Below are 144,179 nucleotides of genomic sequence, written 5' to 3' on the forward strand. Positions count from 1 at the left end.
GAGTATCCCTTACGCAGCCTGGTGCCAGCTGGCGGTGGCGCGCTGCGCCCAGAGTTTGGGCCACCCGGCGGGCGAGGCGGCGGCCCTGGCCGAAGCGGCGCAGCTCTGGCTGCGGCACGAGCGGGAGCTCCGACTGCGCTTCCTGCGCAAGCCCAATGGGTGGCCCAAGCTCTTGGCGCAGCGCGCCACCGCCAGCTGGCACCAGGCTGCGTAAGGGAGACTCTCCCTCGCTTTTAGTACCGTGTTTCCCCGAAAGTACGACATATGTCTTACTTTCGGGGTACGGCTAATATTAGCCGACCCCCCTGAAACCCCCGATACGTCTTACAATCGGGGGTGTCTTACTATCGGGGAAACACGGTACCTACCTACCTACCATCTATTATCTATCTATTCTTTCTCTCTTTCTCTGTCTCTCCCCACATCTATCTATCTATCTATCTATCTATCTATCTATCTACCTACCTACCTACCTACCTACCTACCTACCTACCTACCTACCTACCTACCTACCAACCATCTATTATCTATCTATTCTTTCTCTCTTTCTCTGTCTCTCCCCATATCTATCTATCTATCTATCTATCTATCTATCTATCTATCTATCTATCTATCTATCTATCTATCTATCTATCTATCTATCTATCTATCTATCATCTCTATCTCTATCTCTATAATCTCTGTCTCTCCTTATGTTTCTCTTCCTCTCTCAATTATCTGTCATCACTATCATCATGATCATGATCATCATCAAACCCCCCTTTTAGATCAGCTGTTAATACATTTTTCCCTTTGCACCCAGGATTCTTCCTTCTAAAGCAGCTGATTCACCAAAATAAAATAATTTGGGGGGGGAATTGTACTACAATTGGAACTTTACAAATGTTTAAAAAAGGAGAGTGCAAGTCTACATTGAACCTGGATTACACCTGTCAAAGAAAACATTGTTGGTGATGGATAGGCCATTTTGAAACCTCTGTCCCTCCATTCCCCCCTTTCATTCTGAAGGAATTTATATTATCCAGTGAACAATTCAGTGGTTATTATTATGATATTTCTGATTAGCATGTCTAGCCCTGCAAAATAGGATGCACTTCAGGGCCACTGGTTTTAATTGCCGCTTGATGATAGAAATCCATAAACGACAAACCACCAGCCAATTCTCCCTCTTGGATCCTCAGTCGCATATTTGGGAGCGATTGTTCTTGGAGGGCCATGAAAAATAGAGTTCATTTTCATTTGCCTTTTGGTTTGTTTCTGAATTTAAGAGGAAATAAATGTGGGCAAGCAGGTATAATTAGAAAATCATTCTGGAGAGGAAATATGTAATCAATGCTTTCCGAAAATGCCATTTTGTGATGCCGATCAAGGAGAGTATTGATAGCTCAGGGTCGAAAGAGCCTCTGATCCATTTATTTATTTCATTTATTTATTTATTTTGTCCAATACACAATGAGGGTTTTAGTGGGTATATATATATATGGTTTGATGGCTCAGCAATTGCCTGCTGTGTAGAAACTTCCTGGTGAATCAGTGGGGTAACATCTGGGGTCGTTGATGTAGCTGAAGTATGCTGATTAGTTAATGGTTGTTGATTAGGCGTGATATCCTGAGTAGTTGGAGCTTGCAGGCTATTTGATTGATTTGAGATATATATATATATATATAATTTTTTTATTTTTTTTGTTTATGTCGGATTACCCTGGTATATTGAAGGAACGTCACAGCTCCTTTTTGCCTCTAGGCCCAACCCAGGACCATTTCAAGGCAGTTAATTTTATTTATAGCCGATTATATTCTGTATGTAGATTTTCACGGGTACAGGTATGACGGTCTTGGTATATTCGGGTTTCTTCCCGTGTAGGATTTGGAAATTTCTGGCGACGTTTCGACGTTTCACAACTCAGGATATCACACCTAATCTACAACCATTAACTAATCAGCATACCTCAGCTACATCAACGACCCCAATTGTTACCCCACTGACTCACCAGGAAGTTTCTACACAGCAGGCAATTGCTGAGCCATCAAACCACACCCAGCCACCAGTATTTATAGAAGGAATGCAGCTCAGGTCTCGCAGTGTTCGCCTGAGAAGAAGGACAGAAACACCAGCCTGAAGATGACGAGTGAGACCTCGTCAAAACGTCGCCAGAAATTTCCAAATCCTACACGGGAAGAAACCCAAATATACCAAGACCGTCATATATAATTTTCAAATTCAGCTTAAACATGTGACATATATATATATATATATATATATATATATATATATATATATATATATGTGTGTGTGTGTGTGTGTGTGTGTGTGTGTGTGTGTGTGTGTGTGTGTGTTTTCGTAGATTTTCATGGGTACAGGTATGACGGTGTTGGTATATTTGGGTTTCTTCCCGTGTAGGATTTTGAAATTTCTGGCGACGTTTCGACGAGGTCTCACTCGTCATCTTCAGGCTGGTGTTTCTGTCCTTGTTCTAAGGCGAACACTACTCATGATATCACGGCTAATCAACAACCATTAACTAATCAGCATACTTCAGCTACATCAACGACCCCAGATGTTACCCCACTGACTCACCAGGAAGTTTCTACACAGCAGGCAATTGCTGAGCCATCAAACCACACCCAGCCACCAGTATTTATAGAAGGAAGGCAGCTTAGGTCTCGCAGTGTTCGTAAAATACATGATGAAGGTTATAGAGGAGATACTCATAGCAAAATCTATCTAAGAAAGAATAGAAAAGAAGATATAGTAATAGAACATATCAATGAAAAAATAGAAGAAGGGATATAGTGTTTTTGCGATGGTGCATTTTTGCTGAGGCTGCCCTTGCTGGGAAACCCCACCTCCAGACTTCTGTTGCCAGGGGAGCGCCCATTTTTGCGATTCCCCTCCTGGGATTCCCCTCCTGGGATTTCCCTACAGCATTGCAAAAACGCGGAAGTCAGGAGGTGGGATTTCCCATGGAGGGGAGTCTCAGGGGAATCCCAGGATCGCATAAACAGGTGCTTTGCTTGCAACGGAAGCCCGGAGGCGGGGCATTCCAGCGGCGGCGGCGGGTTCATAAGGCAAAAAAAAGTTCATAAGAAGAGGCAAAAAAAATCCGAACCCTGGGTTCCTATCTCAAAAAGTTCGTATGACGAGGGGTTCGTATGACAAGGTACCACTGTATATATATTAATTACCAAACCAGAATATATATATATATATATATGATTTGACACAAAAATATGTAACCCTTCCCTGGTGCAGAGCTGAAGGGATTGGATACTGTAGCCTAGAGGTTAATTCTCTGCCTTACAAGGCAAAGGCTGCAGGTTCAAGTCCCAATGAGGGTATGGCTAGCTGATGAGGCCAAAATAAGGCCAAAATAGATCTATCCTAGTCTCCCTTAATTTTCAAATTCAGCAAAAAAAACATGTGATATACAGTACAGTGATCCCCCGATCATTGCGAGGGTTCTGTTCCAGGACCCCTCACAATGATCGGTTTTGTGCGAAGTAGCGCTGCGGAAGTAAAAACACCATCTGCTGCACTTCCGCAGCGCTAGCGAGGAGCCGAAGATTGGGGTTCCTGGGAAGGGGACTCAGCTGGGAAGCGGCGCTGGGGTTTCAGGCGGCGGACAGGCAGGCAGACAGGCAGGCGGCGGACAAGCCGTTCGCTCGGGCCGCTTCCCAGCTGAGTACTCATCTGGGAAGCGGCCCGAGCGAACGGCGTGGACGGGCGAAGGGCGGGCGAGCTGCGACCTAGGGAAGCCGCCCAGCAGCTGACCTGCCCGGCGCCATCTACGCATGCGTGGCCATAAAAAAAAGGGCACGCATGCGCAGATGGTGTTTTGACTTCCGGGTTGAAAAATCGCGATTTAGCCCGTTCGCAATGATCGGGAGCGCGATACCCGGGGGATCACTGTATATATATATATACTTATAATATTACTTTCTAATAGTTATCTGTTGTATCCTGAAATGGCTACCTTGTAACTCTGTAAATAGTTTGTTCCTCTTTCCAGCGCTGTCTGAGCCCAAGCAGGAAGTCGCTCCTGATTGGCTCAGACGCGGCCGGCTCTAGCTTTGGCGGGAACCGCAAATGTATAAAAGGAGCGGTTTCTCCAGGCAGAGTCAGTCGGTACTCGCTGAATTGTCACTTTGCTTTGCTGAGCTGTCACTTGTCCTCTGAGCTGAATAAAAGTACCGATTGCTCAAAACCCTGCCTCTGGGTCTACTTCACTGGCGACGAACGGACGGAAGAATCGCGTGCAAAAATGAACAAAGTCCAGATCGGCCAGGCTCCGGAACTCTTCAATCCCGAGAAAACGACCTGGGACGAATACATGACCACCTTCGAGATCTTCCTCGAGGCGGCGGGAATACAGGACGCCGAAGCCGATCGCAGACGGGCTATTTTCCTTAACTACTGCGGCGCAGAAATCCGTGGACTGGCCCAAACGCTCACCGAACCGTAGCAAGCAAGAACCGTAGCGTGGGACGTCCTACAGGAAAAGCTAGCGAGCCACTTCAAGCCGACAAAACCGGCCATGGTTTTTCGGCATCAATTTTCCATGATGGCTCAGAAGGAAACCGAGTCGATCAACCAATTTACAACGCGGCTTCGAACGGTACTTGCCCAATGCAAGTTTAAAGACCCGGAAGCTCGCCTAACCGACGCCTTGGTTTTCGGCATGAAAAACAGCACAGTGAGGAATAAACTCCTCACCGAAGAAGAGCCGACTCTACAAACCGTGATTAAACTGGCGCAAACCGCAGAAGCAGCCGACGCAGCGGCTAGAGAATTAAAAGAGCACGGAAGGCGAGAACTCATTGCCAAAATTGACTCCGCGTCTTCCAGCGCCGTGGAATCAGACGACCTCAACCAACCAACTCACAGCGGTGACAACTGCCTCCTGGTACAAGACCAGCCGAGACACCTGAGAGCTACTCACCCAGCCCCCTGCGCGGGCTGCCGGGGAAATCACCAGCGCCATCGATGCCCTTTCCGAGACGCTACATGCCGCCGCTGCAACCGGAGAGGCCACATCGCCATCGCTTGCAGAGCGACAACACCGGAAGACACTTTCGCCACGCCACAATACCAGCGACCACAAAACCAGACCCCCCAATCGCGAGAAAGGAGACCGTTCCGCAACTCGGGTCAACGGAACTACCCAAACACTAACCGCGACTACTATAGAGGTAACTCTCAATTTTCCGTGAATAACACGGCAACTAAAAAGGGGGCTAAAATTGTTATCTCATTGTTACTAAATAACCAGCCTTGCTCAATGGAGCTGGATACGGGCTCGAGATATACCATCATGCCCTGGGAAAAATTTAAACTGTATATGCCTAATGTGTCTAAGACTGACCTAAATCAAACCTCTTTGGTAATCAGAGACTTCCAAGGGGGGGTAATCTCGGTCCTGGGAACAGCTAATGTACCTATCACATTCAAGAATGTTAAATGTACCCTTCCAATGCTTATTGTAATGGGGGCCAAGCACTCTCTTCTGGGTTTAGCGTGGATGGAACCGTTGGGAATCGAGATTTCGGGTGTGTATAATGTTAACTGTGATAATATGCCTAACTTTGTTAAAGAATTCCCTGAAGTGTTCAGCCCCACCTTGGGATTGTACAAGGGGCCCCCTATATCATTCTCTATTGACCCCAAGGTCCCACCGATCAGACTAAAACCTCGCAGGGTCCCCCTTCCGCTTCTCCCCAAACTAGACATACAGCTGGATAAACTCATTAGCCAAGGTATCTTGGTCCCTGTGGAACAGGGGCCATGGGAAACTCCAATAGTTACACCTCTGAAACCAGATGGTTCTTTAAGAGTTTGCGCTGATTACAAATCAACCCTGAATAAGGCACTCCAACACCACCCCTACCCCATCCCAGTTGTGCAGCAACTTCTACACTCCCTGGGGGAGGGGAAAAGGTTCGCAAAGATCGACCTGGCGCAAGCTTACCAGCAACTTCCGGTCGATGAACAAACAGCAAACGCTCAGACAATTGTAACGCACAGGGGGGCTTTCAAATGCACGAGGTTACAGTTTGGGGTAAGCATAGCCCCAGGAATATTCCAGAGCATTATGGAACGCCTATTGTCAGGGGTAAATGGGGCCATTCCATACTTTGATGACATCTTAATTGCAGGGGAAAACCAGGAACAAGTAAACAAAAGAATAAGGGAAGTACTTAAGAGGTTGCAGGACAAAGGTTTAAGGATCAAGCCTGATAAATGTGTCTGGGGAACCAACAGTATAGAATTCCTAGGATATAAAATAGATAAGGAAGGCATCCACCCCACAACAGAGAAGCTGAGAGCAATTAGAGAAGCCCCAGAGCCACGAGATAAGAATGAGTTGCAGGCATTTTTAGGCCTCCTTAATTTTTATTCCGTTTTTTTAAAGCAGAAGGCAACAGTAGCAGAGCCTCTCCATCGTTTACTCCAGAAGGAAGCCCGCTGGACATGGGGGAAAACTGAACGTGAAGCTTTTTCTCAAATAAAGAATTTATTAACTTCTAAAAGCGTAGTAGTCCAATATAGTGCTTCGCTACCCATTAGACTCACGTGCGACGCTTCGCCGTACGGCATAGGAGGAGTCCTAGCTCACGTTCTACCTAATAAGACAGAGGCCCCGATAGCATTTTTTTCAAGAACCATGACCAGCACAGAGAGGAATTATAGCCAGTTAGACAAGGAGGCTCTAGCATTAGTGGCAGGGGTAAAGAAGTTTCACAATTATATTTTTGGAAGAAGTTTTGAACTAGTCACTGACCACAAGCCCCTACTAGGTCTGCTAGCCCCCAACAAGCCCACTCCACCTTTTATGTCTTCAAGACTAATCAGATGGGCTCTTTTCCTCTCAGGGTATCAGTATGAGCTCACCCACAAGGGGGGAAAGGAAATCAATCACGCAGACGGCCTCAGCAGGTGCCCCATAACAGACTTAGTGGAAGACCCTGTTCCTTCCACAGATGTGTTAATGATAGATCTCGAGGAAAACCCACTAACCACAGCAAAAGAGGTAGCTGCACACACGCAGCAAGATCAAATCCTTAAACAAGTGGTGAACTGTGTTCTTAAGGGATGGCAAAATGATGTTGTGAAACCTGAATTGTGTGATTTTAAAAACAAAAGACTTGAGTTATCGTATGTAAAGGGTTGTCTGTTGTGGGGAGATAGAGTGATCATCCCAAAAAATCTAAGGGAAAAGGTACTCAAAATGTTACATGTGGGTCATCCTGGGATTGTCAGGATGAAGAGCTTGGCAAGGGGGCATTTATGGTGGCCAGGGCTGGATGCTGATATTGAAAATTGGGTTTCAAAGTGTGACCCGTGCCAAGAGTCACGGCCTAGTCCCCCCAAAACAACTCCAGCTGAGTGGGAACAGCCTGCTGGTCCTTGGTCTAGAATCCACATTGATTTTGCTGGCCCGGTGGGGTCCCAGTATTTTTTAATAGCGGTTGATGCCTTCTCCAAATGGGTGGAAATAATAGCAATGAACAATATAACCACAAGTGCCACCATCAAGGTATTGAGTAGACTGTTTGCATCCCATGGTTGCCCAGATATCTTAGTGTCTGACAATGGGCCTCAGCTAACAGCCAGGCAATTCGAATTGTTCTTAGATGGCCTAGGGGTCAGGCATGCCCTCATCTCACCTTATTCGCCCTGGGCTAACGGATTGGCAGAACGTTACGTTCGGGTGGCAAAGGAGGCATTGCGCAGGTCAGGCCCTGGGGATGTGCAACAAAACGTGGACCAATTCTTACTAACCCAGCACATTACCCCTAACTCACACACACATGTAAGCCCTGCAGAGTTATTGATGGGAAGAAAGTTGAGGTCACCACTAGACAGGTTAAACCCAAGGTTCTGTATTAATAATAACCAAATGTGTGTAAAACCTGAAAGAGAAATGTATTTGGGACAAAATGTATATGTAAAAAGCTTTGATGGAAATGTAAACTGGATGAAAGGAATTGTTGTTAAGCAAAATGCACCCAAGACTTATATTGTAAAACTGGAGGATGGTCGTTTGTGGAAACGACACATAGACCACATTCGAAAGCGAGCAGAAAATCAATTGCCACAAACCGCTGACATGGACTCTCCCCCTTCAACAGACTTTTGTACATTGCCCGAGCTAAGAAACACGCAAAGAGACTTATCGGGCCAGGGGGAACCATCCAGCGACGCCGAGCCATCCTCGTCCTCCGAAGCCTTCGTTGGGCCCGCCAGGCCAAGTCCGCCGCGCCGGGAGAACAGCGGCGAGCCATCCTCCACAGTCGATGGCGAAGGAGAAATTGAACTGCGCAGGTCAGCGCGAGCTCCTCGGAGGCCCCACCGATTGGACGACTTTGTCACATGGCTTTCGTGATGGATGTGTCCAACTATGAGGGGAGGGGTGTTGTATCCTGAAATGGCTACCTTGTAACTCTGTAAATAGTTTGTTCCTCTTTCCAGCGCTGTCTGAGCCCAAGCAGGAAGTCGCTCCTGATTGGCTCAGACGCGGCCGGCTCTAGCTTTGGCGGGAACCGCAAATGTATAAAAGGAGCGGTTTCTCCAGGCAGAGTCAGTCGGTACTCGCTGAATTGTCACTTTGCTTTGCTGAGCTGTCACTTGTCCTCTGAGCTGAATAAAAGTACCGATTGCTCAAAACCCTGCCTCTGGGTCTACTTCATTATCGATCAGGTTCTTGATTGAAAATTTGCTTTCAAAGGAGAAGGCAATGTCAGTGTGTACTTGATTCACTACTTTAGATAAAATGTGTGAAGGTGATTGTGTGGAGGCTTTTTTCCTTTCACACTTTTAGTAAGTTTCAAGGGAAAAAGACATCAGGTAGAGACAGTATCTCCCATGTTTTAATTTTTCAGAGTGGGAGGTGTGGTAGATGCAGTGATGGGGGAAAAACATGTCCTGGAAAGCAACAAACTCCCACCACCTTTAAGCAAAAAAAAAGAAAAGAAAAGTCTGCATAAAAATACAACAAAGAGAAATTAGGAAGACATCCTCAAACGCCCTGATGACAAAAGTAGAAAAATAGGAGCTTTGAAGAAGAAACTTCGCATAAATGATGCAGCAGATGTCTTGGCAGCATGATGTTAAATTAATTTGAAGAACTACTCAAGGTCTTCACAGCCATGAAAAATCTATAGAAGGTCGGGGGAGAGTTAAGAAATGTAACCTTATTTCATTTTAGGGAAAAAAACATACATTCCTTTTGTATCCAGCTTTGGAGGGAGGAGGAGGAGGAGGAGGAGGAAGAAGAAGAAGAAGAAGAAGGAGAAGGAGAAGAAGAACAAGAAGAACAAGAACAAGAACAAGAAGAACAGCAAGAAGAAGAACAAGAACAACAAGAACAACAAGAAGAAAGAAGATGGAGGTAGAGGAGGAGGAGAAGGCAGCAGCAGCAGCAGCAGCAGAAGAAGAAGAAGAAGAAGAAGAAGAAGAAGAAGAAGAAGAAGGAAGATGGAGGTAGAGGAGGAGGAGAAGAAGAGGAGGAGATGGTGGAGGAGGAGGAGAAGGAAGAAGAAGAAGAAGAAGAAGAAGAAGAACAACAACAACAAGAACAACAAGAACAACAACAAGAAGAAGAACAAGAACAAGAAGAACAAGAACAAGAAGAAGAGGAAAGAAGATGGAGGTGGAGGAGGAGGAGGTGGTGGTGGAGGAGGAGAAGGCAGAAGAAGAAGAAGAAGAAGAAGAAGAAGAAGAAGAAGAAGAGGAAGAGGAAGAGGAAGAGGAAGAAGAAGAAGAAGAAGAAGAAGAAGAAGAAGAACAAGAAGAACAAGAAGAACAAGAACAAGAAGAAAGAAGATGGAGGTAGAGGAGGAGAAGGAGAAAAAGAGGAGGACGTCGACTACCACCAAAATAATTTGGCAGAAGGTTCTAATTAAATCCACCTGTGTCATTTTGTTTCATGATTTTAAGAGGAAGACTATCGTGAAGGGGAGAAGAAAGTCTCACGGTTGGTTATCAAAGGACGGCATTTCAGAAGGCAGCCTCCCTTGTCTTCATTTATCGGAACCTGCAAAACTATGCCCCGTTCTTTCGCCATCTGTTTACATTTGCAGCTACCTCTACTCCGAATTGTGCCAAGATCCTTCAAGCTTTCAATAAAGCAGCTTGCTTCGTTACAGAAACCAGACCGCATGTATTTGTATACACGTTGCTTCTCTACCAGGTTTTTCTTTTCCATGTACGCATGTAGATTGCTGGAGTCTTCTGCCCTTGTTAGCCGTACGCTTGAAGGTTGGCAAGTGACCACGGAAGGTGGCACGATTAGGAAAGGCCTGCTGTTGATGATAGGAGAGCGACAGAAACATGTCATCTGCGATAAGGTGTCTGTGGATTCCTACCTGCAGGTCATAAATCAAAAGATGGAGAGATAGATGTGTAAATTTGCTCCATTTACGAGACTGCCTCCTCCATTATTATTATTATTATTATTATTATTATTATTATTATTATTATTATTATTATTATCATTATTATCATTATTACTATTACTATTACTATTACCATTACCATTACCATTATTATTATTATTATTATTATTACGATTACTATTACCATTATTATTATTATTATTACAATTACCATTATTATTATTATTATTATTACTACGATTACCATTATTATTATTATTATTATTATTATTATTATTATTATTATTATTATTATTAATTAGCTGCCCTCTATATAGACTCAGGGCGGTTAACAGCAATAATAAAAACAATGTAAGACAAATCCAATAATTAAAAGTCACTAAAAAGCCCCTTATTTAAAAAGCAAAAACTTACACACAACCATACCATGCATAAATTGTATAGGCCCGGGGGAGATGTCTCAGTTCCCCCATGCCTGGCGGCAGAGGTGGGTTTTAAGAAGTTTACAAAAGACAAGGCAGATGGGGGCAATTCTAATCTCCGGGGGGGAGTTGGTTCCAGAGGGTCGGGGCCGCCACAGAGAAGGCTCTTCCCCTGGGACCCACCAAACGACATTGTTTAGTCGACGGGACCCGGAGAAGGCCCACTCTGTGGGACCTAACCAGTCTCTGGGATTCATGTGGCAGAAGGCGGTCTCGGAGATATTCTGGTCCGATGCCATGAAGGGCTTTATAGGTTGTAACCAACACTTTGAATTGTGACCGGAAACTGATCGGCAACCAATGCAGACTGTGGAGGACTCCCTTCCTCTTTCTTCCTCCCTCTCTCCCATTCTCTCCCCCCTCCCTTTCTCCTTTTTCCTCTTTCTCCCTCTCTCTCCCTCCTTCTTTCTTTCCCCTTCTCTCTCTTTCCCTTTCTTTTCCCCTCTCCCTCCCCCTCTCTCCCTCTTTATCCCTCCCTTTTTCCCTCCCTTTCTCTCCTCCTCCCTCTTTCACTCCCTCTCCCCCTACCTTTTTCTCTCCTCCTCTCTCCCTCTTTCTTCCTAAGAACATAAGGAGAGCCATGCTGAATCAGGCCAAAGCCCATCAAGTCCAGCATTCTGTGTCACACATTGGCCCACCAATTGTCCATGCGGATCATGAGCAGAAAGAGAAGGCAAGACCCCCCTTTCCCCTGACCCCCAACAAATGGTACTCAAGGGAATCCTGCCTGCCTCAACCAACATAGAGGCGGCACATGGACATCCGTTTCAATAACCACTGATACACTTGGCATCCATCTGTCTAATCCTGCCTTGAAGCTATCAAGGTTGACAGCTGTCACGACCTCTTCTGGAAAGGAATTCCATAAACCAAGGACCCGCTGGGTGAAGAAATATTTCCCTTTTTTTGTCCTCGCTTTCTTACCTGTGAGCTTTAGGGAGGGTCCCCTTATCCTAGTATTGTGTGATAGACAAAAGATTTTTTCTCTATCCACCTTTTCTATCCTGTTCTGCAGGCGTGTCTCAACCGCCTGTAATTACAGGGTAATTAGTCCAGGAAGACACATACCACACGATAAAAGGAAAACCCAAAAGTTTTTATAAACAGGAAAACAGAAACATTTCCCTTTTTAAATGTCAAAGGGATTTTCTGGTATACACAAGGCAAAGGATAAATGCAATCCAATTGCTCACCCAATAACTGGGAAATTGAGTCCAATTCTAAAGTCCAGAGAGTCCACAGACACAATCCTGAACAGCAAAAACCACAATCTTGACGAAACAATGAATCAGATAAACTGCCATGAAGCTAAAACAACAGTCTGCTCTTTTATCTGTAGCACTAATTACAGCAGCCCCACCCAACCACAGGTGGCCTCATTTTCTCTTGTAATAATCCTTCAGTTGTTGTCTCCTATGCATCACTCTACACATGCGTGGATGTGTCATTAATTCTTGTTCAGAATCCAGGGATGATACAGATGATTGATCTCCTCCTGCGCTGTCTGCTATACTCCCCTCTTCCCTGTCACTCACGCTTCCTTGGTCAGAGGAGACTTCGTCGGCAGATTCCATTGGGAGCAAAACAGGCCTGCGGCATGTGGATGTTTCCCCCACATCCACCTCCACATTCCTTGGGGCAGGAGCTGGGCCAGAGCTAACCACAACACCATCCCATGCATGATTTTATACACTTCGATCAAGTCAACCCTTCAACGCCATCGTTCAAGGCTGAAGAGACCAAGGCGTTGCAGCCTGGTTTCATAAGGGAGATGCTCCATTCCCTTAATCATTCTTGTTGCTCTTTTTTTGCACCTTTTCCAGTTCCATTATATCCTTCTTGAGATGCGGTGACCAGAACTGTTCCTCTCTTCCTCCCTCCCCTCTCTCTCACTCACTTTCTCTCCTCCCCCCCTCTCTGAAGTAGGTAATAAAAAGTCACTTCTGAACCACTGCCAACAACTCAGGAGCACGTCTATGAAGTCACCAGGCAGGGAGCTCGACTCCAATACATTAAAGTCCCGTCTAATGGGGGCATGTGGCGCTGTTATTGCTTCGCAGGGCGGTGAAGACTTTGATTGGGTCTCACGGTGGTTTTACAGGCTTCCTCATTTTTTATTTATTTTATTCATTTGTCCAATACATAAATACATAGGAAGAAAAATAGACATGTGATAATATAAAAGAGGGTGAAAGTGAACTCAGAGGAGAGGAATATATGAAAGGAAGAGAATATATAAGATAGGTGAAAGAAAGGAAAGACAATTGGACAGGGGACGAAAGGCACACCAGTGCACTTATGTACGCCCCTTATTGGCCTCTTAGGAACCTGGAGAGGTCAATTGTGGAGAGTCTAAGGGAGAAATGTTGGGGGTTAGGGGTTGACACAATTGAGTCCGGTAATGAGTTCCATGCTTCGATAACTCGATTGTTGAAATCATATTTTTTACAGTCAAGTTTGGCGCGGTTCGTATTAAGTTTGAATCTGTTGGGTGCTCTGAGTATTGCATTGGCAGTGCTGTGTTAGCAAAAACTTCAGAAGAGAAGGATTTAGGGGTAGTGATTTCTGACAGTCTCAAAATGGGTGAGCAGTGTGGTCGGGCGGTAGGAAAAGCAATTAGGATGCTTGGCTGCATAGCTAGAGGTATAGCAAGCAGGAAGAGGGAGATTGTGATCCCCTTATATAGAGCGCTGGTGAGACCACATTTGCAGTACTGTGTTCAGTTCTGGAGACCTCACCTACAAAAAGATATTGACAAAATTGAACGGGTCCAAAGACGGGCTACAAGAATAGTGGAAGGTCTTAAGAATAAAACGTATCAGGAAAGACTTAATGAACTCAATCTGTATAGTCTGGAGGACAGAAGGAAAAGGGGGGACATGATCGAAACATTTAAATATGTCAAAGGGTTAAATAGGCTTCAGGAGGGAAGTGTTTTTAATAGGAAAGTGAACACAAGAACAAGGGGACACAGTCTGAAGTTAGTTGGGGGAAAGATCAAAGGCAACACGAGAAAATATTATTTTACTGAAAGAGTAACAGATGCTTGGAACAAACTTCCAGCAGACGTGGTTGGTAAATCCACAGTAACCGAATTTAAACATGCCTGGGATAAACATATATCCATCCTAAGATAAAATACAGAAAATAGTATAAGGGCAGACTAGATGGACCATGAGGTCTTTTTCTGCCGTCAGTCTTCTATGTTTCTATGTTTCTATGTTTGTTGCGGTTGAAGCTGAAGTAGTCATTGACTGGTAAGACATTGCAGCATATGATCTTGTTGTTCTTTTATTTTTCCCCACCCTGTTTGCAAAACTCATCGGGAAGCGGCGTTGCTAGTGTCAAAGTCACCCAGATGATGCAGGAGATAAAGTTCACCTCCGCTGGTTAACCTAAGGCACTCCCCACTTTAGCACCCAGAAATGGAAGCTTCTTGTCGCAGCTTGGCACTTAGGAGAAGCTTTCTTGGTTGAAGGTTGGCCGTCGCCCGCTCTGGATAACAGATGCAAAACGATATATTTGTGTTCTTCCAGAAGGTTGCCTGCAGTTAGTAGCCAGAAAGAAACAGATGGCAATGAAGAGTTGTGGCAAAAAACCCACCCCAAAATAGGAAAATAAGGAGTCACAGAGATGATATTTCTCTGCTATTATTGAAGGAAGGACTCTATCCAGAGGTGGGTTTCTACTGGTTCCAACCGTTTAGTAACTTGGCGGCCTGGATTGCTGGAACTGGCAGGGATTTAAGCCTGCCATGGCTTCAAGCCTAAGGGGACCAGATGCTGCGCTTTTGGTGGGACAGTCCCGATTTTTAATAATTTGTCCCGTGGGGTTTTTAAAAAGTCCTGACTCCTCCTCCCAGTGTCCAGAGAAAGGAAACACTTTATTCGCTCTGGGCAGTCTAGAGCATGCCCAACAATGAGAGAGAGAGAGAGAGAGGGACAGAGACAGAGAGAGAGACAGAGAAGGAGAGAGTCAGAGAGAGAGACAGAGAGAGACAGAGACAGAGAGACAGAGAGACAGAGAGAGAGACAGAGATAGACAGAGACACAGAGAGAGAGACACAGAGAGACAGAGAGAGAGAGACAAAGAGAGTCAGAGAGAGAGAGACAGAGACAGAGAGACAGAGACAGAGACAGAGAGACAGAGAGACAGAGAGAGACAGAGAGAGACAGAGAGAGACAGAGACACAGAGAAGGCTCTTCCCCTGGGTCCCTCCAAACGACATTGTTTAGTCGACGGGACCTGGAGAAGGCCAACTCTGTGGGACTTAACCAGTCGCTGGGATTCGTGCGACACCTTTTATCACACCTGATAAAAACTTGTGTCTTCCTGATCTTTCAGCTCCAATGTCAATTTATCCGCTTCTGCGCAATGTAACATTTTAAAAATCAGATTTCTATCGTTTGGCAGTGCTTCATTTTTCCAAAACTGTGCTATAGATATTCTTGTTGCAGTTATCAAATGTTGAATTAAATAGTATTGTTCTTTTTTCATGGCTTACCGATACTCTGGTGTGTCCATTGATAATTTCCCTTCCCGATTATTCTTGGCGATGAATGGATCTCATTACAATAATCACTTCTTTATTCTTCGAGGCTCGCTTGGCATGACAGGGGCTCTCCTTCAAAGCTGACTTTTAGAATCAAACATTTACAAAAGGGAAAAGAATTCTTCGGCGCATCAAGGCCAGGAATCAGACGGTTCAAATCATAATTAGCATCAACCACCACAGAACTGTTTCAATTCAGTCCTTTTCTCCTTGAAATCTTCTAATTTCGGGATGGAGAGTGGGATTCCGATGTCCTTGCCCAGTCCACATGGCCAATTACAGTGATACCTTGTCTTACAAACTTAATTGGTTCCGGGACTAGGTTCTTAAGGTGAAAAGTTTGTAAGACGAAACAATGTTTCCCATAGGAATCAATGGAAAAGCGATTAATGTGTGCAAGCCCAAAACTCACCCCTTTTGCCAACCGAAGCACCCGTTTTTGTGCTGCTGGGATTCCCCTGAGGCTCCCCTCCATGGGAAACCCCACCTCCAGACTTCTGTGTTTTTGCGATGCTGCAGGGGAATCCCAGCAGGGAAATCCCAGCAGGGAAATCCCAGCATCGCAAAAATGAGTGCTTCACTAGCAATGGAAGTTCGGAGGTGGGGTTTCCCAGCGAAGGGATCATCAGTGAAATCGCAGCATCGCAAAAACACCGAAGTCCTCAAAACTCCCCTCGCTGGGAAACCCCACCTCCAAACGTCCGTTGCCAGCGAAGCGCCCATTTTTGCGCTCCTGGGATTCCCCTGCTGGGATTCCCCTGCAGCATCACAAAAACATGGAAGTCTAGATGTGGGGTTTCCCATGGAGGGGAGCCTCAGAGGAATCCCAGCAGCGCAAAAATGGGTGCTTCACTGGTAATGGAAGTCTGGAGGCGGGGCATCCCAGCGGTGGCGGTGGGTTTGTAAAGTGAAAGTAGTTTGTAAGAAGAGGCAAAAAAATCTTAAGCCTCAGGTTTGTATCTCAAAAAGTTTGTATGACGAGGCGTTTGTAAGACGAGGTATCACTGTATTCCAAAAGCCGTCGCTATCTTCCCCTTTCTAACAATCACCACTTTGCCTCATTTCCATCCTAGCGCTAGGAAAACAACGTGCATCGGGTTTACAACGCAGTGAAATAATAAGGACTTGTTGTGGCAGCTCACAACTTTTAGGGGTCGTGATTTCTGACCGTCTCAAAATGGGTAAACAGTGCGGTCAGGCGGTAGCAAAAGCAAGTAGAATGCTTGGCTGCATAGCTAGAGGTATCACAAGCAGGAAGAGGGAGATTGTAATCCTGCTGTATAGAGCGCTGGTGAGACCCCATTTGGAATACTGTGTCCAGTTCTGGAGACCTCACCTACAAAAAGATATTGACAAAATTGAACGGGTCCAAAGACGGGCTACAAGAATGGTGGAAGGTCTTAAGCATAAAACGTATCAGGAAAGACTTCATGAACTCAATCTATACAGTCTGGAGGACAGAAGGAAAAGGGGGGACATGATCGAAACATTTAAATATGTTGAAGGGTTAAATAAGGTTCAGGAGGGAAGTGTTTTTAATAGGAAAGTGATCACAAGAACAAGGAGGCACAATCTGAGGTTAGTTGGGGGAAAGATCAAAAGCAACATGAGAAAATATTATTTTACTGAAAGAGTCGTAGATCCTTGGAACAAACTTCCAGCAGACGTGGTTGGTAAATCCACAGTAACTGAATTTAAACCTGCCTGGGATAAACATAGATCCATCCTAAGATAAAATACAGGAAATAGTATAAGGGCAGACTAGATGGACCATGAGGTCTTTTTCTGCCGTCAATCTTCTATGTTTCTATGTTTCTATATGTCATGGGTGGGCGGGAGGTCTCAGGATTCTAGAGATGCTTAGGTGGGGCATGGCCAAAAAAAGGTTGGGAACCATTGATTGATTGATTGATTGATTGAGGAGAAGAAGCTAGAGAAATATGAAGATCTAAAAATCAATCTGCAATGACTGTGGCATAAGCCAGTGAAAGTGGTCCCAGTGGTACTTGGGCAGACTAGATGGACCAGGAGGTCTTTTTCTGCCGTCAATCTTCTATGTTTCTATATTGACCTTGTTCTACTGCCCCATTTTCTTTGTGGTTTTTTTCCCCTAAGAACAACTCCATTCTCGACTTACAGCAATTGGTTGCAGTGATCATTCGAAGTGACGATGGCACCAAACTAAAGTGACTTAGGATTGTGTCTTCATAGTTCGGCATCCCCTTGGTCAGGCAATCAAAATTCAGACACACATGGCAACTGACTCATATATATGACGGTCTCAGTGTCATATAATCACCTTTTGGGACCTGACGAGCAAAGTTTGTTTGTTTGCTTGTTTGTTCATTTATTTATTAGATTTATTAGCCACCCAAATACTTCCTCCTCTCCAAAGGGAGAGAATAAAGGGGGGGGGGAGGGAAGGAAGGATGGGGAGAGAGGGAGAGGGGAAGGGAAGGAAGGAAGAAAGGAGGGGGAAGAATGGAGGGAGAGAGGAAGGGAAGGAAGGAATGGAGGAGGGGGAGGGAGGTAAGGAAAGGAGGAAGGAGGGGGAGCGAGGGAGAGAGGAAGAAAAGAAGGGAGGAGTGAGGGGAGGGGAGGAAGAGAGGAAGGGAAGGAAGGAATGGAGGAGGGGGAGGGAGGGAGAGAGGAAGGGAAGGAAGGAAGGAGGGGGAACAAGGAAGAAAAGGAGGAGGGAGGGGAGGAAGAGAGGAAGGGAAGGAAGGAAAGAAGGAAGGAAAGAAGGAAGGAAGGGGCAGCGAGGGAGAGAGGAAGGGGAAGGAATGGAGGAGGGGAAGGGAGGAAGGGAAGGAAAGAAGGAAGGAGGGGGAGCGAGGGAGAGAGGAAGAAAAGAAGAGAGGGGAGGAAGAGAGGAAGGGAAGGAAGGAATGGAGGAGGGGGAGGGAGAGAGGAAGGGAAGGAAGGAAGGAAGAAGGGGGAAATGAGGGAGAAAGGAAGGGAAAGGAGGAAGGAAAGAAGGAGGGGGAGAGAGGGAGGGAAGGAAGGAAGGAAGGAAGGGAGGAGGGAGTTTAGGGAGAGAGGAAGGAAAGGAAGGAAAGAGGGGAAGCGAGGGAGAGAGGAAGAAAAGAAGGGAAGAGGGATGGGAGGGAGAGAGGAAGGGAAGGAAGGAAGGAAAGAAGGAGGGAGAAAGGGAGGGGGAAAGGGTAGTAAAGGAGGGAGTGAGAAGGGAAGGAAGGAGGAAGTGAAGGACAGGGGGAGGGAGGGAGTGGAGGGAAAGAAAAAAGATGGCAGAGAAGAAGATACTTATTGATAAATAAGTGAGTGTGGGCAAGACAAATAGAAGGCAACCATCGTGCAGCCATGCAACTAAATCCAGGCTATTCCCTCCAGTGTGATGGGTGTGTAAGCATGATCGACTCCCCCTCTTCTCCCCCCTTTCTCCCCCCCTCGCAAGCTGCAGGGCCAGAAGGTGGGGTGGTGCCTTGGATAATGACAGCAGAAGGCAAAGACAGCTGGCAAAACTGTCCCTCTCTGCTACCCAGAAAGCAGCAAGGAACATCCAGAAGCTGCGACGGCTGAATGGCTCCCTTTGCAGGGAAAGGACAGGCAAAATAGCATCTAGTCAAAAAGGCTCCCCTCAAACCGCTGGTTCAAGGCCCCTGGCCGGGTGGAAGGACGCCAATTCTGATACAGGAATCTCTTACAAGGTTTCCCCAAGCTTTCTCAGAATTAAATGTGGGAAGTTCTGTTCTGTTCTGTTCCGTTCTGTTCCATTCCATGCATATCCAATTTCACATATTTTGTTCTGTTATGTTTTGTTCCATTCTGTTCCATTCCATGCATATCCCATTCCACATATTCTGTTCTGTGCTGTTCCGTTCTGTTCCATTCCATGCATATCCCATTGCATATATTCTGTTCTGTGCTGTTCTGTTCCATTGTGTTCTATTCCATGCATATCCGATTTCATATACATTATTTTGTTCTGTTCTGTTCTGTTCTGTTCCGTTCCATTCCATTCCTATCCCATTCCATATATTCTGTTCTGTGCTGTTCTGTTCCGTTGTGTTCCATTCCATTCCTATCCCATTCCATATATTCTGTTCTGTTCTGTTCCATTCATTTCCCATTCCATATGTTCTGTTCTGTTCTGTTCCATTCTATTCCGTTCCGTTCCATTTATTTCCCATTCCATATATTTTGTTCTGTTCCGTTCTGTTCCATGCATATCCAATTTCATATATTCTGTTCTATTCTTGCTCGGGCGCTGTCACACAACTCTGGAGACACCGAGCTGTGTGTAATTAGCCCTACTGGTAGGAACCCACTACTGGTTCCTTGGTGGCACAGTGGGCAGAGTGCAGTACTGCAATCTACTTCTGCTGACTGCTAGCCGCAGTTCAGCAGTTCAAACCAAGACTTACAAAGAGAGACTGCGGGAACTGGGCATGGATAGCCTAGAGAAAAGGAGGGCCAGAACGGACATGATAGTAGTCTACAAGTATACGAGGGGATGCCACAGAGAGGAGGGGATCACTTTACTCTCCAGGGCACCAGAGGGCCGGACGAGGAACAACGGCTGGAAGCTGACCAAGGAGAGATTCAACCTGGAAATAAGGAAGAACTTCCTGACGGTCAGAACGATCAACCAGTGGAACAACCTACCAGCGGACGTTGTGAACTCCAACACTCTGGACATTTTTAAGAGGAAATTGGACTGCCATTTGGCTGGGATGCTATAGGGTTCCTGCTTAGGCAGGGGGTTGGACTTGATGACCTGCATGGTCCCTTCCAACTCTAACAATGAATGAATGAATGAATGAATGAATGAATGAATGAATCAATCAATCAATCAATCAATCAATCAATCAATCAATCAATCAATCAATCAACAAACAAACCAATCAATCAATCAATCTCTACCAGGCTCAAGGTTGACTCAGCCTTCTATCCTTCCAAGGTGGGTAAAATGAGGACTCAGATTGTTGGGGACAATATGTTGTCTTTGTAAACTGCTTAGAGAGGATTGTAAAGCACTGTGAAGCGATATATAAGTCTAAGTGCTATTGCTACTAATTTAATTGCAGTCATTCACTTAACAACTGTGGCAAGAAAGGTCATACAACATTCACTTACCAGCTGTTTCCCTTAGCAACTGAAATTTTGAGCTCAAAATTGATTTAAAATTTTGTGATTCCAAGTCCAGGGCTTACGACTCTATTCTCTCGTTTATCCAACCAACCTTGCAGAAAAGAAGACCTTGCAAACTTCTTAGGTTAATGAAATGCAGCATTAAATTGATCTTGCTATTAAGGTGTGATCAAACATTTAAGAGGAAGTTACTTTCCTACAATTTAAACCCATTATTTTGTGTCGAGCCCTGGAATGATGGAGAATAGAGCTGGGTGACAAACTTTCATACACGTGAAGACTGCTAACACAACCACTCCCAATCTCTTCTGAGGGCTAAGTGTTCCAAATCTTTCTTTCTTTCTTTCTTTCTTTCTTTCTTTCTTTCTTTCTTTCTTTCTTTCTTTCTTTCTTTCTTTCTCTTTCTTTCTTTTTCTTTCTTTCCTTTCTTTCTTTCTTCCTTCCTTCTTTCTTTATTCATTCATTCATTCATCCATTCATTCAAGGAAAAAGAGGGTAGTGAAAATTTACATCCTGGACATAAACTGTTTCAACTCCTACTATCAAAACGTCGGTACAGAGCACTGCACACCAAGACAACTAGACACAAGAACAGCTTTTTCCTGAACACCATCACTCTGCTAAACAAATAATTCCCTCAACCCTGTCAAACTATTTACTAAGTCTGCACTACTATTGCTACTAGTTTTTCTCATGTTGGGGGTTAGGGGATGATACTACGGAGTCCGGTAATGAGTTCCACGCTTCTACAACCTGATTACTAAAGTTGTATTTTTCACAGTCAAGTTTGGAGCAGTTGATATTAAGCTTGAATCTGTTCTGTGTCTCTTGTGTTGTTGTGGTTGAAGCTGAAGTAGTCTTTGATAGGCAGGACATTGCAGCATATGATCTTGTGGGCAATACTTAGATCATGTTTAAGGCGTCGTAGTTCTAAGCTTTCTAGGCCCAGGATTGAAAGTCTAGTCTCATAGGGTATTCTATTTCGAGTGGAGGAGTGAAGGGCTCTTCTGGTGAAGTATCTTTGGACATTTTCAAGGGTGTTGATGTCTGAGATGCGATATGGGTTCCAAACAGATGAGCTGTATTCTAGGATGGGTCTGGCAAAAGTTTTGTAAGCTCTGGTAAGTAGTGTGAGATTTCCAGAGCAGAAGCTACGTAGGATTAGATTAATTCATGCTGCTGACTCAGAGTCACCTTGACTTCAGAAACTGGGAATTTCTATGCGATTCCTGATTTTGGTTTCTCAAAGCAAGAATGTGGCATTCTTTCATTCTGACAGCTTCTCCAACCTCACAAGGTCGTTCCAACTTGGATTTCTGCCTCCAAGAGAATTAGAGATCTCGCCAATTTTGTGTCGTCTGCAAATCTGCAAAAATCTGCAAAAATCTACAAAACGCACTGTGCTCCACCGTTGTCAAGACTGAATCTTGTGGCATTGGCTTCATGGATAAAGTGACCAGATTTTAAGATTGGGAAAGAGGGACACCATTGAGTGGGGCGGGAGGGGGGGTGGGCTAAAAATGTTTAGCCAAAAAAAATTAGCAAAAAAAATTCTCTCTCTCTTCCTCCCTCTTCCTTTCTCTCTCCCTCCTTCCCTCTCTCTTTCTCTCCCTTTCTTTCTTTCTTTCTTTCTTTCTGTTTCTCTCTTCCCTCCACTTTTCTCTCTTTCTCTCTCTCTTTCTTTCTCTCTCTCTTTCTTTCTTTCTTTTCTCTTTCTCCCTCCCTCCCACCCTCTCTCTCTCTCCCTTCTTTCTTTCTTTCTTTCTTTCTTTCTTTCTTTCTTTCTGTATCTCTTTTCCTTCCTCTTCTCTCTCTTTCTCTCTTTCTCTCTTTCCTCTCTCTCCCTCCTCCCCGGACAGACAGACAGACAGACAGACAGATAGATAGATAGATAGTGGTTGTGGTCCGAGATCTGAGAGAGATGGGCTTTACTGAACACACTCAAAACTGTAGAAATGGTGATAGACTTTACGAGAAACCCTTCCATCCTTCCACCTCACACAACACTAGAGAACACAGTATCAACAGAAGAGCCCTTCAAATTTCTAGGTTCTATCAGGTTTCAAGACCTAAAATGGTCACCTAGCATCAACAACATCATCAAAAAAGCACAACAAAGAATGTTCTTTCTGCGCCAACTCAGGAAGCTCAAACTCCCCAAGGAGCTGCTGATCCAGTTCTACAGAGGAATCATTGAGTCTGTCATCTGCACCTTTATAACAGTCTGGTTTGGTTCTGCAACCCAACAAGACCGACAGAACTGCATAAAAAACAATTGCTGCCACCCTGCCTTCCATTGAGGACCTATATACAGTGATCCCTCGGTTAGCGCGGGGGTTACGTTCCAAGACCTCCCGCGCTAACCGATTTCCGCGTTATACTGGATGCGGAAGTAAAAACACCATCTGCGCATGTGCGCCCTTTGTTCCATGGCCGCACATGCGCAGAAGGTGGAGCGACGCAAGTTCGGAGGCTGGCAATGCAATGGTGATTTTTCCGGGCTCCTCGCCGCTACCCACAGGGCAGCGCTGGCAGCAATGGCAATGGCAACCCTCCCTCCTTCCCTCCTTCCCTTCTCTCCCTCCCTCCTTCCCTCCTTCCTTCCTCTCACCGGCTTTCTTGGGGCAGCGCTGGCGGCAATGGCAATGGCAACCCTCCCTCCTTCCCTTCTCTCCCTCCCTCCCTCCTTCCCTCCTTCCTTCCTCTCACCGGCTTTCTTGGGGCAGCGCTGGCGGCAATGGCAATGGCAACCCTCCCTCCTTCCCTTCTCTTTTGGCCAATCAGCAATCAGTATGACGTCATCGGGCAGGAAAAACCGTGGTGTAGGAAAAAAAACGCGGACTTATTTTTTAATTAATATTTTTTGAAAAACCGCGTTGCAGCGTTTCGCGCTAATCGAGAACGCGCAAATCGAGGGATCACTGTACTGCACAAGTCAAAAAATGGGCCGTGAAAATATTTACTGACCCCTCGCATCCTGGACATAAACTGTTTCAACCCCTACCCTCAAAACGTCGCTACAGAGCACTGCACACCAAGACAACTGGACACAAGGACAATTTTTTCCCGAACACTATCGCTCTGCTAAATAAATAATTCCCTCAACACCGTCAAACTATTTACTAAGTCTGCACTTCTATTTCTACTAGTTTTTCTCATCATTCCTATTTCCTCCCACTTATGACTGTAACTTGTTGCTTGTATCCTTAAGATTTTTATTAATATTGATTGTTTTTTAAGTATTGTATCACATGATTCTTGAAAAATGTATCTTTCTTTTTTATGTACACTGAGAGCACCTGCACCAAAGACAAAATCCTTGTGTATCCAATCACACTTGGCCCATAAAATAATTCTATTCTATTCTTTAGTTTATATAAATGGACAAATAAATAAATAAACCAGCAGTGAGTGAAACAGAAACAGATCCTGAAAAGACATCACCCTGGGTACTCCATTTGTGAACATAATAGGGCGTTGGTAGCGGTGAGGATCAGCTTTAATGATGGAAAGTTATTTAGTGCAGCATGGAGTTAATTGCTTCTAATCACTGCTTACATCCATCTGGTTTTATGGTAGACAACAAACCTCTTCATCGGATTTGCTCATTAGGCATATTGTAAATCACAAAAATATCCTGGCATTTCACATATTGTGATCCTATTAGCCAGGCTGTATTTCTTGCCTAGCCTAGGAAACAAAGCATCATGGCACTGTCGCTATTAAGATGCGGTCAGATCTGAGTCACCAATTTAATTATTTATTTCAATGTTTTTCAACCTGGGCCCCTTTAAAATGTGAGGACTTCAACTCCCAGAATTCCCCAGCCAGCTATGAAGTCCTCTTTATGAGGCAGGGACTTCAACTCCCAGAATTCCCCAGCCAGCTATGAAGTCCTCTTTAAGAGGTAGGGACTTCAACTCAGAGAATTTCCCAGCCACTCATGAAGTCCACTTTATAAGTTGGCCGACTTTAACTCCTAGAATTCCCCAGCTATCTACGAAGTCCTCTTTATGAGGCAGGGACTTCAACTCCCAGAATTCCCTAGCCAGCTATGAAGTCCGTTTTATGAGGTGGGGACTTCAACTCCCAGAATTCCCTAACCACCCATGAAGTCCACTTTATGAGGTGGGGGATTTCAACTCCCAGATTTCCCCAGCTATCCACGAAGTCCTCTTTACGGGGCAGGGACTTCTACTCCCAGAATTCACCAGCCAGCCATGAAGTCCACTTTATGAGGCAGGAACTTCAACTCCCATAATTTCCAAGCCAGCAACGAAGTCCTCTTTATGAGGCAGGGACTTCAACTCCCAGAATTCCTCAGCCAGCTATGAAGTCCTCTTTAAGAGGTAGGGACTTCAACTCAGAGAATTTCCCAGCCACTCATGAAGTCCACTTTATAAGTTGGCCGACTTTAACTCCTAGAATTCCCCAGCTATCTACGAAGTCCTCTTTATGAGGCAGGGACTTCAACTCCCAGAATTCCCTAGCCAGCTATGAAGTCCGTTTTATGAGGTGGGGACTTCAACTCCCAGAATTCCCTAACCACCCATGAAGTCCACTTTATGAGGTGGGGGATTTCAACTCCCAGATTTCCCCAGCTATCCACGAAGTCCTCTTTACGGGGCAGGGACTTCTACTCCCAGAATTCACCAGCCAGCCATGAAGTCCACTTTATGAGGCAGGAACTTCAACTCCCAGAATTTCCAAGCCAGCAACGAAGTCCTCTTTATGAGGCAGGGACTTCAACTCCCAGAATTCCTCAGCCACCTATGAAGTCCATTTTAACAGGTAGGGACTTCAACTCCCAGAATTCCCCAGCCACCCATGAAATCCAATTTAAGATGTGGGGACTTCTGGGGATTGAAGTCCATAGGCACAGTTCCCTCTAAGCTGAGCAGTGAGCAATCGCTCACTTAAAAATCATCATCAACTCAGAGTTTTTCAAACCTGCCCAGAAGCCGAGAGGGAAAGAGTGAGAGGGAAGGAGAGAGAGAGGAAGAGAGGAAGAGAGAGAAACAGATAGAAAAAAGAGAGGAAGGAAAAGAGAAAGAAAAAGAATGGGAGTAAGGGAAGAGAGAAAAAAAAATCAAAATCTAGTTTGAAACTAGCTCAACTATTTCAGTGGCATTTTGATATTGATAGAGTTGCCCTATTATGAGCTCACTGTTATAGACACACAGTACAGTATTTTATTTTGAAATTCTCTGAGGCAAAACAGGATGGGTTTTTTATTTGTTTGTTTGTTTGTTTGTTTGTTTGTTTCTTTATTAATTTATCAATTTATCAATTTATCAATTTATCAATTTATCAATTTATCAATTTATCAATTTATCAATTTATCAATTTATCAATTTATCAATTTATCAATTTATCAATTTATCAATTTATCAATTTATCAATTTATTAATTTATTAATTTATTAATTTATTAATTTATTTATTTATTTATTTATTAATTTATTTATTTATTTATTTATTCATTTATTCATTCATTCATTCATTCATTCATTCATTCATTCATTCATTCATTTATTTATTTATTTATTTATTTATTTATTTATTTATTTATTTATTTATTTATTTATTTATTTAATATTTCTGTGCCGCCCAGTCCCAAAGGGACTGCCGCTCAGACACTATACTTTTCCGCCCACCCACCCCCAAAAATTAGAGGGAACACTGTCCATAGGTCTTTAAATAGTCAAGGTTGAAAAACACTGATTTATTTATATACTATGTGTAGCTGCCTATATCACAAAAATGACACTGGGAGCCACACAATTGTGTGTTGTTGTTTTTAAAAATTATATTGTAGGTTATGGAATACTGTCTTTGATTGAAGTTTCCACTGAAGTTCAAGCCGGCCGATTGCCATTTGGGGTTTAAGGCATTATGGAAAAATAGACACAAAGCAGAGGTGGGTTCCATGCAGTATTGGGTTCCTACCGGGGCAGAAACCTTTGTACATGCGCAGAGCACTTTTTGCTAGCCACTTTCCAGAAGCGGTGAGTGGAGGACTGTTTTGGGGGTGTGGACAACTGCCCCTCACTACCAGTTCCACAAGTGGGTGAACCGATAGCAAGGCCCTTTTTAAAATTGGGAAGGACCTTTTTAAAATTCCAGAGGGGTTGGATGTATTATATTTAAAGATTTAAAGGGGGGGGGAGTTTGCAAAAATTTCACAATGTACCTTGAAGAGTGAGCACCCAAATTGCTTTTTCCAGCAATTAATCCTAAATTAAGCCCATTATTCTCATCAGTACCCGCCATGTTAGAGATGGGATTTCTTTTCCGAACATGGAACTTCAGAGTGTGGTATAGCACAAGCCACAAAGTGCCCACAATTTATTTATTTATTTATTTACTTACTTACTTACTTACTTACTTACTTACTTACTTACTTACTTACTTATTTATTGGATTTGTATGCCGCCCCTCTCCGTAGACACGGGGCGGCTAACAACAGTAATAAAAAACATCATGTAAATCCAATACTAAAAACAACTAAAAAACCCTTATTATAAAACTAAACATCCATACAAACAAACATACCATGCATGAATTGTAAAGGCCTAGGGGGAAAGAATATCTCAGTTCCCCCATGCCTGAAGTCAAAGGTGAGTTTTAAGGAGCTTACGAAAGGCAAGGAGGGTGGGGGCAATTCTAATCTCTGGGGGGAGTTGATTCCAGAGGGCCGGGGCCACCACAGAGAAGGCTTTTCCCCTGGGCCCTGCCAAGCGACATTGTTTTGTTGATAGGACCCGGAGAAGGCCCACTCTGTGGGACCTAACCAGTCGCTGGGATTCGTGCGGCAGAAGGCAGTCTCATAGATACCCTGGTCCGGTGCCATGAAGGACTTTATAGGTGATGACTAACACTTTGAATGGTGACCGGAAACTGATCGGCAACCAATGCAGACTGCGGAGTGTTGGTGTTACATGGGCAGTTTTGGGAAAGCCCATGATAGCTCTCTCAGCTGCATTCTGCACGATCTGAAGTTTCCGAACACTTTTCAAAGGTAGCCCCATGTAGAGAGCATTACAGTAGTTGAGCCTCGAGGTGATGAGGGCATGAGTGACTGTGAGCAGTGACTCCCGGTTCAAATAGGGCCGCAACTGGTGCACCTGGGCAAACGCCCCCCTCGCCACAGCTGAAAGATGTAACTTTCGAGCAGGAGACCCTATACTATTTCAGATAAATGGTTGTTCAGTCTCTGGTGGACAGCTCAATGAAGATGTCAACCCAGTGCCAAGTAAAAAAAAAAAAAGCAAACTCCATGCTTGGCATGATTAGGAACGGAATCGAAAATAGGTCGGCAAGTTGTTGTTGTTGTTGTTGTTGTTATTATTATTATTATTATTATTATTATTATTAATTAGATTTTTATGCCACCTCTCTCCGAAGACTCGGGGCGGCTCACAATATGGCACCGTATAAAAGCAAACGCTTTTCGGTGGTTTGCTGATTTGCACAGATCTTCTAAAATTATACACAATTTAACCTCCTTTACTGCAATAGGAAAAACATACCCAGAGCCCAGGAGGGAAAAAAATAAAAATAAAAAATCAATTTTTTTTCCTACTGGTTCTGCGTACGTAACCAAAATTTTTCTATCGCTTCTGCGTACCTGACCATACCGGAAGGAGCCCATCACTGCTTTATATATCGTAAATGTTTATTGATGGAGTGGTTTCACATCGGGTGAATAACTTATAGATCATCTATTCCAGGGCTGCAAAATATCGTGTGAGAAAAATGCTCCGAAACGTTTTAATCTTCACCCTGTTTTTCACCTGACTTGTCAACATCAATTGAAGGCGATGGGATTTTGGGTGGCCCGGGCTCCTGATTTGTGGTGTACTTAAGATATTCCCTTAGCCGTTCAGATAAGCGTGCCTGCGTTGTACATCATCTTGTTCTTTAAAGAGTGAGTTGTCAAGTTACACGACCGAGGACTCTTCCCTCCTTATTTATCAAAACAGACAAGCTTTGCCTCAGACGTGAAAGCTGTCTTGACTTGCAGATGTCTTCGGGAGTAGTCAGTCACACTGGCCGAGGGACCCAACCCTCTTTTCTCTCTTAAGGCAAACACAAACAATTACCTCGATAGATAGATACCTTATGCAGATTATGGGCCTTGTCATTCATTCGCCAGGGCCAAACCCATTGGCTTGATCCGGCATGATGGATGGACGGGGTGGGTAATGAATGTTCAGGCTAAAATCCCTGCCATTAGAACAGGTTCCCATCAAGAAGACGGATGGCTTTGGAGCTGGATGTTTAAATTTATCTCTGGATTAAAGGCAGCAAACAGAGCCCTGAATTTGCCAGTCTAGAATAGAATAGAATAGAATTTTTATTGGCCAAATGTGATTGGACACACAAGGAATTTGTCTTGGTGCATATGCTCTCAGCGTACATAAAATAAAATATATAATAGCGCTTGCCAGGAAAACAACAATAACTACCAATACGTTGTTGCAATTTATTGATTTTTTTTTTAAAAAAAACCCTGTTGTGGTTAGCTCTGGCCCAGCTCCTGCCCCAAGGACTGTGGATGTGGGGGAGACATCCACATGCCACAGGCCTGTTTTGCCCCCGGTGGAATCTGCTGATGAAGGCTCCTCTAACCAAGAAGACATGAGTGACAGGGAGGAGGAGAGTGTGGCAGACAGCTCAGAAGGAGATCAATTATCTAGCTCCTCCTTGGATTCAGAACAAGAGTTAATGATACAGCCACGCATGCGGAGAGCGATGCATAGGCAGCAACAACTGAGAGATTATTATCAAAGAAAATGAGTATGGGTCATTGGCTGAGCAAGGGGCTGGACTAGAAGACCTCCAAAGTCCCTTCCAACTCTCTTATTCTATTATGGAGATTTTATTCATTCATTCATTCATTCATTCATTCATTCATTCATTCATTCATTCATTTATTTATTTATTTATTTATTTATTTATTTATTATTCTGTCCAATACACAATGAGGGTTTTAGTGGGTATATATCAATATACACATGGTAAAATACATGATGAAGGTTATAGAGGAGATACTCATAGTAAAATATATCTAAGAAAGAATAGAAAAGAAGGTATAGTAATAGAACATATCAATGAAAGAATAGAAGAAGAGATATAGGAATAGAAGAAAGGTATAGGAGATATAGGAGAGCAATAGGACAGGGGTCGGAAGGCACTCTAAGGCACTTGTACTTGCACTTGCACTTGTGCCGCACGAATCCCAGCGACCGATTAGGTCCCACAGAGTGGGCCTTCTCCGGGTCCCGTCAACTAAACAATGTCGGTTGGCGGGCCCCAGGGGAAGAGCCTTCTCTGTGGCGGCCCCCGACCCTCTGGAACCAACTCCCCCCAGATATTAGAACTGCCCCTACTCTCCCTGCCTTCCGTAAACTCCTTAAAACCCACCTTTGTCGTCAGGCATGGGGGAACTGAAACACCTCCCCCGGGCATGTACAATTTATGTATGGTATGTTTGAGTTTGTGTTTGTTAGCAAAATGGGGTTCTTTTAAATATTTTAAATTATATTTAGATTTGTTATAAATTGTTGTGTTGTGCTTTGAGCCGCCCCGAGTCTGCGGAGAGGGGCGGCATACAAATCTAAATAATAAATAAATAAATAAATAAATAAATAAAATAAAATAAATACTCGCCCCTTACTGACCTCTTAGGAATCTGTATAGGTCAACCGTGGATAATCTAAGGGTAAAGTGTTGGGGGTTTGGGGATGACACTACGGAGTCCGGTAATGAGTTCCGCGCTTCGGCAACTCGGTTACTGAAGTCATATTTTTTACAGTCAAGTTTGGAGCGGTTCATATTAAGTTTAAATCTGTTGTGTGCTCTTGTGTTGTTGTGGTTGAAGCTGAAGTAGTCGCCGACAGGCAGGACGTTGCAGCATATGATCTTGTGGGCAATACTTAGATCTTGTTTAAGGCGTCTTAGTTCTAAACTTTCTAGGCCCAGGATTGAAAGTCTAGTCTCATAGGGTCTTCTGTTTCGAGTGGAGGAGTGAAGGGCTCTTCTGGTGAAGTATGAATGGTGAGATGAATGTGTTTTGCGTGGCTCAAGATGATTATGGAACAAGCAATGTTGAAACATCTCGGGCACTTATTGGATGAGGAATCCTACTTCGCTCTTTATTCTTGCTCCTCGTGGCCAACGTGCTCGGCTGCCAAGCGAGCAATATCCAGGCCTGCTCATTTCCCCCAACAGTCTGTCCAGCCGCCTGGACAACTGGAACAAATCTGCCCCCGTTCTGCATGTAGGGACTTTATGAAAAATTGCCGCCTGCTCCAGCGCGATGTTTCGCTCCCCTCCCCAAACACACGCACACACATTCTTCCCCAATTCGATTACACGGATACTCGGTTTAATAATCATTGCCACGCCAGGCCTCCAGGACCGCTTGCCAAAACCTGGGTCATCCAAAGTCATTTGGTGAAGGAGTCCATGATGATCAATGCTTGCAGTGATAAATTCCTGGTGATCGCGGCAGCCCGCAGCAGCCTTCTTCCATAATGACATTCTGCTCTTGTTGGCAAGCGGCCTTTTTGCCGCGGCCTCCCGCCTTCCCCCATCACAAGTCACGGAAAGCAGTGATAACATCAGCAGCCCCAGCAGAACGTAGAGAGGCTTTTGGGAAACAGAAGGTGTCATAGAAACATAGAAACATAGAAGTCTGACGGCAGAAAAAGACCTCATGGTCCATCTAGTCTGCCCTTATACTATTTTCTGTATTTTATCTTAGGATGGATATATGTTTATCCCAGGCATGTTTAAATTCAGTTACTGTGGATTTATCTACCACGTCTGCTGGAAGTTTGTTCCAAAGATCTACTACTCTTTCAGTAAAATAATATTTTCTCATGTTGCTTTTGATCTTTCCCCCAACTAACTTCAGATTGTGTCCCCTTGTTCTTGTGTTCACTTTCCTATTAAAAACACTTCCCTCCTGGACCTTATTTAACCCTTTAATATATTTAAATGTTTCGATCATGTCCCCCCTTTTCCTTCTGTCCTCCAGACTATGCAGATTGAGTTCATTAAGTCTTTCCTGATACGTTTTATGCTTAAGACCTTCCACCATTCTTGTAGCCCGTCTTTTGTCAATATCTTTTTGTAGGTGAGGTCTCCAGAACTGAACACAGTATTCCAAATGTGGTCTCACCAGCATTCTATATAGCGGGATCATAATCTCCCTCTTCCTGCTTGTTATACCTCTAGCTATGCAGCCAAGCATCCTACTTGCTTTCCCTACCGCCTGACTGCACTGTTCACCCATTTTGAGACTGTTAGAAATCACTACCCCTAAATCCTTTTCTTCTGAAGTTTTTGCTAACACAAACATTAAACTGCAGTTTCCATTGCTTTGACCATTTATCTAGTAAAGCTAAATCATTTACCATATTACAGACGCCTCCAGGAATATCAACCCTATTGCACACTTTAGAGTCATCGGCAAATAGGCAAACCTTCCCTACCAAACCTTCCCCTATGTTACTCACAAACATATTAAAAAGAATAGGACCCTGGAATATTTCTCCCTGTGGGCTTCAGCCCCCAGGCTTGGCTGCCCAGAAGTATCCAAAATTCCCCTGCTGTAGTGTAGTGTTTTTGTGGCCCCTTTTGATTGGAACAGAATCAGGTGCCTTCAGAAAAAAGATGGTACGTTGCGAAGCAAAATACAGAAGGTGGACAAAAAAATGGAAATGCCTTGAAAATCCAGATTTGGAATTATTATTATTATTATTTATTAGATTTGTATGCCGCCCCTCTCCGCAGACTCGGGGTGGCTCACAACAATATATAATGACAAATCTAATAATTAGAATCTAAAATAACAATTGTACATTTAAAAATCTAAAAGCAAGGAACCCCAATATAAAAACATACATACAGTCATATCATGCATAAAAACTACATAGGCAGGGGGAGATGTCTCAGTTCCCCCACACTTGACGACAGAGGTGGGCTTTAAGGAGTTTACGAAAGGCAAGGAGGGTGGGGGCAGTCCTAATCTCTGGGGGGAGTTGATTCCAGAGGGTCGGAGCCGCCACAGAGAATGCTCTTCGCCTGGGGCCCGCCAGACGACATTGTTTAGTCGACGGGACCTGGAGAAGGCCAACTTGTGGGACCTAAACGGTTGCTGGGATTCGTGCAGCAGAAGGCAGTCTTGCAGATATCCTGGTCCGGTGCCATGAAGGGAATGCAGATTTGTGAAGCTCCCTTCGAACACTTTTTGTGGAAACTGGGTTCTGTACATGTCTATTGAGCTCTGCAGTGATTTTAGGAGCTGCTGTCTTGCGATCCGCTCTAACAATTCGCTTTAGTGTCCGACGGTCTCTCTCAGACAACTTCGACTTTCGACCAGACCTGTGCTTGGCTGAGGATGTTTTCCCTTCTCTTTCAAAAGCAGTCATGACTTTTGAGACATTACCTCTTGAAATGCCAAACATTCGGGCACTTTCTGTTACACTAGCGCCTGCCGTTCGAGCATCAACAATTTGGCCTCGTTGAAAGTCTGAGAGGTCTGCCATTTCTAGAAGGTTATAACCAATTTCCTTAAATTTCTGTTAAAAAAAGTAGTTTAAAAAACATATCAAATAACAGCATAAATAAAACATTAAAATACGTCAAGTTTTGATGGATTTGAACATGTTCAAACATTATGATGCCAAAAAGTCAAGTGTTTCCATTTCTTTGTCCACCCCCTGGACTTCTTCAGATTATTTAAAGAAATCCTCTTGAAAATGTGTTGGGCCCAAAAATTGCCAAGTCAAAGGCAGCTGTAGAATAAAATGGATTTCCCTCCCCCTAAAAAAGAATCTGGATTTCCAGATGGCTTTCATATTTTTATTATTGAGCTAATATAAGACGTTAAACCCTCAGTTCGAATAACAATCATCAATGCAGACAAGTTAGGATAGAGTGATCAAAATCTAAGCAAAAATAGAAACTTAAAAGTTGTAGTTATAGAAACACTTTCTCGCAGCAGCAAAAGGAAATGTAAAAAATGGCACCAGAGTATCCTCTTGGCAAGGACCTCCAAATATGGCAGAAAAGGAATTGAAAAATTTTGTTCAACAGAAATCTAGAATATTAAGATACGTCAAAGTCAGACATGGAGAGGGTGTGGCCATAATTCATGGATAGCTCTAAGCAAGACTGGCACCAAATATGATCTGGCACCAAACTATTTGTAATTGGACTTCAATGAATGAAAAGAGGAACTGAACAATAAAGGAATACCAAGCAGCTGAAAGCATAGGAGGGCCTCCCGTCCCCTGTCCTAATGTTTCTCTCTTACTAATATCATGTATATAAATACAGTGATACCTCGTCTTACGAACTTACTTGGTTCCGGAACGAGGTTTTTAAGGTGAAAAGTTTGTAAGATGAAACAATGTTTCCCATAGGAATCAATGGAAAAGCGATTAATGTGTGCAAGCCCCAAACTCACTCCTTTTGCCAGCCAAAGCGCCCATTTTTGCGCTGCTGGGATTCCCCTGAGGATCCCCTCCATGGGAAACCCCACCTCTGGACTTCCGTGTTTTTGTGATGCTGCAGGGGAATCCCAGCAGTGCAAAAACAGGAGCTTCGCTGGCAACGGAAGTCCGGAGGTGGGGTTTCCCACCGAGGGGAGCCTCAGCGAAATTGCAGCATCGCAAAAACACAGAAGTCCTCGAAACCCCACCTCCGGACCTCTGTGTTTTTGCGATGCTGCGATTTCGCTGAGGCTCCCTTCGCTGGGAAACTTCACCTCCGGACTTCCATTGCAGCATCACAAAAACATGGAAGTCCTTGAAACCCCACCTCTGGACTTCCGTTGCCAGCGAAGCGCCCATTTTTGCGCGGCTGGGATTCTCCTGCTGGGATTCCCCTGCAGCATCGCAAAAACACGGAAGTCCGGAGGTGGTCTTTCCCATGGAGGGGAGCCTCAGGGGAATCCCAGCAACGCAAAAGTGGGCACTTCGCTGGCAGCAGAAGTCCGGAGGCCGGGCATCCCAGTGGCGGCGGCTTGGGTTTGTAAGGTGAAAATAGTTTGGAAAAAGAGGCAAAAAAATCTTAAACCCCGGGTTTGTATCTTGAAAAGTTTGTATGACGAGGGATTTGTAAGACGAGGTGTCACTGTATTTTTATATATTTGTGTACCATAAATACGTACTTGACAAAACAATAAAATGAATGAAATAAAATAAATAATTCTCAAATTTACTCCAAAGGTCATATATAAGTAAATGTACGAAGCAGGTGACCACGATGAAAGGAAGTTCCTACAAGCAAAGACCATCAACCTGCGTGGAATCTGTTGTTATTATTGTCAGAAATGTTTTGCTCCCTCGCCTGTCTCCATGAAATATGCTATGTGTGCTCAACCCAATGCTAATAAACAGGTGTTCCCATCTCAAGAACCGAACAATTGGCACTCGGGCAGCGGTGCGAATGCCAAGGCAGCAGCCAAGCTGAGGATTAAATGGCGATGGAAGCAACAGCTCCCGGGAGAGAGACACACTGCCAACGTGGTCGGCCTTTCTCTCCTGCTTCTCCTACCCCACAGAACCACAAACATCCTTACTATCAGGAGTTGCAGAATGCAAAAAAACAACAACCCCAACCCTTCTCGTGACTTAATCTGCCTCTTTATTTATCCACGGTGTTCCTATTTTGGTTATCTGAACCGTTTCACAGCCAAAAAAACAACTTGCAGATTGTCAGTCGCTCATACATCATGTCACAGCCATAGGTAGGAGGAAGGAGGGGCTTTTAACAGATGCTGGAGCAATTCAAATGTTGGTTTCTGAACAGTTTGACAAGCAGCTGGCACAGCAGAGACGTGGAAGCTCAAAGATACAGAGCGGGAACCTTGTCGTATTTGAATATGTTTGAATAATATGGTGATTGGCAGAAAAATAACACACTGAAATATTGAATAATTAAATAAGGGAAGATGATTATGGTACTCTCCAGAAGAAAAATTAACTTGCATCCTTCTGTTTTTAACCATCCTCTGAGAAGCATTTAGAATCAATGCAGTAGAGGATCTTTGAAGAGGTAAATAACTAGCGAAGGGCCGCAAAATCTTTTACTACCACAATGTGGGTGTGGCTTATTTTGTGGGTGTGGCTTGCTGGCCATGTGACCAGGTGGAAGTGGCTTGACGTTCATGTGATCGGGAGGTGACTTAAAGGTCATGTGATTGGCTTAAAGCTGGCCAACTTGACATCATTCACGTCAAGGGTTTGGGTTAGGGTGCTGTTGTTCCATTATTATGTCAATACAACACAGCAAATGAGATCGCTATGCTGGGTTTCGTATTTCATCACCAGTCGGGCGCTTCCCAAGCACCTAGGACTATGTGATTATTATTATTATTATTATTATTATTATTATTATTATTGTGTCAATACAACACAGCAAATGAGATCACTATGCTGGGTTTTGTATTTCATCACCAGTCGGGCGCTTCCCAAGCACCTAGGACTATGTGATTATTATTATTATTATTATTATTATTATTATTATTATTATTATTATTATTATTATTATTAAGGGACTTGTACAAATTACCAGTTTGTTTGGAGACGAGTGCTCTTTGCTATACAAAAAAGTGCTTAGTTTATTTGAATTTTCGGTATAAAGAACATGGTTTTGAATTTTCAAACGTGTGTGTGTGTCTGAAATTTGTATCTGTGAATTTTCGGGAGGCTCCTACCAGAGAGCTCAACAGAACAGATGAGAAGTAAAACGTCTTCAAAGAAAAACCACCAAGTCCCATTGCCTCTCGAAAAAAGCACCTTTGGAACGTAACATTTTGGAAGTTCCTATTTTTTGCTCTTCTAGCTGTCTTTGCCTTCTGCTCTTCACCTTTCGTTCTTCACAGCCCGCCACTAATCGTTGGTCCAGAATGCAGGTTATGTCTGCCAGCCCCATCCTGATGATGTAGTTATTATTTCCAATTGGCACTTGGGAGCCATGAGAGGAGTGTGCATCACTCATAGCCAAGAGTACAGATGTTTCTAATTGCTTTCCATTACCAAGAATAACAGCTGTTTACATCTATCAGCAAATAATTCACAAGAGCTCCAGACTATTAAGATAACACACCCCACCTGGTCACCATCACAAGTTATCAAGGCCAAGGCTTCGGCTGCCAGAGTGCCTCCCACCCCTCCATTTCGGTTGATTGAAGGACCACGAGCGTCACCTTCAAATACCCTCATGCTACTCGGCTCAAAAAGGCATAGGGATCGTTCAGAGCTTTGCGGTAAAATGTTTATGATCTTGGTCAGGGCTGGCAAATGTGATTTCATTGAAGGCCACGTCAGGGTTATATTCAACCTTGGGGCCAGTGAAGGGCTGCAAAATATTTTACTACCACGGTGTGGGCGTGGCTTATTTTGTAGGTGTGGCTTGCTGGCTGTGTGACCAGGTGGGAGTGGCTTTATGATCATGTGATCAGGGGGATGGCTTAAAGGTCATGTGACTGGCTTAAACTTGTTGTCACTCACGTCAAGGGTTAGGGTTAGGGTGCCTGGCCTCTCCTCATCTCAAAGAGATACGATTTCCCTAGATTATGATTATGATTATGATTTATGATTTATGATTTATGATTTATGATTTATGATTTATGATTTATGATTTATGATTTATGATTTATGATTTATGATTTATGATTTATGATTTATGATTTATGATTTATGATTTATGATTTATGATTTATGATTTATGATTTATGATTTATGATTTATGATTATTTATTTATTTATTTATTTATTCATTCATTCATTCATTCATTCATTCATTCATTCATTCATTCATTCATTCATTCATTTATTTATTCATTATTTGGATTTGTATGCCGCCCCTCTCCGAAGACTCGGGGCGGCTCACAACAAGTGAAAAAACAATCCAATACATAATCCAATTAATTAAAATATTAAAAGTTTTTTTAAAAAAAACCCTATACTAACATACACACACACAAGCATACCATGTATAAATTCAGCGGGCCCAGGGGGAGATGTTTAGTTTCCCCATGCCTGACGGCAAAGGTGGGTTTTGAGAAGTTTACGGAAGGCAGGAAGAGTAGGGGCAGTTCTGATCTCCGGGGGGAGTTGGTTCCAGAGAGTCGGTGCCGCCACAGAGAAGGCTCTCCCCCTGGGGCCCGCCAACTGACATTGTTTAGTTGACGGGACCCGGAGGAGGCCCACTCTGTGGGACCTAATCGGTCGCTGCGATTCGTGCGGCAGAAGGCGGTCTCGGAGATATTCTGGTCCGATGCCATGAAGGGCTTTAAAGGTCATAACCAACATTTTGAATTGTGACCGGAAACTGATCGGCAGCCAATGCAGACTGCGGAGTGATGGTGAAACATGGGCATACCTAGGGAAGCCCATGACTGCTCTCGCAGCTGCATTCTGCACGACTATGATTATGATTATGATTATGTCAGTAAAACACAGCAAATGAGATCACTATGCTGGATTTTGTATTTCATCACCAGTCGGGCGCTTCCCAAGCACCTAGGACTGCGTGATGTAGTGGCGAATTATGTTTGCCGATCCCAGTAAAGTGGCCTTTTGTAATTGACAGATGGAGATTTTGTCATTTCCGATGGCTTTCAAATGTCCACTGAGATCTTTTGGCACTGTGCCCAGCGTGCCAAGTACCACTGGGACCACGTTCACGGGCTTATGCCAGAGTCGTTGCAGCTCGACTTTTAGATCTTCGTATTTCACTAATTTCTCTTGCTGCTTCTCCTCAATTCTGCTGTCTCCTGCGATTGCGATGTCGATGATCCATACTTTCTTTTTCTCCACAATCAATTTTTATTATTATTGTTATTGTTCTTCTTGTTGCTGTTGTTGTTATTATTGTTGTTGTTGTTGTTGTTGTTATTATTATTATTATTATTATTATTATTATTATTATTATTATTAAGGACTACTGCACTTGAGCCTTAAATAACAGGTGTGTATTATTAATTCCGGTTTTAGGGAATATGAAGATAACATATGTCATGATTAGAGAAATTCTTGACTATAATTCTGTTACAGCAGATTCACACATTCATTAGTGCTGAGTTCCGTTATATGATAATAATAATTTTTCCAATTGACACTACAATGCTTGGAAATTCAGTGTCAGACCTACAAAAGTTAAAGCCGTTAAGATTTCATTTTGAGCTGAAATATACTTTAAAACACAGACACACACCCTTAAATACTGTTTTATCATAATGAGGTAATTTTTAAACACACCAAAATAGCATTGATAACTGTCACATCAATTTCTCTTTCCTTAAAAGAAGAAATTTAACTCTAAATTATGAAATGATCAAGTTTATGAGGTCCATGTTAAAGTTTTTTTAAAATATATGAGCATAAATCATACGGCATGATCCCTGTCAGGTGAAGGCTGCAAATTAGGAACTACGGTAAATTTTATTAGACGTTAATAAACATAAACATATCTCTGGTTGAACCAGTTGGCAATGTTTAATTTCTGAACCGATATTCATCTACAACTTTTGAAAAAAATAATAATTTTGCATTTAACAACTAGAGGATAGGCTGGGATTTTAAAAAATAAGAAATGTCAATTGTTTCAAAGGTGAGCCTCAGCAAATGATCTTATTAGAAGACGACAAAGGGAATATGATTTGATTTCCAGTATAATCAGTAATGTTTCTGATGACAGATGTAGAACCCACTATTTCTTCTTCTTCTTCTTCTTCTTCTTCTTCTTCTTCTTCTTCTTCTTCTTCTTCTTCTTCTTCTTCTTCTTCTTCTTCTCTTCCTCCTCCTCCTCCTCCTCCTCATTCTCCTCCTTTTTCTCCTTCTTCTTCTCACCATCACCATCACCATTACCAACACTATTATTATTATTAAGTCAATACAACACAGCAAACGAGATCACTATGCTGCATTTCGTATTTCATCACCAGTAAGGTGCTTCCCAAGCACCTAGGACTGTGTGATGTAGCGGCAAATTATATTTGCAGATCCCAGTAAAGCAATTTTGCAATTGAAAGTTGGAGATTTTGTCAATTCTGATGATTTTCAAATGTCCGCTGAGATCCTTTGGCACTGTGCCCAGCGTGCCAAGTACCACTGGGACCACTTTCACTGGCTTATGCCAGAGTCGTTGCAGTTCGATTTTTAGATCTTCATATTTCACTAATTTCTCTAGCTGCTTCTCCTCAATTCTGCTGTCTCCTGGGATTGCGATGTCGACGATCCATACTTTCTTTTTCTCCACGATCACAATGTCTGGTGTGTTATGCTTCAGAATTCGGTCAGTCTGAAGTCGGAAGTCCCACAGTAGTTTTGCTTGCTCATTTTCGACCACTTTTTCGGGCTGATGATCCCACCAGTTCTTTGTCACTGGTAAATGGTAGTTCCGGCACAAGTTCCAGTGGATCATCTGTGCCACAGCATCATGTCTATGCTTGTAGTCAGTCTGTGCGATCTTTTTGCAGCAGCTGAGTATGTGATCAATTGTTTCATCTGTTTCTTTATTATTATTATTATTATTATTATTATTATTATTATTATTATTATTATTTCAACTTCTATGCCACCCAATCCCGAAGGACTCAGGGCAGCTTACAACAGTATAAATTACAAAACAATAAAAAGAAGTCAAATCTAAATCTAAACTGTAAAACATTAATTGAAAGCCCTAATAATTTCCTTCCTTCCTTCCTTCCTTCCTTCCTTCCTTCCTTCCTTCCTTCCTTCCTTCCTTCCTTCCTTAATTCCTTCCTTCCTTAATTCCTTCCTTCCTTCCTTCCTTAATTCCTTCCTTCATTCCTTCCTTAATTCCTTCCTTCATTCCTTCCTTAATTCCTTCCTTCCTTCCTTCCTTCCTACCTACCTACCTACCTACTTACTTACTTACTTACAATTATAGGTTGCTCTTCTCCAGTGGACTCAGTAGACCTAGTGGAATTTATTTTCTGACCAATTCAATTCTGGGTGTTATTTGAATACGTAGCCATTGATTTGGGTTCCAGGGTGCTCAAAGCATGCGGCATGGCTTTTAAAGTGTTACCCTGATCAATCGAAAACAGGTTGAATCTTCTTTTCATCAGCACAATCACAAATGCCCACAAAGCACTTTTGCTGAATGACAGATTAAGCCTGTTCCAGTTGTAGATTTTCAACTTTGCAGCTGTCATTAAAAAAAAAAAGAAAAATTCTGCACAGACCTGTTTCATTCCCAGAATAATGTCTTTCCAGATGGGAATTAGAGAGCATGTTTGAGTAAAATCTGCTTCTGTCTCTCTAATAAAAAAAGAAAGAAAGAACGTTACAGCAATCTTCCTGTTTTAATCCATTCATTTCAGGTTGGATTTACCTGCTCAACTTTGATCAGAAATTTCTGTCATTTTTACAAGGTATTTATTTATTTATTATTTATTTATTGATTTATTTATTGATTGATTGTTAGAGTTGAAAGGGACCATGAAGGCCATCGAGTTCAACCCCCTGCCCAAGCAGGAACCCTATAGTAGAGTCAAGTGGCAGTTCAATCTTCTCTTTAAAATGTCCAGAGTGTTGGAGTTCACAACGTCCGCTGGTAGGTTGTTCCATTGGTTGATCGCTCTGACCATCAGGAAGTTCCTCCTTATCTCCATGTTGAATCTCCCCTTAGAAACATAGAAACATAGAAGTTTGCCCTTATACTATTTTCTGTATTTTATCTTAGGATGTTTATCCCAGGCATGTTTAAATTCAGTTACTGTGGATTTATCTACCATGTCTGCTGGAAGTTTGTTCCAAGGATCTACTACTCTTTCAGTAAAATAATATTTTCTCATGTTGCTTTTGATCTTTCCCCCAACTAACTTCAGATTGTGTCCCCTTGTTCTTGTGTTCACTTTCCAATTAAAAACACTTCCCTCCTGGACCTTATTTAACCCTTTAACATATTTAAATGTTTCGATCATGTCCCCCCTTTTCTTTCTGTCCTCCAGACTATACAGATTGAGTTAATTATGTCTTTCCTGATATGCTTTATGCTTAAGACCTTCCACCATTCTTGTAGCCCGTCTTTGGACCCGTTCAATTTTGTCAATATCTTTTTGTAGGTGAGGTCTCCAGAACTCCTTGGTCAGCTTCCAGCTTTTGTTCCTCGTCCGGCCCTCTGGTGCCCTGAAGAATAAAGTGATCCCCTCCTCTCTGTGACATCCCCTCGTATGCTTGTAGACTGCTATCATGTCCGCTCTGGCCCTCCTTTTCTCTAAGCTATCCATGCCCAGTTCCCTCAGTCTCTCTTCGTAAGTCTTGGTTTCCAGTCCCTTAATCATCTTGGTTGCTCTTTTTTGCACCTTCTCCAGAGTTTCAATGTCTCTTTTGAAGTGTGGTGACCAGAACTGAATACAGTACTCCAGGTGTGGTTATATGTGTCTTGTTTTGATTCTGTCCCCTGGCAGGTGTGGAAAGTTTGGCAAGATTCTATGCTGCTTATATATTTTAAAAGCCACGATTAACCTGTGTTTTGTCATTTAAAAACAACAACAATAACAACAACAACTATTGTTTGGGGTAAAGGGAGGAAATAATTTTATCTGTATTTGTTGGAAGCGAGGCTTACTAGGAATTCTAGAGTCTTCATGACTTTGAACATCAAAGGAAGAGAATAATAATAATAAAAAAAAAAGAAATCCACCTAGCTTTTGACAGGCCAGCATAAATAGATGGAAGATTAATTTAGTAGGAACCAGTAATGGGTTTAACAATGCTGGTCTATGAAGGTAAAGACTGTATCTTTAAGAACCTTCACTGGTTGGCCATTAGAGGGCGCCAGCACCGTTCCCTGTGGGGGAAGTTACTTTGAGATATCTTTGGCTTGTGAGCTGTATTATTCTTTGCTGTGTGGGGTTTGTAATCAATTGTTAATATCGTTGTATATTTGTAAATAATAATATTGTTAATACTAAGTCAGAGTCATTAACTGGCTAGCCCACATTATCTACACCACTGCAACAACTCTGCTGATTGTATGTCGGAGGTTTCATACAGAGACATAACAACAAGGTTGCAGCCGGTGTTGTGCCCTTAGCAACAGCTGGGGTTTCTCCTGATTGGACAGTTCTGGAAGCGGGAGTTTCTCAAGCCAGGATTGGCTGCTGAGCCTGACAGCTTCTATAAAAAGAGCTGTCAGGCGTGGCTGAGGCCTTCTTCAGCTTGTTTGTTTGTTTGTTTGTTTGTTTGTTTATTTATTTATTTGTTTGTTTGTTTGTTTGTTTGTTTGTTTGTTTGTTTGTTTGTTTGTTTGTTTGTTTGTTTGTTTGTTTGTTTGTTTGTTTGTTTGTTTGTTTATTTATTTATTTATTTATTTATTTATTTATTTATTTATTTATTTATTTATTTATTTATTTATTTATTTATTTATTTATTTATTTATTTATTTATTTATTTATTTATTTATTTATTTATTTATTTATTTATTGGAGACTCGGGGCAGCTAACAACAATGGTAAAACAACATGTAACAATCCAATTTAATAAAACAACTTAAAACCCTTATTATAAAAAACCAAACATACACACAAACCTACCATGCATAAGTTGTAATGGCCTAGGGGAAGGAATATATTAACTCCCCCATGCCTGACGACAAAGGTGGGTCTTGAGTAATTTGCGAAAGACAAGGAGGGTGTGGGCCATTCTAATCTCTGGGGGGAGTTGATTCCAGAGGGCCAGGGCCGCCACTGAGAAGGCTCTTCCCCTGGGGCCCGCCAAATGACATTGTTTGGTCGACGGGACCTGGAGAAGGCCAACTCTGTGGGACCTTATCGGCCGCTGGGATTCGTGCGGTAGAAGGCAGTTCCGGATGTACAGTGGAACCCCGACATAAGAGCTGCTCTACTTAAGAGCAACTCGAGATAAGAGCTGGGAGGGGAGAGATATTTTTGTTCTACTTACAAGCCCAAATTCGAGATACAAGCGCCAAGGAGCTGTCTCCTGAAGCCAAACGCTAACTTCCGCGTTCGGCTTCAGGAGACAGCTGCGAAGCGGCGCGCGTGTTTTAAAAGGTTGCAGCCGGCCTGGGGGGCTCGGGGGGGTGCTTGCAGCTTTCTTTCTTGCTCTTTTTCTTTCTCTCTTTTACCTTCCCTTCCTCTATTTGTTCTTTTCTTTCTCCTTCCCACCTTCTTCCCTCCCTCCCTCCTTTCACTCATTCCTCTCTTACTCTCCCCTTTCATAAGTTTCCTTGCTTCCTTCCTCTGTTCCTGTCCCTTCCCCCTTTCTTTCTTTCTTTCTTTCTTTCTTGCTTTCTTTCTTGCTCTTTTTCTTTCTCTCTTTTACCTTCCCTTCCTCTATTTCTTCTTTTCTTTCTCCTTCCCACCTTCTTCCCTCCCTCCCTTCACTCATTCCTCTCTTACTCTCCCCTTTCATAAGTTTCCTTGCTTCCTTCCTCTGTTCCTGTCCCTTCCCCCTTTCCTTCCTTCCTTCCTTCCCACCCTCCGTCCATTCATTCACCCATTCCTCTCTTGATCGCTTAAAGCCGGTCCCTGGTGCAAAAAGGGTTGGGGACCTCTGTCCTACAGGATTGGGTGGCAGAGAAGTTGAACATATGTAAATTTAAAAGTTTAAGAAAGTTTACAAGTTAAGTGAAAGAAACTTAATTATTCATTTATATGTACATGTACATTTCTTCATTAAAAACATGTCTTTCTGCATAATTTAGACTAACTTTGTGAGTTTTTTGAGGGCTGGAACCAATTAAAATTATTTACATTAATTCCTATGGGGAAAAGTCGTTCGAGATAAGAGCTGCTCGACTTAAGAGCCCAGGTCCGGAACGAATTAAACTCGTATCTCGAGGTACCACTGTATTCTCGCCCAATGCCATGTAGGGCTTTAAAGGTCATGACCAACACTTTGAATTGTGACTGGAAACCGATAGGCAGTTTTCATCTTGCTGTTCAGTTCTAGTTCATGCTTGTATTGTTTTCGTTTAAGTGAATAAAACATTGTTTCAGAGTTCTGGCTTTAATATTTCTACAGCCGCTATGGCAGGGATTGGGGCTCTGATAGCAGATATGGAGATACGCACATATATCCACACCCCTGACGTATACACATGTGCAACCGCGTAAGATTTGGCTTCTGCGCATGTGCAACAAGCAAACTCTTGCGCAAGGCTGCTCTTGTGTTGAGATTTCACTGGTTTTTGGCTTTTTTTTGCTTCTGCGCATGCACAGAAGTGAAGAAATTTCCCCAAAATAGGCAAAATCTCACGTGCGAGACTATCCTCGCGCAAATTTTTGCCTGCTGTGCATGATCCCAGAGAGTTTACCGGTAGCAGCCGGTAAGTGCAACGTCTGCCTGGTAAGAATCAATATACAGTGTTCCCTCGATTTTCGTGGGTTCGAACTTCACGAAATGGCTATACCACGGTTTTTCAAAAATATTAATGAAAAAATACTTTGCGGCTCCCCCCCCTATACCACGGTTTTTCCTGCCCGATGACGTCATATGTCATCGCCAAACTTTCATCCGCCTTTAATAAATATTTTTTTAAATAAACTTTAATAAATAAGCCTGATGAGTAATAATCAAAATGGTTGCTAAGGGAATGGGAAATTGTAATTTAAAGTGTTAAGGTTCATTGCCAAAAATAGTGTATTTACTTCCGCATCTCTACTTCGCGGAAATTTGATTTTCGCGGGCGGTCTCGGAACGCATCCCCCATGAAAATCGAGGGAACACTGTATAGGACAGTGATAGTGGATGTGTGGTGAGGTCTCCATAACTGAACACAGTCTTCCAAATGTGGTCTCACCAGCGCTCTATACAGCAGGATCACAATCTTCCTCTTCCTGCTTGTTATACCTCTAGCTATGCAGCCAAGCCTTCTACTTGCTTTCCTTACTGCCTGACCGCAGGGGATATTCTGATATTCTTCTTCTGACTTGGTTTCCCCACCCCCCAAAAATAACAAACTGCCTTTAATTGATTTGAATTCCTTCCTTCCTTCTTCTCAAAGATATGAGATTTTGGGGTTCAGCACATCCACAGAGGTAAAAAATAAATCTTCTTGGCATTTTAATTTTCTCCTTGAAAATGTTGTTTTGCCAGGTATGGGAGAAATTCAGGAAAGTACCTATTATGCTTGCTGTGCCACCAACGATTTAAAATGATATTCTGGTGTAGTAGTGAGGATTGTTGAAGAAGATCTTCTCATTTGTCGAGTCTCACCGATTGATTTAATATGTCAACCCTGGAGCACTTTGTCATCTCTGATCGTTGTTTGACTCTGTGTTATTTATACAAATGATGCTTTAGTCCCTTGTTTTGTACCCATAAATCCAGTTGGATGTATGATAAGAGGCCTCTCCTTGAGGAATGATCGTAGTAGCAGCGGTCTCTTTCAATCTTCATAATCATGAGAGAGAAAAGACAGCGAGAAAGGTTGTGCATTTTATTTTCCAATCTGGGGATTTACGACAAAACACATACAGTCTGACATGGGCAAAACAACAACCACTACTACCACCACCACAATAAAACCCCAGAGCTCTTATCTTTGTGAGAGAAGTGGAAATGGGAATTCCAGAACTATCGTAACATTGACCTTGACCACGTAGCAGAATGGTCTAAAACCTGGCAACTTCAAATCTCTACCACTAAATGCTCTGTCTTACATATTGGTAAAAAGAATCAGAATATTAAATATAAACTTGAAGGAATTGAACTTATTGATAACTCTCAATCTGTCAAAGACCTTGGAGTACTCATATCCAATGACCTAAGTCCTAGAGCCCACTGCAACAACATTGCCAAAAAGGCTTGAAGAGTTGTTAACCTAATCCTTCGCAGCTTCTTCTCTGGTAATTTTGAACTGCTAACAAGAGCTTACAAAACATTTGTCAGACCAATCCTAGAATACAGCTCGCCTGTATGGAACCCACATTGCATATCTGACATCAACACAATTGAGAGAGTCCAGAAATATTTCACAAGAAGAGTCCTTCATTCCTCTTCTCACAACAAAATACTTTACTTGAAATTCTTGGTTTAGACAACTTACAACTCCGTCGTCTCCGTTCCGACTTAATTACAAACTTTTTGCCTCTTCTCAGGAACCATTTTCCATTTACAAACCTGAGCCTCCGAAACTGTAACCGGAAAAGGCAGGGAGAAGCCTCTGTGGGGCCTCTCTAGGAATCGAGTCTTCGGAGAGGGGCGGCATACAAATCCAAATAATAAAAAAATAAAATAAAATAAAATCTCCTGGGAGGAAACAGGGCCTCCACCCTCCCTGTGGTTTCCCAATTGCACGGTTTATTTGCTTTTACATTGATTCCTATGGGGAAAATTGCTTCTTCTTGCAAACTTTTCTACTTAAGAACCCGGTCAGGGAATGAATTAAGTCCCTAAGTAGAGGTACCACTGTACTATATACAAGTCTAGAGGCCTCCTTCTCCCTAACCATAGAACCAGCCCTGCAATGTCTCAAGAAAAGGTCTGAGATTTATGTTAGGTTTCCCTCTAAGGAGATGGAGACACAAAAAAATGTGCTAATATTATCTCTTCCAGCTCTTGTAGGGCTGTTAAATATATATTTCGAACGAGGGGGCTAATGATAGATCGATGTAAGGCAGAAGGCAGATGGATCAGAAGGAGAGGCTGGCTGGGAAGGCTATTATGTGCTCCGAATGACAATGTTCGGTCCTTTCTCGCTTCTCATTGTTTCCATGTTGCTAGGGGAGGAGATTTCCCCCTCCCTTGCTTCTTATTCCTCCCCCTCCCCACATTTCATCCTCTCCCCTGTGCCAATTGATATGAAAATTAAGATTACAAATTAAATCCAGTCTATCCTGGAGGTTTCCAGTTCATCAGCCATCCCCCCCTTCGAAATAATGATAATAATAACGATGCCGAGTTGGATGAATAATTCCCGGGAGAGATTACTTCATTCTGATAGCTTAGCCGTGTCCCTGATATAAAAAGGTCTCTATCTACTTTTATTGAAATCAACAAGTAACATTGTAATCCCAATATTGAGGTATAATCTTCATTATCTCCAGATCTGTGTAATGACGTGCCCCCTCCCCTCGCTCCCCTGCCCTATTCTCTTGTCTCGATGGCTTTAGATTTATTTTCTTCGCAATTGTCTGGCGCTTAGGACGGGGTGGGTGAAACTTGATATTAACTTTTGACAGGCCTTGGGGGTCTTAGCAACTTCATGAGGAAAAATAGGTGTAAAAATGACACAGGGGGAAAAAAATGTTAAATCCTTTCCTGGTCTAAATTTCCAGCTCTGTGGCTTTTTTTATTCCAAAGAATGAAATAATAGAGGAATGAATGTTACATTTTGTAATGTACAGTGTTCCCTCGATTTTCGCGGGTTCGAACTTCGCGAAAAGTCTATACCACGGTTTTTCAAAAATATTAATTAAAAAATACTTTGTGGTTTCCCCCTCCCTATACCACGGTTTTTCCCACCCGATGACGTCATATGTCATCGCCAAACTTTCATCCACCTTTAATAAATATTTTTTAAAGTAAACTTTAATAAATAAACATGGTGAGTAAATGGTTGCTAAGGGAATGGGAAATGGCAATTTAGGGGTTTAAAGTGTTAAGGGAAGGCTTATGATACTGTTCATAGCCAGAAATAGTGTATTTACTTCCGCATCTCTACTTCGCGGAAATTCAACTTTCGCGGGCGGTCTTGGAACGCATCCCCCGCGGAAATTGAGGGAACGCTGTATTCTCTTAGTTGTTTGTGTATGATTGTGTATGAGCATTCATTTTTTCATTTCAATTATCATTTCATTGTGTTCAGAAATGTTCAAATTAGTATACTAGCAAAAAAAGGATTCAAAAAAACCATTCCAGTAGCTAGGACCAACCTTTTTTACTCAGGGTCACATGTTCTGCCGGGCTCTCTGATAGGAGCCTCCCAAAAATTCAAGGGTACAAATTTCAGACACACACACGTTTGAAAATTCAAAACAATGTTCTTTATCACAAAAGTCAAAATAAATTAAGCACTCTTTTTGTATTGCAAAGAGCACTCTTCCCAAAACAACCAAGTAGTCTGTACAATTACCCTTAAGCAGTCATTAAGTACTTAGCTAGCAGATAGTTGTTATTCAGGCGGGGGCAGCGGTGGGCTACGAGCCGGTGGACTAGAGGCAAAAAGGAGCTGTGACGTTCCTTCAAATATACCAGGGTGATCCGACATAAAAAAACATATAGCCCCTCCCTGGTACAGAGCTGGAAGGGATCTGATCTGATAGCTCAACTGCTAATTCTCTGCCTTACAAGGCAGAGTCCACCGGATCAAATCCCAGTAAGGAAGGGTGTGGCTAACTGATGAGGCCAGAACAAGGCCGAAATGGGACCATCCTAGTCTCCCTTAATTTTAAAATTCCAGCTAAAAAAACATTTGACACATACAAAATATAGTTGTCGGCTATAAATAAAAACTAACTGCCTTGAAATGGTCCTGGGTTGGGCCTAGAGGCAAAAAGGAGCTGTGACGTTTTTCGCGGGGGATGCGTTCCGAGACTGCCCGCGAAAGTCGAATTTCTGCGAAGTAGAGATGCGGAAGTAAATACACTATTTTTGGCTATGAACAGTATCACAAGCCTTCCCTTAACACTTTAAACCCCTAAAGTGCAATTTCCCATTCCCTTAGCAACCATTTAGATCATTACTCATCATGTTTATTTATTAAAGTTTATTAAAAAATATTTATTAAAGTCGGATGAAAATTTGGCGATGACATATGACGTCATCGGGTGGGAAAAACCATGGTATAGGGGAAAAACCCGCAAAGTATTTTTTAATTAATATTTTTGAAAAACCGTGGTATAGACTTTTGCCGAAGTTTGAACCCGCAAAATTCGAGGGAACACTGTATACACATAGTAAAATACATGATGAAGGTTATAGAGGAGATACTCATAGTAAAATATATCTATGAAAGAATAGAAAAGAAGATATAGCAAATAGAACATATCAATGAAACAACAGAAGAAGAGATATAGGAATAGAAGAAAGGTATAGGAGATATAGGAGAGCAATAGGACAGGGGACGGAAGGCACTCTAGTGCACTTGTACTCGCCCCTTACTGACCTCTTAGGAATCTGGATAGGTCAACCATAGATAATCTAAGGGTAAAGTGTTGGGGGTTTGGGGATGACACTATGGAGTCCGGTAATGAGTTCCATGCTTCGACAACTCGGTTACTGAAGTCATATTTTTTACAGTCAAATTTGGAGCGGTTAATATTAAGTTTAAATCTGTTGTGTGCTCTTGTGTTGTGGTTGAAGCTGAAGTAGTCGCCGACAGGCAGGACGTTGCAGCATATGATCTTGTGGGCAATACTTAGATCTTGTTTAAGGTGTCTTAGTTCTAAGCTTTCTAGACCCAGGATTGAAAGTCTAGTCTCGTAGGGTGTTCTATTTCGAATGGAGGAGTGAAGGGCTCTTCTGGTGAAGTATCTTTGGACATTTTCAAGGGTGTTGATGTCTGAGATGCGATATGGGTTCCAAATGGATGAGGTGTATTTGAGGATGGGTCTGGCAAAAGTTTTGTAAGCTCTGGTAAGAAGTGTGAGATTGCCAGAGCAGAAGCTATGTAGGATTAGGTTTACAACTCTTGAAGCCTTCTTGGCTATGTTGTTACAGTGGGCTTTGGCACTTAAATCTTTTGTTGTTAGTATACCAAAGTGGGGATTATCTGTGATAATTTGATTATTCAGTTCGTATTTGGAGTTCAGATTCTTCTTCCCAATGTGTAGGACGGAGCATTTGCTAGTTGAGATTTGGAGACCACTCAGAAACAGCGTCAAGGTCTTTTTGGAGAGTAGTTGCGTTATCGGTGGTGTTGAAGAGTTTTACATCGTCGGTGAAGAGGATATTATCCATTCAAGGTCTGAATTAACCATCAGTTTAAAAAAACAAAAAAACACAAACGAAGCCAAGAGTTTGATAATTCAAAACATTTGATTACCGGAAGAAACCAGTGTGCAGATGGACATACTTCAGCTCTGGAAATCTTCCTGTGAGGAACTAAGCAGATCAATTTATTTTCAAAAGCACCAGAGCAGAAGTTGGCTTGTGTTGGTCAGTTGGCAAACCCCTAGGGGACATTTTTTTCTTTTATAAGCCAGGCTTAGCCTAAGATCTATTGTGGATTGAAAAACCTACAAAGCAATGGTGTCCTTTGATACTGGGTTTTTTTGCTAGCTCCTCAAAAACTAGGCCTCAGCTGAATCCAGTTAATTATGGCCTCTTCCCTTCAGAGCTTTAATAGCTTCAGGCTCTGCCTCAGGTTGTTAACTACCAGACTAGTCATTAAATGCTGGTCAAGATGATTTCTTCAAGATTACAGTCTCATTTTTATGATTAAAGCATCGCATCCCTGCTGCAAAAAAAAGGGGGAGAAGAAAATATAAAATGGGGAGCGACACTTCCTTCAAATGTTCCTCAGAGAAGCTTTCTTTGTGGCGTAACAAATAGAAGAATTTTGCACTTAAATTTGAATGTGAATCCTTCCAGACTTTACTTTAAAGGTTTGTCACTTTCCACCTGTACTATGTACATACTATGTGATCGAACTCATTCGAGACAATGATGAATCCGCATACAGACGGGAAGTTGAACAACTATCCTTGTGGTGTGACCAGAACAATCTAGAACTGAACACTGTAGAAATGGTGGTAGACTTTAGGAGAAACCCTTCCACCTCTCATAATACAAAGAATAAATAAATAAATAAATAAATAAATACTAGACAACACAGTATCAACAGTAGAGACCTTCAAATTTCTAGGTTCTATCATATCTCAAGACCTAAAATGGTCACCTAACATCAAAAACATCATCAAAAAAGCACAACAAAGAATGTTCTTTCTGCGCCAGCTCAGGAAGCTCAAACTGCCCAAGGAGCTGCTGATACAGTTCTACAGAGGAATCATTGAGCCTGTCATCTGCACCTCTATAACTGTCTGATTTGGTGCTGCAACCCAACAGGACCGACACAGACTTCAGAGGACAATCAGAACTGCAGAAAAAGCAATTGCTGTCAACCTGCCTTCCATTGAGGACCTATATACTGCACGAGTCAAAAAGAGGGCAGGGAAAATATTTACTGACCCCTCACATCCTGGACACAAACTGTTTCAACTCCTACCCTCAAAACGTCGCTACAGAGCACTGCACACCAAGACAACTAGACCTGGTTTTTTTCCGAACTCCATCACTCTACTAAACAAATAATTCCCTCAACACTGTCAGACTTTCTACTAAATCTGCACTTCTATTCTACTAGTTTTTCTCATCATTCCTATCACCCATTTCCTCCCATGTTGACTGCATGACTGTAACTTGTTGCTTATATCCTAAGATTTTTATTAATATTGCTTCTTCATTGCTTATTTGACCCCTGTGACAATCATTAAGTGTCGTACCACATGATTCTTGACAAATGTATATTTTATTTTATGTACGCTGAGAGCATATGCACCAAGACAAATTCCTTGTGTGTCCAATCATACTTGGCCAATAAAAATTCTATTCTATTCTATGTACGTACTATGGAGAGGAAGCTGCTCTTTCTGACTCAGAATTGATACAGATAAGCCCTTCACTTACAATCAAAATGGAGCCCAAAATTTCCGTTGCTAAGCAAGATAGTTGTTATTCACGTGGGGGCAGCGGTGGGCTACGAGCCGGAATGCTAAATTGCGTTCACCACTGCGGATCATAGTAATAATAATAATAATTTATTAGATTTGTATGCCGCCCCTCTCCAAAGACTCGGGGCGGCTCACAACAATAATAATAACAGTATACAATATAACAAATCTTATATTAAAAATGATCTAAAACCCATCATTTAAAAATCATAGAACATGAGCATACCATACATAAACCATATAAGCCCGGGAGAGATATCTCATTTCCCCCATGTTCTTGCAGGACCAATGTGATTTTGCTGCTGCACCTGTGGAGGTAGAGGTAGCAAAATTGCACCTGTGTTTCGGCAAGGTTTTACCTGCGGTTCCATGCGCGATTCTGCTACTTCCACAGTTCACTTGAACAATGATGATTGTTTAAGCCACTCCCAACTGATCACATGGCCAGCAAGCCACTCCTACCCAGTCACATGACCATATTCTTTTTAAAGTCAATAAATATTTTTTTTTAAAAAAAGTGTTATTGTAAGCCACCCTGAGTCTAAGGAGAAGGGTGGCATAAAAAAATCAAATGAATGAATGATTGAATGAATGAATGAATGAATGAATGAATGATTGAATGAATGAATGAATGAATGAATGAATGAATGAGTGCAAACTTGGAAAAAACCAAAATATTCCATCAGAACGCCAAATCATCGAAAAATATATAGATGCGCAGAGATGGATGAGATGATGAGGAACATCAAGGGAACACAAGACAACGAAACCCAATAAATTATGGGGAAAATGGTACAAAATAGCAATAAGATAGAATGACATCAAATATCAGATTACAGAAGAATTAGAATATATGACAAAAAGAAATGCAAATAGAAACGTTCAAAACAACTGATATTTACGCTTACACATAACTTTTTCTTAATTAGTTGACTATAAATATATGTATACATTTATAAACTTATCTACTTTTCTGTTGTCTCTATCTCTCTTAGATTGAAACTATTATATCTTATATCTTATAGTGAAGTAAAGATAATTAACAAAAAACATTTAAAAGGGAAATGACCTGTAAAATACGCCCATGTCACACCAACACTCCGCAATCTGCATTGGTTGCTGATCAGTTTCCGGTCACAATTCAAAGTGTTGGTTATGACCTATAAAGCCCTTCATGGCACCGGACCAGAATATCTCCGGGACCGCCTTCTGCCGCACGAATCCCAGCGACCAGTTAGGTCCCACAGAGTTGGCCTTCTCCAGTTCCCGTCAACTAAACAATGTCATTTGGCGGGACCCAGGGGAAGAGCCTTCTCTGTGGCGGCCCCAGCCCTTTGGAACCAACTCCCCCCAGATATCAGAGTTGCCCCCACCCTCCTTGCCTTTCGTAAGCTCCTTAAAACCCACCTCTGTCATCAGGCATGGGGAAATTGAGACTTTCCCTTCCCCCTAGGCTTATAAAATTTATGCATGGTATGTTAGTATGTATGATTGGTTTTTAAATTGGGGTTTTAAATTAACTTAAACTTAAATATTGGATTTGTTTACATTGTATTATTATTGCTGTGAGCCGCCCCGAGTCTGCGGAGAGGGGCGGCATACAAATCTGATAAATAAATAAATAAATAAATAAATAAATAAATAAATAAATAAATAAATAAACAAACAAACAAACAAACAAACAAACAAATAAATAAATAAAAAAAGATTATTGAGTTGTTGTTTTTTTCTTTTTAATGTAATTGAAAATCATAAATATATTTTTTTAAAAGAATGAGTGAATGAATGAATGAATAAATAAATAAGGCTCTGTGTGCCACTTGTGGTTCCCGTGCCGTAGGTTCGCCATCAATGCCATATGGGAAGGCTACAATTGGTGATTGCATCTGTCGTAAGTACATGCCAGTTGCCAAGCATCCAAATTTTGAACAAATTTTTAATCCGAATTTTTGAATAAATCTTGTTATTCTGTATTCCGATCGTGTCCTCCCGAGACCATCATTTTTGTTTCTCAATGGCTGAACGATCGGTTTGGGCTCAGAGCTACTGTTGCTGTCACATATCCTTGAGGAGGCCATCATCTTATTAGTATTCATAATTGAGAAAAAAAAGTAGAGGTGTTTATTTCCTTTATTAACATTTTCTTTTACGGTGAGCTCATTTTGAGAACCCATCAAAAAACAGATTTTATTGCCTCAATAGTTGTCCTTGCTCAAAACTGGAACCTCACCCCGAGAATGAATTTTCATTGCCTAATATTTATTCCATTTGTTTTAATTGCCTGGTTTATAGTCTGGTTTTAATTTATTTAGTTTTTTTGTCTCTGTTTTTACAAAGATCCCCGAGGTAGCTAATAAGAAAATAAAGTCTATCAAAGCACATGGAAAGCCACACCATAAAACTAGTGATATGCATAGTTTTGTTTTAAAATAAAAACTGCCATAAAAACAATAGAAGGCCTTACAAACCGTGCAGCAAAACCACATTTATCTGTGCTTAAGTGGAGGATGAGTACCAATAAAATATAATAAGGTGCTAGAAAATCACATCTAAAGGGTTTGATTATGTTATCCATGAGAAGAAATGGAAGAATAAAGATTTGGAAGATTTGGAGCTGATATCTGAAGAAAGAAGTTTGGAACAGTGAGAAGGGCAGAGATGTCCAAACTTGGTAACTTTTAAGAGTTGTAGATTTCAACTCCCAGAATTCCCCAGACAGCCTGGGTGCCTGGGGAATTCTGGGAGTTGAAGTCCACAAGTCTTGGAGTTGCCAAGTTTGAAGACCCCCTGGCCCAAAGCAGTTTTCTCTCAACCTTAGCAATTTTAAGATATGTGGACTTAAACTCTCAGAATTCCCCAACCATACTTTAGATCAGAGATGTCAAACTCAAAACCTACCATACATCCAGTGGTAGCCCACCATTCTCTGGCGGGCCCGGGACAGGGGTTTATCCTCTGTCCTGGTGTTCCTTGACCTCTCAGCGGCTTTCGATACCATCGACCATGGTATCCTTCTGCACCGGCTGGAGGGGTTGGGGGTGGGAGGCACTGTACTCCAGTGGTTCTGCTCCTACCTCTCCGGTCGGTCGCAGTCGGTGTTAGTGGGGGGTCAGAGGTTGACTCCGAGGTCTCTCCCTTGTGGGGTGCCTCAGGGGTCGGTCCTCTCCCCCCTGCTATTTAATATCTACATGAAACCGCTGGGTGAGATCATCCAAGGGCATGGGGTGAGGTATCATCAGTACGCTGATGATACCCAGCTTTACATCTCCACCCCATGTCCAGTCAATGAAGCAGTGGAAGTGATGTGCCGGTGTCTGGAGGCTGTTGGGGCCTGGATGGGTGTCAACAGACTCAAACTCAACCCGGATAAGACGGAGTGGCTGTGGGTTCTGCCTCCCAAGAACAATTCCATCTGTCCGTCCATTACCCTGGGGGGGGGGGGGGAATTATTGACCCCCTCAGAGAGGGTCCGCAACTTGGGCGTCCTCCTCGATCCACAGCTCACATTAGAGAACCATCTTTCGGCTGTGGCGAGGGGGACGTTTGCCCAGATTCACCTGGTGCACCAGTTGCGGCCCTATCTGGACCGGGACTCATTGCTCACAGAGCCTTCTCTGTGGCTGCCCCGACTCTCTGGAACCAACTCTCCCCAGGGATTAGAACTGCCCCTACTCTCCCTGCCTTCCGTAAACTCCTTAAAACCCACCTTTGCCGTCAGGCATGGGGGAACTGAAACACCTCCCCCGGGCATGTACAATTTATGCATGGTATGTTTGTGTGTGTGTTTGTTAGTAAAATGGGGTTCTTTTACATTTTTAAATTTATTTGGATTTGTCATGAAGTGTTGTATCTTGCTGTGAGCCACCCCGAGTCTCCGGAGAGGGGCGGCATACAAATCTAAATAATAAATAAATAAATAAATAAATAATTCCCAGCGCATATCTTAAAGTTGCTAACGTTGAGAGAAAACTGCTTTAGGCCAGGGGTCTTCAAACTTGGCAACTCTAAGACTTGTGGACTTCAACTCCCAGAATTCCCCAGGCACCCAGGCAGTGTCTTGAGAACAGATCTGACACTGTTTAATCGATGAAGACAGATTAACAACGTAGACCAGTGATGCTCAACTTTCCTAATGCCATGGCCCCTTAACACAGTTCCTCATGTGGTGGTGACACCCAACCATAAGTCTAGCACCAATTATCCCAAGAGAGCTTTAAGCTGATTGGCAGGAAGGTCAGAAGGACATGCCCACTGTAAACGCCTGATTGGTTGGATGGTAAAAAATATAGAAACATAGAAGACTGACGGCAGAAAAAGACCTCATGGTCCATCTAGTCTGCCCTTATACTATTTCCTCTATTTTATCTTACAATGGATATATGTTTATCCCAGGCATGTTTAAATTCAGTTACTGTGGATTTACCAACCATGTCTGCTGGACGTTTGTTCCAAGGATCTACTACTCTTTCAGTAAAATAATATTTTCCCATGTTGCTTTTGATCTTTCCCCCCAACTCACCTCAGATTGTGTCCCCTTGTTCTTGTGTTCACTTTCCTATTGAAAACACTTCCCTCCTGAACCTTATTTAACCCTTTCATATTTAAATGTTTCGATCATGTCCCCCCCTTTTCCTTCTATCCTCCAGACTATACAGATGGAGTTCATTAAGGCTTTCCTGATACGTTTTATGCTTAAGACCTTCCACCATTCTTGTAGCCCGTCTTTGGACCCGTTCAATTTTGTCAATACCTTTTTGTAGGTGAGGTCCCCAGAACTGAACACAGTATTCCAAATGTGGTCTCACCAACGCTCTATATAAGGGGATCACAATCTCCCTCTTCCTGCTTGTTATACCTCTAGCTATGCAGCCAAGCATCCTACTTGCTTTTCCTACCGCCCGACCACACTGCTCACCCATTTTGAGACTGTCAGAAATCACTACCTCTAAATCCTTCTCTTCTGAAGTTTTTGCTAACACAGAACTGCCAATGCAATACTCAGATTGAGGATTCCTTTTCCCCAAGTGCATTATTTTACATTTGGGAACATTAAACTGCAGTTTCCATTGCTTTGACCATTTATCTAGTAAAGCTAAATCATTTACCATATTACAGACGCGCCAGGAATATCAACCCTATTGCACACTTTAGAGTCATCGGCAAATAGGCAAACCTTCCCTACCAAACCTTCCCCTATGTCACTCACAAACATATTAAAAAGAATAGGACCCAGAACATATGTTCCAAGGCACCAGAATAGAAGCTTTAATTTCTAACACCATGGGAAATTTGTCTTGGATGACCCCTGTGAAACGGTCGTTCAACCCCCAAAGGGGTCCTCCTGACCCCCAGGTTGAGAACCTCTGATGTAGAGGCTAGATCGAGAATTTGGGGGAGGAAAATAACACCGAGTCTTCCCCCAAAAGACATTGGTAAAATATTTTTATTTTATTGCCTGGAAAATTACATTCATTTGCCCATGAAATCACCAGGAGCAGAACTCAACTGGAAAGGGACTTTTGACCATTGATAATACAAGGAGCTCTCCTGTGCCCGAGGTTATTGCTCTTAATAAGTGTCAACTATGCTTGGCTTGATGGATCAAAGATATGACTTAGTCCTTTGGTCAAGACTTCATAGAGTTGGACAGCAAGCAAAGTCTTCCCTTTTTTCCTGGATTACTGTTAACAAACCTATTACCCTTCTCCATCTCCCAAAACGCCACAAATAGCATTTTTTTTAAAAATGAGTCCATGCTATCTTCTTTGAAATCAATGTCTTCTGGCATATCTGGGCTATGGTTATACTTGGAACCTAACAGATTTGTCAGCTCCTGACTTCGCTCCGTATTCCACGGGAAGGTTTCAGCAATAATTAGTTGTCATTTACAATTAAGAGCAATCTCTTGCAAATGAAGGATTTGCAGCAACGTTTAACAACTAAAGCGTTATAGTGGCCCAACAGGAAGATAAGCAGGCTAGGAGTTGTTCTGTCGGGCTCTCTGGTAGAATCCTCCCAAAAATTCACAGGTACAAATTTCAGACACACACACGTTTGAAAATTCAAAACAATGTTCTTTATCATGAAAATTCCCTTAACCTAAGCCCTCTTTTGGTATAGCAAAGAGCACGGGTCTCCAAACAACCTGGTAATTTGTACAAGTCCCTTCTCAGTTCTGTGATACTTAGCTTGCAGCTGTGAGGCAATTCACAGTCCTTCTTTCACAAAGTGAAACACACTTGGCTCTGGTTTAGTTTCAAAGCGGGGGAAAATCAGCACACAAAAGGTCAAAGTCAGTAAAGCAGTCACAAAACACAAGGATCAGATAATCCTCCACAATGGCCAAACCCACAGGCTGCTATTTATAGCAGCCTCAGTAATTACCACAGCCCCACCCAACCACAGGTGGCCTCATTTTCTTTGATAATAATCTCTCAGTTGTTGTTGCCTATGCATCGCTCTCCGCATGCGTGGCTGTATCATTAACTCTTGTTCTGAATCCAAGGAGGAGCTAGATAATTGATCTCCTTCTGAGCTGTCTGTCCCACTCTCCTCCTCCCTGTCACTCATGTCTTCGTGGTCAGAGGAGCCTTCCTCAGCAGATTCCACCGGGGGCAAAACAGGCCTGCAGCATGTGGATGTCTCCCCCACATCCACAGTCCTTGGGGCAGGAGCAGGGCCAGAGCTAACCACAACAGGAGTTTTAAGGACTGAAAAATTGAACTCACTAAGGTATTGCGATTTTTAAAAAAATCTTGCAACTTTTATAAATGCTCGCATTCTGGATAGCTATGTGGGAACAAAATTCACTTTTTTGGGGGCTTGAATCTGTACTTTAAAATTTAGTATTTGGCCAGAAAAGTTTTCCACTGAAGTTACAGAAAGTTCCTCAACTTACCACCACAACTGAAGCCCAAAATTGATGTTGTTAAGGGAGAAATGTACAAAAATTTACGAAATTTAAGATGGGCATAATATAGAGTTTGATATGGTTTAGACTGGTGTGATGTAATTTTTTTACATAATGTGGGGAAAAGATTGTAGAGGTTTTCTTTAGTTGATAATATTACATAAGTTCTATAGAATGTTTTTTTAACCCAAGAAAATAAGCCTCCGTTTAATGATTAATGGAAAAAGAAAAATTTTATATATGTTTTACTCTAAGCATGGTTTCAGTGCTTGTACTTGTACTTTTTTTATTCTACGTTGGAGAAAAAATAAGTTTTCTATTTTTTAAAAAAGGAGAAATTTGTGAAATGTTGTCTCATGCTATGATTTTTCTTGCCACATTTTTTTAGGGGGGGGGGGTGTTATATATATATATATATATTTTTCTCCAAATATATCCTCCTCCTCTCCTGTCCTCGGCTCCTACTCCTGCTCCTTCTGCTCCTTCTCCTCCTCCTTCCAATCTTCAGATGTGACTTTTTACAGAAAGTAATTTCCTTCCTTCCTTCCTTTTCTCCCTCCCCCTTCCTTAATTTGCCTAACACAGTAATTATATCAGAGTAATTAATCATTAATAGCAACAGAATTTAGACTTATATGCTGCTTAGCCATCTCTAAGCAGTTTACATAGTCAGCATATTGCTTCCAACAATCTCTTTTCCTTCCTTCCTTCCTTCCCTCCCTCCCTGCCTCTCTCCTTCCTTTCCACCCTCCTTCCTCCCTCCTCCCTCCCTCCTTCCTTCCCTCCCTCCCTGCCTCCTTCCTTCCTTCCCTGCCTCCTTCCTTCCTTCCTCCCTTCCTTCCCTGCCTCCCTCCCTCCCTCCTTCCTTCCTTCCCTCCTTCCCTCCCTCCTTCCCTCCCTCCCTCCATTCTTCCTTCCTTCCCTCCATCCTTCTTTCCTTCCTTCTTTCCTTCCTTCTTTCCTTACCTCCCTCCATCCTTCCTTCCTTCGCTGCCTCCCTCCCTCCATCCTTCCTTCCCTCCATCCCTCCTTCCCTCCTTCCCTCCCTCCCTCCTTCCTTCCTTCCCTCCCTTCCTTCCTCCCTCTCTCCTTCCTTTCCACCATCCCTCCTCCCTCCTTCCTTCCCTGCCTCCCTGCCTCCTTCTTTCCCTCCATCCATCCTTCTTTCCTTCCTTCCCTCCCTCCATCCTTCCTTCCCTGCCTCCCTCCCTCCCTCCCTCCATCCTTCCTTCCTTCCCTCCCTACTTCCTTCCTTCCCTCCCTCCTTCCCTCCTTCCCTCCTTCCCTCCTTCCCTCCTTCCCTCCTTCCCTCCTTCCTTCATTCCTTCCTTCCTTCCCTCCCTCCCTCCTTCCTTCCTTCCCTTCCTCCTCCCTCCCTCCTTCCTTCCTTCCCTCCTTCCTTCTTTCCTTCCTTCCTTCCCTTCCTCCTCCCTCCCTCCCTCCTCCCTTCCTTCCCCTCCTCCCCTCCCCTCCCTCTCTTTTTCTGTCTCACCACAAAACCAACAAAAGCGAGACAACCCACAGTGGCTGAAATGCTTGCCGTTTTAATGAGTTCTCAGCGCTATCATTGCAGCTGAGCCATTTCCTATCCCTCAGTCTAAGCATATGTGGGATCAGGGAACAGCTAGTAGCACTTTGGCATTCCCCCATTGGCACCAGAGCGGAAGTGAAACTTTGTTTTTTTGCAAGCCTATTCCCCCCCCCTCCCTTTCTAAAGTTTCCAGGTTAGGCTGAACATCTGTGCGGTCCTTCTCTGCAGAGGTGGCAACAGCTGCCGAAAGGCTCAATTCCACTCACTCTTGGCTTCCCAAGGCTTTAGGCTGAGTTCCATCTTTAGAAATGAGGGAATATATGTGCATTTTATTAGGGAATAAGAAGCAGACATTTCCTCTGGCAACCAGGCTTGGCCTCTTTATCGCAGCCAAGCCTGGGAAATATGTTTGAGGTTTCACGACTGAGCCCAGATTAAACATAGAAACATAGAAGTCTGACGGCAGAAAGAGACCTCATGGTCCATCTAGTCTGCCCTTATATTATTTTCCGTATTTTATCTTAGGATGGATCTATGTTTATCCCAGGCATGTTTAAATTCAGTTACTGTGGATTTACCAACCACCTCTGCTGGAAGTTTGTTCCAAGGATCTACTACTCTTTCAGTGAAATAATATTTCCTCACGTTGCTTTTGATCTTTCCCCCAACTAACCTCAGATTGTGTCCCCTTGTTCTTGTGTTCATTTCCTATTAAAAACACTTCCCTCCTGAACCTTATTTAACCCTTTAACATATTTAAATGTTTTGATCACGTCCCCCCTTTTCCTTCTGTCCTCCAGACTATACAGATTGAGTTCATGAAGTCTTTCCTGATACGTTTTATACTTAAGACCTTCCACCATTCTTGTAGCCCGTCTTTGGACCCGTTCAATTTTGTCCATATCTTTTTGTAGGTGAGGTCTCCAGAACTGAACACAGTATTCCAAATGTGGTCTCACCAGCATTCTATATAGCGGGATCATAATCTCCCTCTTCCTGCTTGTTATACCTCTAGCTATGCAGCCAAGCATCCTACTTGCTATCCCTCAGACTAAGCATACTAAGAGCTGTGAATGAACTCAAGGGAGGGAGGAGGAGGAGGGAGAGAAAGACCCAATAAGTCACCAAGCACAGACAAGTAGCTTTGTAAAATCAGGCTTAAAGCGATGCTGTTCAGTTGAGGAATAACTTCTAATTTTTTATACATGGATAATTCTCGACTTACGAGGATTGAGCAAGTATTGGATAATATCTCCAGGACCGCCTTCTGCCACACGAATCCCAGCAACCGATTAGGCCCCACAGAGTTGGCCTTCTCCCGGTCCCGTCGACTAAGCAATGTCGTCTGGCGGGTCCCAGGGGAAGAGCCTTCTCTGTGGCAGCCCCGGCCTTCTGGAACCAACTCCCCCCGGAGATTAGAACTGCCCCCACCTTCCTTGCCTTCTGTAAACTTCTTAAAACCCACCTTTGCTGCCAGGCATGGGGGAACTGAGATATCTCCCCCGGGCCTATACAATTTATGTTTGGTATGTTTGTATGTATGTCTGATTAATAATGGGGTTTTATAAAGGTTTTTAAATTATTAGATTTGTTCTGAGTTGTTCTATTGCAGTGAGTGAGTGAGTAAGTAAGTAAATAAATAAAAAATAAAAAATAAAAAATAAAAAATAAAATAAAATAAAATAAAATAAAATAAAATAAAATAAAATAAAATAAAATAAAATAAAATAAAATAAAATAAAATAAAATAAAATAAAATAAAATAAAATAAAATAAAATAAAATAAAATAAAATAAAATAAAATAAAATAAAATAAAATAAAATAAAATAAAATAAAATAAAATAAAATAAAATAAAATAAAATAAAATAAAATAAAATAAAATAAAATAAAATAAAATAAAATAAAATAAAATAAAATAAAATAAAATAAAATAAAATAAAATAAAATAAAATAGGGCAGCCACTTACCACGCTAACTAGTTCTCAGTGACTGGCGCGGGTGCTCATGTTCCCGAAACATGCACTTTTTTTTTTAACAGAGCTAGGCTATTTCCCCCACAATCCGGGTCCTCATTTTACCCACCTCGGAAGGATGGAAGGCTGAGTCAACCTTGAGCCGGTGATGAGATTTGAACCGCTGACCTTCAGATCTACAAGTCAGCTTCAGTGGCCTGCAGTGCAGCACTCTACCTGCTGCGCCACCCCGGCTCATTGATATATAGATATATTTTACTATGAGTATCTCCTCTATAACCTTCATCATGTATTTTACTATGTGTATATAGATATATACCCACTAAAACCCTCATTGTGTATTGGACAAAATAAATAAATAAATAAATGTTTCATTGTAGGTGATAGATAAATGACGTAATCATTAATATTTCTTCTGCTATTAACCTCTGGGAAATACAGTGATAATATAATGTAACTTTGGAAATGTTTACAGAAGCAACAATATAGTCCAAATGGATCCAGATAAGCAATTTCCTTGGAATGAGGCCAACGGCTATAAAAACTGGCTATAATGGAACTGAATTTTTGCAAAGATTCCGAGAAGTGAAATGTGGTGTTTCTATTATTGTAATGATCATAATTTGGCATTACGTATGAAAATATTTCCCTTTCTCACTCTCTTAAATGACTAATTTACTGTCCATGAAGTACTCCCAGTGCCAAATCTGACGAGCTACAGTTGTGACACTCTTCTTATCCATATGCGGTCACTGATTAGCAAGTCATAACATGTTGGATGATAATAATAATAATAATATGTAACACCCCCAAACTTAACAATGGCTGATAAGAACGACGAAAAGAGTCTGGATAAGTGAATGGTGCAGTATTGCATTATTATTTTTTATTATTATTATTTATTAAATTTGTATGCCGCCCCTCTCTGCAGACTCGGGGTGGCTCACAACAGCAACAGAAAACAATATATAATACAAATTCAATAATTACAAAGCTAAAAACCCATAATTTTAAAAAAAAATATGCACACAACATACCACACATAAACAGTATATGCCTGGGGAAGATATTTCAGTTCCCCCCTGCCTGACGGCAGAGGTGGGTTTTAAGGAGTTTGCGGAAGGCAAGGAGGATGGGGGCAGTTCTAATCTCAGGGGGGAGCTGGTTCCAGAGGGTTGGGGCCGCCACAGAGAAGGCTCTTCCCCTGGGACCCGCCAAATGCCATTGTTTAGTTGACGGGACCCGGAGAAGGCCAACTCTGTGGGACCTAATCGGTCGCTGGGATTCGTGTGGCAGAAGGCGGTCCCGGAGATATTCTGGTCCGATGCCATGAAGGGCTTTATAGGTCATAACCAACACTTTGAATTGTGACCGGAAACTGATCGGCAACCAATGCAGACTGCGGAGTGTTGGTGTAACATGGGCATACTTGGGAAAGCCCATGATTGCTCTTGCAGCTGCATTCTGCACGATCTGAAGTTTCCGAACACTTTTCAAAGGTAGCCCCATGCAGAGAGCATTACAGTAGTCGAGCCTCGAGGTGATGAGGGCATGAGTATAAGGGCAGACTAGATGGATCATGAGGTCTTTTTCTGCCATCAGTCTTCTATGTTTTTATGTTTCTAGAATGGAAATGTCTTCAAGAGAAAAAGAAAAAAGGAAAGTCCAAATTGCCTTTTGACAAAGCATCTTTGGGCCAATTGTGATCTGGATGACTGGGAATCTCCACACTCCAATAATGTTTCCATTTTACTTCTTCCCTTCCACGCAGGAGGATCTCGCAATGTATTATGCAATGGGCATTGTCTTGTCTCAGCCATGATATTAACAGCCTAATGCTAAACAGGTTCAGAGGAAATGAGGAGAGGAGAGGAGAGGGGGAGAAAAAAATGACTTACTATATTTACCCTGAAACGAGATTCAATCTGCCGCTGTATTTAATGCTATATTTTTCATTATCTCACAAGCATATGTTGGAAAGGCTACAGATGATGAAGTTAGCTGCTGGGCAGAGCTATCATCAGCGCTTTCCATCTTTATTTTAATAAGAGGAATGAGCAAATTGTTTGTGACCTTTGTCAAGGGCTTCCTGAAAGACAAGAAAAACTTAACTCGTAACAGAATCGCTTAGCCTGGAGCTCTGCTGAATATTCAAAGCTCTCGCTCTGAATAAATTGCTCCATGATGGAGCTATTGTGTCTGACTGAACTGGGTTCTATGGAAGAATTTGCAGGCTCCCTCCTTCCTCCTTCTGATTTATCCACAGAGGGGGAAACATTGTTGTGGGAATCACAAAAACGAAGAACAGAACAGTGTTGAAAGGGACCTTGGAGGTCTTCTAGTCCAACCCCCTGCTTAGGCAGGAAACCCTACAACAAATGGTTCTCCAACATCTTCTTAAAAACCTCTAGTCTTATTTTTATTTTATTTTTTAAAATATATTTTCATTAAACTTTATTACAACAAACAAACAAAAACTTAAAGAAAAAGTGCCCAACACCAATAAAACCCCACCACCATTTAGGGGGTTAAATTATTTGCAATAAGTTTCAATTTCTTCCTTAGCTCCGGTTTACATTTCTTTACATACAAAAAGTGATTGGAATTTATTTTTCACATTGTCGTCATAAATTCTACTTAAGATATAATTTTTCACCTCATTCCATCGTGCCATCAGCTTCTCCAATTTATTTTCATCAAAGTTATTTAATCTTATTTCCATAATTTTGAAGTGAATGTGGTCCAACATGTACCAGTACCAATTCTGGATTGTCCATTTATTGCTGTCCTTCCACCCTAATACCACTACTGCTTGAGCGCTTTCCAAAGCTGCTGTTTTGATTTCTTTAGATTCTCGTAATTCCCCATATTTAACTAGTGTTGCTAATTCTTTCGTGATTATCCAATTAATGTTTAGCATAGTATTTATTTCATTCTGTACTTCCTTCCAAACTTTTTGAGCTTCAAAGCATTCCCAGAGCATATGCATAAAGACTCCTTTTATTTGGCAACCATGCCAGCAATTTCCTTTTCCTTTCCTCTGGAAGTGTGCTAGTTTTACTGGCGTGAAATATCATTTATGTAAAATTTTCCTTCTAGTCTTATTTTTATTAGGAACCATTAAAAAAAACCTATTCAAGAAACATAAAATATCTATCACTTCACATTGTGACTGCAGCGAAAATTGTTTATGCACAAAGATGGAATGATTCAAAAATACCAGAGGATAGAGAAATAATTAAGAAAATATATGATTGTGCAGAAATTTTATTTTATTGATTGATTGATTGATTTTGTCCAATACACAATGAGGGTTTTAGTGGGTACTGTATACACCTAGTAAAATACATGATGAAGGTTATAGAGGAGATACTCACAGTAAAATATATCTAAGAAAGAATAGAAGAGAAGTTATAGGAATAGAACATATCAATGAGGACTTACGAAGAGAGACTGAGGGAACTGGGCATGGATAGCCTAGAGAAAAGGAGGGCCAGAGCGGACAGGATAGCAGTCTACAAGTATACGAGGGGATGTCACAGAGAGGAGGGGATCACTTTATTCTTCAGGGCACCAGAGGGCCGGACGAGGAACAACGGCTGGAAGCTGACCATTGAGAGATTCAACATGGAGATAAGGAGGAACTTCCTGACGGTCAGAGCGATCAACCAATGGAACATCCTACCAGCGGACGTTGTGAACTCCAACACTCTGGACATTTTTAAGAGAAGATTGAACTGCCACTTGACTGGTGTACTATAGGGTTCCTGCTTGGGCAGGGGGTTGAACTCGATGGCCTTCATGGTCCCTTTCAACTCTAACAATAAATAAATAAAATCAATGAAAGAATAGAAGAAGAGATATAGGAATAGATTGGCTAATGGATTGGCTAACTATGGCAAGATTTCAAGGAATCTTTTTATTAACTTCTCACGCTGATTAGTTCTTTGACACCAATTCTTAGCATTAATAGTGATCATTATCATTGCCCGTCAAATGTTTTTGAGGATCTTTCCAGTTACACAACTTATTCGTAAACAAATACAGTGTTCCCTCGATTTTCGCAGGTTCGAACTTCACGGAACGTCTATACCACGGTTTTTCAAAAATATTAATTAAAAAAATACTTCGCAGTTTTTTCCCCTATACCACGGTTTTTCCCGCCCGATGATGTCATATGTCATTGCCAAACTTTCATCTGCCTTTAAAAAACATTTTTTTTTAATAAACTTTAATAAATAAACATGGTGAGTAATAATCTAAATGGTTGCTAAGGGAATGGGAAATTGTAATTTAGGGGTTTAAAGTGTTAAGGGAAGGCTTGAGATACTGTTCATAGCCAAAAATAGTGTATATACTTCCGCATCTCTACTTCGTGGAAATTTGACTTTTGCGGGCGGTCTCGGAACGCATCCCCCACAAAAATCGAGGGAACACTTTCATGGATTAGTGTATGATGGTACTATCCTGAATACCTGGACTATCCTGGACTATTATAACATCTGGTCATTGTGGTGCAAATGGATAGAAAAAAGGAAAACGGACTTGTAATAAGTGTTGTATTGACATAATAATAATAATAATAATAATAATAATAATAATAATAATAATTTATTAGCCTTGTATGCCGTCCCTCTCTGAAAACTCGGGGCAGCTCACAACAAATAAGCCGCAATAGCCAGCAACCAAGTCTTGAAAACTCACAGCAAAAAGTCATCAATTCCATGCTCTTTGTATGTTAGAAGAACATCTGTTTGTAGGCCCTTTGCCTTTTGGCCTTACCCAACCAGCTGCCTCTTTCTCTGTTGGACTCATAGTGATCGACCTTAGACAGCTGTGGCAGTGAACTGCAAGCCATGGCATTCATTGCTGAAATCTTTCTTCTGCCATGAAGTCATTTGGTGCCTGTGGGCAAAACTGTTGAGCTTTCCACAACTGCAGGGGAGTCATTATAGGTAGTAATGGGCTGCTGTGGCCATGGGGGGCGGGGGCACAATGGGGTTAGTACAGAAAATAGTATAAAGGTAGACTAGATGGACCATGAGGTCTTTTTCTGCCATCAATCTTCTATATTTCTACTAGGTTTATGCACAATTTATTGGATACTTAATAGTTTTTTATTGTCCTTCCTTCTCTAGTTCCTTAGTATGATCCTTAATTACTTTTAAAATAGGAAACAATGTCGTTTGGCGGGCCCCAGGGGAAGAGCCTTCTCTGTGGCGGCCCCGGCCCTCTGGAATCAATTTCCCCCCAGAGATTAGAATGGCCCTCACCCTCCTTATCTTTCGCAAATTACTCAAGACCCATCTTTATTGCCAGGTATGGGGGAACTGAGACATCCTCCCCCAGGCTTTTATATTTTATGTTTGGTATGTATGTGTTGTATGGTTTTAAATTGTTGGGGGTTTAGATATGTTTTATTTTAATATTAGATTTGTCTCACTGTTATATTGTTTTTGTATGTTGGTTTGTCAGTAAAATAAAATTAATAAATATATTGTTTTTGTATTACTGTTGTGAGCTGCCCCGAGTCTTCGGAGAGGGGCGGCATACAAATCTAATAAATAATAATAATAAATAATAATAAAATAATTAAATAGTATGTTTTTTTATTCATAACTGCTTTAATCATTTTAATCATTATCTAGAGCTGAACTTTTATAGCAATTAAAGAAAATTGAGCTACTTGCCTAATCAGTTATCATACTGAACCTTTGTGGGTTCAGTACAAAACCTTAAAATGTTACTGTGCTCCTCAACAAATAAAGGTTGGGTGATTTTTTTTATAGAAGATTGCTACTCCAGCTCCTCTTCGGGTTTCGCGGTTAGATCAGAAAACGTGGTAGTCATTAATTGTAATAATGGAGTTGGGGAGAGATACGTTTAACCATGTTTCGCATATAAATATGATATCGTATTTGGTGGTTTTTAGTAAGGTAAGGAGCTCGGGTATTTTGTTAGCAATGCTTCTTGAGTTTGTTAGTTTACATTTAATGCTAGAAGTGGTTGATGATGAGGAAGCAAGTAGGATGCTTGGCTGCATAGCTAGAGGTATAACAAGCAGGAAGAGGGAGATTGTGATCCCGCTGTACAGAGCGCTGGTGAGACCACATTTGGAATCCTGTGTCCAATTCTGGAGACTTCACCTACAAAAAGATATTGACAAAATTGACAAAGACGGGCTACAAGAATGGTGGAAGGTCTTAAGCATAAAATGTATCAGGAAAGACTTCATGAACTCAATCTGTATAGTCTGGAGGACAGAAGGAAAAGGGGGGACATGATAGAAACATTTAAATATGTCAAAGGGTTAAATAAGGTCCAGGAGGGAAGTGTTTTTAATAGGAAAGTGAACACAAGAACAAGGGGACACAATCTGAAGTTAGTTGGGGGAAAGATCAGAATCAACGTGAGAAAATATGATTTTACTGAAAGAGTAGTAGATCCTTGGAACAAACTTCCAGCAGGCGTGGTTGGTAAATCCACAGTAACTGAATTTAAACATGCCTAGGATAAACATACAGTGTTCCCTCGATTTTTGTGGGGGATGCGTTCTGAGACCGCCCACGAAAGTCGAATTTCCACGAAGTAGAGATGCGGAAGTAAATACACCATTTTTGGCAATGGACGGTATCACAAGCCATCCCTTAACACTTTAAAGCCCTAAATTACCATTTCCCATTCCCTTAACAACCATTTCCTAACCATTATTACTGGTACTCACCATTGAATAAGACACTTATTGATCCTGATATTTATAAACATATTTATTTATTAACAATTATTATTATTTTTTTGTTATTTGCAAAAATTATTAGTTTGACGATGACGTATGAGGTCATTGGGCGGGAAAAACCGTGGTATAGAAAAAAACCCGCAAAGTATTTTTTAATTAATATTTTTTGAAAAACCGTGGTATAGGCTATTCGCGAAGTTCAAACCCACGAAAATTGAGGGAACACTGTATATCCATTCTAAGATAAAATACAGGAAATAGTAGAAAGGCAGACTAGATGGACCATGAGGTTTTTTTTCCTGCCGTCAATATTCTATGTTTCTATGTCATGATGGTTGCAATGTTCTGGGGCCACATGACCCCCCCCCCCCCCCCGTTGCAACCTTCTGGCAAGCAAGGTCAACGGGGGAAGCCAGATTTACTGAATCAACCATGTTACTAATTTAACAGTGATTCACTTAACAAATGTGGTGAGAAAAGCCGTAAAATGGGACAAAACGGTTGAGCCTGACATTTATTTTATTTATTTATTTTGTCCAATACATAATACACATTGAAGAGAAAGATATGTAATAATATAAGTAAAGAAAAGAATAGAAGAAAAGATATAAAAGTATAGGTGAACATATTTGAAAGGAAGAAAAGATAAATGAGATCAGGAGAGACAATTGGACAGGGGATGGAACACTGGTGCACTTATGCACACCCCTTACTGACCTCTAAGGAACCTGGAGAGGTCAATCATCGATAGCCTAAGGGAGAAATGTTTGGGGTTAGGGGTTGACACTACTGAGTCAGGTAATGAGTTCCACGCTTCGACAACTCGGTTGCTGAAGTCCTATTTTTTACAGTCAAGTTTGGAGCAGTTAATATTAAGTTTGAATCTGTTGCGTGCTCTTGTGTTGTTGCGATTAAAGCTGAAGTAGTCATTGACAGGTAGAACGTTGCAGCATATGATCTTGTGGGCAATACTTAGATCGTGTTTTAGGCGACGTAGTTCTAAGCTTTCTAGACCTAGGATTGATAGTCTGCTTTCGTAGGGTATTCTGTTTCGATCGTGGTCATAAGCCGAGAACTACCTGTACACTCACTAACTGCACCGATGACAGACTTTGGTCTTCCGGCCGCCATTTTGTTTTGCTTGCAGTGAATAGTCTGTCTGCAATTCTTGACTGGACACAAGAATTTTACTTGCTTCAGTTGATCGTGTTTGGGTGTTCAGGCCATGGGGAATGGACTCCTGGACACCGACAGTCGGTAGATGAAACATTTCTCTACTTTCTTTGCATTGTTCCTGTCTCTTGTGAGAAACCATCTGCTCCTCAGCTACCAGGGTTGAGTAGAAGGTATAAGCCTTGATGTAGTCCTTCCATTGTTTTTGGCTTGATTTGTGGCTCCTTGGATGTTCTCCAGGCCTTCTCAGCCCCAGCCAAGGTTGCTGTCATTTGGAGTAAATGCCATATGTTAGGATTCAGATGATATATTACCTCAAAGGTCACAAATCATTACGCCGTGTCTCTTTTCACAGGCCCATGATTAGAAATATTTATGCAAATGTGCCTTCGAAAGAGAAATGGCACTCGGTGAGTAGACAACAATATGTGTGGTAGGTGTAATGAGAGAGCTTGACTCATCCACGATGTTGCCTCAAAAACAATCTAAATTCACAGTAATGAAAAATATAGCTACTCTCCTCTGGCTATCTATCTATCTATCTATCTATCTATCTATCTATCTATCTATCTATCTATCTATCTATCTATCTAGCTAGCTAGCTAGCTAGCTAGCTAGCTAGCTATTTAGCTATCTAGCTAGCTATCTAGCTAGCTATCTACCTACCTACCTATCTCTATCTCTTTCTAGCTTTCTATCTATCTATCTATCTATCTATCTATCTATCTATCTATCATCTATCTATCTATCTATCTATCTATCTATCTATCTATCTCTTTCTCTTTCTATCTATCTATCCATCCATCCATCATCTATCTATCTATCTATCTATCTATCTATCTATCTATCTATCTATCTATCTACCTACTTACCTACCTACCTACCTACCTACCTACCTACCTACCTATCTCTATCTCTATCTCTTTCTAGCTTTCTAGCTTTCTAGCTTTCTAGTTTTCTATCTATCTATCTATCTATCTATCTATCTATCTCTTTCTTTCTATCTTTCTATCTTTCTATCTTTCTATCTTTCTATCTTTCTCTCTCTCTCTCTCTCTCTCTCTATCTATCTATCTATCTATCTATCTATCTATCTATCTATCTATCTATCTATCTATCTATCTATATCCATCCATCCATCCACCCACCCACAGTAGTTTTGCTTGCTCATTTTCGACCACTTTTTCGGGCTTATGATCCCACCAGTTCTTTGCCACTGGTAAATGGTAGTTCCGGTACAAGTTCCAGTGGATCATCTGTGGATCATCATCATCATCATCATCATCATCATCATCATCATCATCATCATCATCATTATGATGTTTATTATTATTATTATTATTATTATTATTATTATTATTATTATTATTATTATTATGTTCATTATTATTTTTTTTCTTCCTAGTACCATTCTAAATACAAATCTAATAAATAATAAATGATAAATAAGCAAATAGAAGGGGCTGGACAAAGGAAAAAAGATAGACACAGGCACACACCTGTATGTATAAGTGTAGTTCCAGCGGGAAGCCTTAAGGCAGTATTGTTGTTGAGTTTGTGGGTATTTATTTGCAGGTTCAGTGCACCAAGAGTTGTCCAACTTTCTGAGAGAGCTGGGGTCAGCTTTCGAGGGAAGCCGCGGCTGTGGGATCCAGTCTCGGCAGATTATACAGGAGATCAGCGCGATCGGCTGTCACTGATTTCACTGACATCTGTCCCCACAGCGAGACAAGCTGCAAACATGAATTATTGAAGACGTACACACACGGATCTGTGTCATGATTACACCAAACAATATACTCCGCGGCACTCTTGAGGACCGAACGCATGGAGTTTGGCAGCCAGCTGCGTTAACCCTTATTCCACAAGCTGTTATTCCCTTTCTTCTAGTGCTCAGAGTTCTTCCGTGTGTGAACGATACAGAAATTGTGTGACATACATTTATTTATTTTATTTATTTATTTGAAGAGAATAGACATGAAGTATTATATATAAAGAAAAGATATAAAAATAGAGGAGAAGATATATGAAAGGAAGAAAAGATATATGATATATGAGATAAGGAGGGACAATTGGACAGGGGACGAAAGGCACACTATTGCACTTATACTCGCCCCTTACTGACCTCTTAGGAACCTGGAGAGGTCAATCATGGATAGTCTAAGGGAAAAATGTTGGGGGTTAGGGGTTGATACTACTGAGTTCCACGCTTCGACAACTCGATTGCTAAAGACATATTTTTTACAGTCAAGCTTGGAATGATTAATATTAAGTTTGAATTTGTTGTGTGCTCTTGTGTTGTTGCGGTTGAAGCTGAAGTAGTCATTGACAGGCAGGACGTTGCAGCATATGATTTTGTGGGCAATACTTAGATCGTGTTTTAGGCGTCGTAGTTCTAAGCTTTCTAGACCTAGGATTGATAGTCTGCTTTCGTAGGATATTCTGTTTCGAGTGGAGGAGTGAAGGGCTCTTCTGGTGAAGTATCTTTGGACATTTTCTAGGGTGTTGATGTCCGAGATGTGGTATGGGTTCCAGACAGAAGAACTGTATTCAAGGATGGGTCTGGCAAAAGTTTTGTAGGCTCTGGCGAGTAGTGTGAGATTGCTGGAGCAGAAGCTGCATAGGATCAGGTTAACAACTCTAGAAACCTTTTTGGCGATATTCCTCACCTTTATGTAAGCGGCACTGAAGCCCATAGAAAAGCAGATATATCGGTAGGCTTTCATCGGTGGCCTTCAAACCATCTCCACTCATTGAACTACTTGTTTAGATCAGTGGTTTTCAACCTTTTTTGAGACGCGGCACATTTTTTACATTTACAAAATCCTGGGGCACACCACCAACCAAAATGACACAAAATGACACCCTAACACAGTACAGACATAACCAGCTGAGGCTGAGGCTTCATCTAGTGGTGGCAACTTTTACCTCCAGTCCTGACCAGGATTAGAAATTGGGACCATGGGGAGGAGTAGCAGCTTCAACTACTCGCCGCAGACACACAATGATAAGTGTGCGGCAGCCCGAGCGGGGACCTTCCTGGGTGTGGATGAGAGGCGGCCTGCTATTGGTTCATTGTTAGTGGTCGGGATGATTGGTCAATGAGCGTTCCCTGTGCCTCCACTCTTCCTGATGCTGATAGCTGGAGGGATTGTGAAGGGAATGTTTATGTTCGGATGGAGGCGGCTGACGGCGGGCTGGATAAATGGCCACTGCAGGCTGTATCCGGCTCGCTGGCCGTAGTTTGGGGACCCATGTTTAATTTCCCCACGATACACCTGACCATGTCTCATGGCACACTAGTGTGCCATGGCACACTGGTTGAAAAACACTGGCTTAGATAATAGTGGTGCACAACTCCATCATGATCCTTTCATCCTTCACCCAAACAATTATCCCACAAACTTATTTATTTATTGTTAGAGTTGAAAGGGACCATGAAGGCCATCGAGTTCAACCCCCTGCCCAAGCAGGAACCTTATAGTACACCAGTCAAGTGGCAGTTCAATCTTCTCTTAAAAATGTCCAGAGTGTTGGAGTTCACAACGTCCGCTGGTAGGTTGTTCCATTGGTTGATCACTCTTATAAAATAACATTACTTATAAAATAACATTATGACTCATTGATAAAAGGATGAACAAATTCAAAATGACAAAACTTAAACACTAACTCAAGTTTAGAAACCTAAAACTTTCATTTATATTGATAGTAAAGATCTTAAAAGCTGTAGAGTAATCAGATCAACAGATAGGTTGACACTCTTTATGACAGTTGATAAATTTATAAATGAATTTATCTCTTCTTTCTTTCCTCTTTTTTTGTTTTTAACGTTTCCTCTTCTCTTTCCCTCCCCCTTCTCTCTTTTTCTTTCTCTCTCTTTAGCTTTATTTTCTTCCTTATTTTCTTTCTTTATATAAGTGTGTATTTTGATTTATAACTGTATACTCTAAATTCATATACGTTTGTACCAATATTCACATAGTCCTTTTGCTTTATTATTATTATTATTATTATTATTATTATTATTATTATTAGTAGTAGTAGTAGTAGTATTAGTATTATTAGTATTAGTATTAGTATTATTTATTGGATTTGTATGCCGCCCCTCTCCGCAGACTCCTCTCCCCTATTTATCTTCAATAAAGATTACATTTTCTTTAAAAAAAAATTTAAAAAAACAGTGGTGCAAAAAAAGTGGGATTTGTTTTCTCTTTTTTGGGCCGGGAACAAAATAAACAAGCTCACCAGGGATCCTACTGCAAAATAATACAATGTGCAGCTGAGGTTCGTTGGCTTCCATCCAACTGTAGGTCGCTCGGAGCCTTCTTGAAAATGTTCCAACCCCATCAAACGTTTGGCAGTAAAGGAGGAGGATGCGTTGTGTGTGTATATACGTGTGTTTTTAAGAGTAAATTGAGCTGACTTTTCCACTGGAAGAGATAATCGGGGAGAACTCCACCCAATCCCGGCAGCTAAGTCAGAAAGCTAGAGGGGCTGAAAAACAATTCACATTATTTTATTTACTTATTTATTCATTAAAAAACAACCTGTGATGATTTTTAATGTGAGAGATCTATGGAAAAAGTCAAAGCATGAAGATGTAATGTCTTTCATCCTTTTTTTCCTAAGTTAGCTTAAAACTAGTGTTGGGCGAACCGAACGTGAAAGGACCTCCCTTTGCTTGTGGCGCCACTGCGGCGTCCTTTTTCATAAAAATAAAAATAAATAAAAATAAAAAATCCGTAAAAATAAAAAACAATGGGATTCCGGGGGCAGAGCTTTGATGTCACGTATACCGGCAGGTTGCTAAGCACGCTAAGGTGATCACTTCCTGGATTCCATCCTCCCTCCATTATTCTAGTGCCGCCCCTGGAATCCAGGAAGTGATCACCTTGGCGTGCTTAGCAACCTGCTGGTATATGTGATGTCAAAGTTCCACCCCCGGAATCCCTTTGTGGGATTCCCCAGCTCCTTTTGCTCGTGGTGCCGCTGCGGCGTCCTTTTTCGTAAAAATATTTTTATTTTATTTTTACATGAAAGGACGCCGCAGAGGTGCCGCAAGCAAAGTGAGGTCCTTTCACATAAAAATTATATATATATATATATATATAATATATTTACGTGAAAGGACCTCCCTTTGCTTGCGGTGCCGCTGCAGCGTCCTTTCATGTAAAAATAAAAATAAATAAAAATAAAAAATCCGTAAAAATAAAAAACGATGGGATTCCGGGGGTGGAGCCTTGATGCCATGGACCATTCAGAGTTCGGGTTCGGGTTCGGCCGAACTTTGCGTGAAGTTCGTCCGAACTCGCCGAACCCGAACACTGTTGGGTTCGCCCATCACTACTCAAAACTAAAAGAAAGAGAAAAAACAGACACAGAAATGAAGACACTAGAGAAGATTATTTCGCCATAACCAAGCATATGAAGACTGGTATAAAGTACTTATAAAATGGCGCACACAGGATGCACACATAAGGGATTTTCTCCGCCCTTTTTACCTGTTCTAATTAGACTGATTAAATCATGCAAAAGTAACATTGGAAAATTAACATTCAAGCATCACTCCTTTTTAGAAACTTCCTCTTCATCCTCCATCCTTTTTCTCTTTCTTTCTGCTTCAGACCAACCACGTCTGCTGGAAGTTTGTTCCAAGCATCTACTACTCTTTCAGTAAAATAATATTTTCTCACCTTGCTTCTGATCTTTCCCCCAACTAACTTCAGATTGTGTCCCCTTGTTCTTGTGTTCACTTTCCTATTAAAAACACTTCCCTCCTGAACCTTATTTAACCCTTTGACGTATTTAAATGTTTCAATCATGTCCACCCTTTTCCTTCTGTCCTCCAGGCTATACAGATGGAGTTCATTAAGTCTTTCCTGATAAGTTTGATGCTTAAGACCTTCCATCATTTTTGTAGCCCGTCTTTGGACCAGTTCAATTTTGTCAATCTCTTTTTGTAGGTGAGGTCTCCAGAACTGAACACAGTATTCCAAATGTGGTCTCACCAATGCTCTATACAGCGGTATCACAATCTCCTTCCTGCTTGTTATACCACTTATGTAAAATTCCCCTTCTTATTTCTCTAACCCTTGTATTCTTAATTTTCCTTATATTCTCCACTGCATCAGGGTATGGAATCCCAGCGACCGGGTCCCGTCAACTAAACAATGTCATTTGGCAGGACCCAGGGGAAGAGCCTTCTCTGTGGTGACCCTGACCCTCTGGAAACAGCTCCCCCCCCCCGGAGATTAGGATTGCCCCCACCCTCCTTGCCTTTCGCAAACTTCTTAAAATTCACCTCTGCCATCAGGCATAGGAGAATTGAGACATTTCCCCCTGGTTTATATAGTTTTATGTATAGTATGCTTGCGTTGAATGGTTTTTAGATACTTTTTAAATATTAGATTTGTTTATTATATACTGTTTTATTATTGTTGTGAGCCGCCCCGAGTCTATGGAGAGGGGCGGCATACAAATCTAATAAATAGATAGATAGATAGATAGATAGATAGATAGATAGATAGATAGATAGATAGATAGATAAAATATTCTTCATCTCTTGTATGTCTATTTGCAATTCACTTTGCCACCATCTAGAACCAACTGTTGTAAGTCAATGTTGATATGTGTAATAGTTTCTTCCCGAGTCCCACAGTGGCATTGTGGGTCTCAGCCATTCCTGGACTCAAATAAATTATTTGAGCTTTGTCCCCTCGCAATGGGACCGAAATAAGAACATATTCATTAACATGAAGCTTTTGTTTTAACCCCAGCTTCTTTTAATTCTGTTTATTTGTAATCCACCGCTGCGATAAATTGCAAAACAAAGACGCTATCTATTAAGGTCCCAGCAGGATCGGAGAGGGGGGGGAAAAGTGGAGGCTTACACAGCAATCAAAGTTCAGCCAGCAGCCAACTTCGGTGCGGTCAAAGTAATTTATAATCCAGCTCTTGGAAGCAGCTTCTTATATCATGAAACCTAGCAGGAATATTCTGGGCTTGATCATAATGGATTATTTATTCTAAATATACTCTGAGTAATTGTATAGCTCATGTTCAGCAGGGCAGGATTACAAATTTCATTAGACTTTTCGGAGATTGCAAGCCTTCAGACAATTGCGGTAAGTCCATCTAAGAGGAATAACTGTTTCTCCTCAATATGGGGGAAAGCGAGAGGTCAGTAATATTGCTTTCTCTAAGATTCAATTTCATTTACTGGGGGTGGAGGGGAGATGAGGAGAAGAAATCCTTCTTTATCTTGTTTTTAGTGGGAGAGATCAGGTGTGACAGGAAGATTACACCCTCCTAAGCAACCCACTTACGGGAGGCTGGCTTGCGGCTTCCTTCGGGCTATGCTGTTGTCAGTAGTGGGTTTTAAAACCCTCTACTACTGGTTCGTGTGCACGCTCGCATGTCCGTACGATGATTCTGCGCATGATGATTCTGCGAACACGCGAGCATGCACATGAACCAGTAGTAAGAGTGAGAAAGAAAGCAAGGGGGAGGGAGAAAGAGAGAGCAAGAGACAGAGAGAAAGAGAGAGAGAGTAAGAGAAAGAGGGAAAGAATGAGAGAGAGAGAGAGAGAGCAATGGGGAGAGAGAGCAAGAAACAGAGAGAGAAAGAAAGAAAGAGAAAGAGGGAAAGAATGAGAGAGAGAGAGAAAGAAAGAGAAAGAGGGAAAGAATGAGAGAGAGAGAGAGAGAGAAAGCAATGGGGAGAGAGAGCAAGAAACAGAGAGAGAGAGAGAGAGAGAGAGAAAGAGAGAACGTTTTTTAAAAAAATTGGCTATTTTTTTTTAAGCCCCCCTCCTTCTCCCCCACTCAATGGTGTCCCTCTTTCCCAATCTTAAAATCTGGTCACTTTAAGATAGATAGATAGATAGATAGATAGATAGATAGATAGATAGATAGATAGATAGATAGATAGATAGATAGAGTAGATTCTACTGATTCCCTGTCCCCAATTATGAAGTCAGGGCAGTCTCCCCCTTCTCTTCTGCCTGGCGAGTGCATCAGGGTGTGGAATTCGGCACAATCAATTCAATGATTTAGCTTTACTAGATAAATAGTCAAAGCAATGGAAACTGCTGTTTAATGTTCCCAAATGTAAAATCATGCACTTGGGCAAAAGGAATCCTCAATCTGAGTTCTGAGTTAGCAAAAACTTCAGAAGAGAAGGATTTAGGGGTAGTGATTTCTGACCGTCATAAAATGGGTGAGTAGGGAAAGCGAATATAATGCTTGGCTGCATAGCTAGAGGTATAACAAGCAGGAAGAGGGAGATTGTGATCCCGCTGTATAGAGCGCTGGTGAGACCACATTTGGAATACTGTGTTTAGTTCTGGAGACCTCACCTACAAAAAGATATTGACAAAATTGAACGGGTCCAAAGACAGGCTACAAGAATGGTGGAAGGTCTTAAGCATAAAACGTATCAGGAAAGACTTCATGAACTCAATCTGTATAGTCTGGAGGACAGAAGGGAAAAGGGGGGGACATGATCGAAACATTTAAATACGTTAAAGGGTTAAATAAGGTTCAGGAGGGAAGTGTTTTTAATAGGAAAGTGAACACAAGGGGGCACAATCTGAGGTTAGTTGGGGGAAAGATCAGAAGCAACGTGAGAAAATATTATTTTACTTAAAGAGTAGTAGATGCTTGGAACAAACTTCCAGCAGACGTGGTTGGTAAATCTACAGGAACTGAATTTAAACATGCCTGGGATAAACATAGATCCATCCTAAGATAAAATACAGGAAATAGTATAAGGGCAAACGAGATGGACCATGAGGTCTTTTTCTGCCGTCAATCTTCTATGTTTCTATGCTTCTAAAAAGTACGCATCATGTGCAGAATGACCTGGGGAGGAAAACTTCGCGCTCTTGTCCACTTCTGCAGTGACTGGAAAATAGAAATTGAAAATGGAATTGGAATTGGAAAAGCCAGGCGTGTCAACAACCACAACCTTCCTGCCCTTCAGCAAAGTCTCCTCTTTTTGGCATGCTTGTGTTACTGGCTGAAATGGTCAAAGTGACATATGAACCTCAAAGTCTTCACTCCGCAGGATTGTGTTTCCTGTTGTAATATTCCTATTTCTGCATCTGCACACTGGGACAATCCTCCGTTCAGGTCCTGCAGCCCAAAAGGGAGAGGAGAGTAAAAGGGGACTGGTCAATATAGTAGACTGGTCAATATAGTAGCCTGTCCTTTCAACCAGGACAGTAATTTTAATTTTATTTTATTCCTATGTCTAAAATAATTAAAATTAAAATTAAAATTAAAATTAAAATTAAAATTAAAATTAAAATTAAAATTAAAATTAAAATTAAAATTAAAATTAAAATTAAAATTAAAATTAAAATTAAAATTAAAATTAAAATTAAAATTAAAATTAAAATTAAAATTAAAATTAAAATTAAAATTAAAATTAAAATTAAAATTAAAATTAAAATTAAAATTAAAATTAAAATTAAAATTAAAATTAAAATTAAAATTAAAATTAAAATTAAAATTAAAATTAAAATTAAAATTAAAATTAAAATTAAAATTAAAATTAAAATTAAAATAAATAAAAGTTACCTCAGCAGGCCTCCTTATAGGACAGATGCAAGTGCTTGCCTCGCTCCATTGGCTGAGCCCTCCTGGAGTCACAGCTGCATATCGGAACTGATAACGAAGATTTAGGGGGTAAACTTCCAGAGTGGATTCAACCTCAGGGCCTCCTCTATGGAAACATGTCCAGTTATCTTCTGCAATCCGAAATTCCATCTGGTAGTTGGAGACCAAAGCTTTCCCAATGGTTACCGGGTCAATACTGATCTGGAAACTATTTGGGTGCAATTGCTTAACTTTCAGAGGGGGAGGTCTTCTAAGAGCAGCTTCCAGCTCCTGACGTTCCTTGAGGACCTCCATGGTCAAGGTTAAACTTTTGGTTTCCAGCATCTTCAACGCATCCAAGAAACCCTTCATGCTCTCAGTGTTCATTTTCCAGAACATTTCAGCAGCAACATTATGCCTTCCTCCACATTCTCGGGGAGCAAAGAGAGCTGAGTTGTTGAATCTGAAGTGTTGAGGGCTTCCAGACTCATTCTGAGGAGACATCAGGTCAGCCTCCTTGAGGAACTCCAGGACAGGTGGGGTTCTCCCATCTGCAAAGGTGACCAGGAGTTGGATGTTATCTTTCACGTCTTTTCCCAACATGGAGAGCATGGAATCAAAGACGCATTTCTGGACATGAGCTGAACGGCCCACCAAACAGATGGCATCAACATAGTCAATGCCCCCTGGGGTGGAGAAAAATTCCAGGAGCTGCTTCTCCACCATTTTGTCTTGCTCTGCACTCCTTGTTCTTCCAAATCCTGGAGTGTCGATGACTGTGAGAGAATAGGGAATTTGGAAGCCCTTCTGATGGTTCACCACGTAGGCTGTGACTTCAGACGTCCTGCTTCCGGCTTCTCTTCTCTGAGTGGTTTCATGAATGAGTTTGAATCGGAAATTATCTTCCCATTGGACACCCAGGATATAATTGATCATCCCGTTGATCAGAGTGGTTTTCCCACATCCGGTTGCTCCCATCATCAGGATCACTTTGTTGGGCACTTCCAGGTTTTCCTTTCCAAGCTGGTATATGAGACAGGAGGTGGAGGCATCTGAGGGCACTTTCTCCAGAGTAAGTGTGAACACTAATGGTTGTCTGTCCTCCATGAGCGAGCTTTCCTGAAGGAAATGGTGGGCTACATTTTGTGTATCTCCCTCCTCCAATGATGTGGAGACCTCCACCTCCTCACTGGGGTCACTCAGAGCCCCATTATCACATATGGCCAACACCCGTATTTTATATGCAGTCTGGGACTTCAGACCTTCAATGGGACAAAATTCTGTTTTTCTCCCAGTCCTTTTTTCACTCCACTGGTCCTTCCCAGTTCCAGTCTCCACCGTTCTGTACTCCACCTTGTACTCCTCGACCACAAGTTCTGAAGCAACGATGCTGGGACTCATCCAGGCCACAAAGATGACAGAAGATCCTGCAGTGACCATTCTTAAAATCTCAGGAGGGCTGGTGGGAAGGGTCTTTATGGGTGGGCTCAGGTCACTGGATTTACTAAGGCCCAACTTGCAACAAGGAGTGTACTGGAACTGGTACTCTGTGTTTGGAGGCAGATCTTTCAGCAGGAACATCTCCCTGGTGTCCTCTGTCCTCATGGCATTCCAGTTTTCTTCTTCTGCAAGCTTGTACTCTACCAGATAGCTGGAGATTGTCGCCTTTCCATGTTCAGCTGGCTGAAACTTCAATTGAATGCTGTTGTGTCTCAGTTCACTGGTCAAGAAAGGGAGAGGTTTTGAGGGCAACTCCAAGTTTTTGCTGACCAGCTCCCCATCTTCATAAAGGTAAGTGGTAGGCCCTGGTGTGTCCACATCTGGGAGAGAGGCCACGACAAAACGGACATTCTTATTGGATTGATTGATGCTGAAAAAGTCTTTGATGGATTTGGCAGCTTGGCGAGCATTGCGGGTCCTCTCCTTGTTGTCAAACCAGGCCATGCCTTTCTTGACCTTAGGAGTGGACCTTGTGGACTCACCTGATTCTCGCAAGAATTGGTCTTGCAGCCAGTCATGTAAGCTCAAGAGAAGTGGCTCTTCTTCATGTAAAGAAGTGAATATAAAGGAGACCACATGGACATTCTGGGCATCAAGAACTATTTCCTCCAGCTTGTTTTGAGTTGAGATCACTTGTATTTCATTTAGAATATCCAGATAAGATTTGACAAAGTTAATTTCTCTTTTCTTGGTGTCTAGAAATTCATAGAGTCTTTGGCTGTTGAATGGAGACTGGTTGACGGACATCAAGATGTCCACCAGGGGCCCTTCCTCCTGCCTTCCTCCCCGGATGGAAGGCAACACTCTGGCCAGCTGTTTCTGGAAAGTCTGCCTGTGTTGCCTGCACAGATCCTTGAACTGGTTGATCTTCCTCTTGATCTCAGGGAAAGTCTCAGCAATGGGATCATTGACTAGATCATTGCTTTGCATCTGGGTTTCATTGAGTTCCTCCAAGATCTTTTCCGCATCAAAGATCAATGCTAGACTGATCTCGCGGACCATCTTAGCTGCTCTGGCATCCAGCTTGGTTAGAGGGTATAGCCAGACCCTCATAGGCACAGCCTTTTCCTCATGTTCCCCTAATAATTTTGGGAGAGTTTCATAAACTTTCATAGCATCTTGGAAAGTCACTGGATTTTTCTCCAAAGAGAAATCTCCGTGGAACTTACAACTGAAATTTGTAGCATTCTCTTTCTCCTTCTCGCTCACTTTGACCTCTGCTTCTCCCGTGATGGATATCAGCTTCTTGACTGTAAGTTGGAGACTTCCTTGAATATCTTGCACCGTCTCCGTTGAGGAAACTTCTCGGTCGAAGACAAAGAAAGCCTGGGCTCCATACAGGATGGCCGTGACCACATGGGTGGCTGTGCCATGCTCGAAGACGGCTGGGTAAGAGACATTCTGGATTCCGAGGTGGCTCATGGTCAGCTGTTCATACTTGGTGGTGGTTTTGTACTGAATGGTGACTCTGGCCTGTTGCTTGGACTTTTTGATGTCTTGAAGATACTTGGCCGACCCTCCCACTTCAACCAGACCTCCCAGGAAACTGGCCTTGAGGGATGCTGAGATGTCCAGGGCAGAGATCTTATCATCTATGCTGTCAGAAGTGATGATTTCTGATTCTGTCTTGGGCTGAGGCTTGGCCGTCAGGTCCTTCTGAAGAGAGCTGTAGTCCCAAAGGGTGACACCTGCAGGGAACAGGAGACGACATGAAGATAAATGTGAAACCTGACCTCCAAAGGCCTGCAGCTGGATAGAGAAGCCCCAGAGAGCTTGGACAAGGAGTCATCATTTCTCCCAGAGGATAACCTCAACTATCCAGCAATCCCCTCAGGAACCTCTTACATGTTTTGCAAAATACTGCAACCCCCCCCCAAAGGCTTTTGACTGAGTAGAGAGGTTTTGTCATTTTTCCACAGCATTTCAGTGAGTTTGGTGTGGAAATCTACCCTGTGTTTGGTAGGCAGGGCCAGCCCTGCAGTGTAATAGACCAGGGGCTGGATACACATTCCCAGGCAGAAGACCCTACTGGTACTGTTGTGGCTGGCTCTGGCCCAGCTCCTGCCCCAGGGAATGGGGAGGTGGATGCAGGTGAAAATTCAACATGTCACAGGCCTGTGTTATTGCCGACAGAATCAGATCAGAGATTAGGTTCCTCGGATGAAGAAGAAGGTAGGAGTGACTCAGCAGAGGAGGGCTTGGCACACAGCCAAGGCAGTCAATCTTCCTTATCTTCTATTGCTTCAGATGATGACATGTTGGACCCACGCAAGCGCAGAATTATGCATAGAAGAGACCAAGTAAGAACATATTACAGAAAATAAGGAAAGCCACCTGTGTTTGGGTGGGGCTCCAGTAATTAGGGTTGCGGCTATAAATAGCAGCAGCCCGGTTTGGCCATTGTGGAGGAATATCTGTTGCAGTTTCATCAGGAATCTTGTGTGCTGGACTTTGTTGCTTTTTCACACATTTAAAACCAAAGCAGAGCAGTGTGTGTGTGTGTCTCCCTTCATTGGAAGAAGAAGGGGTGTGAAGTTTCTTCACAGCTGCTAGCTAAGTACTTAATGACTGCTTAAGTGAAATTGTACAGACTACCTGGTTGTTTTGGGAAGAGTGCTCTTTGCAAAACAAAAAGAGTGCTTAGTTTATTTTGACTTTTGGGATAAAGAACATTGTTTTGAATTTTCAAACGTGTGTGTATGTCTGAAATTTGTATCCTTGAATTTTCGGGAGGCTCCTATCAGAGAGGCCGACAGAACAGGTACTAGCAGGCATGTGGAGGATGCCAGCTCTCAAATGTCCTTGGCCGAAGCCTGCACATTGATGGCAAGGGTCCGTCTCCCTCCCTCCCAGGTTTCCTGCCACCGTCCAACCTCTCCTCTGGCTCCTACCTGGGATGAGGGCATCCTTGCGACAGTCGTAAAGCATCCCCAGCTGGAAGGGGCGGCCCAGGGCTGGAATCTCAATGGCGTCCTCTTCCACTGCCATGCTTGGCTCCTGTATGTTGTTGACACTTCTGGTGCCCTGCAAGAGAGAAGAACCATTTGCGGGAGCCCGAGACTGATCTTTGAGGTGATGCGGGGTGTGGGCATACCACCACATTCCACCCACTGATGCTGGTCCGATTTCTGGGATGGCTGAGGGAGGCTCTTGGCCCAGAGCAACAGGGCAGGAACAGCAGGTACAATGCACAGCTGGTGGCAACTCCCTCTGAATATATATTTTTGGGCACAGATGTTCCTGGATTAGAGTCCCACGCCTTGTGTCAACTCCTTGTGTCAACTATTGGGGAACCTTGAGGACTACAAAGTTGCTCCTCTCCTTGATTCGTTTCCATCCATTGCTCCTTGTCCTGCCTTGGGGTGCTTTGGAGCAGTGTTTCCCAACCTTGGCAACTTTTTATTTTATTTTATTTTATTTTATTTTATTTTATTTTATTTTATTATTTTATTTTATTTTATTTTATTTTATTTTATTTTATTTTATTTTATTTTATTTTATTTTATTTTATTTTATTTTATTTTATTTTATTTTATTTTATTTTATTTTATTTTATTTTATTTTATTTTATTTTATTTTATTTTATTTTATTTTATTTTATTTTATTTTATTTTATTTTATTTTATTTTATTTTATTTTATTTTATTTTATTTTATTATTTTATTTTATTTTATTTTATTTTATTTTATTTTATTTTATTTTATTTTATTTTATTTTATTTTATTTTATTTTATTTTATTTTATTTTATTTTATTTTATTTTATTTTATTTTATTTTATTTTATTTTATTTTATTTTATTTTATTTTATTTTATTTTATTTTATTTTATTTTATTTTATTTTATTTTATTTTATTTTATTTTATTTTATTTTATTTTATTTTATTTTATTTTATTTTATTTTATTTTATTTTATTTTATTTTATTATTTTATTTTATTTTATTTTATTTTATTTTATTTTATTTTATTTTATTTTATTTTATTTTATTTTATTTTATTTTATTTTATTTTATTTTATTTTATTTTATTTTATTTTATTTTATTTTATTTTATTTTATTTTATTTTATTTTATTTTATTTTATTTTATTTTTATTTTATTTTATTTTATTTTATTTTATTTTATTTTATTTTATTACTTTACTTTACTTTACTTTACTTTACTTTACTTTACTTTTCTTTACTTTATTTTACTTCATTTCATTTCATTTTAATTGTTTGTTTGTTTGTTTATTTATTTATTAGATTTGTATGCCGTCCCTCTCCATAGACTCGGGGCGGCTCACAACAACAACAAAACAATGTACAACAAATCTAATAATTTAAAATCACTAAAAAACCCTTATTAAAAAGCAAAGAACTTACACACAAACTGGGAGGCTGAGGAAGAGGAGGGAGAAGCGGAGGGTCTTCTTCCTCAAAGCAGGAAGCTCTCACCTCTGAGCTTGGCAAGGGGGAGGGGGCAGCCGCAGCCCACTTCTTCCAAAGGCTGGGCCACCAATCTGCTGATCCAGTCCCAGCTCCGAGGCTCAGCCTGGGAATTGTAAAGAAAGCCTTTACCGTCTGCTTTATCTTCAGGGCGTTCAGAAAACGAAAGAGGAAGGACCTGAAGGAAAACAAACCTGTCGCCTCCCCTTTTGAAGCAAGCTGGCTGTTTAAATAGTCACCTTTCAGTCAGTTTACTTTGCAAGAAAAGAAATGTTGGAGAATTTCTTAAGAATAAGAAATGTGTTTAAGAAATGTGTAAGAAGGACCAGGGGAGACACGATAGCAGTGTTCCAATAGTGTTCCTAGAAAACTTAGAACTAAGACGCCTTAAACGTGATCTAAGTATTGCCCACAGGATTATATGCTGCAATGTCCTGCCTGTCAAGGACTACTCCAGCTTCAACCACAACAACACAAGAGCACATAATAGATTCAAGCTCAATATTAACCGCTCCAAACTTGACTGTAAAAAATACGACTTTAGTAATAGAGTTGTTGAAGCGTGGAACTCATTACCGGACTCCGTAATATCATCCCCTAACCCCCAACATTTTACCCTTAGACTGTCCACGGTTGACCTCTCCAGATTCCTAAGAGGTCAGTAAGGGGCGTGCATAAGTGTGCACTAGAGTGCCTTCCGTCCCCTGTCCTATTGTCTCTTCTATATCCCATATATCTTCTCTTCTATCCCTATATCTTTCTTCTATTCTCTCATTGATTATTTTATCCTATACTCTCTCTTCTATTCTTTCTCTAATTCTGTTTCCTCGAAGGTGTCCTCTATTACCTTCATTGTGTATTATTGTGCATTGGACAAAACAAACAAACAAACAAACAAACAAACAAACAAACAAACAAACAAACAAACAATATCTCAGGGGTTATCTCAATCCAGAGAGCCTCCGTGGGGATGGGGGAGGACGTTTTTACCTTTCCCCCAGTTCCAGGGAAGCCTTTGGCGCCTGAGGAGGGTGAAACATGAGCCGGGGAGAAAGGAGTCTCCATGACGTCAAAGCCCCGCCCCCGGGATCCCATCGTGGGATTCCCCACCTCCTTGTGCTTGTAGCGCCACTAAAAATAAAAGGAAGCAAAAGGAGGTGGGGAATTCCCCTCCTCTTTGTTTGCTGCAGCGACTTCGGGTTCAGCAAACTCACCCGAACTTCACGGCAAAGTTTGGGTGACTTCGCCGAACCTGAACTTGGTTGGGTTCGCCCAACACTAGTGATATATTCTTGGCTATTGTTGGAAGAAAAAGCAGGTAGAACTGGGGGACGGAGTTAAACATGTCATCAGTTTAGAGTCCTTGTGTTGCCACAAGAGAATCCAGTCCAATCTCCCTTGAATTCCTTTCACTCTTTTTTCATTACACTAGACATACCCAGTTCCTGCAAATGTTCTTCATATGTTTTAGCCTCCGGTCCCCCAACCCCCAGTCCTCTGTCTGTCTGTCTGTCTGTCATCTGTCTGTCTGTCTGTCTGTCATTTGTCTGTCTGTCTGTCTGTCTGTCTGTCTGTCTGTCTGTCTGTCTGTCTGTCTGTCTATCTATCTATCTATCTATCTATCTATCTATCTTTCTTCATCATTATTATCTATCTGTCTATCTTATGTCTGTCTGTCTACCTATCTACCCACCTACCTACCTACCTACCTATCTACCTACCTATCTACCTACCTACCTACCTATCTACCTATCTACCTATCTATCTACCTACCTACCTACCTATCTACCTATCTACCTATCTATCATTATCTATCGGTCTGTCTGTCTGTCTGTCATCTATCTATGTATCTATCGATCTATACATCTATTGATCTATAAATCTACCTACCTACCTATCTTTCATCCATCCATCCATCCATCCATCCCTCCAACACCTAACTATTTTCTTGCTAATCTTTTACACTTTTTAAGAGTAATTCCCTTTCAAAAATATCAACCAGTCAGTGAAGGTTCTTTGAAGAAAAAAAAAATGACTGCTCGTGTAAACAATTAATGGTTGTTAAGCATGGCAGTGTATATTATGACAAACAACACATGCTACATTATGCCAGCTGGTGTAATGATGTGATAATGTCTGACTCATTAACTCTGGCACACAGTTTACGATGCCCTTCTATGACAGGATTAATTGATTCACACATACATTAAAACAAAAATAACTAAATGGAAATTCAGCTGGAAGCTTGGCTCCTCACTTGCCACAAACCTCCACTAGTAGTTGCAACTCAAGGGTAATGTCCCTTTACTATAAGGACGCTAACAGTGGCAAACCATCTTTGATACAGTAGGCATGGATCAATAGATGTTTGGATTTAAATATAAGGAGATGTGTTTTTTTTTTTAGGATATACAAATTGGAAAGTTAAAAATATTTTGATAATACCCAAATTATTTATTTACTAATATTACATATTAGTGAGTGGTGCAGTAGCCTAGAGGTGGAGCCAATGATGGTATGCAATTTTTTTTACTACCACATTGTGGGTGTGGCTTATTTTGTGGGTGTGGTTTGCCAGCCATGTGATCAGATGGGAGTGGCTTGATAATCATGTGGCCAGTGGGGGTTGGCTTAAAGGACATGTGACTGGTTTAAACCTGGCCAACTTGGTGTCACTCATGTCAAAGGTTTGGGTTAGGGTGTGTGGCCATGTGTGGCCTCTCTTCGCGTCAGAAAGATACAATTTCCCTATATTTACTATTACTGAACATCCAAAATGTACTATTTAATTCTATGTATTTATTATTATTATTATTATTATTATTATTATTATTATTATTATTATTAATTAGATTTGTATGCCGCCCCTCTCTGCAGACTCGGGGCGGCTCACAGTAGTGATAAAACAATATACAATAGCAAATCTAATATTGGTAAGGGTAAAATGGGGGTTAGGGGATGATACTACGGAGTCCGGTAATGAGTTCCACGCTTCAACAACTCGATTATTAAAGTTATATTTTTTACAGTCAAGTTTGGAGCGGTTAATATTAAGCTTGAATCTGTTGTGTGCTCTTGTGTTGTTGTGGTTGAAGCTGAAGTAGTCGCCGACAGGCAGGACGTTGCAGCATATGATATTGTGGGCAATCCTTAGATCTTGTTTAAGGCATTTTAGTTCTAAACTTTCTAGGCCCAGGATTGAAAGTCTAGTATCATAGGGTATTATATTTCGAGTGGAGGAGTGAAGGGCTCTTCTGGTGAAGTATCTTTGGACATTTTCAAGGGTGTTAATGTCCGAGATGTGGTATGGGTTCCAAACAGATGAGCTGTATTCTAGGATGGGTCTGGCGAAAGTTTTGTAAGCTCTGGTAAGTAGTGTGAGATTGCCAGAGCAGAAGCTACATAGGATTAGATTAACAACTCTTCAGGCCTTCTTGGCGATGTTGTTGCAGTGGGCTTTGGCACTTAGATCTTTAGTTATTAGTATTCCAAGGTCCTTTACCGATTGGGGATTATCTGTGATAATTTGTTTAATCAGTTTGTATTTGAAGTTCTGATTCTTGATTGATTGGAAGAATCATGTGGATGAAATGCAGGATTGACCTGGATGAAATGATTGATGGGGGGAATGCCATATTTTAGTAGCAGACAAGAAAGGCAGCACAGATAACTCTAAAGGTTTTCCTCCTTAAAAGACAGAGCTACAAATTCCACCTGGAAAATTTGGACCAGTCCAGAGAAATGAATTCCAGAAAAAAATGTTTGGAATATTATAACAATTTGTCAGCTTGTAAAGAGAAGCTTTTAAAAGTCATGCATCCTTAAATATCCCCAGCAGCTGTTATCTGGATATGAATATATTTTTCTATCATATTCTTTTTTAAAAAAAAATATACACACTTAGTCCTTTTTTATATACATATAAATACCACGTATTTATTATTATTATTTTCTTAGACAACTTTAACCAAGTGATACTTTGCGGAAAAGAAAATCTGAACATGCTTTATTTTTATGGAACTTAAAATACACACATTGGTTCCTAATATTTGCCCGTAAGGGCAGAGTGCAAAATGAATGTTTTGGAGACCTGGAAATTAATCTACTGGGTTCTTGTGCAAGAGAGTGGTGTGTGTGTGTTTGTGTGTGTGTTTGTAAGTGTACAGTGTTGCATGGGCACATTGATAAATTGTATTGGGCCCATTAGAAACATAGAAACATAGAAGTCTGACGGCAGAAAAAGACCTCATGGCCCATCTAGTCTGCCCTTATACAATTTTCTGTATTTTATCTTAGGATGGATCTATGTTTATGCCAGGCATGTTTAAATTCAGTTACTATGGATTTATCTACCACGTCTGCTGGAAGTTTGTTCCAAGGATCTATTACTCTTTCAGTCAAATAATATTTTCTCATGTTGCTTTTGATCATTCCCCCAACTAACTTCAGATTGTGTCCCCTTGTTCTTGTGTTCATTTTCCTATTAAAAACACTTCCCTCCTGGACCTTATTTAACCCTTTGACATATTTAAATGTTTCGATCATGTCCCCCCTTTTCCTTCTGTCCTCCAGACTATACAGATTGAGTTCATGAAGTCTTTCCTGATACGTTTTATGCTTAAGACCTTCCACCATTCTTGTAGCCCATCTTTGGACCCGTTCAATTTTGTCAATAACTTTTTGTAGGTGAGGTCTCCAGAACTGAACACAGTACTCCAAATGTGGTCTCACCAGTGCTCTATATAAGGGGATCACAATCTCCCTCTTTCTGCTTGTTGTACCTCTAGCTATGCAGCCAAGCATCCTACTTGCTTTCCCTACCGCCTGACTGCACTGTTCACCCATTTTGAGACTGCCAGAAATCACTACCCCTAAATCCTTTTCTTCTGAAGTTTTCGCTAACACAGAACTGCCAATACAATACTCAGATTGAGGATTCCTTTTCCTCAAGTGCATTATTTTACATTTGGAAACATTAAACTGCAGTTTCCATTGCTTTGACCATTTATCTAGTAAAGCTAAATCATTTACCATATTACAGACACCTCCAGGAATATCAACCCTATTGCACACTTTAGAGTCATCGGCAAAAAGGCAAACCTTCCCCACCAAACCTTCTCCTATGTCACTCACAAACATATTAAAAAGAATAGGACCCAGAACAGACCCTTGTGGCACACCGCTTGTAACCTGTCTCTGCTCAGAAATATAGTATTGAATTAAACCTTTGGGAGAAATTATGGGAAAAGAATTATAAATCAACAAAGTCAGCAGCCTATAAGGAAAATCTTTACAAAATGTTTTACCATTGAAATCAACCTCCAGCAGGAATGGCCAAAAGTATCCAAAATGTTCACCTTAATGTTGGAGATGTGGGTATAAACAGGGTACTTTCTATCATATGTGGTGGACCTCTCTGAAAGCTAGAAAATATTGGCAAGGGATTGGCAGAAAGAAATTACATGACCAAATTAGAAAAGAAACCAGACCTATTCCTATTTGGTATCTTAGAGGTGAACATGGACAAAAGGATCCAATACATAATACTGCATATATTGACAGCAACCAGAATGGCACTTGTGCAAAATTGGAAACAGGCTGATAGTCCACCAGAGGCAATGACCATTAGAAAAATTGAAATTGAGTGCACAGGGATGGATAGGTTGACAATGAGATTGAATGAGAGAGATGAAGTCTGGAGTAGATGGTATACCTGGTTAGAGAATAGAAAGATAACTACAGAATAAGAATTATATAATATTATGTAAGATTGATGAGTGTATTGTATATTGTGCAAGTAGTAATACAATTACAATGAGTGCATAATATAGTATAATGCATTTTATAATTAGATCCTATGAAAGTTATGGACATCAGTGATACCAATACAATTCACTGTAGTTCCCTCACCACTGTCAAACTATTCACTAAAGCTTCATTACTATTACTATTAGCCTTCTCGTCGTTCCTATCACCCATCTCCTCCTACTCATGACTTATATGACTGTAACTTGTTGCTTGCATCCTTACAATTTAAATTAATATTGATTGTTTCCTGATTGCTTATTTGTACCCTATGACGATCATTAAGTGTTGTATCTCAAGATTCTTGACAAATGTATCTTTTCTTTTAAGTACACAGAGAGCATATGCACCAAAGACAAATTCCTTTTCGTCCCATCACACTTGGCCAATAAAGAATTCTTTTCTATTCTATTCTATTCCATTCCACTCCATTCTATTCTCCCCCTCCTCCTCCTTTTGTTCTTGTTGTTCTTGTTGTTCTTGTTGTTCTTGTTGTTCTTGTTGTTCTTGTTGTTCTTGTTGTTCTTGTTGTTCTTGTTGTTCTTGTTGTTCTTGTTCTTCTTGTTCTTCTTGTTGTTCTTGTTGTTCTTGTTGTTCTTGTTCTTCTTGTTCTTCTTGTTCTTCTTGTTCTTCTTGTTCTTCTTGTTCTTCTTGTTCTTCTTGTTCTTCTTGTTCTTCTTGTTCTTCTTGTTGTTCTTGTTCTTCTTGTTCTTCTTGTTCTTCTTGTTCTTCTTGTTCTTCTTGTTCTTCTTGTTCTTCTTGCTCTTGTTCTTGTTCTTGTTCTTCTTATTCTTCTTATTCTTATTATTGTTGTTGTTGTTGTTGTTGTTGTTGTTGTTGTTCTTCTTCTTCTTCTTCTTCTTCTTCTTCTTCTTCTCCTCCTCCTCCTCCTCCTCCATCCCATCCCATCCTATTCTAATGAAAGAAAGTTTTCATTTTGTTTGTTTTTTCTGTTTTTAATGTTGAAAATGTTCAGTAAAAATTATTTTATATATTAAAAAGAGAGAGAATTTGCAGAAAATTTGATGGGAAGGTTCATGTTTCCAATACATAACATAAAATATTGTCACATCAAGGCAAACAGTGAGGCCCATGAAGGTCATGATTACCTTCTCTTGCAGAAGGCAGATGATTAAATAATTCACCTTGGCGTATTCCCTCGCTATCCCCGAGAAACGGTGTCATCAGCCATCTCTTGCTATTCATTCCAGATGAGGAAGTGGTGCCAAATGTTTCTCTCGGAAAAGGTGGTAGCCCAGGAACAGGTTATACTTGGTAATGGATCCAGAGAACAGCTGGACAGATGCAACCTGTCAAAGCATGCGGAGAAGATCAATGAAACACCGGTATTCTTTGCTCAATGATACAGAATGAGCACTTTATCAACACCCTTAATTAAACTCAGCTTTGCATTTTGAAGGGGATGTGGGCCTCACTACCTCGCATTACGCTGAAGATCCTGGAACTCATCATTGAAGAGATGGTTCCAGGGAGGAAAAAAAAAATTCTACTTATTGCACTTGGGTTCAGAGACGGTTCGATTTGTAAATACATGGCCCTGTGACGCCCAACTTCTTTCCCATTAGATGTTGTGGTCAGATTCCTTGGGGAATAAAAATATCTTCATTTCACAAAACCAGTTGCTGAGTGTGATAATCCAGTTCTAAATGGACACAATCTTTTGCCCAGCTGTTTAATTGCAATGATATGCTTGAAAACAACAACAACAGGGATAATAATAATAATAATAATAATAATAATAATAATAATGTCAAAGCCAGAATTGAAAAATCAACAGACGATCCAAAGTGCAGACTCTGTAAAGAAACAGATGAAACAATCGATCACATACTCAGCTGCTGCAAAAAGATCACACAGACTGACTACAAGCATAGACATGATGCTGTGGCACAGATGATCCACTGGAACTTGTGCCAGAACTACCATTTACCAGTGGCAAAGAACTGGTGGGATCATAAGCCCGAAAAAGTGGTCGAAAATGAGCAAGCAAAACTACTGTGGGACTTCCGACTTCAGACTGACCGAATTCTGAAGCATAACACACCAGACATTGTGATCGTGGAGAAAAAGAAAGTATGGATCATCGACATCGCAATCCCAGGAGACAGCAGAATTGAGGACAAGCAGCTAGAGAAATTAATGAAATACGAAGATCTAAAAATCGAGCTGCAACGACTCTGGCATAAGCCAGTGAAAGTGGTCCCAGTGGTGCTTGGCACACTGGGCGCAGTACCAAAGGATCTCAGCGGACATTTGAAAACCATTGGAATTGACAAAATCTCCATCTGTCAATTGCAAAAGGCCGCTTTACTGGGATCGGCAAACATAATTCGCCACTACATCATGCAGTCCTAGGTGCTTGGGAAGCGCCCGATTGGTGATGAAATACGAAATCCAGCATAGTGATCTCGTTTGCTGTGTTGTACTGAAATAATAATAATAATAATAATAATAATAATAATAATAATAATAATAATAATAATTGCTAACCAGATGATCCTTGGCAGCTGGAGTGGGCACGCTCACTCCTACACATGCATATATGCGCTCTGTGTGAGATTTGGCTTTTGCACATATGCAGCAAACCAAATATCATGAGATTTCAGCTATTTTCGCCTATACTTTTGCTTCTGCAAAAATACTTGAAATCTTGTGAGCACAAGCGAGATTTGGGCTATTTTCATTGGTATTTTTGCTTCCGCGCATGCACGGATGCAAAAAAACCCCGGTGAATGTCGACCCAGGAATCTATCCGTCGTGTCGTTCCCGGCCCGAAATCTATCAGTGTGCCATTTCCGGGCCATTTCCACTGGCCGAACAGCATCCCCACACATGGGGGGGTGGGGAGTAGCCCTTGACTGGCAATAACAAAGCAAAATCTGCGCTCTAGTCTGCATTATAGAATAGAATAGAATAGAATAGAATAGAATAGAATTTTATTGGCCAAGCCCCTCCTAAACCAGTGAAAGAATCTGGTCCAGCTGATGAAAAAGGGTATGCCATCTTCTTCATTTATTCCAAGATTTTACAGATTTGTTCCCCTCTGTATCATAGAAAAAATGTACTCCAAAATATTGTTTGGGTTTATGCAAATTATGGAAATATTGCAGTATATTCTGTGTTTTTATACCAATTTTTCTCACTCCACTTAACTTATACTGATATATCAGTGTTTTCCTTTGCATTGTCATTATACTTGTTTCTAAGAATTACATGCATTATGATTTCTTTTAATTTGTTCTTTCCAGACGGGTTAGGAAATAATGAACATAGTACTGTTCATAGACCCTGTTTTTTATGTATGCATGTACCGGTATATATCTGAATGTACATACTTCTTAGAATCAAGGAGCAAAAAGGTCCAAAGACAGGCTACAAGAATGGTGGAAGGTCTTAAGCATAAAACGTATCAGGAAAGACTTAATGAACTCAATCTGTATAGTCTGGAGGACAGAAGGAAAAGGGGGGGACATGATCGAAACATTTAAATATGTTAATGGGTTAAATAAGGTTCAGGAGGGAAGTGTTTTTAATAGGAAAGTGAACACAAGAACAAGGGGACACAATCTGAAGTTAGTTGGGGGAAAGATCAAAAGCAACGTGAAAAAATATTATTTCACTGAAAGAGTAGTAGATCCTTGGAACAAACTTCCAGCAGACATGGTTGGTAAATCCACAGTAACTGAATTTAAACATGCCTGGGATAAACATATATCCATCCTAAGATAAAATACAGGAAATAGTATAAGGGCAGACTAGATGGACCATGAGGTCTTTTTCTGCCGTCAGTCTTCTATGTTTCTATGTTTCTATGACACACAAGGAATTTGTCTTGGTGCATATGCTCTCAGCGTACATAAAATAAAATATACATTTGTCAATGTGGTACGACACTTAATGATTGTCATAGGGGTCAAATAAGCAATGAAGAAGCAATATTAATAAAGATCTTAGGATATAAGCAACAAGTTACAGACATACAGTCAACATGGGAGGAAATGGGTGAAAGGAATGATGAGAAAAACTAGTAGAATAGAAGTGCAGATTTAGTAGAAAGTCTGACAGTGTTGAGGGAATTATTTGTTTAGCAGAGTGATGGCGTTCGGAAAAAACTGTTCTTGTGTCTAGTTGTCTTGGTGTGCAGTGCTCTGTAGCGACCTTTTGAGGGTAGGAGTTGAAACAGTTTGTGTCCAGGATGTGAGGGGTCAGTAAATATTTTCCCCACCCTCTTTTTGACTCGTGCAGTATACTAGTCCTCAATGGAAGGCAGGTTGGCAGCAATTGTTTTTTCTGCAGTTCTGGACCAAGATTAAACAGTGAGAATGCTTTTGTGACATTGCAAAGATAAACACTCACCTATGGTGGTGGAATGGATCACATCATTAACTCGGATGACACCTTGTGAAAAAGTGATTAATAGGCTACAGGAAAGCAGAGACAAATGAAATGAAATCACCGTTGCTTTCTTGAACTCTTTGCAATGTGGCTAATAGATTATGGTCAGCAGGAACATTTTTCCTGATGTTAATTGCTGAAGACTCTTAATTGGGGAATGGATTCGTTTCAGCCAGGACTGAATTGTGGCTTAAAACCCTTGGGTCAGCCCTTAATATATGAAATATATTTGAAAGCTCCAGAGTATATCTAGAGTCCTTATAAAAGCATTAACATTTGGGACGACAACTGTTTCAAATACTGATACAGTGATACCTTGTCTTACAAACTTAATTGGTTCCGGGACGAGGTTCTTAAGGTGAAAAGTTTGTAAGATGAAACCATGTTTCCCATAGGAATCAATGGAAAAGTGATTAATGCGTGCAAGCCCAAAATTCACCCCAACAGAAGTCCGGAGGTGGGGTTTCCCAGTGAAGGGAGCATCAGTGAAATTGCAGCAATAACACAGAGGTCCGGAGGTGGGGTTTCGAGGACTTCGGTGTTTTTGCGATGCTGCGATTTCACTGATGCTCCCTTGGCTGGGAAACCCCACCTCCGGACTTCCGTTGCCAGCGAAGCGCCCATTTTTGCGCTGCTGGGATTCTCCTGCTTGGATTCCCCTGCAGCATCACAAAAACACGGAAGTCCGGAGGTGGGGTTTCCCATGGAGGGGAGCCTCAGGGGAATCCCAGCAGCGCAAAAATGGGTGCTTCGCTGGCAACGGAAGTCCGGAGGCAGGGCATCCCAGCAGCGGCAAAGGGTTTGTAAGGTGAAAATAGTTTGTAAGAAGAGGCAAAAAAATCTTAAACCCCAGGTTTGCATCTCGAAAAGTTTGTATGACGAGGGGTTTGTAAGACGAGGTATCACTGTATTTCTTTTTTTAAATGCACGTCCTTTTTCGAACTTTTGGTGTGAGATAGCTGCTTGGTTGCAAATTAGCATGCGCCTCTCATTTTGATTCTTATACGTGTTTCTTAATAACCTACAGCAGGTGCCACACTTAAGAGTTGAGCCGTGATGGTCCAGTGGTCATAGTGTAGTACTACAGGCTAATTCTGCCGCCTGCCGGATGCCTGCAATTTGGCAGTTCAAATCTCAGTAGGTTCAGGCTTGACTCAGCCTTCCATCCTTCCAAGATCGGTAAAGTGAGGACCCCAGATTGTTGGGGGCAATATGCTTACTCTCTGTAAAGCACTTAGAGAGGGCTGTGGAGCACTATATAGTGGTATATAGGTAAGTGCTAGTGCTGTTGCTATTATTGGAAGAAGAAGAAGTTGATAGTGGCGAGGGGGGCATTTGCCCAGGTTCACCTGGTGCACCAGTTGCGGCCCTATTTGGACCGGGAGTCACTGCTCACAGTCACTCATGCCCTCATCACCTCGAGGCTCGAATACTGTAACGCTCTCTACATGGGGCTACCTTTGAAAAGTGTTCGGAAACTTCAGGTCGTGCAGAATGCAGCTGCAAGAGCAATCATGGCCTTTCCCAAATATGCCCATGTTACACCAACACTTTGCAGTCTGCATTGGTTGCCGATCAGTTTCCGGTCACAATTCAAAGTGTTGGTTATGACCTATAAAGCCCTTCATGGCATCGGACCAGAATATCTCCGGGACCGCCTTCTGCCGCACGAATCCTAGTGATCGGTTAGGTCCCACAGAGTTGGCCTTCTCCGGGTCCCGTCGACTAAACAATGTCATTTGGCGGGTCCCAGGGGAAGAGCCTTCTCTGTGGCGGCCCCGACCCTCTGGAACCAACTCCCCCCCAGAGATCAGAATTGCTCCCACCCTCCTCGCCTTTCGTAAGCGCCTTAAACCCATCTGAGATATTCCCTTCCCCCTAGGCCTATGCAATTTATGCATGGTATGCTTGTGTGTATGTTTGGTTTTTTAAATAAGGGTTTTTAAAAATTATTTTAAATATTTTAAATATTACATTTTGTTCTGTCTGGGTTCCCCCAGACCTCAACACCAACTGGAAAAAACAGCCAGACACTCTGGTAAAAGCAAAAGTACTTTATAGCTGGAAAAAATAAACACAGAGGAAAACCTGTTCTTCCCAACAGACAGGCTATAATACTTTACAGCAGAGTCCTGATGTCCAGACAATACAGCAAGCTTCTTGCTGGCACACCCACCCCAAGGTTTCAGTAGTCAAAGGCACAAACCAGGATTCCAAGACGCCAAAGTTCACAGCTAGGTCCCAAGACTCTCAAAGATAAAACTCCACAAGCCAGGAAGGGTGGGTCTGCCTTTTAACCTTTCCAAAGAGCACCACACCCAAACCCAGCTGTTGCCTCTTTAATGCTGAAAGTACCTAGCCAATTGGTCCCTTCGCTGTGTAGCTCTTCTCTGTCGCAGATCAATTATGGCTTGTGCATTTTCCTCTAAGGAATCCAGGCTGCTTGCTGGGGAGAGCTCCCTCTGGGGGGACCCTGGCTGTCCTCCCTCTTCTTCAGCCTGGAATTCCTCCTCCTCGTCTGCCTGCACCTCCTGTTCCTCATCCTCTCCCTCTGAGCTGGAAAACCGACAGAAGATCAGCCGTTCCCTGAGGGGCCTCAGACGGAACCACAACAACATTTGTTACATGTTGTTTCATTATTGTTGTTAGCTGCCCCGAGTCTACGGAGAGGGGAGGCATACAAATCTAATAAATGAATGAATGAATGAATGAATGTATGAATCAATCAATCAATCAATCAATCAATCGTGGAAGTCCCTGAATCAGGGAACACTATTCCCTCTTTCAGACATGCATTCTCAAATTTCCAACCTCTAAACTGCAGGCCAAAGAATCCCAAATTGAAAAAAAAAAAAGATTTCTGCTCAAAACTTGCAGAGGAGAATTTAAGGAGAATGTGCAGGAACAAATTAGCCTTGCCATTAATTTACTATTAATTATGTGTCTCCTTTAAAAAGAAACGTCCCCCGTTGCCATTCTTTATTCAAACACATTATCCCTAAATTCATCATGTCTGTGGTTGTGGATCCCCCCCCCCGTTCTCTTTTCGCGTCTTTCCCCGCCTCCTTACAACAGAACAGCTCATTTTCCAAGCTGAACAATGCAACGAAACTCACAGTAACCTTAATGACAGTATTAAACTCTTCATTAGGCGTCCTGTTGATGGCTGCAGTGTATTCTGGTCTCCTGGTAATGTCTGCTACCATTTAAAGCAAATTAATTTCTCATTTCTCGCTGGTGGTCATAATTCTCAGCGTGGGACACATTACCGATGACCTTAAGGATGGACAGGCAACAAACATCATTAGCAAAGCAAGTGGCACCCTCACGTATGCATCATCTAGCAAACGGTCTTCTTTCTTTTTCTTCTTCCTTTTTTTTTTTTAAAAATAGAGTTTATTAATTTTTCATTTTTAAAAAAAAAAATCCAAAAGCACAATAAGTACAGTAAGTAGTTCTGCACATTTTTCTTTTGAGCTTCATTACATTTTATACACTTATATACTGTACATTTAATCATGCTACACTTAATCCTATTTTCTTAGAATAGCTAAAATACTTACACGTTATACTAAATACTTATACATATACACACTTATATGTTGTACATTTCTATATATATATAGGATTTAAGCGATCTATATAATTGACCAGTACATTTCTATATATATCTAGAATTTAAGTGATCTATATAATTGACCAGTATTAGATAAATTAAATTATGAAAATGAGGTTTGAGAAGTTAAAGAAAGGGCAAAGAAGAAGAATTTGTTTGTTTGTTTGTTTGTTTGATTGTTTGATTGATTGATTGTTTGATTGATTGTTTGATTGATTGTTTGATTGATTGTTTGATTGATTGTTTGATTGATTGTTTGATTGATTGTTTGATTGATTGTTTGATTGTTTGATTGATTGTTTGATTGCTTGTTTGATTGCTTGTTTGATTGCTTGTTTGATTGATTGTTTGATTGTTTGTTTGATTGATTGTTTGATTGTTTGATTGTTTGATTGATTGATTGATCGATTGATCGATTGATCGATTGTTCGATTGTTCGATTGTTCGATTGTTCGATTGTTCGATTGTTCGATTGTTCGATTGTTCGATTGTTCGATTGTTCGATTGTTTGATTGTTTGATTGTTTGATTGTTTGATTGTTTGATTGTTTGATTGATTGTTTGATTGATTGATTGATTTTAATGCCGCCCTTCTCCTTAGACTCAGGGCGGCTTACAACATGTTAGCAATAACACTTTTTAACAGAGCCAGCCTATTGCCCCCACAATCCGGGTCCTCATTTTACCCACCTCGGAAGGATGGAAGGCTGAGTCAACCTTGAGCCGGCGATGAGATTTGAACCACTGACCTACAAATCTACAGTCAGCTTCAGTGGCCTGCAGTACAGCACTCTACCTGCTGCGCCACCCTGGCTCATTATATTTAATATATTTACATAATGTGCTTCAATTTTAGCTTTCTTTTCATTTTATTTTCCTATGCCCGATCCATTGATACCAGCTGTCTCAAATTTCAAAATATTCTTCTTCTTTACCCTCTCTTTAGCTTCTCAAACCTCATTTTCATAATTTAATTCATCCGATACTGGTCAATTATATAGATCACTTTTCCCCTTAGGCCTGCTTGATAACCACTGTATACTCTATTATAAAATTGGTTAATTAATAATTCCTTCCTCTTGCCACTAAGCAGACCTACACGGTTAAATTAAAAGGTGGTGGCTTCATTACACAGAACGTTCCAAGACACTGAACCACGGGCCTAATTTCACAAGCAACGGATTTCTGCTTGGAGGGGTCCCAGATAGAAACATAGAAACATAGAAACATAGAAGTCTGACGGCAGAAAAAGACCTCATGGTCCATCTAGTCTGCCCTTATACTATTTCCTGTATTTTATCTTACAATGGATATATGTTTATCCCAGGCATGTTTAAATTCAGTTACTGTGGATTTACCAACCACGTCTGCTGGAAGTTTGTTCCAAGGATCTACTACTCTTTCAGTAAAAAAATATTTTCTCATGTTGCCTTTGATCATTCCCCCAACTAACTTCAGATTGTGTCCCCTTGTTCTTGTGTTCACTTTCCTATTAAAACACTTCCCTCCTGAACCTTATTTAACCCTTTAACATATTTAAATGTTTCGATCATGTCCCCCCTGTTCCTTCTGTCCTCCAGACTATACAGATTGAGTTCATTAAGTCTTTCCTGACACGTTTTATGCTTAAGACCTTCCACCATTCTTGGAGCCCGTCTTTGGACCCGTTCAATTTTGTCAATATCTTTTTGTAGATGAGGTCTCCAGAACTGAACACAGTATTCCAAATGTGGTCTCACCAGCGCTCTATATAAGGGGATCACAATCTCCCTCTTCCTGCTTGTTATACCTCTAGCTATGCAGCCAAGCATCCTACTTGCTTTTCCTACCGCCCGACCACACTGCTCACCCATTTTGAGACTGTCAGAAATCACTACCCCTAAATCCTTCTCTTCTGAAGTTTTTGCTAACACAGAACTGCCAATGCAATACTCAGATTGAGGATTCCTTTTCCCCAAGTGCATTATTTTACATTTTAGCAAAGCACTGTCTTTACTTTGATTTTAAGAGAGTGGTCGCAGAGGTGGGTTTCATCAGGTTCCGACCTGTTTTGGAGAACTGGTAGCGGAATTTTGAATATTTGGAGAACTGGTTGCGGAAATTTTGAGTAGTTTGGAGGATTGGTAAATACCACCTCTGGCTGATCCTGCCTCATCTATTCTCTGCCTCCCAAGTCCCAGCTGATCGGGAAGGAAATGGCGATTTTGCAGTATCCATCCCCTGGGAGGGGATGGGGCAGAGGTGGGCAGTGTTAAGTCGGGAGAAAGTATGTGACTCTGTTTCACTTGATTCGTTTATTGGGAATGAGCAGCTAGCAACAAGTGTAACAACCCGGCTTTTCGATGGCGCATGCAGCTAGGGTTTCTTAAAGGGCTAGGTGACCGTAGACAGCCGTTTGTATTTTCCCGCCACTGCACAGCCAATCGCTGCCATTCTATGCAAATAGGCAAATTCAAATAATGATTGACCTAACTTATTTACATTGGAAGAGAACAGGTAGCAGGCAGGATGGGGTGGAACGCAGTTCCACCGGCGGAAATGAAGCTGTGTGCCCAGCTCCAGCTGACTATCCCCCCTTCCCATCCTCTTCCTCCTCCTCGGAAAGCGGCAGGGAGACCAGCACCGGCAGGAGTTGCAGGGGGCCCTTTTCCTCCCGCCTCTTTTCTCAACAGCTGATTGGCACCCATTCACCTAGCTACCCAACCTGAGGCAGGGGGGCGACCCAGGAAGGAGAGCACGTGAAACGTGAAGCAAATTGTCACCCCATAGAGCAACACTGGTGACATTGTAAGTTGAGGACTTAGCAGTTCACTTGAATGATGTTGAAACTCCACCCTTCTTCTCCACTGACCCCCCTGACGTGCCAAATACATCACTACAATATTTAACCCCTTCCTTTCCGTAATATCTTCTTCCAGACCTCTGTTCTCTACATTTTTGAACCCTTCTGAATTTAGGGTTAACCCAGTGAGCATCTGATTCTCCCTCGCTAGATCTTGAACTCATAGCCCCATCCTGTGGCTGGCCTCCCACCTGTTCTACTACCTGTAACTCTGGGCCCCCCCACTAATTCATAAATGCTATCTGAATCTGAGTCCTCAATATCTTCATCATCTTCCAACTGATCAGGAGTATGTACAACAATCAGGAGTGAGCTGCTGCCCGGAATCAACTACCTCTGGAGATCCACACCACCGCCACCCTCCTGGCCTTCTGGAAAGCCTTAAAAACATGGCTTTGCTGGCAGTCGTTGATCTATACCACTCTGCTCCAGCCCAAAAGTGATTACTGTTTTTGTATTGGGATTTTAATCATTGTATACTGTTTTTTATCAGTGTATGTCGTCCAGAATCCGTCAGGAGTTGGGCAGCTTATAAATTCAATAAAACTTAAATGCTGCTAAACAAATAATTCCCTCAACTATTTACAAAGGCAACATTGCTATCATGATTAGTCTTCTCATCGTTCCTATCACCCATCTCCTGTCACTTATGACTGCAGGACTATAACTAGTTGCTTGTATCCTTATGATTTATATTAATATTGATTGTTTCCTGATTGTTTATCTGTACCCTATGACAATCATGATTTTACCTCATGATTTTGCCTTATGATTTAACCTCATGATTTTACCTCATGATTCTTGACAAAAGTATATTTTCTTTTATGTACACTGAGGGCATCTGCACCAAAGACAAATTCCTTGTGTGTCCAATTACACTTGGCCAATAAAGAATTCTATTCTATTCTATTCAGCATGCAGTAAATATAGTAAAATGTATACATGGCAGGAGAACATCCTTTCTTTCTCCCTTAGACTTTGGCTAAGGAAACTCCCGATGCAGTTTGCCATGATAACTAAATTTATTATTAACTGTGTATTTCATGATGTTAGTGACAATATGTTAATGTGATTTTTCACATCCTCCTGCAGCGAACAGATGGCTCCTTTTACTTTACTTTCCACATCAAGTGTGATTATTTCTGGGTGCCAAAAACCTCCTGCCGCTCTTCGGTCTCCAGTCTAATTTTTTATGTTGGTAAAACACAGCGGGACTTGTTATCCGTTGGATGGTATCTTAATAAAAGGAGATGTGCCAACATATTGACATCATATTCAAGGGGAATATCCCATCCTTCCTCACCCTTAACCTTTGCCGACTTCCCACCTTCCCAACACCTTTTTTATTTAAAAGGAAGAACATAAAAGAAAAGATACCTTTGTCAAGAATCATGAGGTAAAATCATGAGGTAAAATCATGAGATAAAATCATGAGGTAAAATCATGATTGTCATAGGGTACAAAAAAGGCACCCTAACAAAGAGTGGTTCCACCAGTTTTGATCTGCCGCATTACTGGTTTTAGAACCACTGTAAAACTAGAAACCCGGCCTCCTTTTGTTCTCCTATCGTGGCTTCTCACCCAGGGACCTAATCTCTCTCTCTTTCTCTCTCTCACGTGCCCTGTGTAACGATAATTAGCCATAACGCAATTAGAAGTCAAGTGTAAGCAGGAATACATTAACACAGAGAGATCAGAGTTTGAGTTAAATTTCAACAGGAAAGACACAAAGGAAGATACATTGCAATGGAAAAATCACGGTAAAGCCTTCAAACCATGAGCAATAAAGCTTTACACGATACCCCCCCTTAATTAATTAAAAAAAAGATTGTGGGCTAGAATTTTTCCCTCAGGAAGTTATGACTTACCATCTGTTTAAAAAAAAAAGATTTCACAATACCTAAACGTATCTAGTTTATTACAAGACTCGTATCATGGTCTGGTTAACACAACTGTTTATTCAAGTCTTTCTGTCTGTCTGTCTGTCTAGAATGGAATGGAATATTTTATTTATTTATTTATTTATTTAATTAATTAATTTGATTTGTATGCCACCCCTCTCCGAGGACCCATCTAGTCTGCTCTTATACTATTTCCTGTATTTTATCTTAGGATGGATCTATGTTTATCCCAGGCATGTTTAAATTCAGTTACTGCAGATTTACCAACCACGTCTGCTGGACGTTTGTTCCAAGCATCTACTACTCTTTCAGTAAAATAATATTTTCTCATGTTGCTTCTGATCTTTCCCCCAACTAACCTCAGATTGCGCCTCCTTGTTCTTGTGTTCACTTTCCTATTAAAAACACTTCCTTCCTGAACCTTATTTAACCCTTCAACATATTTAAATGTTTCGATCGTGTCCCCCCTTTCCCTTTTGTCCTCCAGACTATACAGATGGAGTTCATGAAGTCTTTCCTGATAAGTTTTATGTTTTAGACCTTCCACCATTTTTGTAGCCCATCATTGGACCGATTCAATTTTATCAATCTCTTTTTGTAGGTGAGGTCTCCAGAACTGGACACAGTATTCCAAATGGGGTCTCATTAGCACTCTATACAGCAGGACCACACTCACAGAACAGAACAGAACAGAATATGGAATGAAATGGAATAGAATAGAATAGAATAGAATATGGAATGGAATAGAATAGAATAGAATAGAATATGGAATGGAATGGAATAGAATAGAATATGGAATGGAATAGAATAGAATAGAATAGAACAGAATAGAACAGAACAGAACACTGGGTTCTCAAGTAGAAATGTTCTTAAGTAGCAGTAATTTTTCTCATAGGAATCAATGTAAAAGCAAACAATGTGTGCAAACCCATTAGGAAAGAAATAAAAGCTCAGAATTTGGGTGGGAGGAGGAGGAAGAAGAGGAGGAGGACAGTCACTGCCGAAGGAAGAAGGTGAGGTGAATAAAAAAAATCCAAAACTTTAAGGCTTAAAAAAATAGAGGGACTCTGAGGCAGCGCCCAGAGAAAGGAAAATGCTCCGTTTGCTCTGGGCTGCCCAGAGCGAAGGGAGGGTTTCCTTTCTCTGGATGCTGGCAGAGGTTTATTCCCTCTCCAGGCGCCCAGAGAAAGGAAAATGCTTCCTTAGTCTAGACTGCCAAAGCCTCTTTAAGCGCCCCTGAAAGGCTCCTCTGTCAGCCCAGAAAAGCCTGAGATGGATGGGATTAAAGGCGGAATGGCAGGAAACTGGCTGGGCTTTCGTGTCACTGTCAAATTTCCTGGGTTCTTAAGTAGAAAATGGTTCTTAAGTAGAGGCAAAAAAATCTTGAACACCCGGTTCTTATCTAGAAAAGTTCTTAAGCAGAGGCGTTCTTAAGTAGAGGTACCACTGTATTGATGTCCTACCCTAATAGACCTTGCTTACTAAATGGTTGAAATTCTAATTTTGTCTCCCTGTTTTGTTTTTCAGTCAGGAAACTAAACTTTTGAACCTTTTAGATTCATTTGCTATGCTTTGATTATGATTTTGATAGGAAATCAAAAATGATTTGATAGGCTACAAAAATGAACAATCGTGAGCACTGGTGTTCCTATTTGACAGGCAAACATGATAGACAAATGTACTCAAATATTTGTTGACAAATATCCTCAATGTTCCTATTATCTTAGGTATGCTAACATTCAAGTACTGCTTAAGAACACTACGCCAGTATTTTTCACATACTGTATTCCTCTTGCCATTTTCAGCCGCAACGGTGAATTAATGGAGTAGACAATATCATATTATAGTCTGTTATTTATACAGTTGTAATGATGGTAAGAAGACAATCTCTGGCTGTTTAGTTATACTTCTGCAGAGATTATATAGAATAGAATGGAATGGAATGGAATGGAATGGAATAGGATAGGATAGGATAGGATAGGATAGGAAAGGACCTTGAAGGTCTTTTGGCCCAACCCACTGCTTAGGCAGGAAACCCTACACTACTTCAGACAGATGGTTATCCAACATCTGCTTAAAAACTTCCAGCGTTGGAACATTCATAACTTCTGGAGGCAAGCTGTTCCACTGATTAATTGTTCTAACTCTCAGGCATAGTGATGGGCAAACCGAACCCGCACAATTCGGGTCTGTACCAAATTTTGCGGTGTTCGGTATGCCGAACATGAACCCGAATTTTTTTGAAACTTTGGGCAAAGTTCAGGGTTGCGTTCGGCGTTCGGAGCTTTGACGTCACCGGCAGGTTGCTAAGGACGCCAAGGTGATCACTTCCTGGATTCCATAGAATCCAGGAAGTGATCACCTTGGCGTCCTTAGCAACCTGCCGGTGATGTCAAAGCTCCGCCCCTGGAATCTCTTCGTGGGAGGGATTCCCCAGCTCCTTCAAAGGGAGGTCTTCACGTAAAAATAAACATTGTTATTTTTATGAAAAAGGACGCCACAGCGGCGCTGTAAGCAAAGGGCGGTCCTTTCATGGAAACATAAACATGTGAGATATTGGAACACTGCTATCATGTCTCCCCTGGTTCTTCTTTTCATTAAACTAGACATACCCAGTTCCTGCAACCATTCATTACATGGTTTAGCCTCCAGTCCCCTAATCATCTTTATGTGATTGACAGGGTTAGTATGGTTTTAGTTTCCAGACCTTATTTTATATTTTAGTTTTATATAATTGCAGGTGCACCCATTTCTCCTGACCCATGTTCCAAAACAGATATACAGTGTTCCCTCGATTTTTGCGGGTTCGAACTTTACGAAAAGCCTATACCACGGTTTTTCAAAAATATTAATTAAAAAAATACTTTGCGGTTCCCCCCCCCTATACCATGGCTTTTCCTGCCCGATGACGTCATATGTCATCGCCAAACTTTTATCCACCTTTAATAAACTTTTTAAAAAATAAACTTTAATAAATAAACAGGGTGAGTAATAATCTAAATGGTTGCTAGGGGGAATGGGAAATTGTAATTTAGGGGTTTAAAGTGTTAACAGAAGGCTTGTGATACTGTTCATAGCCAAAAATAGTGTATTTACTTCCGCATCTCTACTTTGCGGAAATTCGACTTTCGCGGGCGGTCTCGGAACGCATCCCCCGTGAAAATCGAGGGAACACTGTACACAATTTTGGTACCCCTGTTCATGCTAACAAATGGATTGTTTGATAGCTGTGACCTAAAATGACAATGCCTTTGGTATGCTGATGGTTTAATGCTCAGTCCTATTGTATGTTAATTATTTTATTGGTTTATTTCACAAAATTTTCTATACCAAAAATCACAATGCATTTTGTATGCTGATGGGTTAATGCTCAGTCATATTATACATGTAACTATTTTATCGGTTTATTTCACAAAATTTCCATACCAAAAATTGCAGTTCAATAAGCCGGGGTGGCGCAGCAGGTAGAGTGCTGTACTGCAGGCCACTGAAGCTGCCGGTAGATCTACAGATCAGCGGTTCAAATCTCATCACCGGCTCAAGGTTGACTCAGCCTTCCATCCTTCCGAGGTGGGTCAAAGGAGGACCCGGATTATGGGAGGAATAGGTTGGCTCTGTTAAAAAGTGCTATTGCTAACATGACCGCCTTCTGCTGCACGAATCCCAGCGACCGATTAGGTCCCACAAAGTCGGCCTTCTCCGGGTCCCGTCAACTAAACAATGTCGGTTGGCGGGCCCCAGGGGAAGAGCCTTCTCTGTGGCGGCCCCGACTCTCTGGAACCAACTCCCCCTAGAGATTAGAACTGCCCCTACCCTCCTTGCCTTTCGTAAACTTCTCAAAACCCACCTTTGTTGTCAGGCATGGGGGAATTGAAACATCTCTCCCGGGTCTATATAATTTATGTATGGCATGTTTGTATGTATGTCTGCTTAAAAATGGGTTTTTTTTAACTATTTTAAATTTTAAATTGTATATTATTAGATTTGTTATGAATTGTTTTATTGTGTTGTGAGCCGCCCCGAGTCCACGGAATAATAATAATAATAATAATAATAATAATAATAATAATAATAATAATAATAATGTTGTAAGCCGCCCTGAGTCTAAAGAGAAGGGCGGCATAAAAATCGAATAAATAAATAATTTTTAAAGCTGATAACTAAATAGGCCTATTGCCTATTTATTGTTATATCGACTAATTTCACAAAATTTCTACAACAAAAATCCTGATTGCTAAACACTTGGTCCTGCTGCATATTAATTAGTTGATCAATCTTATTTCATAAAATGTATGTTCCAAAACATTGCAATGCAAATTCTAGGCTGAGGGCTAAATACTCATCTCTGTTGCATGCTAATTGTTTTATTGATCTATTTTACAAAACCTCTTTACCATCTGGGTTGTAATGACCCTAGGTAGTTCATTAATGACTGGTTTTCATTTTATTTATGCTCTGCTCTTCCTTCCAAAGCGTCCGTGCACTTAAAAATGTGTTTGCGACTCTTGTTTTCTTTCAAGCAGCACGTTGTAAACCTCCTCCGATAGATTTTTAAAAGCTGAAAATTATGTCACAACCGCTTGCAAAAATGCAAAATCTGACAAAGGGCAACATTCCAATTTACACATTCATCGAATCATGCAGATTGAATCAATCTGTCTGGAATTTGCAAAGATAATTTACCCTGACAGTGTGATAATAGGCGTACCTTGACTTGGAGAAAAGTTTTTTTAATTCCTGAGCGAATATTTTTTTGTGGGCAAGTGTTTGGAAAATGTGTCTTTTTAATGATAAAGCTCGGTGGCACCGTATAGCTGGCTTGAGTACATTTGACTTTAGACCAGAGGTCTTCAAACGTGGCAACTTTAAGACTTGTGGACTTCGACTCCCAGAATTCTCCAGCCAGCGTATGTGGCCATGATGTGGTACTTGGGAATCAAGTGGACAAGGCCGTTGGAGCTGCGAGTTCCGTCACCTGTCTACTGGATCCGTGTCCCTCCTGGTTGGTTTCGGCCGGCCGAGAGGTGACACGGAGCTGGGCCCAGGAGATTGTCAACGCCTCCTTGGGGAGGGTGTCCTTTCCGGCCCTTTATAAGGAGGCACTTGTGCGCCCCCTCCTCAAGAAGCCTTCCCTGGACCCAGCCGTGTTTAATAACTACAGTCCAGTCTCCAACTTTCCCTTTATGGGGAAGGTTGTTGAGAAGGTAGTGGCGCTCCAACTCCCGCGGTCCTTGGAAGAAGCCGATTATCTAGGTCCTCAGCAGTCTGGATTCAGGCCCGGCTACAGCACGGAAACTGCTTTGGTCGCGTTGATGGATGATCTCTGGTGGGCCCGGGACAGGGGCTTGTCCTCTGTCCTGGTGCTTCTTGACCTCTCAGCGGCTTTCAATACCATCAACCATGGTATACTTCTGTGCCGGCTGGAGGGGTTGGGAGTGGGAGGCACTGTTCTTCAGTGGTTCTCCTCCTACCTCTCTGGTCGGTCACAGTCGGTGTTAGTGGGAGGTCAGAGGTCGACCTCTACGTCTCTCCCTTGTGGGGTGCCTCAGGGGTTGGTCCTCTCCCCCCTGCTATTTAATATCTACATGAAACCGCTGGGTGAGATCATCCAAGGGCATGGGGTGAGGTATCATCAATACGCCGATGATACCCAGCTATACATCTCCACCCCATGTCCAGTCAACGAAGCAGTGGAAGTGATGTGACGGTGCCTGGAGGCTGTAGGGGCCTGGATGGGTGTCAACAAACTCAAACTCAACCCAGACAAGATGGAGTGACTGTGGGTCTTGTCTCCCAAGAAGGACAATTCCATCTGTCCGTCCACTACCCTGGGGGAGAACTATTGACTCCCTCAGAGAGGGTCCGCAACTTGGGCGTCCTCCTCGATCCACAGCAGACATTGGAACATCATCTTTCAGCTGTGGCGAGGAGGGCGTTTGCCCAGGTTTGCCTGGTGCACCAGTTGCGGCCCTGTTTGGATAGGGAGTCATTGCTCACAGACACTCATGCCCTCATCACCTCGAGGTTTGATTACTGCAACGGTCTCTACATGGGGCTACCTTTGAAAAGTGTTCGGAAACTTCAGATCGTGCAGAATGCGCCCGCGAGAGCCATCGTGGGGCTTCCTAGTTTCGCCCACGTTTCTGCAACACTCCGCGGCCTGCACTGGCTGCCGATCGGTTTCTGGTCACAATTCAAAGTGTTGGTAATGACCTTTAAAGCCCTAAATGGCATTGGGCCAGAATACATCTGGAACCGCCTTCTACCGCACGAATCCCAGCGGACGATAAGGTCCCACAGAGTTGGCCTTCTCCAGGTCCCGTCAACCAAACAATGTCGTTTGGCGGGCCCCGGGGGAAGAGCCTTCTCTGTGCCACCTTATCGTCCGCTGGGATTCGTGCGGTAGAAGGCGGTTCCAGATGTATTGGTCTAGAGGGTTTGCAGTGGGCATTCTTTGATGTCAGGGAGGATCGGTATGGTAGGTTTAGGACAGAGGTCTTCAAACGTGGCAACTTTAAGACATGTCGACTTAAATTTCCAGAATTCCAGCATAGCTGGCTGGAGAATTCTGGGTTCTGAAGTCCACAAGTCTTAAGAGTTACCATGTTTGGGGAACCCTAGTCTAGGACAACACTATATTAATCATTTCATTCAGGTCCTTTTATTATTGGTGATCCCATTTTCATCAAAATGATTGTAACACTTGTATTTCCTCCCAGGAGATTCCTAGAGAGGCCCCAAAGAGGCTTCTCCCTGCCTTTTCCAGCTCTGTTTCCTCCCAGGAGATTCCTAGAGAGGACCCACGGAGGCTTCTCCCTGCCTTTTCCGGCCCTGTTTCCTCCCAGGAGATTCCTAGAGAGGCCCCACGGAGGCTTCTCCCTTCCTTTTCCAGTTACAGTTTTGGAGGCTCGGATTTGTAAGTAGAAAATGGTTCTTGAGAGGAGGCAAGAAAAATCTTGAACACCCTGTTCTTATCTAGAAAAGTTCGTAAGTAGAGGCATTCTTAGGTAGAGGTACCACTGTATTCCACTGTTGAATCTTAATGGATCCATTGGGTTGGAATCCACCTCAAAACAACAGCATCTCTGTGAAATGTGTTTGAGAATAAGTGTGTGAAAAATGTGAATAAGGGTACGAAAAATGGGCAAAAGAAAAGAAGATTGGGCGGTAGGAAAGGCAAGTAGGATGCTTGGCTGCATAGCTAGAGGTATAACAAGCAGGAAGAGGGAGATTGTGATCCCCTTATATAGAGCGCTGGTGAGACCACATTTGGAACACTGTGTTCAGTTCTGGAGACCTCACCTACAAAAAGATATTGACAAAATTGAACGGGTCCAAAGACGGGCTGCAAGAATGGTGGAAGGTTTTAAGCATAAAACGTATCAGGAAAGACTTCATGAACTCAATCTGTATAGTCTGGAGGAGAGAAGGAAAAGGAGGGAGATGATCGAAACATTTAAATATATTAAAGGGTTAAATAAGGTCCAGGAGGGAAGTGTTTTTAATAGGAAAGTGAACACAAGAACAAGGGGACACAATCTGAAGTTAGTTGGGGGAATGATCAAAGGCAACATGAGTAAATATTATTTTACTGAAAGTGTAGTAGATCCTTGGAACAAACTTCCAGCAGACGTGGTTGGTAAATCCACAGTAACTGAATTTAAACATGCCTGGGATAAACATATATCCATTGTAAGATAAAATACAGGAAATAGTATAAGGGCAGACTAGATGGACCATGAGGTCTTTTTCTGCCATCAGTCTTCTATGTTTCTATGTTTCTAAGAACTAAAATAACCTTATTTTAAAAGATTGTGTTTAAGCAGAGTGGTGCTCTAAGATTTGAAATCCCATTCGACGCAGTTTCTTCTGGGTGTTTTTCCATCGAACGATAGGAGAGGACATTTTATACCAGTCAGCAAGTCTTGTTTTGGTGTCAGCTCCCCGCGTTGTCCTTTAGGAGGAGATTGTTGGCCTTTCTTAGGTCTCTATGGGTCTGTTTGTCAGTGTGATGAAAGGGAATGAAGTTGGTGTACTTCAGAGGAGGGAAGATTTCCTGTCACCGTCCCCTCAGGCTGATTGCGTGGCCCATCTGCCAGTCATTCTCCCCAAAGCCAGGAGGTCCTCTATGGTACATTAGAGGACAGGCAGAGCAAACAACAGTAAAACAACAGAAGAAAGCCTGTCAGAACTCAATCCAAACTAAACAAAAACAATTTTTTTTTAGCCTTTGCAACTTTTCACATCTCTTTATGAAATGCAATGAACTCTCAGCGGCGAAGGCAACAATAGAGTTGGCTCTGTATAATTACGGGGTATAAATTTTTATTGTTTTTCCACACCTTACAGAGATTCAAATTCACATACCTCGAATTAAAATACAATACAATATAATATCTGTTGTGGTTAGCTCTGGCCCAGCTCCTGCCCCAAGGACTGTGGATGTGGGGGAGACATCCACATGCTGCAGCCCTGTTTTGCCCCCGGTGGAATCTGATGATGAAGGCTCCTCTGACCAAGAAGACATGAGTGACAGGGAGGAGGAGAGTGGGGCAGACAGCTCAGAAGGAGATCAATTATCTAGCTCCTCCTTGGATTCGGAACAAGAGTTAATGATACAGCCATGCATGCAGAGAGCGATGCATAGACAGCAACAACTGAGAGATTATTATCAAAGAAAATGAGGCCACCTGTGGTTGGGTGGGGCTGTGGTCATTAGTGAGGCTGCTATAAAGAGCAGCCTGTGGGTTTGGCCATTGTGGAGGATTATCTGATCGTTGTGTTTCATGACTGCTTTACTGACTTTGACTTTTTGTGTGCTGATTTTTCCCCACTTTGAAACTAAACCAGAGCAAAGTGTGTTTCACTTTGTGAAAGAAGAAGGACTATCACAGGACTGATAAGGGACTTGTATAAATTACCAGTTTGTTTGGAGATGAGTGCTCTTTGCTATACCAAAAGAGGGCTTAGTTTAAGTGAATTTTCATTATAAAGAACATTGTTTTGAATTTTCAAACGTGTGTGTGTCTGAAATTTGTACCTGTGAATTTTGGGGAGGATTCTACCAGAGAGCCCGACAGAACAATATCAAATGCCAATTTCTTAATCCAATTTTCCTAATTAATTATCCAATTAATTTTGGTACATTGGTACACTGCAAAAATATATGGACAACTCATCTTGATCAAGGAAAATCTATAGATGCAATTTATATCGACTTCTGCAAAGCCTTTGATTCAGTGGTCCACGACAAACTACTCCTAATACTCAAATCCTATGGCATCTCAGGATCCCTCCTGAGACAGCAAGTGGTCAAAATAGGAAGCACCATATCCACCCCCGTCCCCAAGGTGTTCCCCAAGGTAGTGTACTGGGACCAACGCTCTTCATTCTCTACATCAATGACCTTTGTGATTACATCACAAGCAACTATGTCCTCTTTGCCGACGATGTAAAACTCTTCAACACCACCAATAACACAACTACTCTCAAAAAAGACCTGGACTCTCTGTTTCTGAGTGGTCTAACACATGGCAACTCCAAATCTCAACCAGCAAATGCTCTTTCCTACACATTGGGAAAAAGAATCTGAACTCCAAATACGAACTGAATAATAAAATTATCACAGATAACCCCCACACGGTTAAAGACATCATTATACTAATACTGTAATAAAAGACTTACTGGTAAATGCCAAAGCCCACTGCAACAACATAGCCAAGAAAGCTTCAAGAGTTATAAACCTAATCCTACGTAGCTTCTGCTCTGGCAATCTCACACTACTCACCAGAGCTTACAAAACTTTCGCCAGACCCATCCTTGAACACAGCTCATCTGTTTGGAACCTATATCGCATCTCAGACATTAACACCCTTGAAAATGTTCAAAGATACTTCTTTGAAGGGAAAGGTGGAAGGGAGGAAGGGAAGGGTGGAAGGAAGGAAGGGAGGAAGGGAAGGGTGGAAGGAAGGGAGGGAGGAAGGGAAGGGTGGAAGGAAGGAAGGGAGGAAGGGAAGGGTGGAAGGAAGGAAGGGAGGAAGGGAAGGGTGGAAGGAAGGAAGGGAGAGAGGAAGGAAAGAAGGGGGGAGGGAGGAAGAGAGGAAGGAAGGAAGGAAGGAAAGGAGGGAGGGAGGGAGGAAGGAAGGGAGGGAGGGAGGGAGGGAAAGGTGGGAGGGAGGAAATGAAGGAGGGAGGGAGGAAAGGAGGGAGGAAAGAAGGAAGGAAGGGAGGAAGGAAGGGAGGGAGGGAGGAAAGGAGGAAGGGAGGAAGGGAGGGAGGAAAGAAGGAAGGGAGGGAGGAAAGGAGGGAGGGAGGGATGGAGGGAGGAAAGGAGGGAGGGAGGGAGGAAGGGAGGGTGTAAGGAAGGAAGAAAAGGAGGGAGGGAGGGAGGAATGAAGAAAGGAAGGAAGGAAGGGAAGGTGTAAGGAAGGAAGGGAAGGGTGGAAGGAAGGGAGGAAGGAAGGAAGGGAGGAAGGAAGGAAAGGAGGGAGGGAGGGAGAGAGGGAGGAAGGGAAGGGTGGAAGGAAGGAAGGGAGGAAGGGAAGGGTGGAAGGAAGGAAGGGAGGAAGGGAAGGGTGGAAGGAAGGGATGAAAGGAGGGAAGGAGGGAGAGAGGAAAGAAGGGAGGGAGGGACCACTTAGAGAGGGCTGTAAGGTAATGTAAAGCAGTATATAAGCGCTATTTCCATTCACTGCAAACAATTTCCTTGCGAATCTATTCACATTTGGCTGAATAAAACATTCCACCCTATTCTGTCATCCATGCGCGCTGCTTCCAAATTGCTGGATGGCATGAGGTCACTTGGCATCTAAGACACGATCGCTGATAGTGGAATGATTACTTTTCTTTGTCTACTGGTTAGGAATACATAGCCACTGGCCAAACACAGTGGAGGGAAATTGCCTCTAATGGGGCTCGTGAAAAGCCACTTGACAGAAAGGAGACAAGAAAGCTGCTCTGATGTTTGCCTTGGAGCATTAAAGGAAACTTGGTCACTCCACTTAGCTTCTAAAAAGCAAGGCACTCGAATGCATCTCCTTGGGTCAAAATGAGGAACGCGCTTCTAAGCTCCGTGCAGGCATAGCTGCCATGACGGTTAGAAAGGCGTTTGGGTCTAAACGGAATGTTTTTCGCTTCGTGATCCCGGTGAAGTAATACCACTCTACTACGCCCTGGTCAGACCACACCTGGAGTACTGTGTTCAGTTCTGGTCACCACACTTCAAAAAAGACATTGAAACTCTGGAGAAGGTGCAGAAAAGAGCAACCAAAATGATTAAGGGACTGGAAACCAAGACTTATGAAGAGAGACTGTGGGAACTGGGCATGGATAGCCTAGAGAAAAGCAGGGCCAGAGCGGACATGATAGCAGTCTACAGGTATACGAGGGGTTGCCACAGAGAGGAGGGGATCACTTTATTCTCCAGGGCACCAGAGGGCCGGACGAGGAACAACGGCTGGAAGCTGACCAAGGAGAGATTCAACCTGGAGATAAGGAAGAACTTCCTGACGGTCAGAACGATCAACCAGTGGAACAACTTACCAGCGGACGTTGTGAACTCCAATACTCTGGACATTTTTAAGAGGAAATTGGACTGCCATTTGGCTGGGATGCTATAGGGTTCCTGCTTAGGCAGGGGGTTGGACTTGATGACCCGCATGGTCCCTTCCAACTCTAACAATAAAAAAAATAAAATAAAGTAGGATCTGAACGGAGATGCCACTCTCAGGGCAGCAGGACTCTCGGCTGAAGCGATTCTTCATCAGCAGAGGAATCAACTGGTTACGTGGATCGTCTACCGACGCTCGTCAAAAATGGTGCCTAGCATCTGTACCAATTAAAGGACAATCCTTGCTTGGGTGACATACTGGATACAATATTAACTGAAATGAAAGAATGTAAGAAAATATTAACAGGTCTACCAGGAGAAAGTCTACAAAACGCCCAGCAAGAGGAGTTTTTCCTCATCCAATCACAATTGAGGACTGGGCCCGTCAATCAAATTTTGAATATATCCGGCCACCATCTTGCCCCTATAACCAGTTTGAGATGAAGCCGGACAGACAAACTCGATGTGGAAAAATGAAAGTGTCAATCTCGTTGAACCGAAATGACTGCTGAAAGATAAACAAAACGTAGACTGCCGAATAATTAGAATGTAGCTTTTCAATGGACCGTATAACAACAAAGTACATGTATTAATCTGTAGGAGACAAAATACATTTTTGTTTTTTCTTCCATGCCACCCCATGTCCCACGAAGCAAACATGTCAGCATTCCCTTTTCCCAGGCTTGAAAAGATGGAGCCTTCTCCTACTGAAATTCTAGGCCGGAAGGAAGGATATGAGAAATAAGCAAGGAAGATTTGGGCTCCTCCCTCTGTGCCAATTATTTTGAAATGTAGAGTCCCGTGCACTTCTTTGAGAATGCCATTGGTGTCACTGCTGTATCACCAGAATTTTTGTTTTCTTCTGGAGAGAAAGATAAAAATGGACTGATTTCTTATCTTTGGGAAGAAAGAAATTATCCTGCAACCTACAACTACTTCACTGCAAAAACATCTGGACTACCCACCTCGACCAAGGAAAATCCATTGATGCAATTTATATAGACTTCTGCAAAGCCTTCAACTCAGTGGTCCACGACAAACTACTCCTAAAACTCAAATCCTATGGCATCTCAGGACTTCTCCACAACTGGATTACTGCATTCCTGGCAAACAGGCAACAAATTGTCAAAATTGGTAGCGCCATCTCCACCCCCGTCCCTGTCATAAGTGGCGTTCCCCAGGGAAGCGTACTAGGTCCTACTCTCTTCATTCTCTATATCCAGGTTCCTAAGAGGCCAGTAATGGGTGTACATAAGTGCACTGGTGTACCTTTCATCCCCTGTCCAATTGTCTTTCCTTTCTCTCACTTATCATATATATTTTCTTTCTTTCATATATCCTCTCCTCTAAGTTCACTTTACCCTTATATATATTACTACATGTCTATTTTTCTTCCTATGTATTTGTGTATTGGACAAATGAATAAATAAATAAAAAATAAAAACTGGCCAGGCTACAGTTAGGAAATAAAATCCACCGTTCTTCCTATAACAGTGATGGCGAACCTATGGCACGGGTACCACAGGTAGCACGCGGAGCCATATTTACTTGGCACCTGAGCCATTGCCCTCGCTCAGCTCCAACGTACATTTGTGTGGCGGCCAAATGATTTTTGGCAAACACAGACTCTGGGAGGGCATTTTTGGCTTCCAGAGAGCCTCTGGGGGGATGGGGGAGGGCGTTTTTACCCTCCCCTGGCTCCAGGGAAGCCTTTGGAGCCGGGGGAGGGCAAAACACGAGCCTACTGAGCCCACCAGATGTTGGGAAACAGGCCATTTCCGGCCTCCAGAGGGCCTCCAGGGGGGCAGGGGAAGCTGTTTTCACCCTCCTGAGGCATTGAATATTAATAATAATAATAATAATAATAATAATTGTTCTGTCGGGCTCTCTGGTAGATTCCTCCCGAAAATTCACAGGTACAAATTTCAGACGCACACACATTTGAAAATTCAAAACAATGTTCTTTATAATGAAAATTCACTTAAACTAAGCCCTCTTTTTGTATAGCAAAGAGCACTCGTCTCCAAACAAACTGGTAATTTGTACAAGTCCCTTATCAGTTCTGTGATACTTAGCTTGCAGCTGTGAGGCAATTCACAGTCCTTCTTCTTTCACAAAGTGAAACACACTTTGCTCTGGTTTAGTTTCAAAGTGGGGGGAAATCAGCACACAAAAAGTCAAAGTCAGTAAAGCAGTCACGAAACACAATGATCAGATAATCCTCCACAATGGCCAAATCCACAGGCTGCTATTTATAGCAGCCTCACTAATTACCACAGCCCCACCCAACCACAGGTGGCCTCATTTTCTTTGATAATAATCTCTCAGTTGTTGTTGTTGCCTATGCATCGCTCTCAGCATGCATGGCTATATCATTAACTCTTGTTCTGAATCCAAGGAGGAGCTAGATAATTGATCTCCTTCTGAGCTGTCTGCCCCACTCTCCTCCTCCCTGTCACTCATGTCTTCTTGGTCAGGGGAGTCTTCATCATCAGATTCCACCGGGGGCAAAACAGGCCTGCAGCATGTGGATGTCTCCCCCACATCTACAGTCCTTGGGGCAGGAGCTGGGCCAGAGCTAACCACAACTAATAATAATAATAATAATAATAATAATAATAATAATAATAATAATAATAATGGTCCTTCTTTTCATTAAACTAGACATACCCAGTTCCTGTGACCATTCATTACATGGTTTAGCCCCCAGCCTCAATTATCTTTGCTGCTGTTCTCTGTACTCTTTGTAAAATTAAAAGTTAAAGTCATAACTACATTTACATAAGATCACAAATTAAAATCAATGTGGTTTTAATATGATTGGCTCCGATACAAATTTATTCTACACTTCTTACTTGCCATAACTAGATTCTCAGATTATTTTTTTTTAAAAAAGTTCAACCAGAAGGTGGCAATAAACAAACAAATAAATGCTTTTCGTATTCATTCATGTCCCTCTCTGTCCCTCCAACTAACTTATATTTTTCCAGAAAAGGGTAAAACACTGATCTGTAGGAATGCTTCTTGATGATTGCGCAAGAAATCTGGTGAGAACTGTGTGGGTTACTATTGAGCAGTGGCTTTGGATCCGGTTGGAGAGATTTCTGAGAGTGTATGAACTTGACTGTAAAAACAATTATGTTTTTTATTTTTGCTAGTTTCTAAATGAAATTTAGCTTTCTGCTTAAGAAGGAATGAACCAAGCAAGAAAGTAATTTATAGCATCATGAATCCCAATGACCGGTTAGGTCCCACAGAGTTGGCCTTCTCCGGGTCCCGTTGACTAAGCAATGTCGTTTGGTGGGACCCAGGAGAAGAGCCTTCTCTGTGGTGGCCCCGGCCCTCTGGAACCAGCTCCCCTCAGATATCAGAATTGCCCCCACCCTCCTTGCCTTTCGCAAGCTCCTTAAAACCCAACTCTGTCGTCAGGCATGGGGGAATTGAAATTTCCCTTCCCCCTAGGCTTATAGAATTTATACATGGTATGCTTGTATGTATGAGTGGTTCTTCAAATTGGGTTTTTTTAGATTGTTTTTAATATTAGATTTGTTTACATTGTCTTTTTATATTGTTGTTAGCCGCCCCGAGTCTTTGGAGAGGGGCGGCATACAAATCTAATAAATACAAATACAATACTAATCACGACTCCCAAAATATTGGTTAACTTCAGTAATTTTCACTATCTAAATCAGAGGTGTCAAAAGTCAATTTCATTGGATGCCGGATCAGGGCTGTGCTGATCTCAGGGGATTGGGTGGGTGTGGCCAACCGAGTGGGTGTGGCTGATCGAGTGGGCATGGGCATCTTGATACCACTCACTGGGTGTGGCCAACTGAGTGGGCGTGGCCACTGGGTGGGCACGGTCAGCTTGACGCTCCTCCCCAAACTACATGAATGGTTCCTCGTACACACATTAATACTGTGTGTATAACTAGTTGGGTTTTCCAATATATAACTTAAGCCAGAAATGTATGGTTAAAGGAATTAGCACACTACTGATTTAAGAGCTGGTGTTGCAAACATCTGTAAGGGGGAGTCAGCAGCATCTCTCTTTCTGGCAGCCTAGAGCTTTGAAACTCTCCCTGATATCTCTCTGATTCTATGCTGCTTTGTCTATATCAGTGTTTCCCAACCTTGGCAACTTGAAGATATTTGGACTTCAACTCCCAGAATTCCCCAGCCAGCAAATGGTGGCTGGGGAATTCTGGGAGTTGAAGTCCAGATATCTTCAAGTTGCCAAGGTTGGGAAACACTGGTCTATATGACTATTTTGTTTGCAAACAGCACAGGTGATATACATTGTTTGCTGTTTGGCAAATTGCTGGGAGGCAAAGGCCTTTTTTCCTTGTTTCCTCCCCCAAAACTAAGGTGCGTCTTATACTCCAGTGTGTCTTATACTTCGAAAGTGATTGTGCATAAATAAAAAAAGGTAAGAAGTATTTACCTGTATTTCTGTGCATGTGTGCCTGAAATAGAAATAGCAAAGAATTGGAGAAATGTACATTAGGGCAGTATATTAATGCCAGTCACACTAACTCCTCCCAATTATTTAAATAGATCTACTCCAAACACGACTAAGTCACGATTTAACTCAGCTGTTTTATCTTAATACTAAACAGGACACTGTTACATTTCGGACTATAGTTTGTTTGTTTGTTTGTTTGTTTGTTTGTTTGTTTGTTTGTTTGTTTGTTTACTTACTTACTTACTTACTTACTTACTTACTTACTTACTTACTTACTTACTTACTTACTTACTTACTTACTTACTTACTTATTGGATTTGTATGCCGCCCCTCTCCGGAGACTCGGGGCGGCTAACAGCGACAATAACACAGTGCACAATAGTAATTTGGTATTAGAAATGATTAAAAATCCATTAATATAAAAAACAAACATACATACATAATACCATGCATAGAATTGTAAAGGCCTAGGGGGAAAGAGGATCTCAATTTCCCCATGCCTGGTGGCAGAGGTGGGTTTTAAGTTGTTTACAAAAGGCAAGGAGGGTGGGGGCGGTTCTAATCTCTGGGGGGAGTTGGTTCCAGAGGGCCGGGGCCGCCACAGAGAAGGCTCTTCCCCTGGACATTGCTTAGTTGACGGGACCCGGAGAAGATCCACTCTGTGGGATGTAACTGGTCGCTGGGATTCATGCAGCAGAAAGCGGTCCCTGAGGTAATCTGGTCTGGTGCCATGAAGGGCTTTATAGGTCATAACCAACACTTTGAATTGTGACCGGAAACTGATCGGCAACCAATGCAGACTGCAGAGTGTTGGTGTAACATGGGCATATTTGGGAAAGCCCATGACTGCTATCGCAGCTGCATTCTGCACGATCTGAAGTTTCTGAACATTTTTCAAACGTAGCCCCATGTAGAGAGCATTACAGTAGTCAAGCCTCGAGGTGATGAGGGCATGAGTGACTGTGAGCAGTGACTCCCGGTCCAAGTAGGGTCGCAACTGGTGCACAAGGCGAACCTGGGCGAACGTCCCCCTCGCCACAGCTGATGTACAGATGCTGTTAAAATTGATGTGGCTTCGTGGAAGAATACATTATTCTCTATTATTCCAAAGAAGATACAATAGCAATGGGCCACTTCAGATGGTTTTTAGTCGATGTATTTAGTGCAAGCTAAATTTTCCAAGGCATCCAAAGGCCAGACAAGGAATAATGGATAGACACAGATCAAGGAGAGATTCAACCTGGAAATAAGGAGAAATTTTCTGATAGTGAGAGCAATTAAGTGATGGAACAGAAGTTGCTTTTGGAAGTTGTGGGAGCTACATCACTGGAGGCTTTCAAGAAGAGACTTGGACTACATCTGTCAGAAATTGTGTAAGATCTGCTTTGGCAGGGGGTTTGACTAGATGACCTACAAGGTCCCTTCCAACTCTGTTAATCTGGGTGGCAAAGCTTTTAATGTCATTTGTGTCCCCTTGTTGGCAGAACTTTCAGCTAAAGCGAATCAATACTGTGTTTGCAATAGGAGGTGTCAAAGGACTTTAAACAAATATTCTGGATCATTTGTTCAGTTTTTAGAGTCTTAAAACAATTTGTTTTCCAGGTCAATAAGTCCAACTTCTGGATCTTATAGGAAGTGAAGTCTTCAAAATGAACAGAGTGAAAGACAGACGGGACAAAAATTTACAAGTATCACCCTTTGGGAATGTGGAATCTGGTAAGACTAACCATGGTGCATGAGTAATATATTGTTCCATGTCTAGAATTGATTGTGCAGGATCTTTTGGGAAATGTTATACCACATCAATATCTGAGTATTTTAGCTTCTGAGTTGGGTTTCTTTCTTTCTTTCTTTCTTTCTTTCTTTCTTTCTTTCATTCTTCCTTCCTTTCTCTTCTTTCCTTCCCGCCTTCCTTCCTTCTTTCCTTTCTTCCTTCCCACCTCCCCCCTTTCCTTCCTTCCTTCCTTCCCTCCTTCCTAAGGAGTATTGTATTGGCAGTTCTCTGTTAGCAAAAACTTCAGAAGACAGAGATTTAGGGGTAGTGATTTCTGACAGTATCAAAATGGGTGAACAGTGCAGTCAGGAGGTAGGGAAAGCAAGTAGAATGCTTGGTTGCATAGCTAGAGATATAACAAGCAAGAAGAAGGAGATTGTGATCCGGCTTATAGAACGCTGGTGGAGACCCCATTGGAATACTGTGCTCAGTTCTGGAGACCTCACCTACAAAAAGATATTGATAGAATTGAACAGATCCCAAGACAGGCTGCAAAAATGGTTGAAAGTCTTAAGCATAAAACGTATCAGGAAAGACTTCATGAATTCCAACTGTATAGTCTGGAGGACAGAAGGGAAAGGGGAGAGATGATCAAAATATTTAAATATGTGAAAGGGTTAAATAAGGTTCAGGAGGGAAGTGTTTTTAATAGGATAGTGAATACAAGAACGGGGGCACAATCTGAGGTTAGTTGGGGAAAGATCAGAAGCAACGTGAGAAAATATTATTTTACTGAAAGAGTAGTAGATCCTTGGAACAAACTTCTAGCAGATGTGGTTGGTAAATCCACAGTAACTGCATGGAAACATCCCTGCGATAAACATAGATCCATCCTAAGATAAAATCCAGGATAAGGGCAGACTAGATGGACCAGGAGGTCTTTTTTCTGCCATCAATCTTCTATGTTTCTATGATAAGCTTCTATTTGACAAGCGTATCCTGCAAGGTGCTTTGGGGAAAAGGCTGACCCTCCCTCTGTGACAACTGTTCAAATACTGCCATTCATAAAAGATTTATCACCCTGACAATGCAGCTTAAACTCCAAAATGAAACAGTAAAACCTGCAGCCAACTATTTAAACACATATTAAACACTCAACATTGGTGACAGGAAGGGCATCTGGCCAGTAAACCCTCAGCTCCATTCAGTCGCCACTGAACTTCTGTTAATGACCCCATAATTCTTTCAGTTTAAAACCCCAGACTGGGAACTGTTTAAAACATTTCCTAATAATAGTGTACAGCATAGTGTACATTCTGTCTCCAGATTGGCCATTGTTACCATGCCACCATTTTGTGACAATGCCTACCATCTCGCCGCCATTTTGTGACAATACCCACCATCTCTGATTTAAAATAAGATAATATCCAACAGCCAACACGGGTTTGTCAGAAACAAATCATGCCAAACCAATAGAAGGGCAACTGATCAAATTCGCAGACGACACCAAGCTGGTGGGGGTAGCCAATACCCTAGAAGACAGGCTCAAATTACAGAAAGACCTAGACAGACTAACACAGTGGGCCCACACCAACAAAATGATGTTTAACATCGACAAGAGAAAAGTCCTTCACCTAGGCAGAAAAAACCCTGGACACACATACAACCTGGGAGAAACCCCTCTTAGCAGTAGCAACTGCGAAAGAGACCTCAGAGTCTTGGTGGACAATCAACTAAACATGAGCCAACAATGTGCAGCAGCAGCTAAAAAAGCCAACACAATCCTAAGCTGCATCAACAGGGGAATACACTCCAAGACCAGGGAAGTTTTAATACCACTCTACTACGCCCTGGTCCGACCACACCTGAAGTACTGTATTCAGTTCTGGTCATCACACTTCAAAAGAGACATTGAAACTCTGGAGAAGGTGCAAAAAAGAGCAACCAAGATGATTAAGGGATTGGAAACCAAGACTTACGAGAGAGACTGAGGGAACTGGGCATGGATAGCCTAGAGAAAAGGAGGGCCAGAGCGGACATGATAGCAGTCTACAGGTATACGAGGGGATGTCACAGAGAGGAGGGGATCACTTTATTCTTCAGGGCACCAGAGGGCCGGACGAGGAACAACGGCTGGAAGCTGACCAAGGAGAGATTCAACATGGAGATAAGGAGGAACTTCCTGACGGTCAGAGCAATCAACCAATGGAACAACCTACCAGCGGACGTTGTGAACTCCAACACTCTGGACATTTTTAAGAGAAGATTGAACTGCCACTTGACTGGTGTACTATAGGGTTCCTGCTTGGGCAGGGGGTTGAACTCGACGGCCTTCATGGTCCCTTTCAACTCTAACAATAAATAAATAAATAAAAAAATTCCAAAGTTTTCCCGATGCTTGTCAATACAATAAATCTGACGCTAGCTGAAAATTGAGTTTCAAGTTCTTATTTCTGATGGGAAATTCTTAATTTTTTTAAACATTTCAGCTAGGGAAGGGAGCTACAGTGGGCATTCTGTTATGTACCAAATATTTTTTTTTCTAGGTGTCATAGGCTATTACCAGCAAGGCAATTAACCCTAGATCACTTCTGTGATATAATATTTTTAACAGATGACTGGCTCGCATTAATATCATTTCAAACCTAGAGAGATGTGAGAGGAAGGCAAAGGTTGAAGATCAGCCATTCCCCCCCCCGGTGTATTTTTCTTAAGTGGATGAAATATTATTGTTTTTAAATGCCATATGGTTTTGAGCACTGCAGTTCCTCAATTGGATTTACAGATAGCCTGGGGTGTCGGATTGTCTATATAAAAGGACTGCTCACAGCCACTCATGCCCTTATCACCTCGAGGTTCGACTACTGCAACGCTCTCTACATGGGGCTACCTCTGAAGAGTGTTCGGAAACTTCAAATTGTGCAGAAAGTGGCTGCGGGAGCGGTCATGGGTCTCCCCAGATATACCCATGTTTCCCCGGACACTCCGTGGACTGCACTGGCTGCCGATTGGTTTCCAAACACAATTCAAAATGTTGGTGATGACTAGTGATGGGTGAACCCAACGGTGTTCGGGTTCAGCAGGTTCGGCCGAATTTTACACAAAATTCGGCCGAATCCGAACCGAACCCGAACTCAAACCCGAACGGGGAATCCCTCTCATGAAGATATTCCGGGGGTGGGGCTTTGACGTCACCGGCAGGTTGCTAAAGACGCCAAGGTGATCACTTCCTGGATTCCATGGAATCCAGGAAGTGATCATCTTGGCGTCCTTAGCAACCTGCCGGTGATGTCAAAGCTCCGCCCACGGAATCTCTTCGTGGGAGGGACTCCCCAGCTCCTTCAAAGGGAGGTCTTCACATAAAAATATACACTGTTATTTTTACGTGAAAGGACGCCGCAGCGGCGCTACAAGCAAAGGGCGGTCCTTTCACGTAAAAATAAACATGTTTATTTTTACATGAAGACCTCCCTTTGAAGGAGCTGGGGAATCCCTCCCATGAAGAGATTCCAGGGGCGGAGCTTTGACATCACCAGCAGGTTGCTAAGGACGCCAAGGTGATCACTTCCTGGATTCTATGGAATCCAGGAAGTGATCACCTTGGCGTCCTTAGCAACCTGCCGGTGACGTCAAAGCTCCGAATGCCGAACACGACCCCGAACTTTGCCCGAAGTTTGGAAAAATTTCGGGTTTGTGTTTGGCATACCGAACACCACAAAATTCAGTACGGACCCAAATTGTGCGGGTTCAGTTTGCCCATCACTAGTGATGACCTATAAAATCCTACATGGCATCGGACCAGATTACTTATGGGTTTGCCTTCTGCCGCAAAACTGGCTTCAACAGAGACCAAGCCACCAGAAAGTTCTCCGTTTTTCCCAACAGATGTGACTTCCACTCCATTCGCTAAGATCCAGCCATCTTTCTGAGTTTTGGCATTCGAGATTTGCAAATCAATAGCAGCCTGTCATTCCCTCCTTTTCATCTCTTCCCCAGGCAGCCTTGAATCTTCCGAGTTTTTCTCTCTGGTTCCTTCCCAAGGTCACTTGATTGGGGGAACAAAGTTATTCGCTCCTCGGTTGTTGTTGTTTTCTGATCTCTCTCTAGCTCTTCATCTCGGGGCGGATTTCTTAAAACTTAAAATGAGTTTCAGAGGAATTTTTAAAAATAATAAAATAAAAATAAAGGTTGCACCTCTCCAGGGAAGCATTGTTTTTTAATACACTTTGTAGCTGAGGCTGCTGCTCCTTGGGGAGATTCAAAAGACCTCAAAGGCAATAGTTCTCTGCCCGGGAGCAAAGAAGCCATTACAGCTTGTACTGGAAGATTTAATAGGTGTCATAATTTATCATGTAAACCGAAAAGTGTTTCTTAATTAAGTGCGTACGTTAATGAATTTTTTAATTTGATCCCTGTAAGTACCTTGCTATACTAATTGCAATATTCTACACATTAGTCATCCACTGTTGCCCTTGGCTATTTTCTACCCAGAGAGGAAGAGGCAGAGCTTTTTAGTTAAAGTTCATTTAACTCTTTCCACCCAGCGAATTAGGTTCTCCTTTGATTCCGACTGCTGAGTGACAGCCATATTTCACACCTACTCTGGGTGAAAAATGGTTTTTCTGCACAAGGCTAGCGTGGCTGTAGATGATCGCTGAACACGCAGAAAGGGAGAAGGAGAATGGGAAGAGGAGGAGGAGGAGGAGGGAGGAGGAAGAGGAAGAAGAAGAGGAGGAGGAGGAGGAGGTGGTAGAGGAGGAGGAGGAGGAAGAAGAAGAAGAAGAAGAGGAGGAGGAGGAGGAGAAGGAGGAGGAGGAAGAAGAAGAAGAAGAAGAAAAAGAAGAAGAGGAGGAGGAGAAGGAGGAGGAGGAGGAAGAAGAAGAAGAGGAGGAGGAGGAGGAGGAAGAAGAAGAAGAGGAGGAGGAAGATGAAGAAGAAGATGAGGAGGAGGTAGAGGAGGAGGAGAAAGAAGAAGAAGAAGAGGAGGAGGAGGAGGAGGAAGAGGTAGAGGAGGACGTAGAGGAGGAGGAGGAAGAAGAAGAGGAGGAGGAGGAAGAGGAGGAGGAGGAGGAAGAGGAGGAGGAGGAGGAGGAGGAGGAGGAGAATTAATCAATGGTACAGCTTGCCGCCAGAAGTTATGGGTGTTGTAACACTAGACATTTTAAAGAAAAGACTGGATAACCATTTGTCTAAAATGGTACAGGACTGTGATGGCAAACCCATGGTACAAGCGCCACAGGTGACATGCAGAGAGAACAGGATGCATTGCTCTCCAAAGACTCGGGGCAGCTTACAGCATATAATATAAATACAAAGACAAATCCAATTAATTAAAATGACATAACCTAAAATCCCAATATCTTAAAAATCAATCATACACATTCAGATTTTAACCATACCTCTCCCCCCTGCTATTCAATGTCTACATGAAACCTCTGGGTGAGATCATCCAAGGGCATGGGGTGAGGTATCATCAATATGCCGATGATACCCAGTTATACATCTCCACCCCATGTCCAGTCAACGAAGCAGTGGAAGTGATGTGCCGATGTCTGGAGGCTGTTGGGGGCCTGGATGGGTGTCAACAAACTCAAACTCAGCCCAGACAAGACAGAGTGGCTGTGGCTCTTGCCTCCCAAGGACAATTCCACCTGTCCATCCATCACCCTGGGGGGGAGGACTATTGACCCCCTGAGAGAGGGTCCGCAACTTGGGCGTCCTCCTCGATCCACAGCTGACATTGGAACATCATCTTTCGGCTGTTTGCCTGGCGCACCAGTTGTGGCCCTATTTGGACAGGGAGTCATTACTCACAGTCACTCATGCCCTCATCACCTCGAAGTTCGACTACTGCAACGCTCTCTACATGGGGCTACCTTTGAAAAGTGTTCGGAAACTTCAGATCGTGCAGAACGCAGCCGCGAGAGCCATCGTGGGGCTTCCAAGATTCGCCCATGTTTCTTCAACACTCCGTGGCTTGAATTGGATGCCGATCAGTTTCCGGTCAAAATTCAAAGTGTTGGTTATGACCTTTAAAGCCCTACATGGCATTGGACCAGAGTACCTCTGGAACCACCTGCTACTGCATGAATCCCAGCGACTGATAAGGTCCCACAGAGTTGGCCTTCTCCGGGTCCCGTCCACTAAACAATGTTGTTTGGCGGGCCTCAGGGGAAGAGCCTTCTCTGTGGTGGCCCCAGCCCTCTGGAATCAACTCCCCCCGGAGATTAGAACTTCCCCCACCCTCCTTGTCTTTCGTAAACTACTCAAGACCCACCTATACCGCCAGGCATGGGGGAGTTGAGACACCTTTTCCTCCAGGCTTTTTATATTTTATGTTTGGTATATATGTGTTGTTTGGTTTTTAAATATGATAGGGTTTTATATGCTTCTTTTTAATATTAGATTTGTTTCGCTATAATATTGTTTTTTATATTGTGTTCAGTTCTGGAGACCTCACCTACAAAAAGATATTTGCAAAATTATGGACTCTTCAGTCCAAGTCTTCGCTGATTTAATTGTTGGTTTTGTGGCTTTAAATTGTTGTTAGAAATATTAAAATATAAAATAGAAACAAAACCAGAAATGTACCTATTAGGAATAATCAGAGGAAAACATAGCAAACAAGATTATTATTTAATAATTCACATACTAACGTCAGCAAGATTGGGGTTTGCACAAACTTGGAAACAAGAAAAGATACCAAATGAAGAGATGGTGATTAAGAAAATGTTAGACTGCGCTAAATTAAGTAAATTAACTTATGAATTACAGAATAAACAAAATAAGGACTACTATAGAGTGTGGGGGAAACTGTATAATTGGATAGAAAAAAAATAAGAAAATGAATTATTATTAAAGGGAAAAATGAATTAACAAAAACAGAATTGTAAAGTATCAATTATTAAATAAACTAATATGTGTGTGTGTGTGTGTGTGTGTGTGTGTATATATATGTATATATATATATATATATATATATATATATGTATGTATGTATGTATGTATGTATGTATATATATATATATATATTATGTTTTCGGAGATTTTCACTGGTACAGTCATACCTCGTCTTACGAACCTAATTGGTTCCAGGGGGAGGTTCGTAAGACGAAAGGTTCGTAAGATGAAACATTGTTTCCCATAGGAAACAATGTAAAGTCAATTAATCCGTGCAACCAAAAAAAATCCCCCGCAAAAAAACGCTGCCGCCCGGCTGTCACCTTTTAAAACAGCCTGGGGGCTTCCCAGCAGCCTCCGAACGCCGAACGCGGAAGTTCGGGTTTGGCGTTTGGCTTCGGGAGGTTGCTGGGAAGCCCCCCAGCCCGGCTGTCACCTTTTAAAACAGCCGCGCGGCTTTCCAGCAGCCTCCTGAAGTGGAACGCCAAACCCGAACTTCTGCGTTCGGCGTTCGGAGGCTGCTGGAAAGCCGTGCGCTGTTTTAAAAGGTGACAGCCGGGCTGGGGGGCTTCCCAGCAGCCTCCCGAAGCGGAACATCAAACCTGAACTTCTGCGTTCGGTGTTCGGAGGCTGCTGGGAAGCCCCCCAGCCCGGCTGTCACCTTTTAAAACAGCTAGGGGGCTTCCCAGCAGCCTCCCGAACGCCGAACCCGGAAATTCGGGTTTGGCGTTCATAAGACGAAAAAAGTTTGTAAGAAGAGGCAAATTTTTTCTGAACCCCGGGTTCGTATCTTGAGTTGTTCGTAAGGCGAGGGGTTCGTATCTTGAGGTACTACTGTATATGTATGTAGATTGTTCTGACTTCGGGTTTTGCCCTGTGTATAGCATAGACACTCAAAATATTACACGGGGCAAAACCCGAACTCAGAACAATCTACATATGTTTTATGTTGTGCATTTGTTTTTTGGTATTATAATAATAATAAAAATTAATAAATTGTTGTCTGCAGGCAGGTATAAGGTGAATCATGCAATGATCAGAGTGGCCTGCAGCTGCTCATAGTAACGACCGATATTATATAATATTCAAACGGTATCATCTTAATTTTGTATCAGTTTAAGGAACGGTCCTACGTAGTTTACGACTTGGTGAACAGTACGAACCAATTCTTCATGCATTAGCCTAGCTGACCACAAGGGGCTCAATTTTATAATGTTACCATCCATGATACAAGATACAGACCCCCAAGATGTCTAGTCAATGATAAGACAACAAAACTAAAGTTTTGTCCAAGGAATCCTTCATCTCTATTGCTATTATTATTATTGTTATTATTATTATTATTATTATTATTATTATTATTATTATTATTAATTATTTATTAGATTTGTATGCCGCCCCTCTCCGAAGACTCGGGGCGGCTCACAACAATAGTAAAAACAATATTCTAGCGAAAACAAAAAGCACATAAAACCCTATCATATTTAAAAAGCAAACAATACATACATACCCAAACATAAATATAAAAAAGCCTGGGGGAAAGGGGTCTCAACTCCCCCATGCCTCGTAGTATTGATGGGTCTTGAGTAATTTACAAAAGACAAGGAGGGTGGGTACAGTTCAAATCTCCAGTGGGAGTTGATTCCAGAGGGCCGGGGCCACCACAGAGAAGACTCTTCCCCCTGGGGCCCGCCAAACGACATTGTTTAGTCAATGGGACCCAGAGGAGGCCAACTCTGTGGGACCTTATCGGTCGCTGGGATTCGTGCGGTAGCAGGCAGTTCCGGAGGTACTCTGGTCCAATTCCATGTAGGGCTTTAAAGGTGATAACCAACACTTTGAATTGTGACCGGAAACTGATCAGCAGCCAATGCAGGCCACGGAGTATTGAAGAAACGTGAGCGAATCTAGGAAGCCCCACGATGGCTCTCGGCGGCTGCGTTCTGCACGATCTGAATTTTCCGAACAGTTTTCAGAGGCAGCCCCATGTAGAGAGCGTTGCAGTAATCGAACCTTGAGGTGATGAGGGCATGAGCGACTGAGCAATGACTCCCTGTCCAAATAGGGCCGCAACTGGTGCACCAGGCGATCCTGCTATCTTATTGTCCCTGAAGAACCAGAGAGATCTGAAGTCAAAAGCTCAAAATATCTATATATGTCTGTCACGTCTCTCCTTGCCTAACTGCCTATCCCCCTCTCTTTTTCTTTCGTGTTTCTCTTGTTCTCTTTGTCTATTTCTCTTTTTTCTCTCTCTTCTTCATCATCTCCCTGTCTATCTGTCTCTGTCTATGTATCCATCTGTCTGTCTGTCATATTATCACAGAGAACCCCCATTCGATTAAAGACCTTGGTATACCAATAACAAAAGATTTAAGTGCCAAAGCCCATTGCAACAACATAGGCAAGAAGGCTTCAAGAGTTGTAAACCTAATCCTACGTAGCTTCTGCTCTGGCAATCTCACACTACTTACCAGAGTTTACAAAACTTTCGCCAGACCCATCCTCGAATACAGCTCATCTGTTTGGAACCCCTATCATATCTCAGACATTAACACCCTTGAAAATGTCCAAAGATACTTCCCCAGAAGAGCCCTTTACTCCTCCACTCGAAATAGAATACCCTACGAGACTAGACTTTCAATCCTGGGCCTAGAAAGCTTAGAACTAAGATGCCTTAAACAAGATCTAAGTATTGCCCACAAGATCATATGCTGCAACATCCTGCCTGTCAGTGACTACTTCAGCTTCAACCACAACAGCACAAGAGCACACAACAGATTTAAACTTAATATTAAGCACTCCAAACTTGACTGTAAAAAATATGACTTCAGTAACTGAGTTGTCGAAGCGTGGAACTCATTACCGGACTCCATAGTGTCATCCCCAAACCCCCAACACTTTACCCTTAGATTATCTAGGGTTGACCTATCCAGATTCCTAAGAGGTCAGTAAGGGGCGAGTACAAGTGCACTAGAGTGCCTTCCATCCCCTGTCCTATTGTTCTCCTATATCTCCTATTTCTTTCTTCTATTCCTATATCTCTTCTTCTATTCTTTCATTGATATGTTCCTATATCTTCTATTCTTTCTTAGATGTATTTTACTATGAGTATACCATTTATAACCTTCATCATGTATTTTACTATGTGTATACCCACTAAAACCCTCATTGTGTATTGGACAAAATCAATCAATCAATCAATCAATCAATCAATCAATCAATCAATAAAATAAATCTATCTTTATCTCTATCTATCTATCTATCTATCTATCTATCCATCTATCTATTTGTCTATCTATTTGTCTATCTATTTGTCCATATATTTGTCTATTTATTTGTCTGTCTGTCTGTCTGTCTGTCTGTCTGTCTGTCTGTCTGTCTGTCTATCATCTTCACCCTTACTTCCCATAAATATAAGGAGTTGGCACACAGAAGCATCTTATTCCATTCCTTTCTATCATTGTACAGTTTTGTGGTTGCGTTCTTATTTTTTATTTTTTGCCAATTTTAGGAGGAACCGGCTATTTTATATTTGATAGAAATGAGAAAATAATGTTATCTATTTCAGTTGCCCCTTTGCCCTTTTGCGGAACACTAATAAATTAAAAATAGGGTCAGCGAAGCAAGTTTTGACAAGTGTTTTGTCTATATATTCGCTTATAGTCTGTGGCATTTGAAAAAGAAAAACTAGTCAAGATGTTGAGGTTTAAACATTGGCTGCTTTACGTAGAAGAACTGTCAGATGTTTCATCAAATGATACAAGCATTTCAGCCTGGAGATAGATAGATAGATAGATAGATAGATAGATAGATAGATAGATAGGTAGGTAGGTAGGTAGGTAGGTAGGTAGGTAGGTAGGTAGGTAAGTAGGTAGGTAAGTAAGTAGGTAGGTAGGTAGAGAGAAATAGATTTACTTACTTATTTAATTGCTTGCTTGCTTACTTAATTTGCTCAAATGTGTCAGTTTTAACATACATTTCGGTTGGAAGAGGCGTTGGCATAATCCAGGAAGTAACTCATAACCGTCAGTTCATATAGAAAGGAGGCATCAAAAGAACTAGCCCTAAGCCAAACATTTAAAAGAGAATTTCTTTCCTTCCTTCCTTCCTTCCTTCCTTCCTTCCTTCCTTCCCTCTTTATTTCTCTCTTCCCCTCTCTCCCTCCCTCTCCTCTCTTAGCCTTCCTTCTATCATTCATTCCTTCCCTCTCACTCTCCTTCCCTTCTATTCTCTCTCCCTCACCGCTCTTTTCCTTCCTTCCTTCCCTCTCAATTTCCTTTCTTCCTTTTCATCCTCCCCTCCCTCCCTTCTTTCCTTCCCTCTCCTCTCTATCCCTTCCTTCCTTCTTTCCCTTCCTCCCTCCTTTTCTCCTTTCCATCCTCCCTCTCTCCCTCCTTCCCTTTCCTCCTCACTCTCTTTCCCTCCTTTCCCTTCTCCCTCCCCCCCTCCCTGATGGAGCATTTGTTGGTTGGGATTTGAAGTTGCCAGTTGTTAGACCATTCAGCTTCATGGTCAAGGTCCTTTTGAAGGCTAGAAGTATTGTCAGGGGTATTAAATAGTTTAACATCATCAGCAAAGAGAACACAATTCTTGTGATATTGCTGCATGGATCGTTTAGGATGCCACTGTTATCTAGAGCAGGATTAGATATGGCATTAAATATTTTGAACACTTGTTGTCTGTTGGATAGGAACACTGAAATCCAATCATGCAGAGGTCTGGAGATGCCATAAGATTTTAGTTTCAGAAGAAGTTTGTCATGAACTACTGAGTCAAAGGCTTTGCAAAAGTCTGTATAGATTGCATTTATTGATTTACCCTGATCAAGTTGAGTAGTCCATATGTTTTTACAGTGTAAGAGTTGCAGATTGCAGGATAATTATTTTCTGATTGTTGGAAAGTAGGTTGTTGGTTTCAAGATGGAGTGTAATGGATTGGGACCTTGACACTTAATGGGTTGTGGGCTGTACGCAATGTGTCCTCAGGGGGCTGGTCAGGCCTATAGGGGCACGAAATGTTCTGACACATGTTGGGCAGATGTGTGGGCATCACTGTCACAGCATTTGCACCTTTGGCTTTGCAGAGTGCTCGCTGCTCTTCTACTATGAATGTTCTTCTGCCCTCAGATGTTTGGCACCTAGGTGGATCAGCATGTGCCATGTTGGTCAATCTTTTTCCAGGGTTTCCTGGGAAGTGATGTTGATATCGAGGGACTTGAAGGAGGCTTTCAATGTGTCTTTGTATCTCTTCCTTTGTCCCCCATGTGATCGCTTTCCTTGAGACAGCTCACCATAGAGGAGCTGTTTAGGGATGCGATGGTTTGGCATCCTAGCAACAAGCCAGCGTTCTGGGCTTTCATCAGCAGGGGGGGGGAATTGATGGCTTGCTCTGGCATCAAGGTGTCAATATTTAATTTTTTTATTTTTTTATTCAATTTTTATGCCGCCCTTCTCCTCAGACTCGGGGCGGCTCATAACATGTTAGCAATAGCACTGTTTAACAGAGCTAGGCTATTGCCCTCACAATCCGGGTCCTCATTTTCCCCACCTCGGAAGGATGAAGGCTGAGTCAACCCTGAGCTGGTGATGAGATTTGAACCACTGACCTACAGATCTACAGTCAGCTTCAGTGGCCTGCAGTACAGCACTCTACCTGCTGCACCACCCCAGCTCAAAGACTCAATATCTAAGTTGAGTATCACAAATAAAAGTCCAGGGTTGTTTCATTTCTGGTTCTGGGTCCTATTCTTTTTAATATCTTTGTGAGTGACATAGGGGAAGGTTTGGTAGGGAAGGTTTGCCTATTTGCCGATGTCTCTAAAGTGTGCAATAGGGTTGATATTCCTGGAGGGGTCTGTAATATGGTAAATGATTTAGCTTTACTAGATAAGTGGTCAAAGCAATGGAAACTGCAGTTTAATGTTTCCAAATGTAAAATAATGCACTCGGGCAAAAGGAATCCTCAATCTGAGTATTGTATTGGCAGTTCTGTGCTAGCAAAAACTCAGAAGAGAAAGATTTAGGGGTAGTGATTCTGACAGTCTCAAAATGGGTGAACAGTGCAGTCAGGAGGTAGGAAAGCGAATAGAATGCTTGGCTGCATAGCTAGAGGTATAACAAGCAGAAAGAGGAGATTGTGATCCCGCTATATAGAGCGCTGTGAGACCGCATTTGGAATACTGTGTTCAGTTCTGGAGACCTCACCTACAAAAAGATATTGATAAAATTGACAGGTCCAAAGACGGGCTACAAAAATGGTGGAAGGTCTTAAGCATAAAACTTATCAGGAAAGACTTAATGAACTCAATCTATATAGTCTGGAGGACAGAAGGAAAAGGGGGGACATGATCGAAACATTTAAATATGTTAAAGGGTTAAATAAGGTTCAGGAGGGAAGTTTTTTCAATAGGAAAGTGAACACAAGAACAAGGGGGCACAATCTGAGGTTAGTTGGGGGAAAGATCAAAAGCAACATGACAAAATATTATTTATTTATTTATTTATTTATTTAATTTATTCATGCATTTGTCCAATACACAAATACTTAGGAAGAGAATTGACATGAAGTAATATATATATAGAGATAAATGTGAAAATAGAGAAGATATATGAAAGGAAGAAAATATATATGATATATGAGATAAAGGAAAGACAATTGGACAGGGGACGAAAGGTACACTAGTGCACTTATGTACGCCCCTTACTGGCCTCTTAGGAACCTGGAGAGGTCAATCGTGGATAGTCTAAGGGAGAAATGTTGGGGTTAGGAGTTGACACTATTGATAATGAGTTCCACACTTCGACGACTCGATTGTTAAAGTCATATTTTTTGCAGTCAAGTAAAACGACTGAAAGAGTCGTAGATGCTTGGAACAAACTTCCAGCAGATGTGGTTGGTCAATCCACAGGAACTGAATTCAAACATGCCTGGGATAAACATATATCCATCCTAAGATAAAATACAGGCAATAATATAAGGGCAGACTAGATGGACCATGAGGTCTTTTCTGCCGTCAATCTTCTATGTAAACTAAACTTGTGTGTCCAATCACACTCGGCCAATAAAGAGATCTATTCCATTCTATTCTATTTGAAAGTAACACAGGACCCCTGCCCTGGCACAGGGCAGGCTACTTCCGTTCTCCCCTCCGTATTTACCGGGTGACATTTTGCCACCCACCACCTCTCTACCAGCCTGGTGTGTCTTGATCAAGCTGTTCAAACAACTGGAAGACATCAGAAGTTAAACACTCATTATTTTAATTTGATGCTAATCATGTGTTAATGAGACTAATCCTTGCAATGATTCAGGTAATTTGCTTAATGGCTGCCCAGCGTGTAGATTGGAGCTATCAGTCACGTTTGATAAGATGTCTGTTGTGGAGGAGGCTGTTGGGTGTTCACAAGGTGTGAAAGGACTAAGGATTGGGAGGCCAGGTTGGGTGTCAGGATGTTTCAAGGTATGGCGTGGGAAATGTCCTTGCTTCGTTCTTCCCCTCCTCAACAACATGATTGATGGAAAGAGGTAACATCTAAAAGTCAATATCCAGGTACAGATAGTCCTCCATTTCCAACCAGTGAAGGGCTACAAAATCTTTTACTACCACACTGTGGGTGTGGCTTATTTTGTGGGTGTGGCTTGCCAGCTATGTGACTAGGTGGGAGTGGCTTGACGGTCATGTGATGGAGTGACTTAAAGGTCATGTGACTAGCTTAAAGGTGGCCAATTTGACATCACGCACGTCAAGGGCTGGGTTAACTTTAGGGTTCTCCATGCCTCAAAGAGATACAATTTCCCCTGTCTATTTATTATTACTAAACATCCAAAATACTGTATACTATTTAATTCTATGTATATAGGTCATGTGTTTACATACATATTACACGCAGGCACACAAAAATATATACTACTATATAAACTGTATGGGTATGTACACAGACAATCACGCACAGGTCTTCTAAAATTATACACTTCGGAGAGGGGCGGCATACAAATCTAACAATTATTATTATTATTATTATTATTATTATTATTATTATTATTATTATTATTATGTCAGTACAACACAGCAAACGAGATCACTATGCTGGATTTCGTATTTCATCACCAGTCGGGCGCTTCCCAAGCACCTAGGACTGCGTGATGTAGCGGCGAATTATGTTTGCCGATCCCAGTAAAGCGGCCTTTTGCAATTGACAGATGGAGATTTTGTCAATTCCGATGGTTTTCAAATGTCCGCTGAGATCCTTTGGCACTGCGCCCAGCGTGCCAAGTACCACTGGGACCACTTTCACTGGCTTATGCCAGAGTCGTTGCAGCTCGATTTTTAGATCTTCGTATTTCACTAATTTCTCTAGCTGCTTCTCCTCAATTCTGCTGTCTCCTGGGATTGCGATGTCGACGATCCATACTTTCTTTTTCTCCACGATCACAATGTCTGGTGTGTCAGAATTCGGTCAGTCTGAAGTCGGAAGTCCCACATCATCATCATCATCATCATCATCATCATCATTAGTTTGGAGCAATTTACATTAAGTTTGTATCTATTGTGTGCTCATGTATTGTTGCGGTTGAAGCTGAAGTAGTCGTTTCATGGGAAGTGCACCAGTACCGGTGGTAAGTCAAACCCCCGCCTCCATTGGATCAGGGGTGGGCTGCTGCTCAGATTGAGGGGAACGCAGTAGGGTAGCGAAAATGGAGCTCCACCACAGAGCACCCCAATTTGGGCTGAAAGATGTTGAAAGAAAATGCAGGGCGACCTGCATAAGCCACGACCTCAGTGTTGCAGTAAAAATTTTGGTAGCCATTCACTGCATCAGATGTACTATGGTAGCCCATATTAGCTTACTCTTCGACCAACTTCTGCTGGTTCTAGACTCTAGGTTGATAAATTAAAAAATGGAATCTTTTTCCGTGAATCCTTCCAAACCATGTCCTGACTTCCTCTACAGAGCGGTCTCAAATTATCCCGAGATTCGGCGGCGCCTCTAAAAATAACGTCGAGAAAGAGTTTCAAGATTTATCAATGACTATTTCTAAGCTGTAAATTACCTATTTTGAGAGCATAATTTGTCTGTAATGTATGTTTTAGCAGTGTGATTTGTTTCTTGTTTGTAATTAATGCCAAGCTTTGAAGCTAAAATTGCATGACAAATCGTTATGGGCAAAGCCATTAGCTTGGAAATGACTGCTTAAGATTTTGTAATATACTGTAACATCACTTTGTCTGCTTAAATGCCAGACGTACCACTCTCTCTCTCTCTCTCCCCTTCTCTCCCACCCTCTCTCTCCTCTGCTTTCTAATAAAGTCTTTCTAGAAGCAACTTAGAACTAAGGAGAAATTTCCTGACATTTAGAACAATTAATCAGTGGAACAGCTGGCCTCCAGAAGTTGTGGGTTCTAACACTGGACGTTTTTAAGAAGATGTTGGATAACCGTATGTTTGAAGTTGTGTAAGGCTTCCTGCCTAAGCAGGGGGTTGGACTAGAAGACCTCCAAGGTCCCTTTCAACTCTGTTATTCTATTCCAGAGGTCTTCAAACTTGGCAACTTTAAGATTTGTGGACTTCAACTCCCAGAATTCTCCAGCCAACATAGCTGGCTGGAGAATTCTGGGAGTTGAAGTCCACAAGTCTTAAAGTTGCCAAGTTTGGGGACCCGTGTTCTATTCTATTCTTCTACATATGTGTGTGAGTGTGTGAGAAATAGGTATTCTATATGTCCTATTCCAGAAAATGTGGGCAACGAGCGATCAAACTGAAAAAAATTACAAAGCCAGCTACGAATGGACAATGGTTACGGTCATTAAATGGCCTGTGGCAATAATTGGTTTATTTGTTTACTAATTTAAAAATGTATACAATGCTACCTTTCATTTTGTGTCTTGTAGTGGCTTACTAAATCTGAACTTCACTGACAGTGAAAAACAAGCAATAGGTAAAAAGAGATGTTTTAATTATTATATATTCAGAGCCAGTTTGGTCTAGTGGTTAAGGTGCCAACTAGAAACCAATAGACTGATTTTGAGGCCTGCCTTAGACATGACTCTTTGGAGAGGGGCGGCATACAAATCTAATAAATAATAATAATAATAATAATAATAATAATAATAATAATAATAATAATAATAATTCTCTGTAAAGAAACAGATGAAACAATCGATCACATACTCAGCTGCTGCAAAAAGATCGCACAGACTGACTACAAGCATAGACATGATGCTGTGGCACAGATGATCCACTGGAACTTGTGCCGGAACTACCATTTACCAGTGGCAAAGAACTGGTGGGATCATAAGCCCGAAAAAGTGGTCGAAAATGAGCAAGCAAAACTACTGTGGGACTTCCGACTTCAGACTGACTGAATTCTGAAGCATAACACACCAGACATTGTGATCGTGGAGAAAAAGAAAGTATGGATCATCGACATCGCAATCCCAGGGGACAGCAGAATTGAGGAGAAGCAGCTAGAGAAAGTGAAATACGAAGATCTAAAAATCGAGCTGCAACGACTCTGGCATAAGCCAGTGAAAGTGGTCCCCAGTGGTACTTGGCACACTGGGCGCAGTACCAAAGGATCTCAATGGACATTTGAAAACCATCGGAATTGACAAAATCTCCATCTGTCAATTGCAAAAGGCTGCTTTACTGGGATCGGCAAACATAATTCGCCGCTACATCACGCAGTCCTAGATGCTTGGGAAGCGCCCGACTGGTGATGAATACGAAATCCAGCGTAGTGATCTCGTTTGCTGTGTTGTACTGACATAATAATAATAATAATAATAATATAATAATAATAATAATAATAATAATAATAATGATACTGTCATCTTCTCTTCTCCTCTCCTCTCCTCTCCTCTCTTCTCCTCTCCTCTCCTTCTCTTCTCCTCTCCTCCCCTCTCTCTCTCATCTCCTCCCTCCTCTCTCTCTTGTCTTCTCTTCTCCTCTCCTCTCCTCTCTCTCTCTCTCCTCTCCTTCTCTTCTCTTCTCCTCTCCTTCCTCTCCTCTCTCTCTTCTCTCTCCTCTCCTCTCCTCTCTCTCTCTCCTCTCCTCTACCTCTCTTTCTCTCTCCTCTCTTCTCTCTCCTCTCCTCTCCTCTCCTCTCTCCTCCTCTCCTCCCTCTCCTCTCTTCTCCTCTCCTCTCCTCTCTCTCCTCTCTTCTCCTCTCTCTCTTCTCTCTTCTCCTCTCCTCTCTTCTCCCTCTCTCTCTCCTCTCTCTCTTCTCTCTCTCCTCTCCTCTCCTCTCTTCTCTTGTCTTCTCTTCTCCTCTCCTCTCCTCTCTTCTCCTCTCCTCTCCTCTCCTCTCTTCTCCTCTCCTCTCTTCTCTTCTCCTCTCCTCTCCTCTCTCTCCTCTCCTCTCCTCTCTTCTCTTCTCTGTCTTCTCTTCTCCTCTCCTCTCCTCTCATCTCCTCTCTCTCCTCTCCTCTCTTCTCTTGTCTTCTCTTCTCCTCTCCTCTCCTCTCTTCTCCTCTCCTCTCCTCTCCTCTCTTCTCTTCTCCTCTCCTCTCCTCTCTTCTCCTCTCCTCTCTTCTCTTCTCCTCTCCTCTCCTCTCTTCTCCTCTCCTCTCCTCTCCTCTCTTCTCCTCTCTTCTCCTCTCCTCTCTTCTCTTCTCCTCTCCTCTCCTCTCTTCTCTTCTCCTCTCCTCTCCTCTCCTCTCCTCTCTCTCTTCTCCTCTCCTCTCCTCTCTTCTCCTCTCCTCTCTTCTCTTCTCCTCTCCTCTCCTCTCCTCTCTTCTCCTCTCCTCTCCTCTCCTCTCTTCTCCTCTCTTCTCCTCTCCTCTCTTCTCTTCTCCTCTCCTCTCCTCTCTTCTCTTGTCTTCTCTTCTCCTCTCCTCTCCTCTCCTCTCCTCTCTTCTCCTCTCCTCTCTTCTCTTCTCCTCTCCTCTCCTCTCCTCTCTTCTCTTGTCTTCTCTTCTCCTCTCCTCTCCTCTCTTCTCCTCTCCTCTCCTCTCCTCTCTTCTCCTCTCCTCTCTTCTCTTCTCCTCTCCTCTCCTCTCTTCTCCTCTCCTCTCCTCTCTTCTCTTCTCTTGTCTTCTCTTCTCCTCTCCTCTCCTCTCTTCTCCTCTCCTCTCCTCTCCTCTCTTCTCTTGTCTTCTCTTCTCCTCTCCTCTCCTCTCTTCTCCTCTCCTCTCCTCTCCTCTCTTCTCCTCTCCTCTCTTCTCTTCTCCTCTCCTCTCCTCTCCTCTCTTCTCTTGTCTTCTCTTCTCCTCTCCTCTCCTCTCCTCTCTTCTCTTGTCTTCTCTTCTCCTCTCCTCTCCTCTCTTCTCCTCTCCTCTCCTCTCCTCTCTTCTCCTCTCCTCTCTTCTCTTCTCCTCTCCTCTCCTCTCCTCTCTTCTCCTCTCCTCTCCTCTCTTCTCTTCTCCTCTCCTCTCCTCTCCTCTCCTCTCTTCTCCTCTCCTCTCCTCTCCTCTCTTCTCCTCTCTTCTCCTCTCCTCTCTTCTCTTCTCCTCTCCTCTCCTCTCTTCTCTTGTCTTCTCCTCTCCTCTCCTCTCCTCTCCTCTCTTCTCCTCTCCTCTCCTCTCTTCTCTTCTCCTCTCCTCTCCTCTCTTCTCTTCTCTTCTCCTCTCCTCTCCTCTCTTCTCTTGTCTTCTCTTCTCCTCTCCTCTCCTCTCTTCTCCTCTCCTCTCCTCTCCTCTCTTCTCCTCTCCTCTCTTCTCTTCTCCTCTCCTCTCCTCTCCTCTCTTCTCCTCTCCTCTCCTCTCTTCTCTTCTCCTCTCCTCTCCTCTCCTCTCCTCTCTTCTCTTCTCCTCTCCTCTCCTCTCTTCTCTTGTCTTCTCTTCTCCTCTCCTCTCCTCTCTTCTCTTGTCTTCTCTTCTCCTCTCCTCTCCTCTCCTCTCTTCTCTTCTCTTCTCCTCTCCTCTCCTCTCCTCTCTTCTCTTGTCTTCTCTTCTGGAGACAAGCTGTTCCACTGATTAATTGTTCTAATTGTCGGGAAATTTTTCCTTAGTTCTAAGTTGCTTCTCTCCTTGATTAGTTTCCATCCATGTCTTCTTTGTCCTGGTCTCAGGGACTTTGGAGAATAGGTTGACTCCCTCTTCTTTGTGGCAGCCCTGAGATATCAGGAACATGGTAGCCCCAAGATACTATGTAGACATCATCAGCTAAAGAAAAACTGCGCTAGAAAACTGCCGGGCCATAATATTTATGTCTGTAATCAGAGGATCAAATGGACACGTGCTATTTAGAGAGATCTGAAAAACCTTTGGCAGACAAGACCCAAAATTGGGAACCTCGGTCTAGTTCCAAAAGTGCAGCTCCCGATGGATTTACGGCTTATATAGGAACAAAAACAAACAAACAAACATGCGGATGTAAGATAACCCTTTGCAATGGTGGCTGACAGGAACCAGAAGCCAAATCTTTGAGTGTTTTCAGATCCAGAATGATAGGGTTGATCCGTGCCAGCTCTCGCCTAGGCTGCCCAGATAGACGAACATGAGGTAAGGCGAAAGCCAAAAATAAAAAGAAGAAGTTGAAAATTAATTAATTGGAAGCCGCAGTAGAAGAGTGGGGTGGGGGGGGGGTGAGGATACTTGTGACAGCTCAAAAGAAGGACATATTTATTTTATTTATTTTATTTATTTTATTTATTTTATTTATTTTATTTATTTTATTTATTTTATTTATTTTATTTATTTTATTTATTTTATTTATTTTATTTATTTTATTTATTTTATTTATTTTATTTATTTTATTTATTTTATTTATTTAGTCCAATACACAATGAGGGTTTTAGTGGGTATATATATATATATATGTCACATGGGTTTTTTTGCTGAATTTGAAAATTAAGGGAGACTAGGATAGATCTATTTCGGCCTTATTTTGGCCTCATCAGCTAGACATACCCACTGGGACTTGAACCTGCAACCTTTGCCTTGTAAGGCAGAGAATTATCCTCTAGGCTACAGTATCCAATCCTTCAGCTCTGCACCATATACATATACATATACATATACATATACATATACATATACATATACATATACATATACATATACATATACATATACATATACATATACATATACATATACATTATACATATACATATACATATACATATACATATATATATATATATATATATATATATATATATATATATATATATATGAAGGGATTGGATACTGTAGCCTAGAGGATAATTCTCTGCCTTACAAGGCAAGGTTGCAGGTTCAAGTCCCAGTGGGTATGGCTAGCTGATGAGGCCAAAATAAGGCCGAAATAGATCTATCCTAGTCTCCCTTAATTTTCAAATTCAGCAAAAAAAACACGTGACACATATAGATAGAATTGTCTGCTATCAATAAAATTAACTGCCTTCGAAATGACCCTGGGTTGGGCCGAGAGGCAAATAAGGAGCTGTGATGTTCCTTCAAAATACTAGGGTGATTCGACACAAAAATATGTAACCCTTCCCTGGTGCAGAGCTGAAGGGATTGGATACTGTAGCCTAGAGGATAATTCTCTGCCTTACAAGGCAAAGGTTGCTGGTTCAAGTCCCAGTGGGTATGGCTAGCTGATGAGGCCAAAATAAGGCCGAAATAGATCTATCATAGTCTCCCTTAATTTTCAATTCAACAAAAAACATGTGACATATATATATATATATAATGTCGGATCACCCTGGTATATAGCTGGAGGGATCAGGCCTGGTGGCTCAACTGTTAATTCTCTGCCTTACAAGGCAGAAGCTGCCAGATCGAATCCCAGTAAGGAAGGTGTGGCTAGCTGATGAGGCCAGAACAAGGCTGAAATGGTACCATCCTAGTGTCCCTTAATTTTAAAATTTCAGCTAAAAACATTATATATATATATATATTTGT

The 144,179-nt window shown here is 42.0% G+C and overlaps 1 protein-coding gene across 1 annotated transcript; it reads right to left on the reverse strand.

Moving 5' to 3' along the window:
- Window positions 1-79,182: 79,182 nt before the first annotated feature.
- LOC139170027 (uncharacterized) lies at window positions 79,183-104,405 on the reverse strand. Its single transcript, XM_070756729.1, has 6 exons — window positions 104,379-104,405; window positions 87,074-87,214; window positions 86,093-86,227; window positions 84,550-84,682; window positions 80,141-83,346; window positions 79,183-79,693 (listed from the first exon to the last, which is right to left on the reverse strand). The coding sequence occupies exons 1-6, from the start codon at window positions 104,403-104,405 to the stop codon at window positions 79,571-79,573; spliced, it is 3,765 nt and encodes a 1,254-aa protein (XP_070612830.1). The 3' UTR covers window positions 79,183-79,570.
- Between the last annotated feature and the right edge of the window lie 39,774 nt (window positions 104,406-144,179).

Source organism: Erythrolamprus reginae, chromosome 7 (genome assembly GCF_031021105.1).
Source record: "Erythrolamprus reginae isolate rEryReg1 chromosome 7, rEryReg1.hap1, whole genome shotgun sequence".
Taxonomy (NCBI): domain Eukaryota; kingdom Metazoa; phylum Chordata; class Lepidosauria; order Squamata; family Dipsadidae; genus Erythrolamprus; species Erythrolamprus reginae.

What these genes read in the sequence shown, in the direction of transcription:
- LOC139170027 (XM_070756729.1), bottom strand. Translation starts at nt 104,405, where the DNA reads ATGGCTAATTATCGTTACACAGGGCAC. An exon ending in TCCCTGGAACTGGGGGAAAG is followed by an intron (nt 86,228 to 87,073) that starts GTAAAAACGTCC and finishes AACGCCCTGAAG; the next exon opens with ATAAAGCAGACGGTAAAGGC. An exon ending in CCCCCTTGCCAAGCTCAGAG is followed by an intron (nt 84,683 to 86,092) that starts GTGAGAGCTTCC and finishes TCTCTCTTGCAG; the next exon opens with GGCACCAGAAGTGTCAACAA.